At 32.1% G+C, this 144,179-nt stretch overlaps 10 protein-coding genes, 2 long non-coding RNA genes and 8 other non-coding genes across 41 annotated transcripts; 12 read left to right on the forward strand and 8 right to left on the reverse strand.

The window, feature by feature from the left end:
* Nucleotides 1–6,963: 6,963 nt before the first annotated feature.
* On the reverse strand, nt 6,964–11,331 carry LOC105435399. Its single transcript, XR_969399.2, has 4 exons — nt 11,162–11,331; nt 10,597–10,699; nt 9,179–9,221; nt 6,964–8,986 (listed from the first exon to the last, which is right to left on the reverse strand). It is a non-coding gene; the product is annotated as an uncharacterized LOC105435399 (long non-coding RNA).
* Nucleotides 11,332–20,756: 9,425 nt separating this feature from the next.
* LOC101215117 (MLP-like protein 328) lies at nt 20,757–21,594 on the reverse strand. Its single transcript, XM_004142262.3, has 2 exons — nt 21,338–21,594; nt 20,757–21,174 (listed from the first exon to the last, which is right to left on the reverse strand). Exons 1-2 carry the CDS (start codon nt 21,579–21,581, stop codon nt 20,912–20,914), a joined length of 507 nt encoding a protein of 168 aa, XP_004142310.2. The 5' UTR covers nt 21,582–21,594; the 3' UTR covers nt 20,757–20,911.
* Nucleotides 21,595–47,511: 25,917 nt separating this feature from the next.
* LOC101215400 (MLP-like protein 328) lies at nt 47,512–48,429 on the forward strand. Its single transcript, XM_004151367.3, has 2 exons — nt 47,512–47,788; nt 47,900–48,429. The coding sequence occupies exons 1-2, from the start codon at nt 47,542–47,544 to the stop codon at nt 48,160–48,162; spliced, it is 510 nt and encodes a 169-aa protein (XP_004151415.2). The 5' UTR covers nt 47,512–47,541; the 3' UTR covers nt 48,163–48,429.
* A 1,354-nt stretch (nt 48,430–49,783) lies between these two features.
* On the forward strand, nt 49,784–50,577 carry LOC116403789. Its single transcript, XR_004216622.1, has 2 exons — nt 49,784–50,120; nt 50,228–50,577. It is a non-coding gene; the product is annotated as an uncharacterized LOC116403789 (long non-coding RNA).
* A 14,119-nt stretch (nt 50,578–64,696) lies between these two features.
* Nucleotides 64,697–68,102, forward strand: LOC116403682. The gene is made up of 3 exons (XM_031885133.1): nt 64,697–64,805; nt 65,259–67,718; nt 67,808–68,102. The coding sequence occupies exon 2, from the start codon at nt 65,287–65,289 to the stop codon at nt 67,705–67,707; it is 2,421 nt and encodes an 806-aa protein (XP_031740993.1). The 5' UTR covers nt 64,697–64,805; nt 65,259–65,286; the 3' UTR covers nt 67,708–67,718; nt 67,808–68,102.
* A 370-nt stretch (nt 68,103–68,472) lies between these two features.
* Nucleotides 68,473–72,613, reverse strand: LOC116403686. The gene is made up of 9 exons (XM_031885160.1): nt 72,564–72,613; nt 71,365–71,438; nt 70,720–70,728; nt 70,486–70,632; nt 70,089–70,400; nt 69,872–70,015; nt 69,330–69,788; nt 69,124–69,219; nt 68,473–69,024 (listed from the first exon to the last, which is right to left on the reverse strand). Exons 2-9 carry the CDS (start codon nt 71,428–71,430, stop codon nt 68,479–68,481), a joined length of 1,779 nt encoding a protein of 592 aa, XP_031741020.1. The 5' UTR covers nt 71,431–71,438; nt 72,564–72,613; the 3' UTR covers nt 68,473–68,478.
* Nucleotides 72,614–78,306: 5,693 nt separating this feature from the next.
* TRNAI-AAU lies at nt 78,307–78,380 on the forward strand. The gene has a single exon. It is a non-coding gene; the product is annotated as a tRNA-Ile (tRNA).
* Nucleotides 78,381–78,555: 175 nt separating this feature from the next.
* TRNAI-AAU lies at nt 78,556–78,629 on the forward strand. The gene has a single exon. It is a non-coding gene; the product is annotated as a tRNA-Ile (tRNA).
* Nucleotides 78,630–78,871: 242 nt separating this feature from the next.
* Nucleotides 78,872–78,945, forward strand: TRNAI-AAU. The gene has a single exon. It is a non-coding gene; the product is annotated as a tRNA-Ile (tRNA).
* A 183-nt stretch (nt 78,946–79,128) lies between these two features.
* On the forward strand, nt 79,129–79,202 carry TRNAI-AAU. Its single transcript has one exon. It is a non-coding gene; the product is annotated as a tRNA-Ile (tRNA).
* Nucleotides 79,203–79,267: 65 nt separating this feature from the next.
* Nucleotides 79,268–79,341, forward strand: TRNAI-AAU. Its single transcript has one exon. It is a non-coding gene; the product is annotated as a tRNA-Ile (tRNA).
* Nucleotides 79,342–79,552: 211 nt separating this feature from the next.
* On the forward strand, nt 79,553–79,626 carry TRNAI-AAU. The gene has a single exon. It is a non-coding gene; the product is annotated as a tRNA-Ile (tRNA).
* Nucleotides 79,627–79,837: 211 nt separating this feature from the next.
* TRNAI-AAU lies at nt 79,838–79,911 on the forward strand. Its single transcript has one exon. It is a non-coding gene; the product is annotated as a tRNA-Ile (tRNA).
* A 290-nt stretch (nt 79,912–80,201) lies between these two features.
* Nucleotides 80,202–80,275, forward strand: TRNAI-AAU. The gene has a single exon. It is a non-coding gene; the product is annotated as a tRNA-Ile (tRNA).
* Nucleotides 80,276–88,348: 8,073 nt separating this feature from the next.
* LOC116403832 lies at nt 88,349–89,662 on the reverse strand. Its single transcript, XM_031885464.1, has 3 exons — nt 89,092–89,662; nt 88,885–89,003; nt 88,349–88,792 (listed from the first exon to the last, which is right to left on the reverse strand). The coding sequence occupies exons 1-3, from the start codon at nt 89,660–89,662 to the stop codon at nt 88,349–88,351; spliced, it is 1,134 nt and encodes a 377-aa protein (XP_031741324.1).
* A 217-nt stretch (nt 89,663–89,879) lies between these two features.
* LOC116403834 lies at nt 89,880–90,827 on the reverse strand. Its single transcript, XM_031885465.1, has one exon. It carries the CDS (start codon nt 90,825–90,827, stop codon nt 89,880–89,882), a length of 948 nt encoding a protein of 315 aa, XP_031741325.1.
* A 13,066-nt stretch (nt 90,828–103,893) lies between these two features.
* LOC116404065 lies at nt 103,894–107,653 on the reverse strand. 22 transcript variants are annotated; one of them, XR_004217001.1, is made up of 8 exons: nt 107,239–107,649; nt 106,792–107,067; nt 106,482–106,677; nt 105,931–106,404; nt 105,616–105,660; nt 105,327–105,400; nt 105,149–105,211; nt 103,894–104,141 (listed from the first exon to the last, which is right to left on the reverse strand). XR_004217001.1 is itself a non-coding variant. In XM_031886258.1 (5 exons), the coding sequence occupies exons 2-5, from the start codon at nt 106,866–106,868 to the stop codon at nt 104,017–104,019; spliced, it is 459 nt and encodes a 152-aa protein (XP_031742118.1). In that variant the 5' UTR covers nt 106,869–107,067; nt 107,239–107,649; the 3' UTR covers nt 103,894–104,016. The 22 variants fall into 22 exon arrangements, 4 of the variants coding, with proteins under 4 accessions (XP_031742118.1, XP_031742117.1, XP_031742119.1 ...); XR_004216997.1 differs by having other exon boundaries at nt 105,908–106,404; XR_004216998.1 differs by having other exon boundaries at nt 105,327–105,660; nt 105,908–106,404; nt 106,599–106,677; nt 106,866–107,067.
* A 6,215-nt stretch (nt 107,654–113,868) lies between these two features.
* LOC101204367 (cell number regulator 2) lies at nt 113,869–116,442 on the reverse strand. The gene is made up of 4 exons (XM_004142222.3): nt 116,145–116,442; nt 115,275–115,346; nt 114,240–114,452; nt 113,869–114,160 (listed from the first exon to the last, which is right to left on the reverse strand). The coding sequence occupies exons 1-4, from the start codon at nt 116,233–116,235 to the stop codon at nt 114,084–114,086; spliced, it is 453 nt and encodes a 150-aa protein (XP_004142270.1). The 5' UTR covers nt 116,236–116,442; the 3' UTR covers nt 113,869–114,083.
* Nucleotides 116,443–118,380: 1,938 nt separating this feature from the next.
* Nucleotides 118,381–119,112, forward strand: LOC105435401 (inhibitor of trypsin and hageman factor). The gene is made up of 2 exons (XM_011656171.2): nt 118,381–118,541; nt 118,649–119,112. Exons 1-2 carry the CDS (start codon nt 118,508–118,510, stop codon nt 118,840–118,842), a joined length of 228 nt encoding a protein of 75 aa, XP_011654473.1. The 5' UTR covers nt 118,381–118,507; the 3' UTR covers nt 118,843–119,112.
* Nucleotides 119,113–135,127: 16,015 nt separating this feature from the next.
* LOC101204611 lies at nt 135,128–136,009 on the reverse strand. The gene has a single exon (XM_004142223.3). The coding sequence runs from the start codon at nt 135,886–135,888 to the stop codon at nt 135,343–135,345; it is 546 nt and encodes a 181-aa protein (XP_004142271.1). The 5' UTR covers nt 135,889–136,009; the 3' UTR covers nt 135,128–135,342.
* Between the last annotated feature and the right edge of the window lie 8,170 nt (nt 136,010–144,179).

The following is a 144,179-nucleotide window of genomic DNA, read 5'->3' on the forward strand; positions in this document are numbered from 1 at the left end:
TTTTTCAACTGGGTTACTTATAGTCCTTAAATACAGTGCTTCTCTAATGAACAACATGTTTATGGTCCAACCACTAAACAGAAACCCCTATCGTTACGCTGCTTGACTCGCCGAATGACGACTGCACCTACGCTGAATACTTTGTAAGTCACGCAGATCTGAAGTGTTGGGCTCGATTGGTGTCATTTTGTCTGAGTTCCTCCAAGGATTTTTCATCAATATATAGAGTTGTCCAACATCTAACCATATTTCACCGTCATTCTACAAGTGAATCACCACTTAATTTCATTCCTTTGCAACTCCCTCTCATCGAATCTAAGTTTTGGGATAAATTTTCTTTATTTTAGTTGGATTTCTTGTTGAGTTTCGACTACCCATTAAGTTTCGACTTGATTTTCAGAATACCCATTACATGTTGATGCCCTATTTGAATTTTAGAAGATTTTGAGTTGTTGTCCATTCATTCAGGAACTCGAAATTATGCGTTTTGGCACAACTTGGATAAGATTCTAAGCTTTATGGAGTCAATCTTGAGCACCCATCTAATTTTAGTGATAACATTGAGTAACCCATGACGGTGGATGCATGATTTTGAATTTAGAAGGTGGTTAGAATGTTGCCCAATAAAGTTAAGAGTACCTTGCTAAGTTCTTGGTAAGTTTCGAAGTAATTTCATTGAATTTTCTTAGATTCTTGAATGCCCATTAAGTTTAAGCATTTAGATAAGATTACTCATGCTACTCTCAGGTCTTTGAGTTGAATGTTAAAGTTCGAAAATGGACTTTTCATTAACTTTGGAGTTCGCTTGGGTGTTACTTCTATAAGCTTCGAAACATAAAATGATTTTAGGTACTAGATTCAAATTTAGAAAGCCACTACTGTGCTGTCAAGGCTATTTCGACAAGCTTTCGATAAGGCTTTAGGTAAATTTAGTGAGTTATCTTATAGTTCTTGAATACCCATTTAGTTTTAGCATGAACTTGTTATTACCCATATTGTTTTGTACGAAAGATTGAAGATTTGGAGAACTTGGAAACATTGATCAACACATTTAAGGTCATTCTAAACAAGTTTAGATAAGCTCTTAAGTTATTGACTTGTTAAATTGATATTAAGATTGTTAATGGATCTAAATCTCTAAGGTATGAATATTAGGTAGTATAATAGCGTATTAAAGTGAAAGACCAAATAAGTTTGACTTAAGTTTGGACATTCATTTTATTAAGAATTTGAATTTGAGGTTTAAGGGATTAGAAGTGGATTTTTAGTGTAGTCTAAGGAAATTTTTGAGAATTTAAGGAATTTAGAAACGTAAAATAGCTTGAATGCTCATAATGAAGTTTTTAGAGATTGTTGTGTCGTTTTATTATGTGAAGATAACTGAGAGACCTTAATCTTTGTTTCAGGCCAAATCGAAGTGGAAAATGCGTATGATCTTGGGCGACCGAGTTATTAATAATGAGTTGTTTATTTTCAAGTATTTTCATTATAAATTTATATTTGTTATTATAGTATGTCGTGATTGTGAAAACTTCGAGCATGATTGTTCTACAAACTATGCATTAGAAATGTTTTCAAATATGAATTTCGGTTTACATGAACTCTTATATTTAAAAAATGTGGTTGAACCCAAACTTACTAGGCAAGTTTTAAATGACAACTAATTTCTAAAATACTCATTGATTTATTATTAAACTTGAAGGGGTACTAAAAGTATGTGTTAATGACTAAGGATTGAAAATAATTTGAAAATGTGTTTCTGACTATGTTTGGTTTTTAAACTTTAAACATGTGATGTTTATGAAATGATGTTAGTGGTTTTCCTAAAGGCTACGCGAATATGTTTTTATAGCACCACTATGGTTGTTAGAGGATTTCGGGACTGAAAGAGGTCGTGACTAGAGATTCGGGAACCTGTGCCTAGGTGAGGACTTGGATGGAGGATTGTGATTTGGCTTCAGACCTAGCTTAACCTAAGGGTGTAATCGGGTTAATGTGAATTGGGTTGCCCTGAAAAGTGATATTGATGAAATGTGTTGGTTGATGAAATGTTGAACTAAATCAGGTTTGTTGTCCTTTTATGAATTCATAAGGTGTTGCTAGTGCTCAAATTTTGAACTGAATGATGTTGTTGATTACTTAAATTTCCTATTGTAATTATATGCTCTTGAAGACTATTGTTGTTATAAAAGATCCTCATTATGTTTAGGGATCTTTTTAAATATTTTTTATTTTTGAAAAGATATGTATATATTGTTCGTCTTCAAGAAGGAAAAATATGACGATCATAACATTTCATCATTTAGTCCTTCTGGAAATGCGACTGAAAGTTGGAGTTTCCTATTTTATTTGCAAAGGGGGAGAAAGCTCTTGTGTTGCTACTGATAGTTGGCAATTATTCTACTGGGGATGATTTTTGAAGACATGTTTATTTTGAAGACTTTACATGATTATCTGAACACTTCTATTGTATTTTTTTAAGGTTGCTATTATGTGTTATTCAAGACTATTGTTTTTTGAAGATTCAAGAAGAAGGCATATTCAAGATCATCAAGGGTTGCACATAAAAAGAAAACTAATCATACTTTGTCAAAAAGGGGAGTTTGTTAGATTTTTTGAAAAATATGAAATTAGTTTTATTTTATTTAAAGAAAGGTGAAATATCTTCCTTATGTTTAGGATCTTTTATAATATCTTTTAATAATGAGTTAAAAGATCTTCCTTAAATATCACCTTTAAAGAAGAAGATATTCCTCACGTTTAGGAATATTTTGTTGTAAGTTTTTTTTTTTGCTCTTAAAAAAAAGTTCTGTGAACGTAAAATTATTCTTCACAACGGTGTTTAATAGTTTATATTTTTTGGCGAAGAATCTGTATGAAGGTAAACCGATTACCTTCTGCATTATGGCAAATTATTGGAGATCGTCAAGGGATTTGACAGAGCATCAATTGATAAGAAATATGAATGAAGACTGAGATAATTGTACTGCGATCAATGAATTTAAAGGGAGCCTGAATTCGTGTTTGAGGAGATTCAAGTTTACCGTCAGGGGGAGCCTAAGTTTATACGGTTAAGTTATGGTGGTAATTTGTTAATGTAACGTTAGGGTTAAGTTACAAACTTTTTAACCTCAATGATATTTCTTATTTGAGCAAAGAAGCTCCCTAGATGTAGGCCGGATTTGCCGAACTGGGTTACCAAAATGCACTATGTTATTTGTCTTATGTGTACTCTAGTTATTCCTACAATTAAATACTTGTGATATAGCAAAAGGGCATTTAACCACATCTCACTTGTTTTTCAATTGACAAAAATATCCTAACAAATCCAACTCATACTTTTCAGGTTATTTGGGTTGACAACAAGAATTAAGTTTCCAACCCAACTCGTGAAATCTGGGTTGGGTTGGGTTTTTCACGAGTTGGGTTGGGTTGTCAGGTTAATTTTTTTTTCGTTTTTAATTTTTAAGAGAATTAAGATCTGAGATTTGGCGAAGATCATAGATGGAGGAGAGTCAAATACAAACAATTTTTATGCTTGACTAGGATGGAGGAGATTTGAGATCTGGCGAAGATCAAAGATAGCGAAGATCAGAGATGTCGGAGGAGACATAGGGTATCTGAGATCAGAGGAGATGGAGGGACTTAGATCTGAGATCGGCTTGACGGAGGAGATGGAGTTAGTTTGGAGGAGACGAAGGAGGAGAGACAGAGGAAACGTTGGAGATATTGCGGTGCGCGAGGAAGAGCCGAAGGTGAAGTGCCGTGTGAGAACTAAGAAGAGATGATTTCTATCACGTGAGAACTGAGAAAATCTAATTTCTTTTTTTTTTTTATTAAATTTATAATATATATATATATATATATATATATATATTATATTAAATTAGGTTGGGTTGGGTCGTGAGCTCAGTTTGGTCGCGTGTTTACTTTTGTATATGGATCACGTGTGAGCTATTTTAGACCGTGTATTTAGTATTCTACCATGGTTGGATTAGATGGATGTTGCTACTGTGACAAATATTAAATATGAGTGAGCTCAGTTTCGCCGTGTGTTTCTTTATGAATATGGATCATGTGTGAGCTAACTTGACCATGTATTTAGTATTCTACCATGGTTGGATTGGATGAAGATTGCTATTATAGTAGAGACTAAATATACGTGAGCTCAATTTGGCCGTATGATTCTTGATCATGTGCGAGCTATTCTTGGCCGTATATTTAGGCGCTTTGTTGTGGTAAACCTTATATGCTACATATGTTTCTTAACAATATTGTGATTTATGTAATATGTAATAATGACATTCTAATTATTATTTCATTATCGATGCATTTTTAAACAATCTTGAGAGCATGTTTGATGAGTTTTTACTTCTAAAAACTTGTCACTCATTGAGTTTTAGCTCATGTCTTCTCTCCTTTAAGGTAGCGGTCAAGTTCCAGACTTTCGTTGAGCGTCTCGTCACTGATTGTGGATTTTTTTTCTTTTTACTATGTATGTCTATATATTTATGTTTTGTGTCCATCATAAGGTTAGAAATGGTGACAGTTGTGTTAAGAAACGTAATTGTGAGGAATTTTTTTTTTGGTGTAATCCTTGTAACTATGTTTAAGATTGTATTTAAAATTTGATTGGGACTCTGGATTGTTTTGGATGAGTGTGTGGCGAGACACACTCGATGTTATTTTGAGTTTGAAGAGCATAGAAGTGGGATTTGTTCCTATTTTCCAAGTGTGGTTAGTCCATTTTTCAGGGGAAACTCTGTCAAAATGTTTATAGAATTTCTTGGAAAGTGTTTTATCAATCTTACATTGGAAAATGAATGTTTTTAAATAGTAGATTCACGTGACGATCTAGGTTAGAGGAGAAAACCTAAAATAGGGTGTAACACCTTTTTTCTATATTTTTTTTAGAATGCATGTTTAGTCTTACAATATTTTTTTTCAATGTACTGGTATTTTTAAGTTTCCAATTAAATTGATTTAAGGTTTCTCTTTAAATTATTCCTCTACTAGGGCTTTTATCCCTTTAGGTATGCCCTTATTTTGAGCATTGAAATTATATTTGCCAATTCCACCTTCTTATCGCCTACAAATTTAACTTCAAATTTCTCATGGTCTTTCAACACTACCTACTTATTAGAACAATTTAATACTCCATGGTACTTGGTGAGGAAATCCATTCCCAAAATTACGTCTAACTCGTCAAGTTCAAATAAAATTCATAGTGACATTTTCAACCCTTAGCTTGCAATTCTTACACACTGATTCAACTAAAAACACTTCTCCTGAAGGTATATTGATCAACATTTTACCTTTTAGAGATTCTATCTCATGATTTAAAGACTCAGCATGCGATTCAAAAATAAAAGAATGTGTGTAGCTTCAAAACCAATCAACACAAGGGTAAGAGAATTATAAACCATTAATGAACATGTAATTACTTGATGGCTATGTTTTTGTCTTACTCTAAGTCATAGCGTAAACTTTCCTTTAAGACTTCAGTCACACCCAGGTCCCTTAACCCTACTTGGCTCTTCTCCATTCCCATTTGGGGAATAAGGTTGGTTTACAGATTGGTACATGGTTCTTTAGGTATTTTAAGCTCTCAAGTTAGGAAAATACTTAATAAAATGTCCTTGCTGATCGAAATTGAAGCATACCTTTGGAAAACTAGGCCTTCCTCCATGGTTTAAATTTGATCCAACTATTGTCTTCTTTGTGAAAGCTTCCTCTATCCAATTAACTGGGACATTTCCTCACCCTTGATTCTTAATTTGTCTTTGGAAATTCTCACCGTAACTCATTCTTGATCCAGAAGGAACATGATAATGAGATTTAAAATTTCCTTTCTTAAGGTTTGGCACAAAATGCCTATTCTCATTGCCTCTTTCACTAACTCGTAATTACCAGTGCTTTGGCTGCTTCACATCCTTGCTTTTCTCCTCTTCAGCTAAACATCTCTCAACTCGCTTGACTACCTCAACCAGTTTAGAGAAATCTGACTAGTTCATGTTAGTCGTCACCAATGCTCGTATTTCTGTTCTCAAACCATCTTCAAAATGCTTGCATTTGTCTGCCTCATCCATCACAAAGGCTAATGCATACTTAGCCAATTTGGTAAAATTTTTCTCATACTCTACGATAGTCGTATCACCTTGCACTAAATTCACAAATCCATTCCTCTTTGCATCACAAAATGAAAGAGGATAAAACTTATTTTGTAACGCTTTTCTAAACTCATCTCATAAGACAAAACCCATTCTTCTAGCTCTTGCCGCATGAAGAGTCCACCAATCTTCAGTGTTGTCTTGCAACAAAAATGTCTATTAAACTTATTTTGAAACGCTTTACTTTTCTTTCTTCGGGGCACTCCATCACTCCAAAAAAAGTTTATATTAAACTCAATCACTTCTCCGCATCAGCTGAGTTTGTTGTTCCCTCGAAGGTTGTTGCTTTTAACGCCTTCAATCTCTCAATATCAAATCTTTTATCTACATTAGATGGTATAGAAATAAAGTGATCACCAAACCTTTGAGCAAAGAGGTCAAATACACTTTCCTCTGTGTTCTGTCCTATAGGGTGATGTGGATTACTGGACATCTCATCAGATTCTCGTGCTCTATTAGCTCTCCCAGTAGTGGAAACACCAGTTGTCACTTGCCTGACTTACCTCGACCGTCATCGCATTGCCATAATTCCTTATAATACATCAATATATTAGGCATCAAAAATCTATTCATGGGACTCTCTACATGCATGATTCTAACTTCTAAGACTTTTTTCAAGAACTTATGCTCTGATACCAACTTGTCATCCCCTGCCTTGAGATCAGTTTATGCAACCATGTGAAGGCATGACCATCTAGACACTCAACATGTACCTCCTCATGAGATAACACACATTGAAAACCTAGTGAGTGGATTAAACACAACAAACAAATTTAACGCGAGATAAGGACTCTTTTTGGAATAACAAATACTTCATTTATATTATTAAGAGTACATTTTAAACAAGTACAAGAAGTTTTCACAACATGATACAAGTCTAAAAAAACATTTGGTTCTGCTTGCCTAACTTTACATGCTATATACGAGTTAACAGTGATTACTAACAAGATGATGCAACACGTTTATGGCACAATAGGCAACCAAGACGACAAGTCAAACGCTGGACGTCCTTTGCTACCTGGGGGGATAAAACAAAACATAGAAAGATTAGACAAGTGTTTAGTGACTAAGGTTTTTCACCAACACATGTAATAAATAAATTTTTGTCATAATGCGTTGCAATTTTTTCTTTTTTTGCAATTATTATAGTCTATGGATGATAATAAACTGTATGTTATTATATTCTGTGTGTCAAGATGCAAAGTATTATAATCTGGGTTATTATAGTCTGCGTTTGTGGTGCAAATTATTATAGTCCAAATTATAGCAGTCTATAAAATAAATATTGGTTACCTTAGATCATGTTTTTTTTTTTTTTTTGCCCTACTATTTTGTTTTGTCATATATGTAGGTACATGAAATATCGTTTTTTAAAAACATAGCTCAAACTATACATTCCACACCAATTTATACAAACTAGTTTATTACTAAGTGGGATGCACGTACGTGTTATAAAATTTTATCATATAAGCTTTTTTATACAAATTGACCTGTGATTTTATTAATTATGGTTAATTATGTTGTTCTTGATAAGATCATGATTTTTGTTTTTACCATAATATGCTAACTTCAAAGGGAAATAAACTAGTATTTTAATCTTGAATTCAATCATTCGAAAGTTATATATTTTTTTTATCAAATTATATTTGAAGAATAAAAAAGTTCTACATTTTTATTTTTATTTGGCTGCTAAGTTTTTTCAGCATTGTAATTTTTAATTTTAAAAGATGATTCTAGATCTTCAAGCCAATTAAATTGACCAACAAAAAAGTGAAAAATGTTCCTAAATTAAGGATTTTATACATATAGCTAACTAAATATTCTTAATTATACATAGCCAAACTAAATATTCTTAATTATACATAGCCAAACTAAATATTCTTAATTATACACACGCATACACACATACATATATACAACACACAAATGTAGTTTATTTGATTTATATACAATGTCACTATATTTATACTAGCATTATCCCAAAAACATTAATTTTAAACAAAGGAGGGAAGAGAGATAATTTTAAAAAGATAACCTAACAATAATAATAATTTAAAAAAACGTAATATCAATTATTGGAAAGTTTTAATTTTTTTTTAAAAAGGTACTTGTATGTATAAGTATCTTTGGTTTGTTATGTATCCTAAAATTTTTTTTTAATAAGGTTGGTTGATGGCAACCAAAGCTTGGTTGACTGTGGTAACCAGAGTTGGTTGTCGAAGGTCGTCGATGGAGTCACCATAGGTGGTGGTCGAAGATTGACCAATGACAATTACCGAAGGTGATGTTCGAAAATTTTACTACTTAAACTTCTCAATCCTTGAAATAAATACCCTTGAGATTGAAGAATAGTAAGAACATATGAGTTATTTTAAATCCTAATTCTAATCTCCAACATTGTCCTAAACAAAGAGTGGAGTATTATAGCCCACTCGACTTTTAGCTCCAAATACACCTTTATTTTTATTATATTGGTTAATTTAATGTTGTCGTGGTCAAAAGATAAATGATTTTTTTTATAAAAAATTTCACTTGAGAAGGAGAAAAGAGAAAATTATATTTAATAAGTAGATGAAGGCTATAATTTGAATTATATAACTAATTTTGTTTTTTAATTATAACTTAATCAAATAAAATATTAGATAACCAAAATTTGAACCATTTTTATGTGAATGATAGAATATCAAAGTACTAGAAGTAAGGTAAAAGAGCAAAAGGAAAAACAGAAATGGATCCATTTCAAGACCCCAAGCTTCTGCGATTAACGTTCCCCTCAAATGGTCTTGATCTTCAATCCTGAACTTCAGCTCTGGGAGCTGCAAAATGGTTACGTTGTAGACTTCAACATCATAATCATACATAATTGGACACTGGATGAGGATAAAATCCACAACCCTAACCACCTTTAGTTTAAATCCTTTCATTCTGGATCATACCCGAATCCAATGCCATTTTAAATCGAATAACCAAAACCAAATCTCATTTCAAAAACAAGGGAAAGCTCAAACCTTTCATTACTCGTTACTTACTGATCAGGTGCCCACCCTCCAACTGCAAAAACGAAAATTACAAATATATTTTAGTTATGGTCACTCTACAGATCATTTCTTTTTCCATGGACCCAAAACTCAAACTCCAAATTTTAATTAAATTTATGCTAATTTATTCAACAATGGGGACCAAGTGTTCGCAAAGTTCAAAACACATGCTTTTAAGAAACCCTAGCCTGAATTTATAATTCATGGCTTGTGGCCAAAGTATGGAGTAAAGTCAGTGATTAATTGCATGGGTCAGCGTATCACCTCACCTCATTTGACCTACAAAAAGTAAATATGAAACTCCCATGTATGTATATATATATATATATAATTCACTAACAATGCTTTACATTTAACTCTAACTTGGTCCTAATTTTTTTTTGTTTTCAGATTTCGTTAATCAATTGAAAAATATCTTATTAGAACTGATAAAGGAAAAGCACAACCATTTTTGAGAACACAAAAATATGATAAGGAAACAATGCTTTCAAATTTCATTCGGGATCATACCCAAATCCTTTTCAAATAGTTAGGAGGAAAAATCTTTGTTGCCAAGTTCGTGGTACACAATACATATTATAGGTGGAAATTGAAGCATGCTCTGATGTTGATGGGTAACACCTACAATTGTGTGCATTTAGAACAGTTAATAGAACTGTTTTCGAATTTACAATTGACAAGTGTTCCCCTCATCAACATAAAAGCATGCTCGAATTTACACCAAATAAATACTTTGTACCGCTAACTTAACAACAAAGTTTCTGCTCCGGTCCAAATTGTTTGACAATGATCGTTTTCACATTGTGCTCAATGATTTCAATTAATTTGTTTTCGACACAATCCCACTATAAGCTAAGGGTATTTAGAAGGTGAAAATGGATATTCATAATCATTGTGATTTGCAAGTACCATCAAATTTGCTCTTTGGGCATCTTCCATGTTTTTTCATTATTCGTGTTTCCAAAAATTGTTATGCTTTTCCATAATCTAGTGAGATACTCGTCAAGTGATTAACTCTGTAAATTAAATGAAATTTGAAAATACAAGATTTTGTTGTATTACAGTTAAACATGCATAAAGATCAGTAAATTGTGTGATATATGAGAGTGTTTCATATTTACTTTTCTATAGGTCAAATGAAGTGGTAAACTAATCGTGCAATTAATCAGGAGGTTCACTGTATATCAGGCCAGAGGGCCATGAATTGTAAATTCATTGGTTGGGGTTAATTATAAGCATACTTGAACTCTGTAAACACCTGGACTCCATTGTTGAACAAACTTAAATTTAATAAAATTTAGGGTTTGGGTTTGTACACACACTACACTACAGAAAAAGAAATGAAAAGAATGACTAAAACTAAAAACGTTTGTAATTTTCCTTCTTACCATTGATGAGTGACTAGTAATTAGAGGTTTGGTCTTCCCTTGTTCTTAACTTCTTTTGCTTAAACCATCTGATCTTCTCTTCTATAACACATTTTGCTTTGAACTGTTACAGTCGAATAAAGCTAGAGTCGGTCAAAAGAAAATCAGAACACAAATTAATAATTTTCTAATCAAGGAAATAGAAGGTTGACATAATTACTTTAGTTAAAACATGCTGCAAAATGATAAGGCATTGTCAAAGCTTGAAAGCATAGAGAATGATTAGACGCTCTATAATTCTTTCTGTGCTTATGGATGTTGATTCTCCGAGTACAAAGAGTGATACATGATACTAAAACGTAAACAAAATATATATTCGCCAAAATCAACCATAATAATTATAGTAATAACACAAACTTCATAAAGAAAAGAATAATTCAGAAAAACTAAAATTGTAATCTTTTAACAAGGAAAGAAACTAATTAAGACTAAGGTAGTGCATGATCATAAAGGATATAATATAATTTTAGAGGCTTAAAAATACCTGAATTAATTCAATCATACCAAAGTAATAACTAAAATTAACCTGAGTGAGTGAGTATTTTTCAAGAATCTGCCTGCAGGCGAAGAAGAAGAAGAAGAATCCTCCATAATCTTTCAAAGCTTCACATCTATTATATATTTATAGTATTATTTGAAAGTACTTGTTTTTGTGTGTTCTTGTGAGAGAGCCTTTTGTTTTCATGGAAATGGCAATGATAATGAGTGTGGTGTTGGATAATCTGTCATTGTCAACATCTAATTAACAGGAAGCAGATGGGGGAGGGGATATTATTGTTGACATTGACGTGAAACCAATTTCTCTCTTATATGATCTCTTGAGGTAAGTTTGTTGCGGAATATTTGTCATTATAATATTTTTGCCTACTTTAAGGGGGGAAAAAGCATATGACATGGATCATCTGCAACAAAACAATTGGTTCGAAATGATTAGGGTTGGAATTAATCTTTTTCTCTTTACTTTTCTTGAAATTTATATATTCTTAGCTCATCAACGAGGATAGGGATAAGAATGAGAAGCCATCTCTAAGTCTGACCGATGGTGTGGAGTCTCTAATTAATGTTATGTTGAAGTAGGCCCAGGAAAAGTCCCAAAAGCTAACATGATCACTTCCTTATTTGCACTTATGGGGTAGTTGTAGTTGGAGATAGTGTAATAATGCATATATTCTTGGTTGGTTTTTCCATCTAAAAATATGTGCTTGAATGAGGAATAAAATCGAAACTACCACAATTAATACTTCATGTCTAAAAACATAAAAGTAATTAATTAAACTTGAAGAAAATATTCAAATGTAGTTTAATTAATTACATTTTACTCTTATAATTGCATATTTATTATGGGGATTGTGTAAATTTTGGTGGAATTAGTCCTTCTTCCACATCATAATGGGGTGGAAGTTGTTTTTGTGCTTTTTGATCACTTGGCTTATTTCATTTTAACATAATGAATATGAACTTCTTTTGCATTAATATTAACGTGTGAAACAATTCCTCATTTTCCCTCTTGAGGAGTATAATATTTAATTTGTTGTGCAATATTAATTAATTGTGTAAATTAGGAATGATAAGGGTACTTATTATTTCAACTATATATTTGGTTTGTTGCTTCTGCCTACTTTTGGCTACCTTTTCAAACAAAAAAAAAAAAAAATCATATGACTTAAAGAGCATCTGCAAGTTTGAATTTAAACCAAGCAAGAATTTAATTGATGGATAACATTCTTGCTCAACAGCACTATTTGAGTTCAAATAATTTAAATATGATGTTGTAAATTGGATTTAGACATCCAACAAATTTTGTTAGGCTTAGGGTTCGATGATCTGTCCTTGGCAAACAAAATTTAAACTTACATAAATAATTTCGCTTAAAGTTTGTCTAAGGAAGGAAATCTGTAATTTTAAATACTTAGTGAAAGTATACATGTAATATGATATGTCATCTCTCTCCTATGTCCTCTCGAATAATTCACACCCTAAGACTTATGTTTGGCCTTATAGTGTCATGTTGTCCCCTACATAATGGTGCTAGCATATAAGTCAAAATCAAAATGAATTAGAGAAAGTTCATCGATCATAGTTTTAAAAATCTGTCACAATAAGTGCTTTCATGACAAAAAATAAATATCATTATTTAATATTTTATGACAACAAATAACTGTTATTCTTTGCATATTGACCACAATTATAAAATGTCACAAATTCGTATAATATGACATTTTTTCATTGTCAAGGATATGACAATCGTGACCGTTTTTATAAAATCAAATATCATTGTTTCAATATTGACGACAGTTACAAAATGTCACAAATTCGTATATTATGACATTTTTCCCTGTCAAGGATATGCCAATCGTGACCGTTTTTTTAAAATCAAATGTTATTGTTGCAGTATTGACGACAGTTAAAAAATGTCACGAATTAGTATAATTTGACATTTTTTTTCTGTCATGTATTCCTCAATTACTACATTATTATTTTTACAATAAAATACATTTCATGTTCTTCTTGCAGCTCTGTCATTACACTACCTAGTTCATCACAAAGTTGTTTTACATCACACCCATATGAAAACAAATAGTCAACACTTTAATATATATACATTATGATACACTTTTTAATATTCATACACTAGGATTGACTTAATAACCATTTTTTGGTAAATGGTAGTTTACATACACAAAGAATAAACAATGACATCTTTTGATACAAACAAACCTAAAATAAGTGCACTGGAACCAAAATTTTGCTACCAACCATACAAAAAGTCTTATACCAATCAACCAATCAAATTGCTACCAATCATACACAAGTAACTATGTCCTGTTATATTTTCGACTTATCTACACACAAACACATGGATGAGTTTTAATCATTCTCTCAAGCCAATAGTGAATTATCACCTCTATATCAATTTGAGGCTAACAATCAACAAACTAACTCTTCAAATAGAATTCCACTTATCCAAAACTTAGTTCAACAAATAACTCAGAGTTTCAAAAGTGCAAACAAAAAAATGAGTGATGTTATTGAAGCAACGTTCAGCCTTAGTAATAGCTTGAACCGATATTTCAAAAGGATCTAAATGTTGGAATTCTTTGTTCTAAAACTAGTAGTTTGTAATCATATTCTGTTCAATAAAGTTGTTATTGAGAAATTGAATATTATAATATTAAATCCAATTAACCAAGTCCCGAGCCTGTTTTTGAGTAAACTTGAACTTTATGTGTAAACATAAACGTGGATCAAGTTCGAGTATATAGCCTAAATAGTCTATAGTATATGAATAATGGTTGGGCGCCTTATTTAGAGAAACTATGGATGCAGACCACTTTGTAGTAAGTATGAACGAGGTGATCCTGAATCGTTCATGTAGAGACATAAAAGTGGGGGACATCCTATGTAAAGTGTTTACATAAGAGTGAACCATGAATTAGTCATTTTTACGTTATAACACCGTTTACTGTTTAAAACTGACTATCTCGATTATTGATGACCTAGATAACTTAATCTTAATCCTGAGTTAACTATGAACTCCTGTTCACACAAGATTATCATCAGATCTGCATAGGTGAGGGCAGCTCATCAGCGTTGGCCCAATAAACCTCACATTTCAGGGGTAAGATCGGGTGGATAGCTGGGAACATAGGATACATGATGGAATTCACTCCAACCCGCTTTAGGGTTAGTGGATGGGTTGCTCTCTTAAGCACTGAATCCAAGGCTTGAACAAGGGGCCCCACCCTCTCATTGGCCCGAGAGGGATTAAGTTTATTGGTTGGACCTTAAACCAATTGTTCAATAATGGATTAGTGGGACTTAAGAAGCAAGATGTAATCTTGGGGGTAAAACGGTATTTTGACCCAGCCAAGGTTACGAGCAACCTGTGAAAGATTAACTTACTGATTATGGTTTTATCAAATGAACACAAATATATCTATAGTGAGAGGAGTGCAACTATGGGACTTTAGTGGAATGACCCGTTAGTTAACGAATGTTGATTAACTCGGTCCAAAAGAGTTTAGCTAGTTAATCTTGAATCATTGGAGCCCATGATCTATAGGTCCATTAGGTTCCCCTGCTAGCTCATATGGATTAAACTTAGAACAGTGTGATGAAATAAGTCGAATTGTTCGAATCGAGAGAAGAAAGAGAAACCGACAAAAATAGTGATATAGTCGTCAATCTTCTGATTAGAAATAGAGCTTTATGTTTTAAATATTATAAGTATGAATACGGATTCATACTAAGAAGCTCGGAATTGATGGAAATGGTCAAAATTGTAAAAAGTCAACATGTTGACTTTTGGCTTTTAAAAGTCAAACTTTGACCGGCCTTATGTTCAAATGCAACTTGAATTTTGGAAAAATAAATGCGGATTCATGCTCGGGAGGTTGGAGTTAGTCAAGACAGACAAAATGGTAAAAAGTCAAAATATTTGACTTTTGACTTGAAATGTCTAATGACCATTTTACCCTCGGACTAAGTTAGTGGAAAAATCCAACATTTTTTTGGATAAGATGGATGTCAAGACAACTTCTGCCACAAGAATCCTTCGTGTCCAATCATCTTCGAATCCACCACCGTCGCCACCATCGCGTGCCCAGCTGACCACCACCACGTACAAGCTTGAATTTGGTAAGTACTTTTTGTTTTGAAATCACTTATCTAAGCTCGAATCTAGTATATAAGGTTGGAACTGGTATACTTACCTTTGCAAACCGTGGCTCGATTTGCATTCGAAGTGCTGCCCATTGAATGCCTTGAACGATTCCGAAGTAAAAAATGTAAGTTTCACTTGCTCTTGTTTGGTTTGGAAATCACTTATCTAAATTTACTTTAATTTTTTGTTCTTTTCTAGATTATTATGATTGCATGGCTGTTGGACTTGTGATTGTGATTTTTGTAGAACTTGTGATTGTGATTGTGATTTTTGATATCATGTGCATGGTGATTTTTTATTATTGATATCATGTGAGGAAGTTGCTGTAAGTAAAAAAGGGAAAATTTTTCCAGAAAAGGAGGAAAGAAGAAGAAGATGGAGAGGTTAATAATGTTAAATAAGTAATGTTTTTGTTTTGTTATTTTGATTAATTTTGTTTATGTTTATGTTGATGCAATAGTAGTTTGTGAATCGAAGAAGGTGAGAAAATTTGGGGAATTTGATGAAGGTTGATGGAGTAATGAAGAACAATGACAATGGATTTATATGGAGGTAGTTTATTATTTTTTTAAAAATGACATTAAGAGATACTTGTTGTTTTATAGGAAAGCATGAACTAATTTTTGGCCATACATGTATCTTCTTACTTTGTGAACAAGTAAATGATGTGTAGGAAATTGATGGTTCAAGTTCAACCTTCAGTCAACTTCTTGGAATTGAATGTATTAACCTCATATCAAAATATCAATATCAACACTTTCATCATGTCATTGGTTCTTTTTTATTTTTGTATTAAAATAGTTGGGCTAAGGAAAATGTGGATCCTTCTTTATTCCCTCGAGAGTTCTTGGCTAACACTTCAAATTTGGTGGGGAATGATGATGAGGTTGTATCAACATAACCATCTTTAACTTAATTGCTTGTATGGTTTATAAATTCTTGATAATTTAGATAATGGAAATTAAAGAGTTTGATTCCTATATTATAGTTCACTGAGATGAAAAGTGCCAACTGGTTTAGATGATGGTATGACTTATTCTAATATTTTAAGTATAAAAATTAAACAATTGCTTCAAGTTTATTCTTAATGGTCTTTAGAGATTACATCATTTTAATATTATGGTTTAATATCATAATACTAGCGAACCTGAGTATACTTTAGCCAGAAAAGATACAGACAAGAGATTAGAGGATTGAATTCCTCACCTTCATTTTGATGTTCTGTTGAATTGAAAAAATGTTATAGCACTAAAAATATAAGTTTTGATGTGCTTTCATCCATGAGGTAGAGTAGATGCTAGAATCTAAAATTATATAGTGTTTAAATGGTCCTACGTTGCTTAGAATTTCAGTTTCTTTTTTCACTTTATTGCATTGTTGTTGAAAAATCATAATGAAATCCTACCAAAGTTTATTTTCATAGTTGTCCTCTTTAATCTTCTTGTGCTTGTAAATATCTCAAAAGCTTCATGTGGAGAGCAAGTGGGTATACTTATCAAGTCTTGTATTATGATCTGGTCATGTAAACCAAGGAGAATGAGTGATAGATGTTCTTGAAATTTGGTTAATTTCTATTCTTATACGTTGATAAATTTGCTTATAGTCATTTGAGACACCCCTTGACTTTCATGGTACTTTGTTTAAATTTTTTCATTGTCAATTCTACGAAAGAATTTATGGGGAAAACTGTATTTTTGTGTGTTTATAGGAGTTGTCAGGGAGACTATTGACTACTTTCTTCATTACTATTACTATTTTTCATTTTTAGATCAACTGAGATCCTTTAGGAGTTCGAATACAGAAAATGTGAAGTCAAATTGAGAAGTTGCAAGTCGAGCTTATGTTCTATAAGGTTTGATGCAATACAAAGGTCACCATTCCAGCTTTGGATATGATTAAAGTTTGATTGATTTGTATAGAAGTCAATTAAGTATTTTATGCTTGAAATATATATTCTGATGGTAGATATGTCATTGTCAAAGTATATCTACTATATTAATTCAATCTTTTTTTTTTCAAATGCGTCGTCTTGCGATAACAATAAACTTTAATGATGTGCAGCCTTATTTGTACTATCTTGTATTAGAAAAATGAAAGAAAAAGGCATAGAAATGAGCTTGGTAACTTACAACATTTCTAGGGTGAATTTGCCAAAATGGAACATGTAAGTAATTATGATTAGATGTGTGCATGGGTAGGTTCATAAAATTTTCATTATATATATACATATATATTTCTTTTGCATATACAACGTTACGAAATATGACTTCGGACATGTTGCACTCATAGAATTTCCAAGGTTTTTCCTCTTCTTTTACCATAGTTATTTTTCTTAGTCTAAAACATAAAATTGTTTCCAATATAGTCTCACGAAATTTGAATGGCTAACTGAACCCACGTTACTTATTTGGAAGATTTAACAACTGTTCAATTATCGTGAAGGTACTCAAAACTAATAATAATTGTGGGTTTAGTTTTTAAACTCTTGAATATAGATCACAAACTATTTCGAAAAAAAAAATCATGTTATATTGATAAGAATTAGATCTAGCTCTTGAAATCTATTAGTAATAGACCATATCGATTATAAGAGTTTTGTAGTGTTTCTTGATTGAGTTATGTAGTGTTCTTTGAAAGCTATTGAGTTCTGTCCCAAGTGCAAGTCCGGAAAAAACGTGAGAAGATAGCTTAATTATTATCACTTTTTTAATAATAAAAGGTAAAATCCTAATCAAATTTAGAGTATTTTTTTTTTAAAAAAAGTAAGATCCTAACCTTTGATTTAACAAGAATCTCTTGTTTGGAAGGGGAAATGTGAGATTTGATTTTGATGGCAATGCCATATATGCTTAGGCAGTGTGGACCAAAGAAAAGCAATAGAGAAAAAAAAACGTTTTGTTTTTTTTGTTCTGATTTTGAAAATGATGGAGAAGAGAACTGTGGAAAGGAAAACTTTTTTTTTTTTTTTTTTTAATTTTTAACAAAGGATTGACCTCCTTGTCGACGATGTCTTTTTGTCTTTTTTTTAAGGTAAAATGATAAAAAGAACTTCCATGAGTTTTCAAAAACAACTTCAATGGGTTTTTTTTCCTCAAAACAACTTCAATGAGTTTTTTTCTTTTATGTGATTTTGAAACGAAGTGTGGAGGAAGGGGAAGAGTCCCATCTTTTTTTAACGCTTATCTAAATAAACGTGTAACGATGGGTGGCCCACCTCCACACATTTCTCCTTTTTTTTCGTTTTTTTTTCTTTTAAATTTCTTTACTTTCTCATTTTCTTTTACTTCTTACTAGTTAAATTTTTATTTTATTTTTCTTTTCTTATCTTTTTTAGTTTCTTTTCTACTTTTTTGTTTTCTTTTCTCTCTCTTTTGTTTTCTTTTTTTCTTTTTGCGTTTTTCTCTTCTTTTTTTCTTTTCCTATTTTGCTTTTGTTTTTCTTTTCAAAATATTTTGTTCCTAGACATTTTTCTTTCTTTTTTTGCAATTTTTTTATAAAAATTCTCTTACTCATAACTTACTTCACTTTGTCTTTTTTACATGTGTAGCAGCTTATGCATATAAAATGACATATACATCTTCACCATCTTGGTTTGGTTTGATCCACGTCCTCCTTCTTTGTTAGCTTCATGGATTTGTACATGATAGACGATACAACTCTCTCATGGCACCCACTGTTTCGGCTTCATGGGTTTGTACATGATAAATGATGCAACTCTATCATGGCGACGCCCACTATTTCGGCTTCATGGGTTTGTACAGGCTAGATGATGCAACTCTATCATGACATTCTTCACTACTACTTCGACTTTATGGGTTTGTACATGGTATATGATGCAACACTATCATGACACTCACTACTTTTTCGACTTCTTGGATTTGTACATGATAGATGATGCAATTCTATCACGACGTCCACTATTTTAGCTTCGACTTCTTGGATTTGTACATGATAAACGATGCAACTCTATCATGTCATTCATTGCTTCTTCAACTTTTGACTTATTGGGTTTGTACATGATAGACGATACAACTCTATCATAACACCCCCTATTTTGGCTTCGACTTATTCAAATGCATAATTGTTGTCGACTTCTACTATACTAACAACATGACATGCAGTGACTTCTAATACTTTCTTTTGATGATCATCAAGGAAGCTTCTTGGGAGAAACTCTAACGAAGTTACCAGTCGTTGAGGTTGGAGAAGATTATCATCCTCCTCTTCCACAGACTTAGGCTTCCACGTCTTTTTATTTCTTTTCCTCTTCTTTTTATGGGAGATAATTTCTTTTGCATGCTTTGATGGAATGACGACTCCTTTTGAATGAAATTTGGTTGTGTCCCTTTTCGACGAGTCACGAGTATCCATCCTTCGTCATCATCTTCAACAGACTCTTCTTTGTTTTGGGAGTGTGTCATCACGATCCTTTGTTGGAACTAAACAATTATAGGTTTAAAAGTGTCACACTGAATTAAGCTTTTTCTTTTATCATAAAATTGTGCTGATGGTGAAACACTTGAAGTCATCTCGATAATAACATGATTTGTCTAAGCTACTTCATCAATATCTAGCCCGATTTTCTTTTCACGAGCCTCGAGCCAACTTTAGAATTATCTCCTTCAACACGAAACATTTTTCAACAAGGTGACTAATGACCCGATGGTACTTACAATATTTAGGATCATCCACTTTTTCTGCTCGTTCTGGTCCTTTGCATTGTGACAATTGAATAAGTTGCTTATCTAGCAATTGCGGTAACATGTTTGCAACATCAGAGTTAGGAAATTGATAAACTTTTTCCTGTCTTTCTCTAAGAGTTGGACATCGCTTTTCATCACTATCATGTTTTTCATCACTATCATGACATAAAATGATTTAATTGACCAAAATTTCTTGTTCAACAATGAAATTAACTCATCTATATATGCTATATTTTTAATGAAAAATTATTTTAAATAACAAAATTGCTATAAATATTTACAAATATCTTATAGAGGTAAATATTTTTTTATAACCCTTAGATCACCAATTTAACTCAAAAGTTTAAGGTGATGGATGAAGACAAATATGAACTTAAAATATGATAAAAGAACGAAACAAGTGGAATAAATATTAAATATTAAAGAAAAAATAACAATATACAAAGGCTTGAACACAATGTCTCCTTAGATAACCTCCCTCATATTTGATAAACATAAATCAAATGAAAATCAATTTTATTTGGGAGGAAATAATATTGTTGGGTACTGGCAGCTCAAGCCTTAAGTAGCGCTGATATCATCTTAAATTAACAATTATACTTAAGCTAATGGGCGAAGGATAATATCTAACAATAGCAAACAATCCATTTTCAATTTTACAAAAACACATTAACGAAAATGAACAAAAATAGAAGAAAAAAAATTGATATGTAACCAAATAAAAAATGATATATATTTAAGCAAAGAAAAGTAGAAGAATAAAATCATAAAAACCGAGCTTCATTCATAACATGAGGATAACGTTATTTAACTTTTACAAAATCCATAAGCTTAAAGAACCATAATAAGCCTAAAGCATTTATTCATAGAAAAATGAAGCTTCGCGAGAATACAGTAATCAAAGCCTCGTTTATTTAAGGAAGGATTCAATGTCCTTACTGACGTTAGTCATGAGAACAAGGTACTTATTTGGATCAGGACAGCTATGATCAAGTTTTTCATATTCCACGGTCAAAACAGCGAAGCAATGCTTAGAATCCTTGGGTACAACTTGATATGTACCCTGAAAAGATTTGTAATGGTTGAAGACATCTCCTTCTATCCCAACCACTGTTACTGCAAAGTTTTTATCATCATATACCACTCGTTCCTTGAAAACCTCAGCTTTGCCGTCTTAACAAATCATGTGCAAAAACAAAAGAATAAATCAATATGAACTGTTAGAAGAAATAGTTTTCATACAATAACGCATTGAGGACAAAATATAAAATGAATTGTGTACGTAGTTGCAGTACGTCAAGGTCATAGACTCATAGTCATGGTCATATAAACGTACCAACGGTGTAATTCCAAACTTTGATGGAGCCATGGCCGTGACTGTCCCAATCACCATCATGAACTGTTACCTGTTGAAAGATAGGAGTGATATCGGGAAGATGATGAATATGATGTTTGAAGAGTTTGTAGTACTTTTCTGCTGATGTCTTTATTTCTATTTGATTCACAAGCTTTCCAACAAGAGCCATTTTTTTAGAAACTCTCTTATTAAATTGATTGGTAGGTAACTCACTCACACACATATCAATCCCCCGAAGTCTTTCCCCTTTTATACAAACAATCCAGTGATGAATATAGCTTAATATATCTATTAAAATAAATGTATCACCTTTCCCCTCATTTGAATTAGTTAAAAAATAATAGTACTTTCCATAAAATAACTCCACCTGGATACAAAATTTGAAACAAAAATGTTAATATATATACATATATATGTAATACATTTATTTTGGATGGTGAATATCTAAATTTAAGATTTTATTGAGAGTATACAATGTAATTCAATTCAACATGTAGTTTTGATTGGAGTTTAAATTTAAAGGACGGTCTCTGATATGTTAACATTATTAAGTTAGAATATCAATGGTGTAACTTATCTATAGAATTGAACACTATCTAATATAGCAATATGAAAAATAGAAACTTATTAATGATATTAGTCTACAACCAATTTGTTGTCTATTCACTAAATCAACCATAGTCGTCTATATGAAATGTACTCAATGTATCATTTTCAGCCAACCAAATGATACTTCTATCTATTACAAAAATCATTTCATTTCTTGCTTAGATGCAACTATGGGATGACAGAAAATAAATGGTTTATATAATAGATAATTAATGTTAATGTAAAAAAATATGCATGAATGAAGCTTGTGACCAAAAGTATAGCTAATATGAGTGACTTGAGTATATCAATGCATTACACTCCGATATAATATTGAGGAGTCTATAACTGATAGCATATTATAGTCATATCTGATTTGGTTAAATTGTGCGCGATTAAAGTGAGAAAAAAATTAGTACTGATAATATGATATTTGCAATTTTATTTTGTTATATCTAACTATAAGGAGTTATTTGTTTAACATGTTTTGTTATGAAATTTTAGACAAATATTAATTTTTATCATGTTTGTATTTTTGTTTTGTCGTGGTATTTTTAAAAATAGCAAAATAAATTAAAATATTTACAAGTTATAACAAAATTTTGGATTTTATTATCAGTGATAGAATTTGCTACAGGTTGTAAATATTTTGTAAAATCTACTACTTTAAAAAAAAATTCATTTATGTTTCTAGTACTTAAAAAAATAAAAAAAAATAATAAAACAAATACAATGTTGTCAAATGTGCCTTTAGGTTTATTAAAACATATTCATGTTTCTAGTTCTTACGAAAAAAAATAAACATCAAAGAGGAAACATCAAACAATTAATAAATGTCAAGAAACATATCAATGTTTGAAATGTTTTGCTATTTTCACAAATATTCCAAACATGAATGTTATCAAGAGCATCACAAAAAATAATTTTCTTTTCTCCAATCTCAATTAAAAGAACACTCTTTCAAAGCTTTGGGTCATGACTCACTTTTTATCCCCTCTTCAACTACGTAATACAAAGTAAGTGGACTCATATTATAAGCTTGGAGGCACCCACTTTTGTACAAAGTAACGGATGAGAACAACTGCACATAAAAAAAATAACCTAACATCATCAATGTTATCAATATGTGAAGCAGTTGCCATGAATTGCATGCTGGCTTTGCCTTCTCCGTTACTAATCTTATTTGAAAAGGATTGTCACTTCAAAATTAAGTATTAAATGAATGAAACATAAAAAGTTAGAGTAAAATCTAACTGTTAAATGAATGAAACATAAAAAATTAGAGTCAAACATGTCCCATTTAAGAATCTATTCCCTAAAAACAACAAATCTAAATTTATTATCAATATTCTCAAGTTGATCAGGAAGAATAATTTCAGTCCAAAAAATCAAAGTAAAATATATATTCAATGAAACAAAAATATGCCAATATTATTTAATTTTAAAAAGGGCAATATCAAATATAAGGCACTCCATAAATCTTTGAATTTTGAAGATTTGTAATAAATAATATATGTAACAAACCAATATATAGGATATTTGATTTAATAAATATATGTTATTTAGAATATTATTAAACAATAATAAAATTTTATATCAATAATTTCGATAATATAAGATTGGTAAAACAAAAGAATTTTAAATGATACAACTTTTAAAAATATTTATAAATACATTTAAAACTTTTAAAAAAATCTACAAATATAGTAGAATATCACTATCTAATTATCATAAACTAAGAGATAAAAAATTAAATGGTCATAAGCTAAAATAGATAAAAACTAGTTAATCTTGATCTATTACAATCGGTCGTGTTCTTTTCCTATCAGAATTATTAGTGAAATTATCCTACTCTAAGACCATTGTTTCAAAAATGCCAAAGGATTTAAACATTTTCATATTTAGATTTTCACATTTTTTACTAATTTAACCTTCTTACTTTCGACCTCTCCACAATGGATAAATAATTAATCTCATTTAATTATTTCCTTAATAATATTATATTTTCATTCAATTTAACAATTAAATATGGTTTTTCATATGAGAAATTGTAACAGATGAAAATACAGTTCAGAAACAAGCAGTCCAAGACATAGTGGCAGAATTATAAAGAAGCACAACCACTATACCAAAGATAGAATATAGTAAAAATGTGTATTTTTTAAGATATATTGTACTTCAAAACTAATATTAAAATACAAAAATCGAGAATGTGAGGGGGGACGTGCACCCTCGGCCCCTTAATAGATCTGCCCATGCCATGACACATCTTTTTTTGTATATTGCAAATATGACAAATATCACAAGTAATTAAATATATCATATGGCTATCTACTTTTAAATTTGTTACTCTTGAAATTTAGAAAGTGTAATGACATGAGTTTTATTATTATAATTTATTTTTGTTGTTTTTGCCATTTTTAAAAATGCCCCTTTTCATTTATTAGGATTGAATACCGAGTTTTCTTTATTTATTTTTGTTTATTAGGAATTGAATATTTAATCAATTCCAAATAATTTGTTTAAAGGTTGGTAGTTACACTAAAAAAAAATCACCATGTTGGATTTTTTCTAAAATAGGTATATACTAAATGTCTTTCCTGGTTCATTATTAATAAAATGTTATTATTATAATTTTAAAAAAAGTGTTATTGCTTATTTTATTATTTTTATCTTGATAACCTAAATCCAATAAACTAACATTATAAGTTGCTTGATGAGTCTTGAACTGTGTATATAGCTAGATATATATAGAGATCAATGTTCGAGATACAATTTAAAGAGTCTATAGTTGTAATGATCTAACTCTTTATACTAAGTTGTGATCATTACTTAAAAATAAATAGCAATCTTCAGCTAGAGGAAAAGAACTAAATCTTTAATAAATAAATTCAAAACACGTTCATAAATCATTATTTGGAAAAAACAAGAAAAAAAACTTTGTAAATGATCCTAGTTCGGACTCTATCTAAATTGTAAAGAAAATAACATGAAATAATTAACAAGTTCAAATAAAATATTTAAATTCAAATATCGAAAATATAAAGGTGGAAGCAAAACTAAGTCCATACTCCAAGTCACAGTCCCTTCCTGTCATTTGTCAATTTTCCTCTACCTCTATCGTTGCCTGAAATATTATTAAACATAGAAAAGAGTGAGTGTAAACATGTACTCAATAAAGGATCTACTACTAGTCTCATCGCTAGATGTCTGTTAACTTTCTATTAGGATGTACCCAAACCTATCGTGTGCCCGATGGAACACACGTAATCTAGTGTCCCAAAGAAAACACTCTCATAAGTTAATGAACCCGAAGGAACACACATGTTATTGAGCTGCATCATAAATCTTTGAAAAGTGGTGATCTTAAGTGGGGCACCCATTACATGAAAAACGGCCTATACGATGATAGTTAAAATCTGTCATATTTAAAATTCTTGACAGTTAACAGAGACATCATAGTCCAATAACAAGTAGCAACATCATAAACATGGCATGAAATATCAACATTAAAGTCCTTAATCATCTGATTAATATATCTTGCATCATAAATATATCAATCAACAACTACAATATCACATTATACATCTTAGCTACTTCAACGACGATGGGTAATGGAAGGAGCGACGGTTGGACGAACGAGTAGCGCGAAGAGAGTTGTCATGGTTAGGTTGGGTTAGACGAAACGGGCTTGACAGGGATGCTCGACTTGGACTCTCGCAGAACTTACACCTTTAGGCGACTTGGATTGAGGAGAGCGATGGCAAGCTTGAGACAGACGGTAGCGAGAGATAGACGGAGATGAGATCCTTGGTGGGTAGCTAGGGCATGAAGTGGAAGAAGAAGATGAATAGTCCCTTTTTATGCACGTGCAATATAATAATTTAATAATTTATTATAAATATTATTTTTTTTCCTTTTCTTTTTATAAAACCAAATTTTCTCTCTCCAAACTCCAACAATTTAACACTCAAACATTTAAAATCTTAATAAAATAAAACAAATAAATTGAGAAAATATTTCATATTCTTTTTTATGTTACATGGAGATTGGTGCGATGCTTGTGGCGTGTTTTGTGCAGCTCGGGTCGGCTTTGCGCAAAGCTTCATGTGGCTGAAGGGAGGTGATGGAATGGTTTGTGTGGCTCGAAATGACGGTGGCTTCACGAAGGGGAAAACGACGTGCAAAGGAACGCTATCGTTTTAGAGTTGAAGCCATTTTTCACCGTTTAGAAAGATCTACATGATCCTGTGGATATGATCTAAACAATCATCTATCAAATCAACACAATCATTTAGGATGGTTAACCCAATCGTTTAGATTTGAACCTCTTTTCCCATCGTTTAAAAAAGAACTACACGATCAGGTGGATATGATCTAAACGATTGTTTACCATAGGAAAACGATTGTTTAGCATGGTCAACATGATCATTTCGATTTGAAGCTCTTTTCCCATCGTTAAAAAGAACTAAAGAATCGTCTTGATGCTACCTACACGACCGTGTATCATTATTTACACGATATACATGGTCGCTTAACATGATCGTTTAAAAGATGATTACATGTGCACGTGGGAACGATTAATCGCGTATTGACTAAGGTATTTTTTATACTTCCTATTGTGAGCCTGTGGCCTTTTTCTGTTTTTAGAATTGATCTATATAGTGTAAATATTTTATCGGTTTGTTATATTTTTTAAAAGACCCCAAATAAAAAATCTAATTCTACTAATTAATTAATTATCTATCCAACAAATATTTAATTAATTTTAATTCCATGAAAACAAACAATTCTCAATCAAATAACTAAAAATAACACCCCGATAATTTCACCATAATTAAATAAAAAATTAAGATAATTAAGTCCTAAATTACCTAAATTTTTGGGGTGTTACAGTAGTATATGGATAAAGCAGGATATCTTATGCTATAGATATGACCCACTTTGTATTTGATATACAAGCGCAATGATTCAACGTATTCGTGTAGGTGACATTCGGGTAGGGGTATCATATGCAATGAGTTTGCGTAAAACTAGACCAAGATATAATAACCACACTACAAGAATTTTTGGCAATTCCAACACTTTTTATCCCAACGCATCATTTTACGTGGGCAAAAATGTGTTAATCCTAACGAAATACTAATTCGTCGGCAAAGTTTTAGAAATCTATACATTTTTATACATATTTAAGACGACACAAGATTTAAACATATGACAACACAAACAACGTTGGTCTAATTTTTAAGAACAAAAAAATCGATACGTTTTTATACATATTTATGTCGATACAAGATTTGTACATATGGTGACACAAAAAAACGTCAGCATAAGGTTTAAAAACAAAAACCTCATACTTCTTTTTTTCATATTTATACTGACACAAGATTTATACATATAGCGACACAAAAAAATGTTTGCATATATATAAGTTTTAAAAACGAATAACCCATATACTTTTTTACATATTTATGCCGAAGCAAGATTTATACATATGTAATGAAAAAAAAACGTTAGTATAAGTTTTAAAAACAAAAAATCCATAGATTTTTTTTACATATTTATGCTAACGCAAGATTTATACACATCAAAACGATAAAAAATGTTAGCATAAGTTTTAAAAATGAAAAACTCCAACATTTTTTTTACATATTTATGCCGATGCAAGATTTATACATATGGTGAAAAAAAAAAAAAAAAAAACTAACATCAGAGTAAGTTTTAAAAACAAAAAACTCATACATTTTTTACAAATTTATGTCGACACAAGATTTTACATATTGCGATGAAAATATGTCGACATAGGTTTTAAAAACGAAAACCCATACATTCTTTATATATATATTTATGCCAACACAAAATTTATACATATGGCTGATGATCTTTACTCAATATCATTTGGTCCTTCCATTCAAGTTTGTTCTTACAATGGTTGCATTGTCAATGGAGTTCATTTTCACAATATTAACCGTGACAATAAAGGATGTAATCAAAACAGTGGAATCATGGTGCCTGGAGAAACAGATGGAGTAGAGTCTAATTATTTTTGTATATTAGTTAATGTTTTAGAGTTAGAATATAATCATGGAAGACGTGTGGTCCTTTTCAAATGTAAATGGTTTTACAAAGACCCTAAGAAAAATAAAGTATGACAAGATTTAGGTTTCATGTCCATAAATACATCTCATTATTGGTATACTGATGATCCCTTCATCTTTGCAACTCAAGCCAAACAAGTTTTTTACATCAACGACAATAAGCTCGACAATAATTGAAAAGCTAAGTGGTGCAAATTATCCATAATAAACACCTTTAGGATGTTCTAGAAGCAGTCGAACTGGTAGATGATGAATTAGAGTTGTTGGAAATAGATGGAAGAATTGAGGTAGATGTATCTATCCAAGATACAATATTATGTCAAGACAACATTCGTCCTACTATTGTAAAACATTCAGTTCATCCACAACAATCCAATCAAATTAGTATACCATTTTTAGAGGATGTCAATTTTATAAATGATGAGCCAGAGTATGTAAAAGCATCTACAGAGAAGAGTTTTAGTTAAAATCAATATTTAGAGTTTGATGATCAAGATAGTGAATAACTCTATGAGAACTAGTTTAATTCCTCTTTTATAATTTTGTTTGTTATATATGTTCATATAATATGTGTGATTGTAGGATTATGGTGGGACAACGTCAGGATCGTTTAGCGGATAAACTAGTTCGGGAAGCTAACACATTGGCTATCGGTCCCTCTATAGAAGTTGACAGTAGTTCAGGAACAAAAAAGAAGTGTGGGCGTGGGCATAATAGAAACTTTAGTCTAGACATGAACGTACAACGACATGGAAAGACTCCAATTACAATTGATTAAGAAGGTTGGAAAACTTGTTAGCATTTTTGCTACAAAGTTTAGCAACGCCTTTGGGAGTGCGACTCGAGACACCATTTAAGTGTGTTGTTCTAAGTGGAAGGATGTGCCTAGTGATGTTATTGCCACTATAAAGGCTCGTCTACAAGTAAGTACATGCCATTGCTAATCTCATACTTACATATAAATGTTTATTGTGCTAATTTCATACTCATATTTGCCTAAACTTTTATTGAATGTAGACCCATTTTGTTTATGGATATCTCATCGATGGTCATCAGTAAGTACATACATCGATAAATACAAACCTCATTTAGAGAATATAGATAAGATCTACATAAGCACTATTATACGTTTGAGAATCTTATTACTACTCGTGAAAGCCTACCAAACAGGTTATTGAACAAAAAAGATTGGAAGGTTCTTTGTGATCGTTAGGAGGTAACTGAATGGGAGGTAATTTTTATGTGTTTGTTTTATGTATATTATGCTTACAAATTGATTTGACTAATAACTATAATTTTTGTGTAGCAAAAAGGCAGAATAACAAGAAAAAGTAGAGAATGTCTACATTTCAACCATTATTGTGGATCAAAATTTGTTCTTCAAGTGCAGAATGAATTGGTATGACAGAAATCAAATTCATTATTGTTCTATTAATTTTCATTGCATATAATTTATTATTATTATTATTATTTGAACTATAGACGATCGATCAGGGTGAAGAAGTAGGTCAAGTGGAGTTGTTTTACAAAACTAACTTTTCAAAGGATAGGTAGGTAAACGAGTTAGCCAAAGAATCATATGTAAGTTATATTTTATGATACATTCATAATTTTATACTAACCATTTGTATATATATTTAACATATAAACCCTTATAAATATAGGTCGTTGTGGGAAACTCTTTACTAATATAGTTATCTTTTATTGTAAAAGAAATATAGCTAATTTTGTTAGTTTTAACTTCTGCTTTAACCAGAGTTTTAACTAAGAGACATAGAAAAGTCTATAAATACCTTGTATCACTTTGATATTTGATGATGACAAAAACTGAATTGAAATAATATCTTGCTCCCAAGGATAGTGGACTTAGGCATTTGTCGCTAAAACACTGTGTGTTCATCTTCTACCTCTTATTCTCTTCATCTTCTCTTCATCTCACCATCTTCTAAAGGAAACTCAAAGAACAAGAACCCAGAAAAATACAGTAAAGAAAGAAAGAAGAAGAAAGTCTTGGAAAGAATTTCTTTAATCTTCTATTATCAACATCTACATGCAAAGTGAAAACGAAAATGGAAAGTAAAAGACAGTGGAGAGAGAACCTACCATTACATGCAAATAGGTGGTTCCCTTGTGTCTATGCACGTGGCTTCCACTACAAATTGGTATCAGACCTGCATAAACCAAATGAGATTGAGGTGGAGCACCCACCAAGCCATGAATCAAATAAACTTCCTAGTACCATTGAGGAAGAAACATAATCTAGTATCAATCTACCACCTACTCTAGAAGAAGTTACCTAAGAAGAAGAAGATTTATCAAATTATTCTTTGGCTAGCGATAGACAAAGAAGAACTATTGTTCCTCCTAATTAAATACAGTGAAGCAGATCTTGTAAATTTTATCCTAAATGATATGAATCATCTAAGTGATGATGAACCAAAAATATTTGATGAGGCAGTGAGCTGCCCTAATGCTAGACATTGGATAAATGCCATGAATGATGAAATGTAATCTCTCATTATCAATAATACATGGACCTTGGTAACACTACATAGAAATTGTAAGACCATATCTTGCAAATGGATTTATAAACTTATAGAAGGCGTTCCTGGTCTTCAACCTCCTAGATATAAATAAAGTTAGGCTTGTAGCCAAAGGCTTTACACACAGGAAAGAAATTGACTACAATGAAATATTATCACCGATTGTTAAAAAAACCTCCATAAGAATGCTGTTTTAAATGGCGACTTGACAGAAGTCATATACGTGAATCAACCACAAGGATACATTGAAAAAGGTAAAGAAGATCAGGTATGTTATCTTAAAAAATCCATTTCTGGTCTAAAACAATCACCAAGGTGTTGATACAAAAGGTTTGATGATTTCATCTCTAAACTTGGTTTTATAAAAGTTCCTATGACAGTTGTACATTTATAAATTCAAATTCCTATTCTTCTAAGGTTTACTTACTCTTGTATGTATATGATATGCTGCTTGTAGAAAAATCAAAATTTGATATTAAAAGAGTAAAGACAACCTTAAAGGAAGAATTTAATGTGAAGGAACTTGGAGAATCTAAGAGAATTCTAGGGATTGACATCATAAGAGAAAGAACAAAGAGGATTCTGACAATAGACCAAAGTAACTACCGCTATAAGGTACTTAAAAGATTTAATATGTTAGATGCAAAGTAAGTGGTAATTCCTCTTGCACAACACTTCAAACTATCAGCTGCTAACTGTCCAAACCCAGAAGATCCCAACCATGTCAAATGCATGGTGAACATCTCCTACTCACAAGTCATATGGAGCATAATGTACCTAATGATTTCTATTAGGTCTGATTTATCTTACTCTTCTAGTTTAATTAGTAGGTACATGGCTAACCCAGGCAAAAGGCATTGGGAAGCAGCCAAATGGGTCCTTAGGTACCTAAAGGGATCTACTAATGCTCAATTAATCTATAAAATATGTTCTAAAGAACTATTTGAGCTTTATGGTTTTGTAGATTCTGACCATGTAGGGGGTTTGGACAAGAGAAGATCACTAATAGGATATTGTGTCCTAATTGGAGGGAACCTACTGAGTTGGAAAGCTTCACTACAATCTGTGGTCGCCCTATCATCTACTGAAGTTAAATATATAGCTCTTTCAGAAGCTATTAAGGAAGCTATTTAACTAAAGGGACTATTAAAGGACTTTGGCTTATCACAAAAATCTGTAAAGATCTACTGTGATAACTAAAGCAATATTCATTTGTCTAGAAACAACAGGATCACAGTAGAACTAAGCATCTAGACATTAAATTCAACTTCATTAGAGAACAAATCAAAAAACAGGAAGTGGAAGTGCTCAAAGTTCATACGAATGAAAACATAGCTGATATGTTGACGAAGGTAGTCACTCAAACGAAGTTCCTCAAGTGTCTTAGAACAAATGAGTTTCTAGAACCCAAGTAGGAGTGACTGCATAAAAGCTTTGGGAGTCAAGACATGCACAAAATTTTCACACTATATCTTTTAAGGTGGAGATTTGTGGAAAACTCTTTACTAAAATAGTTATCTTTTATTGTAAAAGAAATATAGCTAAATTTGTTAGTTTTAGCTTCTGATTTAACTATAATTTTAACTAAGAGACATAGGGAAGTTTATAAATACGGTGTATTACTTTGATATTTGATGATGACAAAAACTGAACTGAAATAATATCTTAATCCCAAGTATAGTGGACGTAGTCATTTACCGAACTACTTTAAAACACTATGTGTTCATCTTCTACCTCTTACTCTCTTCATCTCACCATCTTCTAAAGGAAATTCAAAGAATAGGAACCCAAAAAAATACAGTAAAGAAGGAAAGAAGAAGAAAGTCTTGGAGAGGAAAAGAAGAAGAAAGTCTTGGAGAGGATTTCTTTAATCTTCTATTATCAACCTCTACACGCAAAGTGAAAAGAAAGGGGAAAGTAAAAGACAGTAGAGAGAGAACTACCATTACATGCAAATAGGTGGTTCTCTTGTGTCCATACACGTGACTTCCACTACAGTCGCAATGCAAGAGGAGATAAGAAAATCATTAGAAGATGGATCTGAACAAACACCAAAGGCAATATTTGTGACGAGTTTTGAAAAAATGTTTAGACCATACTAAAGGTCTTGGATGGAAGGGCGCAACCCCCAGTGTAGCAGTATGCACATCCATGTGTGTGCTTGAGAAATATATTGGAAATAAATATGAAAAGCTTTAAACGAAGGTGATCAACTTAAAGGAGGAAAATGTCATGTTGAAGTCAACAATTTCGAAGTTCCAAGATCAATTGAGTAACATCAGGAGTCACCTTGATGCGCAACAAAGGCAAGAAGGTGGACTTTCAGACAACTAGGTACGCTATAACAACTTTGGGTTATGGTTAATAGAGTTAGGAATTTAATTTCCTTGTTGTATAGCTATCCACTTGTTTATGGTAGCCAAGTATGAACACTTTAGTGTAGTTAGCCAGTTTGTCTTGCTTGTTTGTAGTTTGAAAGAGTGGTGGTGGTGTGGTGGGGTGGGGTGGGGGGATATATGAGTACTGTTATAAGAATTTTAGTTTGATCGGAAGTTTACTTTGTCATTTTATATGCATTTGTCTTGCTTATTTGTAGTTTAGAATGTTGGTTCATTAGGTAGGAGACGGGAGTTTGAATGCATCCATCTCTATGCTCAAATTATGTTCTATTTTCTTACTTGGCCACTTGTGTCTACTTTGTTATTTTTTCACTTTATGTTCCTACTTTGTCATTTTTGTTATTACTTTGTCACATTTTTGTTGCTACTTTGTCATATTGTCACTTGTATTTTCAGGTTATATGTGTGATCTTGAATATCGATTTTGGAGATAGGGAAAAGATTTTGAGATGATCATGACTACTAACACATCTCACTTATTTTAGGTTAGGATATATTTTGGTTAGGTGTAGATTTTTTTTTTTTTTTTTTTTTTTTTTTTTTTTTTTTTTTGGCTTAGGGGCATGTATGTGAGATTTATGAAAACTTAATTAGTGAATCTCAAATATTATACTACTAATGTTACATTGTTGAACCGAATATTAGTTTTATTTTTAATATAGAAGTTTATTTTTGTTATATTTGTTCTTCTATTAATTTAATTATCGATTAATTATTGTTCGTTCATAATTAGGTATTATTGAGAAAAAAATTAAATAAAAATTGCTTGTTTAACAACTAAAATTCATAGATAAAACTGTAAACCACTTATGCCAACGAAAATGACGTTGACAAACATATGTTTAATTTAGACCGCATTTTGAAGAACGATTATGTCGACAAAACATGTATTTTCATCGGGATAAACTATATGCCACCGCAACACTTTTCGTCCTTAAAAGTGTAGTATGCCGACAAAGTACAATTTCGTTGGCAAAACTTGTATGCCGACGAAATACAATTACATCGGGAGAACTTGTATGCCAAAACAATTGTATTTTGTTAGGAAAACTTGTATGCCTAACGAAATTGAGTTTCGTTGGTAAAACTTGTACACCGATGAAATTGTGTTTCCTCAGCAAAACTTGTACGCCGACGCAACAATATATGTTGGAAAAAAAGTACTTATGTCGATGAAACTAAATTTTGTTGGCAATAGCTTCTCCTAACAAGGATATGGAAACGTTCTTACCGATGCAAAAAAATACGTCGGCATAACTTATAGCAACGTTTTTTGGATTTTGGTCGACATTTTTTTTCGTTGGTAAAACTGAAAATTCTTGTAGTGCCACTAGATGTAACTTCAATAATCAGTTAGGTTTCTATTTCCATAGATGACCTAGGAAACTTAGTCTTATTCCTTAGTGTATTGTGAACACTTCTATTCACGAAAGATTGTTCTTTGATTTGCACAGGTGAGAGTGACATGATTTTCAATTTAAAAACTTACCATTTTGGGGACAAGACCGAATGACGAACTGAGAACATAATCACACAAGATTGAATTCACTTCATCCTAACTTTAGGATAAGTGAATGAATCTTCCCTTAAACGATGTCTTTGGAACTTGAACAAATGACCCTATTCTCCCAATGGCACGAGAGAGATTTATGTTTATTGGTTGGACCAAAAATAGATTGTTCACTCGAGGAGCACTAATATTTAAAGACTAAGAAGTAACCCAATGGTTAAACGGTAATTTTGAGCCATCTGGTGTTATATACACTTGTGAAGGACTAACTTCTGCTTGTTGATTTATATCTGTGGATAGATAATTATATCTATAGTGAGAAGTGTTCACTTGTAAGTTTTCAAACAGTAACAAATATTGATTAATGTGCTTAATGAGTTTAACCAATTAATCTCATATTGTTATAACTTCTGATCTATAGGTCCATTAAGTCTCCTTCATAGCTTGTAAAGAGTGTTGAGGTTATTATATATTAATTATATTTTGAAATGTACAAATTTATTTAGGAAATTAATATAATGTATGATGATACAATATAATATAAAATTTGTATTTTGATTAAATTTTATTAGATAAATTTAAATTTGAATAGGATTTAAAATAAATTTATGATAGGATAAAATATTTGAACTCAAATATTAATTAATTTAATAAGAATTAGATTTGTATTAAAACTATATGTTAAAATTTAATGCGTATATGATACACATTAAAACTATAGGATATAAGAGAAAGTCATATATCAATATGATTTAAATAAGTATTGCATTAAATATATATTTTGTAATTAATTAATTAACTAGAGAATTAGTTAAAATTTTAGTTTAATTCTAGGTTTTTTTTTTTTATATAAAATATAACAAACTGTCAAAATATTTACACCGTATATAATGATTTTGAAAATGGAAAAATCTCTAAGTCCACAAAGGAAAATACAAAAGATGCCCCAGTCAACACAAGATTAATCAACCACAAGCGTTGGTGTAATTCTTCTTCTAAACGATCATGTAAGAAATGATACACGATCAGTAGGAAATGATACACGATCATGTAGGAAATGATACACAATCGTGTAGGTAGTATCAACAACGGTCATAAGCGTGTTGGAATTTATGTTCTAAAACTCGTAGTTTATAATCATATTCTATTCAATAAAGTTGCTATTAAGAAGTTGAATAATATAATCTTAAATTCAATAAACTAAGGTCCCAAAAATATTTTGAATAAACTTGAACTTTATGTAGAAACATAAACGTGTATCAAGTTCGAGTATATAGTCTAAATTGTCTATAATATACGAATAAGGTCAGACACCTTACTTTGGGAACACTATTGATGCGACCTACTTTATAGTTAGTACAAACGATGTGATCCTGAATTGTTCATGTAGAGACAGTGGAACATCCTATGTAAAGAGTTTACATAAGATTGGACCATGAAATAGTCACTTTTACGTTATAACATCGTTTATTGTTTAAATCGACTATTTGATTATTGATGACCTAGGTAACTTAATCTTAATTCTGAGCTAACTATGAACTTCTGCCTACATGAGATTGTCCTTAGGTCTGCATAGGTGAGGGCAGCTCATCAACGTTGGTGCAATATGTTTCCCATTTCAAGAGTAAGATCGGGTGGATAGCTGGGAACATATGGTGCAAGAGGAAATTCACTCCTAACCTCTTTAAGGTTAGTAGATATGTTGTTTCCTTAAGGATTGAATCCATGTCTTAAGCAAGGGGCCTCACCCTCTCATTAGCCCAAGAGAGATTTAATTTGTAGGTTAGATCTTAAACCAATTGTTTGATAGTGGATTAGTGGGGCTTAAGGAGCAACATGTAGTCTCAGGGGTAAAAACAATAATTTAACCTAGTCGAGGTTACAAACAACCTATGAAGGATTAACTTACTGATGATGGTTATATCAAATGGACAGAAATATATCTATAGTGAGGGGAGTGCAACGATAAGACTTTAGTGGAATGACCTGTTAGTTAACAAATGTTGATTAGCTATGTCTAAAAGAATTTAGTCAGTTAATTTCGAATCATTGAAGCCCATGACCTATAGTCCATTAGGTTCCCTTGTTAGCTCATATGGAATAAACTTAGAAAGTATGATGGAATGAGTTGAATAGTTCGATTTATGTGAGGAGAGAGAAACTAATAAATATATGTGATATAATTGTCGATTATCAGATTAAAGATAGAGCTTTATGTTTAAACGAGATTTAAATATTAAAGATATGAATGAGAATTCATACTCGAAAGCTGAAAAATAATAGAAATAGTCAAAGTTGTAAAATGTCAAAATGTTGACTTTGTACTTTGAAAAGTCAAACTTTAACAGGAAATATATTCAAATGTGATTTGAATCTTGAGAAAATGAATGTGGATTCATGCACAGGAGATTGAAATTAGTCTAGACGAATAAAATTGAAAGAAAAAAAGTTAAGATGTTGAGTTTTGGTATGAAAAGTCAAAGTTTGACTTTGACCAAATGATATTTTTACCCTTTGACCAAAGTTAGTGGAAAAATTCAACATTTTTTTGGATAATCATACTTACTCTAGTGGCGAGGTGTTGTCATTTGATGAAGACAAAAAGTCTACTAAAGAAAGTGGACTTTGTGTTGTTGGCCCATGAGCTTGCATGTACATGCAACTTTGCATGTAAATTCACTATAAATAATGGGGCTCTTTGGTCTTTTGGAAAGGGTTGGATTTTTTAAGACCAATTTTGGTTTACTTATTTTTCCTTTGTATTTTGTTTAAAAAAAAACTAAAGCCCAACCCTATTCCTTAATACCATTTCCATCTCTCTCTCTTTCGGTTTCCTTCATCCAACGGGTCTCACAACTTGGTTCTTAGTCTGGAGGATAGTAGGTCAACCCTAGTGGGGTTCAAGCAACAATCAAAGCTTTGAATGTTAGTTTCCTTAAAAACCCCTAATTTCAAACTAATTTATAGTTTAGGGTTTCATGTCAATTAAGTGTAATTAGGGTAGAATCTCTATCCAATTTCCACCGTGCATGCTCTTTTTTTCTATGAACGCGCATGTAATGGTTCTTCTAAACGATTACGATACGCAATCGTGTAGGAAATGATACACGATTGCGTAGTTCATGATACATAATTGTTAGTTCATGAGAAACGATGATTTTGAAAAAGCCCTACTAAACGATCATGTGTAGATGATTATACACAATCATGTGTAGTTTATGATACACGATTGTGAAATTCATGATACACGATCAAGTAGTTCATGATAAACGATGATTTTGAAAAGTCCTAGTAAACGACCGTGTAGATCATGATACACGACTGTGTAGATCATGATATACGATTATGTAGTTCATGATAAATTATGGCTTTGAAAAGCTCTATGGTAAACGATCATGTAGTTCCTCTCTATCCATGACACATTTAAAAACATGAATACAAAATAATAATAGCAGAAGTATAATGAAAAAAAAATGTAAAACAATGATCATTATTTAAAAAATATATATAAAAGAAAAATTGTAGATAAAGAAGAGAAGGAAGAAATCGAAGCTGCGGAAAATTTAAAAGCGGCAAGAGTAAACCTAAAATATTTTAAAAATTAACCTTAATTCTATTTAATTAAATTTGTTTGAAATAAATTAATTAAATTAAAACTATATATTATGTGAGAGATATCCATTTAAAATACGATTTAAATGAATATTAAATAAATATGATTTAGGGTTTTTTCAAACGAATAATTATAATGGGTGTCAATTTTAGAATAATTATTAGGGGCCCTTGCAAAAACAGCAAAAAAATATTATGATAATAGGACTCATGTTACTACATTTTCTAAATTGCAAAATGTGCAAATTTAAAAGTCAATAACTCTATAATAATCGTCTGGTAGGATAGCCCTATGATTATCGTATGATAGCTATCTGATATCACTAATTTTGCCATATTTGCCATATGCAAAGAATAGGTGTCATGTGCTGTTTTTTCTAAATGTTTTTGTTATTTGATGCAATTTCTCTAATTATTAAGTATGTAGCAATATTTTTAAAAAATTGCAAATATAGCAAAGTCTATCAATGATATATTTTTATCACTAATCAGTGATCGATCAACATTTTCTACACGACCTATCAGTGATGCACTTCTATGAATGATAGATTTTGATATATTTGCAATTTTTAAAAAATGTTGCTATACACTTAATTATTTTGAATATAATTGTTATATTTGCAACTATCTCTTTACAAAAATAGAACAAAGTGGCAAAATATTTATCCTGTTTAGAATAATTTTGAAAACGAAAAACATGTGATTAATGACTCAACGCGTAATATATTTGGTATACGATCTCATACCAATGCCGTTTATATTTTGCTACATGATCATTTACTTTTTTCTACCAAAATCTAAACGATTTTTTTCAAGATTCATTTGGTACACGATCGTTTAGTTTGACTATTCTTTGTTACACGATTGTTTAGATTTGATAGTTTACATGGTAAAAAAGTTAATTATAAGATATTTACCTTTGTGAATGCTCGAAGACTAATTGTTGAGATGATCATAATTGACGAGTTGTCCTTTAGATTTGTGGAGAATGAGAGATTTCAGAGGTTTGTGGAAGGAACTTTGATGTTAGTAGAACCAAGATTTGTTACTCCTTCTTGAACGACAATTGCTAGAGATTTTAGGAATATATGCTAACTTGGGAGAACAATTGAGAGATATTTTTGTGAATGAAGGATATAGAGTTTCACTTACGACTGATACTTGGACATCGATTCAAAACGTTAATTATATGGTTTTGATTGCACACTTTGTTGATTGAAATTGGAAGCTTCGTAAGATAATAATTAATTTCTCTTAGATTGAAAATCATAAAGGGGAAACAATAGGAAAAGAGGTGGAAAAATGTTTGAAACATTGGGGTATTGATAGGATTTTAACCTTAACCGTTGATAATGTTATTCATCAAATGATACAACTATTGCTTATCTAAAGAAACGTTTCAAACATGCATTTGTGTTGGATGGAGATTTCGTTCATGTCAAGTGTTGTGCACATATATTGAATTTAATTGTGTGTGATGGTCTGAAAGATATGAATGATATATTTATTCGAATTCAAAATGCCGTTAGGTTTGTTAGTGTTGGAATTTTTTGTCCTAAAACTCGTAGTTTGTAAATCATATTCTATTCAATAAAGTTGTTATTGAGAAATTAAATATTATAATCTTAAATCCAATAAATCAAAGTTCCAATGCTATTTTTTGAATAAACTTGAACTTTATGTGTAAACATAAACGTGGATCAAGTTCGAGTATATAGCCTAAATAGTCTATAGTATATGAAATAAAGGTTGGGCGCCTTATTTTGAGAGACTATGGATGCGGCCCACTTTGTAGTACAAACGATGTGATCCTAATCGTTCATGTAGAGACATGAAAGTGGGGGCATCCTATGTAAAATGTTTACATAAGACTGAACCATGAATTAGTCATTTTTACGTTATAACACCGTTTACTGTTTAAAACTGACTATCTCAATTATTGATGACCTAGGTAACTTAGTCTTAATCCTGAGTTAACTATGAACTCCTGTTCATACGAGATTATCCTTAGATCTGCATAGGTGAGGGCAGCTCATCAGCGTTGGCCCAATAAGCCTCCCATTTCAGGGGTAAGATCGGGTGGATAGCTGGGAACATAGGGTACAAGATGGAATTCACTCCTACCCGCTTTAGGGTTAGTAGATAGGTTGCTCTCTTAAGCACTGAATCCAAGTCTTGAACAAGGGGCCCCACCCTCTCATTGGCCCGAGAGGGATTAAGTTTATAGGTTGAACCTTAAACCAATTGTTCAATAGTGGATTAGTGGGACTTAAGGAGCAAGATGTAATCTTGGGGGTAAAACGGTATTTTGACCCAGCCAAGGTTACGAGCAACCTGTGAAGGATTAACTTAACCTGTGAAGGATTAACTTAACCTGTGAAGGATTAACTTACTGATTATGGTTTTATCAAATGGACACAAATATATCTATAGTGAGGGGAGTGCAACTACGGGACTTTAGTGGAATGACCCGTTAGTTAACGAATGTTGATTAACTCGGTTTAAAAGAGTTTAGCTAGTTAATCTTGAATCGTTGGAGCCCATGATCTATAGGTCCATTAGGTTCCTCTGCTAGCTCATATGGATTAAACTTAGAACAGTGTGATGAAATAAGTCGAATTGTTCGAATAGGGAGAAGAAAGGAAAACCGACATATACAGTGATATAATCGTCGGTCTTCTAATTAGAAATAGAGCTTTATGTTTTACATACTATAAGTATGAATGCGGATTCATACTAAGAAGCTCGGAATTGGTCAAAAATAGTAAAAAGTCAAAATGTTGACTTTTGACTTTGAAAAGTCAAACTTTGACCGGCCTTATATTCAAATGTGATTTGAATTTTGGAAAAATGAATGCGGATTCATGCTCGGGAGGTTGGAATTAGTCAAGACGGACAAAATGGTAAAAAGTCAAAATATTGACTTTTGACTTAGAAAAGTCAAAGTTTGACTTTTGACTAGAAAAATCTAATGACCATTTTACCCTTGGACTAAGTTAGTGGGAAAATCCAACATTTTGTTGGATAATCCCACTAACTCTTAGTGGGATATGTGGCTATATGAGATATAGACACCTAGCCCACTAAGTTCCACTAATTGTTAGTGGAATATTAGGTGTTGAGATTTGGCAATTGAATTGCATGCATTTTTGCATGTAATTAGGCTATAAATAGAGATGTTTTCAAATGTTGAAGGACTTTTGCCTCTTTTATCATTTTCATCATCTCAACAAAAGAAAAAAGAAAGCTTCCAATCTCATTTTATCTCCATTACTTTCTACACCAAAATTGGGTCCCACAACCCGGTTCTTTGTCTAGAGGATAGCAGTTGAGTACTAGTGGTGGTCTCGGGTAGAATTGGTAAGAAGACATCAAACCTTTTGAAAGCTTCAAAGGTAATACTTCTTAAAACCCTAATTTGATTAGTTTATGGTTAGATGTTAATTGTGGCAATTAGGGTAGAAATTCGATTCTTTTTCCGCTGTGCATGACTTAGTTCTATCAGTTAGATCTTCTCTTGCTAGACTTGCTAAATTTAAGAAGTGCATTGAGGAGGAGAATATATCTTGCAAGAGTATGTTGTGCCTTGATGTTCAATCTAGATGGAATTCTGCATACTTGATGTTTGATGCAACTAAACAGTTTGAAATATTGTAGATCCAACCGAGCATTCATGGTATCCTTGGATTTCTCTTCAATATTCAACAACGTATAAACTAAGTTGTCACAAACATTCTTTTCAATATGTATTACGTCAAGTTTGTGACGAATTAATAGTCTTGATCGGTAAGGAAGATCAAAGAAAATTCATTTTTTAGTCCAATTAGGAGCTCTCTTTCTTTTGTTATCTTTTACTGAAGGATGTTTACTCATAACTGGAAACTCCAACGAATCTAGTTGTTTCAAGATTTCATGCCTATTCATTACCATTGGATTGGATGAGCCTTACACTCACTTTTTCATCATGTAGCCTACTTCTACACTAAACGTGGTTATCTGGAAGATAGCACCAATGTCCCATGAAAGCTATTTTTTCTCTTATCCCGAAAAACGATCTATCTTCAATAAAAATGAGACAAGCCTGATACCCATTTGTACTCCACCTAGATAGGTCACAATATTTCGGGATGTCATTAATTGGCCACAACAAGGTTGCATGCAACTAAAAAAACCGATCCCCAAGACAATCATATATATGCACACCAAAAGTCTATAACTCTTTTAGTTCCTCAATTAATGGTTGTAGGTACACATAAATTTTTCTACCAGGAGATCTTGGATCAGGAATGAACAAATTGACATGAAGAAGTTTGACTCTTTCATGCATTTTCAAGGTTAAGGAATTAACACCACATGCCACATACTTTATGAGGTACTCATATGATCGAACAAATTAAATCCATCTAAAGCTAACTCCAAACGAACGTTCCATGGATCTAAATCAAAATCAGAAAATTTAGAATCAAACTGCTTTTATCCCTTTGCATAAGCTAGATGTCTAAACACATCCTCTGTTTCCACTAATTTATCCTTATGTCATCTCATGTTAGACGAGCTTTCTTGCGATACAAACAAGCGTGCATTCTCGACACCAACGGAAAGTAGCACAATACCTTATGTGGATTTTTTCCCTCTGTTATGGCTAACCTTGTACCGAGACTCACCACAAGTTGGACAATGTTAAAAATCTCAAATTCGTTTCAGTACAATATACACAATCGTACTTACAAGCATGAATAGTCTTGTAGCTATAACACATTGGTATCAATTTTTGTTTGACTTTGTAGAATGAACTAGGGACATTGGTATCACACATTGGAAACACACATTTTAATATCTCTAACATCATGTCGAAGGATTTGTTACTCCAACTGTTCAGAAACTTTACCTGCATCATTCTAACCAAAAAATTAAGGGAGAAACATTCAGAACAACCGAGGTATAGTTCACTACGTGCTTCATTCAATAAGTCCTTAAATATGTTTGTTGTCTCTTGTTCTATATCTACTCCACTATTAAACGACATTTCATTATCCAAACCTTCCTCTGTTTCTTTTATGTGTTCAATTGGAGCATGAAGCAAGCCCAACATTTCATTTTCTTCAATAAAATGGTTATTACTGCTATTTTCTTCATTAAAAGGGTTACTATTGCTAGTTACTTCATCAAATATTCTTTGTATACCTCTGTGCAAGTTCATAGGCTCTACATGATACACTTAGTTTGTATAAGAGGACTCTATTTCCATGGTTAATAGATGTTGCTTCACACCCTCTAATGAGTCCCAATTTGAGTTCATAAACCTCTTGCATGGACACTTTGTGCATCCGTAATCATTGATGTGATACTTTACAAACTCTAAAAATTGGGTCACACCCTCTATGTACTCAACCGAGAAGTTATTTTTAAGTCTCTTATTCATCTTTAAAAACCCTAAATATAAGTATGTTTGATTAGTCTTATATCTCTCATTTCAATTGCTCCAACTTACTCAGTTTATACGCTATATGCCCAATCCCCCAACTTTCACTAAAGTTATGTTTAAAACTACCTAACACTGCCAACATACCTAACACTTTCAATATACTTAATTAAAGGCTACCTAAGAACCCCTAACACTACTAACAAATTAGAAACTAATTTTGACATAAAAAGCTAGGCTACCATAATTGAAGAATAACCATAAAACAAAACAATAAAAAATTACTAATTCATTTATACAAGCTATCTGTAACGACCCAACTTTTTTAATTAAGCTGAGGTCATTTCTTTGACACTAGACTCATTCTTTAAACATAAGACTTTATAATTTAAATAAAAATTCAACAACATCAAAGAGTCTTTATACGGGCCCTATTTCAAACAAAATTTTAAAAGTATCGTTTATAAAGAAAGTTCAAGAAATAATAATCGATCTCAAATGCTAATGAAAAACCAAAAAAGTACTAATGAAAAACCAAAAAAAATATAAAGCGGAAGCAATTTGAAAGACATTTTCCCAATGTCAATCAACACATTTAAATTATTTATCAATCTCAAATTTAATAATATTCAATAATATTTAACTTCAATCTTAAACCCTAAAACCAACTCAAATTTAATACAAAAATCTAATATAAATATAAATTCTATAACTATTTTAAAATCTAAATTCTAAAACAAATCCTAAAAATAAATAACTAAACAAAAGCTAAAACATATTTATTCAACGACATACAATTTTATGGTTTAAAAAAACAAACCTTGATTGAGAGTAGTGGCAGCCAAATAGAACAAAGAGGGAGGACGGTGGGCAGCGGATAACTCCTGTGGCAAAGTTGACGGATGGTGGACAATGGACAACAAACTCTTTCTCTGTCTCTCGACCTATTCGTTTTTTCCTTCGTTTTAGCTTTTGTGTAGTTCTTTAAACACAAACAAAAATATATAGGAGATTTACTGACGCAACTCGAAAACATCAATACATTTCACGTATACCGATGCCATATATTAAAACGTCTAGGAAGGTTCCAACCAAACCCGACGTGTTACTAATGACACCAGTATTGGTTGGAGCATTCTCCGACATTTTTATATGGCATCAGAAAAAATTAAACAAATAAATTATTATTCAATTTTTTTGCGATGTGAGCCAACGTAGACATCGGTGAATGTTAACTAATAAAATAATAATTTTACTTTTTCCGGTGTTTCTTTTAATGGCGTCGGGAAAAGTTAAACAATTAAATAATTTTTTGCTTTTTCTCGACATTCCTTTCCATGGCATCGAACGAACGCGAAACAAATTTTAAAAAACTTCAAATTGGTGGAGCATTCCCAACATTTAAAGTTAGATGTCAGGAGGCTCCGCGATACCAACACGAAATTAAATGCGTCGAGAGTAGTATAATAGTTTCACGTACAATTTTTCGATGTCCATTTTGGCGTTGGGAATCCTTCGATTTCTTGTAATGAGGCTTATAAATAGATGAAATTCTACCATTTTGAAGCTGCTTTTACCTTGTGTTCACGTAAGAAAGAATTGAGAGAATTTCAAGTTTCATCACGAACTTGAATCGGACAAAGAGTTGCAAGGAAGTTCTTGGCTAAAGAGCTAGGCGAAGAAGCTAGCTGATTGTTGATTGTGAGTGGTTCTTCTTAAAAGGTTTTCAAACTAAAATGATTTCTCATACTTTGAACGCTCAAATATACGTTTATTGGATTCTTTATTTATGTGATTTCCCTTATGATCCAAAATCCTTAAAGTAAGCTTGATTTATGAATTACTTGGATTTGAAATAAATTAGATTAATGAAATAAGATGATCTTGTATACCCTCTTGGATGAGATTTCCTCATACTTGTTGTGTGTTTTGGTGTGGGATGCCTTATCATGGTTGTGTGTTATGGGATAAGATGTTCTATACTTGCTGTGTGATATGGAATAGAATGCCTCACACTTGCTGTGTGTGAATTGATATGTGAATTGGAAGACGTGTTATGTGTGTTGGAAATGATGAAAACTTGTTGAATGCGTTGGGACTACTCTGCATACCTGCAACGACTTGATAAAAGAGGGTGGCAAATCCTTGAGTTGAGGAAGAGTGCAAAGATGTGATTAACTATGTAGAATTATTTTGCGTTACAATGATATGGTGTGTTTGATAAAATTTGTTCTACACTATATATATAAACTTGTATACGTGATTTAAAAGGAAAAGATTTCCATGCAATTTATGAATGTTTGATGATGAGATTTGAATGGTGTTTTATCCCCTAATGCATTGAAATGATTGATTTTAGATTCAATATTTTACAATTGAAACGTATATTATTTGTATCGCATGTTATTTGTAACACGTTTAGGCAGAATTTAATCTATTAAAGGTGTTGATATAAAAGACCCCATTCATTAGACATTTTGGTATAATCTTTCAAATGTTTGTTTCATTCCCCCACCCAAGTAACGAAAGATATCCAGCGTTGAATTTGCAGCCTTGATTGTCTATTGTGACATGCGTGATACATATCATTTTGGTAGTGACTATTGTCAACTCGTATAGCATGTAGAAGCTAGGTGAAAAATTCAAATTGTGTTTTGAGTTTGTATCTAGTTTCTTTTTTTAAGGAAACTTATGTCTATAATTTCTATAAATGTTATAAAATGTCTATAACCTTATGTCCATTTCCTTTCCTGTTTTTGATGCTGCAAGATTTAACTTTATTAGGCTCAATTATATCTTCCTTTTGACATGGAATCACTATCCCAAGCACAACCTTGAAAATCACGGACAAACAACATCAAATCCACTAAGACCATATAAAAATCATCCCAAATGAATGAAATGACAATAATAATGCACATTTGAGGTGCATTTCACAAAGAAACCCCTCCCCCTATTAATTACCGCCATAACTAGTTATAATTGACTAGGTATGTAGCACACTTTCGGACGGACTGACTAGACTTGTCACTAATGCTTTGCTTTATTAGTAGCAGCACAATTCGTATTTGGTTGTGAGGGTTGAATGCAATAGCAAAATCTTTGCACTTTCATTCATGAACTTCAATTTTCTTCTAAGTTGTCCGTGTTATCTTGCTATTCTAATTTTTATTGGGTTTGGAATTCCATTATTGATGACATTCTACCATCGATCACTACTTCTATTTAGGCGCGATTTTGTCAGATCTCTTACCAAAAATACGAACCAAACTGTTGTATTCTGTTCTAGTACTAAATTTGTATATTGTTTCCTTTCTAATCCTTCTTTTGAGTTTCTCTTGCTTTCTTGGCTCCTAACTGATACAGGTGTTCATCAACAATCTGTTAACTTATTATACTGTGACAATCACACTGCTACTCTGATTGCTCACACTCATGTCTATGGTCACAGAGACTTTTACTGCATTATAAAAATTATAAATTTTAACAACAATAAATATGAAAAGTTCTCAATTCTAGGTAAACGTAATAATTTTTTTTATTAAAAGAATCTAATTACATTTATGGTTGAGGGTCCATGAATGGAATCCCACCATGACAACAATTTTCCTTGTGAATTGGTACTGTGGCCTAGTTGTGCTGTCAAACATTATAGCCCTTCGTAATAATTTTTTTGTTGAAAAGTTGAGCACTTGAAAAATCAATTCAAATACACAAGTTGTCACATAAAATTAAAACTTCCACCTAATTAGATTGTCCGCATTGATATATATTGAATTATTTCTTATAAATCATTGATTACCACATGCAAAATGTGTGAACGTGAGTGATAGTTTCTTTAAGAAAGTGAATGATCATTGAACATGATAACTCCACTTCTTCCTTATGTCCATATCAAAAATAATCAACAACAGAAAGTAATATTGAATTTGTTTATCAAATAATTAGTCAATTTCATCGGTAGTATAACTATTAATCCATTTGAGCTGTATATATAAACAGGTGATATCAATGTGGATTATTGTGTGTGATATTCCACAAAGGAATTATAGAAAGTTATCAATCATGTCTCTTATTGGAAAGCTTGTGAGCGAATTAGAAATAAATGTAGCTGCTGAAAAATACTATAGAGTTTTCAAAGAAAAAGCTTTTCATGTACCAACTATTTCCCCAGGCATCTTCCAACAAGTTGAAGTTCATGATGGTGATTGGGACGACCATGGCCATGGCTCCGTTAAGACATGGAAATACACCTTAGGTAAGTATTCAAATGATCACAACAACTACTTGTTGCTCTAAACTAGTTTTCACAAATGGTCTTTCTTATTGTAAAAAATCAATTAATTTGTTTTTTACACGATTTTATTAGATGGGAAAGACGAGGTTTTTAAAGAACAAGTGGAGTTTGATGATGAAAAGTATGCAATGACCATGATTGGACTAGAAGGAGATGTGTTTACTCATTACAAAACATTTAAAGGAACATATCACGTTGTACCAAAGGGTCCTGAGCATAGCTTGGCAGTTATGAGTTTAGAATATGAAAAACTTGATGATGGGTCTCCTTATCCTTATAGTTATCTCGACATCATGAATCGTGTGACAAAGGACATTGAATCCCACCTAAAGTGATAACCTTCTGTGTCTCAATAGCTTCATCACTCTTTCATTCTAAATTATGGTTGATTATTGTTATGTTGGAGTTGCTTTTTCTTGTCAAGTTTGTTTCTAAACATGTGTGTACTACCTCTTGTCTTTCTTAATGCTTATTATTAAATATGTGAAGAAACAAAAACAGGGTATCCTCATGTATAATTCATGAACCTCCATCGTTATATTTATTCATGAGTTATGTAATAAGTTTTTACGTGGATATGGTATCATTTACGTTGGTGCCGACGCTGTCTTTCAAAAAGTACAAAGCAACAATTGAAAGAAAAATAAAAGAGAAATGAAATTCATAAACTCAAAAGTTTTAATTTCTCTTTTGTTTTACCTTTTATTTATTCATGTTAGTGCAAAAGGTGGGGTGGGGTTAATTGTTGTTCATTAATTACCAAAAAGAAAGAAGAAAGAAAAAAATAACTTCTTTTAAAAAAAATTCAATCCATATTTTATTAGTAGTATTATTGAATAACTTTTTTTAAAAATAAAAATAGGTATAAAAAAAATATATTATTTAAAATTAAAATTTTTCCACGAGAAAACATATATGAACTCAACTTTGTATCTTGAATACATACATATGAATTCTCTATATATGAACTTCATGAACATACACATTTCAAACATTATTTATGTATTTAGAATATAAAATTTTGTTATATTTTATAAGTATTTTGATTTTTTTATTATAATTAAAATTGTGTTTTTAAATGATTAATTTTGAATAAACTTTTAAAATTTAATCAATAAATTTTTAACTATCCAGATTTTTTTAACATTATACCTTATTGTAATTATTAATGCTTTATTGAAAAAAACACACACATATAGATACATTTTATCAAATTATATGATAAACTAAAAAAAGTAATATTTGCAATTTAAGAAAAACAATCTTTTATCAAACTTTTGAAAATGAATGGGCCTATTAGCTGAATTGACTAGGGCATGAATACCATTGATTAAATATAGCAAATTATAGGGGTTATAGCCTATCAACTCAGTTGGTTTGTAGTATAATTTCAGTTTTTTTATTTCCTAAATAATTGTGCTAAGGGGAGCAACATCCAACCTTTCCCTAGCTATCCATAAACTACAGCGCCTCCCCCTATTCAGTTTCACATGAATGTCTATAGGTAACATCCCACCAAAATTAAGTTAACTTCTAACTTAATTATCTTAATTTTATTTTATTTTTTATTGAGTTATTATTATTTTTAATTGACTTGGAAGTTTAAATTTATTTAGTGAAATTGGAATTAATTAAATATTTACTGTTAGTATATTTAATTAGAAATTTGAAATTTTGTTGGAAATATTAATAATTATATATGTGTGTATATATATATATATATATATGTATATGTATAAAGTTAATTTACGTAAATGCAACAAAACCAAAAAAAATATTTACGTTTTGCGTAACAAAAAATTAAAGTTTATGAAGTCACTATTGTTTTTTCATAAATTCAAGACTTGCCCCTTGTTGTTTTTTAATATTGTGAGACCATTCTTTACTTCACTTCTTTTTCTTTTTCTTTCTAATTTATTTTTCTCATCTTCATATTATTACTTCTCATTCTTTATATTCCCACTTCTTTACAATTTCTTCATTTCCTCTTCCAGAATTTCTTCATTCTTCTTCATCTCTCATCTTCTGTTTTCTTCTTGGTACAAGATCTAAACGATCATGTACCAATATCTAAACGATCAGTTGTCTATCCCAAATAGACGAGGATAGACCACTATCACTAATAGATAGTTTAGACTGGGTATAAGATCATTTCAATTGGGAACAAGGGTACAAGATCATTTAAACTAGCTACAATAAGGCCCTATTTACGTTCTGCTTTACGCAGGAGATAAGACTTCATACGACAAGAGTAGCCTATGCGTTGAGATGTTGAGTGGTGAAGACTACACGAGTAAGTGTTATGTTTTTTTAGCTTACTTCATCTCAGAAACTTGTGACGTCATTCTTGTGTAAGGAGGTCGACGATTGATTTGACTTTGTCGCCTAATCAAAATTTAGGATAAGGTTCTGGCATTGACACGTGGTGTTTTGACATTAGACCATTCTTATCATCGGACAGAAGTAACCATTATGGCATAGATAGTGTCACTGGAAAGATTTATAAATAGGTGAAGTCCAACCATGTTGAAGTTGCTTTTAATTTGCTTAAGAAAGAAGTGAAAGAACATCCAAGATTTTCAGAAAGCTTGAATCTGGCAAGAAGTTGCAAGGAAGAGTAAGAAAGTTTTGACTAAGGAAATTAGGCAAGTAAGCACATTAATTGTAAGTGGTTCTTCTTTAAAATGTTTCAAATAAAAAGGATTTCTAATATGCTTAATTCCTTAATGATATTTGCGGTAAAGCCTTAAGATATGTGACTTCTACTATGCTTTCCAAATATATGTGATTTATAAATGCATGAAAATTTTGATATGAGTTGAAATAATAAGATGGTGATCTTTTATACCCTATGTGACAAGAATGCCTCATGCTTGTTGTGTGATCTAGTATGATATGCCTTATCCTTGCTATGTGATATGGACAAGATGCTCTATTCTTGTTATGTGTGATCTAGAATAGAATGCCTCATACTTGCTGTGTGATCTGGTATGAGATGCCCTTTGCTTACTGCGTGATCTAGCATTGGAAGACGTATAATGTGTAATAAAATTGATAAAAATTGCTAAATACGTTGAGATTACTCTACACAGCTGCAACTTGTCAAACGAGTGTGGTAAATGCTTGAGGTGAGCAATGGGTGCAAAAATGTAATTTAAATAGGAAGAATAATTTTGTGTTGCGATTATATTGAGATCTTTAAAGCTCTGCTTAATCGCCTAGCGACTTTCGTTTGTCTTAACTTATAATTTGCAAATAAACTTTAGGTGATAAGAACAAATTAACACATAATGTAATAAAAAGAAGTTTATTAAACTTTAGCTAAGCGTTATACAATAAGCTTTACAATATAATACTATAGCACAACTCTTAAAACTTAAGAAGTAAAACGCCTTGGTTGCCTTCCTGCCTAACAAGCCTTTCAATTTTGCTTACTTGGCCTTAACGTCTGATTCTTGGAAGATAAAACTTTAAAATGTAAGCTAACAGACTTAGTGATGTTTTAAGAAAACCTTTTCGCGAAATACCTTTTGTAAACATTGATAACTTGTATTATGTAGAAATACAAGTTATTGTATCCTCTATTATAGAATAACAAGGCCAAAATGTAGAGAAAATATATCAAAATGAGTATTTTCTCTTGAAAAGACATAAGTATTTAGAAATACACCTAGTATAAGCTCCCACGCATGTTTTACTGTGTTTTCAGTGTTCAAATGCAGATTTGCAAACAAAAAGAAGAAGTTAGCGATTTGCAATGAATCTCGCCCAAAGAGACTCAGTGAGAAGGCCATATCAAAAGCTGAGAAGTAGTTAGCCAGAAGACAAAAGTAGTAGTTGGAGTGACGTGATCTATTTGTAGAGATTACTTTAGGTACACGAAACTAGAAGGGCAATTTTCCACCCAAAAGTAACTATAAAAAGCCTCCTTCTACACCATAAAAAAGGATGCCAGTGTGAATGAATTGGCCAAACCGTAGAGAGGTAGAAAGGAATAACATTTCCACCATCTGCAAAGAACCCTTCTTCTTTTTCATTCTGATTGTAAAGTATTAGAATCTAAATAGGGAAGAATCTATCTTCCATTTTTCATCTAACTTTTATTATTTTCCATTCTATTTTCTTATCATTTTTATAGTCTATGTGTAATATATATACAATTCATATTGTACAATGGCCAAAGGCCTATGTTCTTTGATATATTACATGTTTATACCTCTTTCAATCTATCATTTCTTTACTTTCCATTTGTGTGTGTGTTGTCTATATTTTAAGTTTGTAGTAAGTTCATGATAAGGAGTTTAGCCTATAACTCTTATCATGTTATTCGAGCTACATTCAATACTTGGCTAGTATATGTGCCAACTGCTCGAGAGGGTAAGTAACAAGGACGTGGCTACCACACGCAAGGAAGACTTTTCTCAACCTTGTGAGATAACTTCACTTATTTATATCCCGAGAGGTGAATAAATGTAGGCATTACGTGCCAAGAGGTTGTTGTCCTTAAACGTGAAATTCTGTAAGTCTTATAAGTGAATATTCTAGATATATTTTGCTTAATCAATATTAGGCAAATGGATCTCGGTAGGCGACATGTGTGGCGTTAAATGGCTTCGAAAGGAGCACATCTTAATCGTAGTCTAGTTAAGAGTAATATGTCACATCAAGACTCTCGTAGTACTTAATCACCTCACAATGCATAATTTTTCTTCACTCATTTATGCATACAAGTTAGTTTGCACCTCCATCTTAGCATAATTTATCCCTCTTTGCATGAGTCTTTAGGTGTAAATAAGTATTTATAGATTTTTTTAACATTCTTCTCATTTGTTTACGCCTAGCAGATAAGTAGACCCTAGAACTAAGCTTTGATATCAATTTCCTGTGTTCGACGTTGGTTCATCTGGAAAAACCTATTGTTTCACTTACACTTGAACAAGAAATAGGAAAACTTGCATAATGTAAACTTGGAAATAGGTAGTGGGAACATTAAGATCATTTTGCATGCAATAATCATGTCCACTTGCATGATGAAGAGAATATTGAAAAGCATCTCGCATGCAATGATCCGTATTTAATGACACATCATCACACCACAAGTATGCAAGTTAACAAATAAGTTTGTGTGCCTTGATTATAGACAATTTTTTAGACTATTGTTCTCAGAGATAACACAACTTATTCCACAACAAGTTCCATGAAACACAATCCCAATTTCAAAACAATCACGTTCCTCTAACAATATAGCTAGGGAAAAAGTTTCATGAAACACAAGCAACACAAGTAAACATCATTTCGCCAAACATATCAAATCACATAAATTCATCTTTTCATATAAACATATCATTTCGCATATCACATCAATATACATTTCACATATCATACATTAGTCAAGTTATTCCTTTTGCTATGAATTTAGAACTATTCTCTAGGTAAGGACTTATCATCTCGTGTTTGGACTACTGAGATGGCCTTTTCATCATCAACATCCGAGAATATCCTGATTCGTTCTTGTTGCTCAGGCCGTTAAACACAATGTAGTCCTTTTCTACATTGGCCAGCTGCACTCCACCATGCAATCCTTTTCTACATGGTTGCTTTTACTCCTTATGTGCACATAAGAGTTAGCTCATTGATAGAAAGCAAACTAATGATTTAAACACCCATTTCATAATCATTGAAACATAATAGACATACTTAAAACATAAAATAGACTTTACCTAGAAATATCTTTAGAAACATTTGTATCCATATCATCACTTCAAATAGTAAACCCTTTAATAAAGAAAGCTTGAAATCATTTAAATACTTTGAAGAAAACATTCACAACATTTTGTTAACCAAACCTGAAATGCTTCTCTTCTTCCTCTTCTCGCATAGTCTGATAGCAAAACTTCACCATTTAGCCTTTTCCTCTTCAAACTTTCAAAATGACAACAATTAACATTCTAATCTCCTCCTCTATTTATACTAGTCTTAAAACAGCTTAGTCACCTTTAAATCCATAATAAGTTGCCAACTCCTACTTCTTAGTGGTACACGTTTAAACTTATGGTTTAACTTAATCATGATTAACATTTTTTAGAAAGAAATGTAATCCGTAGTTTTAGGTGAAGGTCCTAGAAAACTGATTATGATATATTAATATAAATATTTGTTACAAGGCAAGAAGGCTAGGCATAGGCAATTCAGCCTAATCTAACAACACCCTATAATTTAGTGAAATTAATGAAGTATCATATTATTCACAAGAAGAGTGTTTGCTAGACCATACTCCTATCAACTTAATCATGCTTAACTTGAACTCTACGTGTGGCCCATTAAGCTAATTTTAGAAAATTTTCTGGGAAGTTTCCTTACTTCTTCTCGTGAAACACCTTAATCGCGTAATAACACTTAACCACTAAAAGTCTTATCGCATAACCTTGTTTTCTCGCATACTACTTCAATCGCCAACCTCTTACCATGTAGGCTGCTCAAAACGCCTTTTCCAGAACACTTAGCTAGAATTTAATCTCTTTACTTCCGTGTGGGTTTTACATTATTGTCCTAATTTGAGAGTTCAAAATTTCCAAGGAGTTGTGTCTCAATCTATGAACCAACCCTATCATCCAAATGAAGCTGAAGGACCCAGTGGAATCAAAGGACTTAGGAGACCAAAGTCCCAAGGGAAGGTATGCATGATGACGCTGATTAAGGCCAAGAACAGACTGCATGTGATTACAGGTTCATTACTACTTTGTAACTCCCCTAATCTAGTGTTGTTTGATTTAGGAGCTATGCACTCTTTCATTTCTATATCACATGCAAAGTCTCTAGACCATGAGATAGAACCTTTAGAAGGTGGAATATTGGTTAGCACGGCTTCAGATGAGGCGTTTATGGTAGAGTCTGTATGTAGGAATTGCGAGATAAGGATTAAAAATGTCACGTTGAAGGTGGACTTTATATTATTTGAGCTTCATGAGCTAGATGTGATCCTGGCAATGGATTTCCTTAACAAGTATCATTTTGTGGTGGATGGCTTCAATAAGAAGGTATTATTAAGAGAACTAGAAAAAAATGAAGTTAAATTTGTAGGCTACAAGAAAGTAGAGTTAGCAAGTAGAATATCGGTGCTTAAGGTGACAAATATGATAAGAAAGGGACATACCACCTATCTTGCTCAATATTAGATACCCATGCAATAAGGAATGATCTAAGGAGTGTGCCTGTAGTTTGTGAGCACTTGGATGTGTTTTCGGAAGAAATGAGTGGTTTACCCCTAAAAAGAGAGATTGAATTTACGATTGAAGTTGTGCTTGGAACAACACCAATTTCTCAAACTCTTTATCACATGGCACTAGGCGAGATGAAGGAGTTAAATGATTAATTGCAAGAGCTGTTAGAGAAGGGTTATATTCAGCCTGGTAACTCATCTTAAGGAGCCCCTATCTTATTTGTAAAGAAGAAAGATGAATCAATGAGGCTATGTATTGATTACTAGCAATTGAATAAAGTGACTATGAAGAACAAGTATCCTTTGCCATGGATATATGGTCTATTTCATCAATTAAAAGGAGTTTAGTAATTTGTAAAATAGACTTGCATTCTGGCAACCATCAACTGAGGATCAAGGAATCAGACATACCAAAGACAACCTTTAGAGCATGTTATAGGCACTATGAATTCTTAGTAATGCCTTTTGGTTTGACCAATGCCCCAACTTCTTTCATGGACTTAATGAATAGAGTGTTTCGAACCAATTTGTCATTATTTTCATTGTTGACATTTTAATTTACTTAATGTGACAAGACATGTAGAACACTTAAGAATCATATTACAAAGTCTGCAAGAAAAAGAGTTGTTTGCAAAGCTTAGTAAGTGTAAATTTGGTTTAATTGAGTAGTGTTCCTTGGACACATCATATCTTTAGAAGGATTGAAAGTAGACTCATGAAAAGTTGAAGCAATTGAGAGTTGGGAATGTCCTAAAACAAATTATGAAGTTTATAGCTTACTTGGTTTTGCAGGCTACTACATGCATTTTTTTTAAGGATATTTTAAGATAGCTCTTCCTTTGACAACACTCACAAAGAAAGCGATGAAATTTGATTGGATGCATGAATGCGAGAAGGGTTTCTGATGACACGCATAAACATCCATTATTATAGCCCTTTTTATTAGAATAATGAGGTCAAAACACATAAGAAGATGATCAGAACGCGTAACTTATATTGTAAACACATAAGTATTTAGAAATACAACTTACATAAGCATCATTCCTATTTTACGCGATTATCATGTTTAAACTTAGGATAAGTGGACAAGAAGAAAGGAGCAAACCACAGAGGCCACCTCGCGCACAGATCACACGATGGAAACTCACTTGACAATTAACACCTTCAGGCAAGAAACCATGTCATCACGCGAGAAAAGCTCACCATAAGACAAGGATGGTAATTGGAGTGATGTGACTTCATAGAACAAAAGACGGTGTTGATAAGATCAAAAGAATAGAAGTTTCTCTCCTGAAATGCCTATAAAAGCACCTCATCTTCACCAAGAAGAGGAGAGGCTTGCATGGACAAAAAATGGGACCTGTATGGGCCAAGAATGGAGCCTGTAATGGCAAAACCTAAAAGGTCGCTGGCAAGGATTAGCCTAGCCACCAAATGTACAACACTTCTTCATCTTTTCGGATTAGAGTGTAATGCGAAAGCTTAGATTTTGAAATGAGAAGAATCATGGCCCACTCCCTAACTTGTATTTCACTTTCTCTCTCTCTTACCATTTTATTATTTCTTTACATTGTATTTAGTTATATTGTATAATAGTCGAAGGTCTTCATTCTTGAATACAATAATGTATATTTATGCACTTCTCAATCCTTCCATGTCTTTACTATTCATCTGTCTTCTTGTTATTTGTAGTTAGGTTTGTGATGAACCTACATTAAGTAGTACATATTTCTACAGCTTAGTGTGTTAGCTGAGCTACATTCTACACTAGGCCAATGTATGTCGCTAACTACCCAAGAGGGTGAGTAGCAAGGACACAACTAACACACGTAAGGAAGAGTTCGTTCAACCTTGCAAGAGAACTTCCATCATTTGTATTCCGAGAAGCAAAAAAAATTGTTGACCAAGACACAAAGAGGTTGTTGTCCTTAAAAGAGAAGCACTCTATGTAGAATAAATAGGTGTTTCTAGATATAAATCATCTAACTAGCTTATCTCAGTCATTTAGATTTTAAGTGGAAACCAAGTGTGGCATTCAATGACTCCGAGGGGAGCACACCTTAAACATAAGATAACTCGACGAGTTATATCGTAGTGAGGTGGTCACACAACTTACTTGCATGATAATGTGATATCTTCCTTCACCGCTTTCTTAATGCAAGTTAGTTCGCTCAATCCTCCATTTTACCATAATTTATCCCTTCGTGCATGAGTCTCTACGTGATGTAAATTACTAATTAGTTCTTTTTATCCATTTTTTTACCGCAATCACCATAACGCCTAACAGATGAGTAACACCCTAGAACAAATATCTTAAAACAATTCATCGTGTTTGACCTTGGATCACCCAGGTAAACATACTATTTCGTTTGCACTTGGACAAGCAATAGGAAAACCTAGATTCAACAATGACATAGACTTAATTCGATAAAGAGGTACACAGTGAGCATTTCACATGTTATGATCATGACCCATGACGTATCACTTACAACTAACCACGCAATATAGAAAGACATGGCAAGCAAATTATGTGTAGTAAACCTACTTAGTGATGTATTGCAATTGTGTTACATAGATGTTAGTATATTAAGCCTAAGTCCCAAGTAACACACATATGTTGTTCCAACAACATCTCACCAACCAGCTTCCAAGAGTTAAAATGCAGACTTACAACTGCACTCATTCTTGCATTGCCTACTTTAGAGAAGGAATTTCAAGTCTTTTGTAATGCGTCCCCCCAAGTTTTAGGATGTGTTCTAATGCAAGGAGGAAAAGTGATAGCCTACGCATCCAGACAATTGAAATTGCACAAATGCAACTATTTAACGCATGATTTGGAATTGGCAGTCATTGTCCAAGCGTGAAGATTTGGAGACACTATCATATTGGAGAGAAGCGTAACATTTTTTTTATCACAAGAGCTTGAAGAATATAATTGATTAGAAAGAGCTTAATTTAAGGTAAAGTTGTTGGATGGAACTCATCAAAGACTATGATTGCACTATCGCCTATCATCCTAGGAAAGCCAATGTAGTAACTGGCAAGTTGAGAAGAAAAAGTCCAAGTAAGGGGAACCTAGCCTTGCTAAGGGAATTGAGAGAATATAAGGCTACCCTAAATGCAAGATCAGTTGGGAATTTGATAGCCCAATTTCCAATTAAACCTATGTTAGAGGAAGAGATTGTTAAATTGCAACCTAAGGGATCTCGTGTTGAGAAAGTTGGAAGAAGAAGTAAGGTATGAAATGTGCTAGGACTATGCATTCTGAAGTGATGGCACATTACGAAAGGGAAGGGGACTATGTGTTCCACATAATAAGGCGTTGAAGGAAAGTATCTTGGAAGAGCCCATAGGTTAACTTATGCTATGCATCTAGAAAAACTTAAGATGTATAGAACTTCGATAACCTATTGCTGATGGCCAGGTATACAACGATTGATAGCTGAAATTGTAGCTAAGTGCTTGATTTGCCAACAAGTCAAACCGCAACGCCAAAGAATTGATGGATTGTTATTATGCCTTTTGCCAAGTCTAGAATAGAAATGGGAACATATCATTATGGACTTTCTATTTGGGCTGCTTAGAATACTTAATGCTTTTGATGGAATTTGAATAACCATAAAAAGATTCACCAAATTGCACACTTTATTCCCATTAAACAAACATTTCCATTTGACAAATTAGATAAATTGTATGTTGATAAGCTTGTAAGCCAATATGGAAATCTAGTGTCCATAATCTTAGACAAAGAGCCATGTTTCACTTTCACGTTTTGGCTGAAATTGCAAGAAGCATTAAGAACTAAGTTGTGTTTTAGCACTGTGTTTCACCCTCAAACAGATGGTCAATTTGAAAAAACTATATAGACTTTAGAAGATATGTTGAGAGCTTGTGTTCTTCAATTCAAAGGAAGCTAGGATGAACACTTAGAATTGATTGAGTTTTCCTATAACAATTAAAGGCCAAGATCTAAAAAGGGAGTCATGTTGAAGAAGAACTTGATAAAAAGATTACTTTGACCAAGTATAGAAATGAGGTGTTTTGAAGAAGGTTTTGTTTTAAGCCAAAACGAGTGAAAGTTGCTTTAAGTGTCATGAAGGTGAAGTAGGCGTTATGTTGCGAAAGAAGTCAGGCGTTTACCATGAAAGTCCGTAGTGAAGTCAGGAAAAATGAGTTGGAGTTTGTAGTCTTTCACAAGAAGAGGAAGGCGAGGAAGAGTTTAGCTTCCCGAGAAGATAAGGTTAACATCTCAAGGGAGGCTCAAATCTCGAATGGCAACTGGTCACATGTTAAGTTTGGATTGGTTGCATGACTCGACAAGTGGTAAGACGACATGTGTAAAGTTAAAAGTAGGAACTGGCAGGTAAAGAGTGTTTTGATGGGGATTAATTGGACCAAAGGACTAGTATAAATAGGACCAAAAAGATTAAATGAAGTGTAGTTATTTAGAGAAGTTTTCGAGAAGGTGTTAAGAGAGTTCAGCTGTTGCTGAAGAATCTAAACGAGAAGAGAAAATAAGCCTAGGTGCCTGAAAGGAAGGAAACTAAGTATTTTGTGAATTATATTTTTTATGTAAAAGAAATATTTTGTGTGTGACTTTCATAAACAAATAACAATTTTTCTTCAAAAGTATTCTTTTTGAGTCTGTGGTTATGCATAACACGTCATGTGTATCTACCAATGTATTGTTTTGTTGATATTGATGTTATTTGAAATTAGAAAAATATTGATTTCTATGTGTTGATTGTGATGCTTGTGTACGATCAAACCATTAGCCTTATTCCTATTAGGTGAATTGCTCTTATGTGGCGTACACATAATGTGTAAAGGCGTCGTGTGGACGACTTGCATGACAAGAAATGAATTGCAAAATTTCTTGGATGCAGTAGATGGAGTGAACATCACGGTGATTTAAACACAGGATGCTAGCAAGAGTGAATCTCAGTAGTCTTGGCGCATGGAATGATTCATGTTCTTGGTTGAATGGAATAAGAAGCTAATGCATGATTTAGATGATTTAGGAAATCAGGTGTTGATAACTTGTAGAAATACAAGTTATTGTAGTAGCCTCTTTTATTGAATAACAAGGCCAAAATGTAGAAGAAACATATCAAAACGTGTACATTATGTTAAAGACGTATAAGTACGTAGAAATATACTTTACATAAACGTTATACCTGTTTTACACTATTTTTAGTGTCTAAATGCAAGTTTATGAATAAAAGAAGATGTTAGCTAATTGCAGAGTCTTTCGCGAGAAGATCAAATCACAACACGAAAAGCGGTTTGCTAGACGACAAGAACGGTAGTTTGAGATGATGTGACATGCCACAGACAGCTTTCAGCATACAACGCTGAAATGCTTGGACAAATAAAATTTTCCCTCCCAAAAGTTTCCTACAAAAAGTCTCCTTCTATTGGGATTTATGTTCTAAAACTCGTAGATTGTAAACATAATCTATTGACTGTTGTTAATAAAGTGTTATTATTGTAATAATTGTTATTGAATACATCCTTTAGTTTTGTCTTAATAACCCAAATCCAATAAACTAACACCTTAATTTTTTTTAATGAGTCTTGAATAGTATGTAAAAACATACAAGAATCAATGTTCGAGATCAGTTTAAAGGGTCTATAGTATAGGGACAAGGTTGGGTACCTTATCCTAGTAACACTATGGATACGACTCACTTTGTATTTGATACAAACACAATGATCCAATGTATTTGTGTAGTTGACATACGAGTGAGGGTATCTGATGCAATGAGTTTACATAAGATCAAACCATGAAATAGTAACCACTAGATGTAACTCCATTAACTAGTTTGGTTTCTATTTCATTAGGATGACCTAGGTAACTTAGTCTTAATCCTGAGTGTATTATGAACTCCTGTTCGCGAGAGATTGTCCTTTGATTTGTACGTGTGAAAGTGGTCAGATCACCGACTCAATAAACTTATCATATAGAAACAAGACCGAGTGGAGAGCTGGGAACATAATTACAAAAGATGAAATTCACTCTTTTCCTACTTTAGGGTAAGTAGATGAGTGTTTCCTGAAATGGTGTCTCTAGGACTAGAATAGAGGCCCTTACCCTCTTTATGGCACGAGTGAGATTTCTATTTTATTGGTAGGACCATAAATAAGTTGTTCACTAGAGGAGCACTAGTATTTAAGAATTAGAGGTAACCCAAGGGTCAGCGGTAAATTGATCCAACTGGTGTTATGAACACTCGTGAAAGACTAACTTACTAGTATTGGTCTATATTCGTGGACATAAAAACATATCTACAGTGAGAAGAGTTCAGTTGTGAATCTTTAGTGAAGTGTACACAGTTAACAAAAATATTGATTAATGTGGTTAAGGAGATTAGCCAATAATCTCATATCATTGTAGCTTCTGATCTGTAGGTCTATTAGGTCCTCTTCTTAGCTCGTAAAGGGTAATGAGATTTATTTATATTGGTTATAATTTGAAATGTTCAAATTTACTTTGAGAATTAGTTTAATGTATAGTGAATAGTGATACATTATAACATAAAGTTTATCAAACTTTATTATATAAATTTAATTTTGGATATGATTCAAGATTAATTTATGAGAGATAAAATATTTGAATGAGTTCAAATATCAATTTAACGTGAATTAGATTCATATTAAAATTATTGTATCAGAAAAACTTATATTTGAATATGATTTAAATTTAATTTAAGTGAAATATAAGTTATTTAATTTAGTTATTAATTAATTGGAGAATTAATTAATTGTTTGATTTTATTTAATTAAATTAATATAAATCGATAAGATATTGAAGAGATATTCATTCAAATAAGATTTGAATGAAATATGAATTAAATATAATTTGATTAATTATTAACTAATTGATTAATGATTAATTAATAAGTAGATTTGATATTTCTATTAATTTAATATTTTAAAATTAATAGAACCTCATGATTCTCTCCTACTCATTTTCTTATTTCAAGAAGGAATGAGAGTTATAAATATCTAGAAGAAAACAATTTTCTTTGACAAATTTATCAAAAGAAAAAAAAAATGTCGACGCTTTTGCTCTCTTAAAAAAGAAAAGAGTTCCTCTCAAATATCTTTAAACTTTTTCCCATCCCAATTGGTTCACACAAAGCAATCTCATCCTAGAGGATAGGAAGGTCTCCAACGGGTGGTGTCTCAATTTGGAGAATTACTTTGTAGATTGAGAGACATAAACAAGTAAGTTTTTCTTTTTCTAATCTATAATTAGAAAGCATGCTTAACCTTTAAGTCTTATTAAGGAAACTAGTTTCTTAATTATTTTTGTCAATGTACTAGTATTTTAGGATTCCCAAATTAAATTGAGGAATGGTTCTGTAAAATCCTTCGCTACCATAGGGTTTTGATCCCTTCACCTCTTCACCAAAGGAAAGAAGAGGTCTGAATGAACCAAAGAGCCTGCATGGGCCAAAAACTGAGGGAGAGATAGAAAGGAGTAGCCCTTCCATCGCCTGTAAATCCCATTTCGTATTCTACAATCATATTGTAGAGTGAGAGCTCAACTTTTGAGTGGAGAAGATTCCATAGTCCCATCTTTGGTAACTTGTAATAGTTTCCATTCTTCTGTCTTGCCATTTTTAATCGCTTTTTTTTGTAATATATGTTGTTCATATTGTACAATGACTGAAGACTTACATTTGTTAATATATATACATATTTATACTTTTTCAATCCATCACTTATTTACTGTTCACCTGTCATTGTGTTATTTGTAGTTTAAGTTGGTGATAAGTTCTTGATAAGAAGTCTCGCTTATAATATTTATCACATTAGTTGAGCTATGTTCATCGCTTGGCAGTGTCAATCGCCAACTACCCGAGAGAGCAAGTAGCAAGGATAAGGCTAATGCACGCAAGGAGAACTTTGGCGACAAACTCCACCTTAACAAGATAACTTCCAACATTTGTGTTTCAAAAGGCGAACAAGTATGGACATTAGGCATTGAGAGGTTGTTGTTGTTAAACGAGAAGTTCAATAAGTATTATAAGTGAACTCATCTAGTTATATCTTGCCTCATCATGCTTAGTCACTTAGATCTCGAAAGGTGAGCAAGTGTGGTGTTTAAAGACTTCGAGAGGAGTTCGCCTTAATCATAAACTCGTTAAGCAGGTTATATCGCGTCAAAGCTCTTCCATTGTTTAATTTCTTGATAATGCATAGACCTTCCTTCACCTCCTTGTTGCATACAAGTTAGTTCACATCTTCATCGCATGACCATTTTAATTCCCCTTTACAAAATTCTCTAGGTGTACAAGTATGTAGAGTTCATCCTCACATTCTCTTTACTATTTAACTAATTTTTTTATATTGCCTTATTGACAAGTAAACTCTACAACTAAAACTTTGATATCAATTCTCTGAGTTCGACTTTAGATCTTCTAGATAAACTTATTGGACATGCAGTAGAAAAACTTGTACTCAACGAGGATTTAGTAGTTACACGATAAAGAGGTACATAGCAAGTACTTTGCATACAGTGAACATGACTAATGACTTATCTCATAGAATTAAATGTGCATTCAAACAACCTTGAGTCTAAGTCCAAATTGAATAGGTAAGGTAAAACACACCAACCAAGTTTTTGACACTGTTGCTGGGGATTTGATTATTGAAGTATTAGAGTAGAGTTTTGCTTTGATTTTAGGCAAAGCATTTGACCTTGGTGAATCACGCGTTCAGCCGAAGATCATGGAAGGTGTGCAAGGTACTAGAGTAATCTTTGATTGCTTGAACCTACCCAGGATTAGTGTATTTTTTGGTGAGTAGCCAAGAGGAATATCAATGGATGCGTTCAATTGCAAATGAAGATGAGAACCTCTATGAAGGCGTCAAAGAAAGTGTCCCCATGTAAAGCTAATGAGATTCATATTTCACCAGGCTACGCAAAGGGGACTAAGAAAGATCATTTGAACATTGCGATGAATGATTGGGAGCATAGACTTATTTCAATGAACAATTAGGACGCATAAAGTCATGATGCAAGAGGTCTATGGAGTTCAGAAATGGTGCGGTTTGAAAAGCTCTGTTGAGAAGAAGCGATGATGCCACAATTTCCTCGCCAAAAGAACCTGAACACAAGGATGCATTTGTAACGTATAGTTCTTCCATCTTTACTAAGAATTGCATCCCTATATTTTTTTTATATACTAACACTTGTATATTGTTCCTTCGTACAAATAGTTTTATTACTTGTAAATTGCTTTTAATAGTTTAAGTTTTTTATTCTTTCCAAGTTAGGGAATATGAGGGGGAATTGACAAAAATAGGCCAAAAATGGGGTAGAAATAGAGTTTTAGGATTGATTGTAAAAAAGTTGAGATTTAGGATAAATTGGAGGTGAAATGACGAAAATACCCTCTTTTAATTTCAATTCACATTTGCTCTTCTCTTCTTTTCCAACCCCTCTCTCTCTCTCTTCAATGTCATTCACCTGAAGAAAAAAAAACAGAATTTCGAAGGCAGCCTTCTTCTCCTCTCCTCATAGATTACGTAAAGGGAAAAAAAAAAAGAAGAATCCTTCTCTTGCAGTCTCATAGATTACGTAAAGAAAAAAAGAAGCAATTCTCCTCCTTCTCATAGATTATGTAAAGGAAAAAGAAAAAAGAAAAACCCATTTGCGATTCTTCTCCTCTCTCAAAAGTTTGTCAACTTTCCGCTTTACTCCGGTGTCGTTCATCATCTACTCCGGCGAACATCTCACGCATTGTGGTTTGTTTTAATTTTTAAATCCGAATCTGAATTGTGTTGTGTTATATGTATATATATTTTTGCATCTTAAATGTATAAATCAAATATTATTTTTTATTGTTTCAAGTTGATTTAGGGTTGATTTAAGGTTGCTTTATAGATGTTTCAAATGATGTTAGCAATTTATCATTATTATTATTTTATCTCGCAAACATCTGGTAGACATCTCGCAAACATCTCGCAGACATCTTGCAGGTTCTTAAATTGAAATGTTTAATCTGAAATGAATTGATTTAGGGTGACTTTTAGCTATTGTTTTTTGTATCTCGCAATATCCTAAACATTTTGTAGCTGTCAATATCGTAAACATGTAGGGTGTGACTATGCACGTTTTATTTAGTATTTACCTACTGTTTTTTAATAAACTTTGTTTATGTGATATGTCAAATGCTAACTTCAAATCATTTTTTGCAGCAATTGAAAAGTATAAGGTGGTTTAAGGATGTCACATATTCCCATGTTAGTGCGTTACGGTGGTATGTGGGATGAGAGGCGAAGAAAATACGAAGGAGGCATGTTAAAAGGCATCGTTGTCAGTAAAGAAATAACACATAAAGATTTACAGGCAGAATTATATGACCTTGCAGAAGTTGACCCTTCAAAGTTCGACGTAATGATAAGATGCATATATGAGATAAAAGTGGAACACGAAGCTCCTACATTTGAGTTAAGCAATGACCGTGATTTGAAGTTTTATCTTCTTAGTGAAAATCCATTAAAGGTCCCTTTATACGTCTCATTTGAGCCTAAAAGTAATCAAAGCAAAAAAGTGTTAAGCAAAGATTACAATTCAGTATCTGGCAGCAACCAAGCTCATAACTTAAACCCTCATCCTCCAATTGTAATGGATACATTAAATGAGAATGAAGTTCATGTTCGTGAAGTTGAAGTTGGCTTGTGTGATAACGTGATAGGGACCACTTCGGCTATATGGGAATCATATGAGTCATATGATTCGAAAGATGAGACTTTTACATGGGAGCCAGTAGAGATGAATAGTGAATCATTTGACATCCCACAACATAGAGATGGTCCTACAAAAGATTGCAAAGGAAAATCTAAAGTTCGTTACAGCTCTTCTAGCCAAAAGTTGAAGACAGACATGAATGATTGGTCCGAAGAAAGCTCTACAAGTGAGGAGTTTGATGTAGGACAAATATTTTTTTCCAAAAAAGATTTGTCAATGAGATTAAGTGTCTTGGCAATGAAAAAAAAATTTCAGTTTGTAGTAAAAAAGTCTACAAAAGAGGTTCTCTTTGTTAGATGCATTGACAACAAGTGTGGTTGGAGACTGCGAGCGATGAGATTGAAGGATTCAAATATATTTAAGATTAAAAAGTATGTCAAAGTTCATTCGTGTTCTCTTGACGTTTTGAATCGTGACCATAGGCAAGCAAAATCTTGGGTTGTTGGAGAATTAATAAAGTCAAAGTTCAAGGGAGTCGGTCGTCTATACAAACCACGTGATATCATAGAAGACATGAGGCAAGACTATGGCATAAATATGAGTTATGAAAAAGCATGGCGCGCTAGAGAAAATGCGTATGAACGAGTGCGCGGGTGTCCTGAAGAGTCATATAATCTATTGCTTAGATATGGTGAAGCTCTCAAACTTGCAAATGTAGGTACAATATTTCACATGGAACTTGAAGATAATCGTTTCTTCAAATATCTTTTTATGGCTGTTGGTCCATGTGTTCGAGGATTCTTAAACTGCATTAGACCGGTTATAGTCATGGATGGAACATTCCTTAAGAACAAATATCGGGGTCAGTTGATAGTTGCTGTTTGCTTGGATGGTAACAATCAAATTTATCCTCTTGCCTTTGGAGTGGTGGACAGAGAAACAGATGCTTCAATACAGTGGTTCTTAGAGAAATTGAAAGGTGCAATAGGAGAGGTGCCTAATCTAGGCTTCGTGACAGATCGAAAAACATGTTTTTCTAAGTGTATTGCATCGGTTTTTCCCTCCGCATTCCATGGACTTTGTGTCCAACACTTGACTCAAAATTTGAATGATAAATACAAGAATGACACTATAGCTACTTTGTTTTACAATGCATCTAGAACATATCGTGAATCAACGTTCTCAGAAGCGTGGAGAAGTATTCTTGCATTTCCTAATGATTCAGGAAAATATTTAAACGATGTTGGAATAACACGTTGGTCTCGTTTTCACTGTCCAGGAAGACGATATAATATGATGACAACAAATATAGCAGAGTCCATGAATTCTATACTGAAAGAACCTAGAGATTTGCCTATTGCTTCATTCCTTGAACATGTTCGAGCTTTGCTACAACGTTGGTTTTGGGAGCGTCGAGAAGAAGGCATTAAAGTGACGTCTACATTGACTAAATGGGCAGAGTTAGTTCTACAAAAGAAACAAGAACGAGCTTTGACAATGAAAGTCAACCCAATTGATTGTTACCAATTCCATGTTAAAGATTTAGATAAAGAGGAGGTCATAAATCTTCATACTCAAGAGTGCACTTGTAAGGAGTTTCAAGCTGAGCAACTACCATGCGCACATGCCATTGCTGTTGCACGGGATCGCAATATAAATGTTTATAGCTTATGTGCTAACTATTACACTAATGAATGTTTGTTGGCAGCATATTCGGAGGCCGTCTACCCAGTTGGGAATCAGTCGGAATGGAAGACAACCGAAGAATATGTACATATGACTGTCTTACCTCCGAAAGTAGTCAAAAGAGTTGGTCGACCGAAGAAAAAGAGGATTCCAAGTGTCGGTGAAGCACCAAAATTGCATAAATGTGGTCGATGTAAAGAAACAGGCCACAATAGATTAACGTGTACCAATCCAATTTCATACATCCAGAAGTCGAGCATACAAGATTAGTACCCGTCTTGGTACGTAGTAATAGTTTTATACTTGCTTGGTTTGTGCTTGCGTTGTTTGCATGATCACGATGTAAAAAAGGTTCATTTTTTTAATGCAGGTGGAAGATGCTTATAAAATTGTGTCCTGTGTTGTTTGCAAGATCACTAAAGTCATCTCACTGACAATTCTAAGTTGAAGACTTTTCTTCTGCAACTTCAAGACTTTCCTTCTCTTTTTTTTTATCCTACAGTGAACTGTTTATAGAATATTTACTCCTTTGGCATTTCAAGCTTTTTGAGAAAGACTTGAAATCCTATTATGACAATATTGTGTGCTTTAGAACTCAATAAATGCTCTCCTTTTGCTACTGCAGTATTAATGATGCAAATCTTGCTGATTACTTTTAGTTTTTACATTCATCTTCAAGGTTCAGCCTCTGTTAGTTTTTACAAGGTTCAGCCCTTGCTGATTACTTAAAGGTTCAGCCCTTGCTGCATTTGAAGCCTCTTGCTGATTACTTAAAGTGTGCAGTAGTAATAAATGCAAAGAGGTGAAATTTTCATACATTGTGGGATAAATTGGCCTTCCTAATTCTAAGAGCATGAGAATGTTGCTCTCACCTGCATTGTTGTACATTATATAAAAGTTCTGCACACTTTACAATTTTCCAAGATAATGAAATAAAAATTGCATACCAAAAAACAAAAATGGTCTTCATTCCATTATATAAAACTATTTATGTACATAGTTTGGAACATATACAATTCCTTCAAAAGTTGGAACTAAAAGTCAATACATGGGATTGTTGGTCCATAATTGAAATGCCAATTGTTTTCTAAAATATGACATGTTTTCTTGACATAATGTAGCTACATCTAAACCAGAAGCTTCATATTCGAAATACTTAATTGTAAATACACCACAATCACTATTGTTGCGTTGAAGTGGAATGGAGTCGACAATGACAAGTGGCCAAGGTTCCTTGTGTGTTGATGATCCGCCTCTCCTAACAAAGAATCCAGTAGCATCGAGCAAATTTGGCACCATCTCTTGAATTGGCTCTAATATGCTTCTCATATCTTCGGCACTCGTCATCGACGGAAGCGAATCCCATACCTTAACTTGACAACGTACCAAGTCCAAGCATAATAGAATCCAATGATTGCCATAGATATTGAATGGAGAGTAAATGTAATCAACATTCACCCAAGGATCTTGACAGTCTTGTTTTGATCCGACAACATAGTCAACCAACCGATACTCCTCCTTCCAGTGAAATGGTCGATTCTCTTTAATACATTCTTGGTATTCAGGCCACTTCGCAACTAATAGTCGCTGGAAGGAAAAAAAAACACACATGCATGTATACAATGAGACAATAAGACAAATATCAAAAGCAAACTCAGTACATAAAGTATGGTTGCGAGTACAAACCATGAATAGTGTGTCTACAGTTGTGAAGTTTTGAGCAGTAGGTATCATGGCTGTCTTAATGTTGAAGCGAATGAGAAGAAACAGTGCATCCAAATGCTAATAGAAACAAAATAAAGCATTTAATTCGGTTATGCGATCAAACCAACTTCTTGAAGGTACTAAGTGCTCTAAAACTGTAAATAAGAAATAATGAGAAAAGTTCTAACCTCATCCGCCAACCACCGACGACACATGAACAAGTCTCTGAAAAACTCCTTCGATTTTTTCCCGTGAAAAGTTTCACGCACCTCATCTTTCGTACGCTTGTCTGTGATCCAAGCTCTGAGTCGATCTAAATGGGCGTCAGGTATTTTGTGCATAGGATCATAGACGGATGGTTGAGACTGAGAGGTGGTGGTGATTGATTTTGTAGTCCGTTTATCTAAAGCTGTGAAGGGGGTTGACAAGTATACACTTGCACGCTTGCTACGTGCGGGCCGAACATGTGGTCGTTCAGTGGATAATGGTTCTATTTCCATGACGTCTGAATCAAAATAAGTAAGACTTTTTACTCCAATTTCCTCGTTCAAATCGTCAACGACGTCTACTGGCTCCTCCGAATGAATATGAACCTTCTTATCCAACTCATCCATTGTGTCATCCTCCGTGCGGTTTGCTTCGACACCCTATGGAAGGTCAAAATGCATTACTAAGGATAAAGCATTAGTAAGGATGATTTTCACCCCACTACAGAACTTTGATTCCTAACCTGCTTTTGACGTTCAACATGTTTCACCCCATCACTTGTGTCATCCTCCTTGGGCATCCTCAACCAAGAAGGTGTACCGGGTGTGTCAACATCTTCGGTCTGGGCATCATGACCTTCAACTCCCGTGCAGTCTCCTTCTTCACCCTTTGGAAATGTCAAAATGTATTGGTAACGTTAAACAAACTTTGAAAATGTTAAACAAACTTTGATTCCTAACCTTTTTTTGAACTTCAAGGTGTTTCAATATAGTCGACAGCATTGATTTTAGGCTTTCACGTTCATTCTCGAGAACCGCTACTCGATATTTGAGTTTTCGAACAACTTCTTTCATCTTAGACTTCCACTTCTTCTTTTTCTTACTCTTTTTGCAGTCATTGTCATCATTACTAGCTTCTCCTGGTCGTTTTGAATCACCATTCTTCTCAGAAACGGTGTTATATGGATGAGTTTTCTCAACAAGTTCCCCTGAAGACATTCTTAGATGCTCCTCCTCTTCAGGCATCATCTCAATTACCACGTTAATTAAGAACTACAAAGTGGAAATGTAGTTAGTTAGTCAAAACATAAAGGAACAAAGTCATGCATTCGGTAAGTTACTGTTTGTTGATACTTACCATTGGTGAGTCAAACACCTGCCTCTGTAGGACATGAGACTTCGGCGATAGTTCGCACACCCACCTCAGCATTCGTGGTATTGCATCGTTGCTTACTTTATGTACACCACATTCAGTGATGGTTGGTATAGACTCATATGCCCAAACCTATTCCATGTTCAACAAAACAAGTTTAGCAAGTGTCCCAAGATATATGTATATATAAATATGTGCATAGGAAGTAAAGTAACATACCTGTAACGCCTGCGGAAATCCCATGACAGTATATTTTGTCTTAGTTGATTTATTCTTTCCCTTGGCATGTTGCATGTCCAAGGCTCGTTTTAAGGCAGAAAGTGTACGTCCAAAAACCAACCCTCCCCAATCGTAATTGTTAAATGTGGTCCAATCATCTGCAATCCTAAATAAAGTTCGGTCCACTTTCGTCCGCCTATCTTTTCCTAACAATGACATCTCTATAAAGTAAACTAGAGCTAATTTAACTATGTCATCGTCATCGTCATCCCCCTCGTATTCCACAAATGTGTCCTCTAAGTCACTTATATAAATACACTTTTTTTGTTCGAAGAACTTCTCCAACAACCTACTATTCCCAACCAAATCAATAGGCTCTGGTTGAGAACTCCATAGACCCGTCATCATATTAAATTCTCTCCTTCCAAAACTGCACACGACTTCCCCTATCTTGAAACTGATGTGATCAACCCTTTCATCTTCCACCTCCCTTAACAATAAGTAGTGGATGAGCGGCCCATTAAAGATTATATTCAGATCCAAAAAGTGGCCGAACTTTGTATTTCTAAATAAGGTTAATTGATCCGGTTTCAATTTAGCCTTTATTGTACGCGTACTGTTTTCTCAATGTGCTAAACTACTTACTATAGACTGAAAATGATGAGCAGGGTCAATCTTGTACATGGGACCGTTAGTTGATGTCGAAGCCATACTGAGACCTGCATAAAAAAAAAAAACTAATTAAATATAATTGCATAAGAGACTTACTTAACATGGATGCACTAGCATCTTGGGACTTCTACTCAAAATTTTGGAAGGTGAGAGATAGGTGCTGATAGGTGAGAGATGATGGAAAACTTCAAGGCAAAGTTGCTAAGTCTAATACAATTGCTAACCCTATAGCCTTAACACCTAGTAGACTAGCTAAACATGCATTCTAAACGGTTTAGGAAGTTTAACACTCTTATATTGGGACTTCTACTCAAAATTTTGGAAGGTGAGAGATAGGTGCTGATAGGTGAGAGATGATGGAAAACTTCAAGGCAAAGTTGCTAAGTCTAATACAATTGCTAACCCTATAGCCTTAACACCTAGTAGACTAGCTAAACATGCATTCTAAACGGTTTAGGAAGTTTACACTCTTATATTGGGACTTCTACTCAAAATTTTGGAAGGTGAGAGATAGGTGCTGATAGGTGAGAGATGATGGAAAACTTCAAGGCAAAGTTGCTAAGTCTAATACAATTGCTAACCCTATAGCCTTAACACCTAGTAGACTAGCTAAACATGCATTCTAAACGGCTTAGGAAGTTAACACTCTTATATTGGGACTTCTACTCAAAATTTTGGAAGGTGAGAGATAGGTGCAAAGGAAATGGTCTTTCAACAATGCAGCTTATGATAATGTCTTTAGAATACAATATTTAGAATGCATGTTTAGCACATATCTATTGTACTGGTAACTTTGCAGAGTTTATATGGGATACCAAATATATGTTCGAATTCAAGTTCTAAACTCCAAGGTATGGTTTTTCTATTATTACAGTACATTGCAAAGGAAATGGTTTTTCTTCCTAAAAACAGAATGGCTCCCACGGTTCTCTATGTCTGTGTGCATATGACATGCATTTCTTCTCCAAAATGTGCCAAAAACAAAAAACTCACATCTTAACAGACAACTTAAACAAACAAGATGGAATACTGTAATAATAAATAAGCTACAACAGACTAACTCTAAAAAAAAAACTGAGATTTTATTACTCACTTGACTTCAAAGATGATGGATACGGCACTGCCAATGTAGAGGAGTGGATAAGAAATGGAGAGGTCCGGTGAAAACAAACCTGAAATCGAAATGGATGGAAGTGGAGAAGCGTCCGCCGGAGATGAAGTCGAAATGTAAAACAGAGACCCGTGCAGAAGAAATGGAGACGTTCGGTGAACAAGTTGAAATCGGAAAATATAGCGGAGAGTCGTGGAGAAGAAATGGATGGAAGTGGAGAAGAAATGGACGGAAGAGAAAAACGTTCACCGGAGGCGGGAGAGAGTTGAAGGGGGTAACTGCAGACGCGGGAGAGTTCAAATGCGAGTTTACGTTTTTCTTTTGAACGGCCTTCTGTCTTCGGGTTGAAGAAAAGGAAAAAGAAGAAAAGGAAAAAGAAGAAAAGAGTAAGGAAAATAAAAGAGGGTATTTTCGTCATTTCACCTCCAATTTATCCTAAATCTCAACTTTTTTACAATCAATCCTAAAACTCTATTTCTACCCCATTTTTGGCCTATTTTTGTCAATTCCCCGAATATGAGTTACCTTGTGTAGTTCTTATGCAAAGGGAATTAGGGATTTACGCAATGAGGTCATCTCATGAGAAGGGTTCGGGTCAAGACGTATTACATGTCTAAATCTTCTCACACAATAAAGAGCATAGGGTTTTTGGTAGTAATTAGAGTTTTGGGGAACTATATCCATCACTTTTTAAATTTTAGATTCGTTCAGTAATGATGACAAGCTGCCTTTGAAAACCGAACCATCATGTCAAGTTGTCAAGTCTCATTTAAAACGCATGATAGTAATTATGCGGTTAACCAAACGTAACTACAGTAAGTGGTGTCTATAAAAATCCTTCTAAAACTCTAAGAATCACTTTTTTGTCACACAGTTTCTTTCAGGCTGTTAGAGTATTCTAATCTTTTTTATCACCTTTTCTGATAAGACAAGTAAGCCTCAATTCCATAGCTTTTATTTTTTTTCTATTCTTTTCATACAAATGGCCAAAAATAATGAAAGTGAGCATTTTGAGAAGAAAAAGGTGAGAAAGAATACTAAAGTAGTATGCTTTGATGGTCCTGTGTCGGAACAAGCACAACATGATTCCACACCTCAGACTGAAACAATGCGCAATTCGAGTGAAGTTCTCGAGACAGAGGGATGGAATCCTTTCAAATTCCAATGGATGGAGATATCTATAACGGATGAAAATATTGGAAAAATGCTTCTTGACAAAAGAAATAGAAGAGGAAGAGCAAAGGAAGGAGTTGAGGAGAAACAAAAAGAGATGGAAGAAATTGGGGAGGAAATGGAAGAAATAATTGAAGAACAATGTGAAAAAGAACCTTCCTCGCCAATAGCTAAAACTGAATTCGGGAGGTTGGCGAAAGAGGCCCAATAAAAGAAAGATAAAGCATAAATTGGAACATAATATTTTGTAAATTTTAGTTTCTATCTTATGTAATTTATAGTCCTTTGTACTTATGTTCCTTTCAATAAAAGTACAACTTTTGTTACAATTCTTTGACGTTTAGTCTTTCTTGTCGCAAACTTGGCTCCCTGCATTTTAACATCTTTACTTTTCTTTGATTCTCAAAGATAACTTCAATGAAATAAAGTGTGCGAAACAAAGTTTCATTTGTTATTTAAGAGTTTAACTTGTTAAGAACCTTACTTAGGAAAGAACCTTACTTAGCATTTTAAGTTTTTAGTGTGAATTCAAATGATGAAATGAGATGATCCTTGTACCCTATGCGATGAGATGTCTCACACCTGCTGTGTATTCTAGTGTGGGACTGCAATAGATATTTGGACTCATGGTAGCTATTAGCTTTAACTACTAGGCTAGTGTACCTTGCGTGTATGGTGTCCCTTGAGATCACTACCTTTAGACTAATACGGATGATTGTCTCATTGCTCAGTGTATCTCTAGGTTTACTTTATGATTGATGTGTGTAAACTCCAAACCCTATTGAACTTGGATCTTCCCATGAGCTTTAAAGGATTAGTGCAAAATAACATGCAAGGACTTCTATAAATAGCCAACTTCAACAATGAATTTCTCACAACTCACTAGTGCAAAATCACTCAAATTGATCTTGAAAGTTCATAAATTGTGTCTAGTTTGTGAGAGAGAACTTCTATTCAAGAAGATTGGCGATTGGATCAAGATTAGGCGAGGAGGTCATTTTCTAAAAGAATTTGAACAAGGTGCACTTCCAGAGGACTATAGGACTCGTTTCTTAGAGTTTTTCTTTGTACGTTTGCGGTAACAAAGTTAAGACATTTTCATGCAACTTTGTAGAAGGAAGTTTTATCGAAAGAGTTATTGATTTTGAGTTATAAAGCTCTAAATTAGAACTAAGGTTTTGGCCGAATTTGAGTTGTTTAGGCAAAAGAGGTTTTTGGTAGAATGTTAGGGGTTTGTTAGGCAAATTGGGCATGAGTTTTGGATTAAGAGAGGCTTGGGTTGATGTTGGACGCGCGCAGCCAAGGAAATATGCAACACGTCATGTGCATGTGAAGGCCACATGAGATTCTTTGGGCATTCAGAGATTGCCTGCGTGATGCGTGAGTGTGCATGGGCAAGGCCCCTCACGAGGTTAGCACACGATTGGTTTTCCTAGGCCATGCGTGGGCATGCAGCCTTTGTCGCCAACTCCCTACGCGTCAGATATGCCAAATGGGTGTTTCAGAGTTATTTTCTTATATTTTGGAAAATTTTAAGCAAAGTTTTGAGGTTTTCATGATAAAAGAGAATTAACTGGAGTTATTTTCCATTATTTCAAGACAAAAAGAAATCGTTCAAGTCTACAGACCAAGGGTTTGAGCTTCGAGCTATGAGTGATAAAATGAGTTTAAATTAATTTCTAAATCTTATCATTCATAAGATGTTTTTATGCATACTTGATATATAAATGTTTGAGTTTACTGATTTATGAGCATGTTTTAAGAAGTATTAAAGTATGTTATTTAAAAAAATTTCCAAAACATGTATTTATGCTTAAGCCTATTATTATTTGTAAGTTTTGTTTCACAAGTATGCTTGAGTTCTAATTTAGTAAAGTTTACTGTTTTAGAAAGATATTTGAAAAGCATGAGTTTAATGAGAATGATTTAAAGAGAAAACCATGGTACTCTATATATCGAGTTCTCGCCGTTTCAATGTTCATAGAAATTCAAGGGTAAAGGGTTAAGCTAATCACTTAGCCGCTACCATCGAGTTCAGGCAAGATAGTATGATAAACGCTCTGCTATCTTGACTGATAATCTAGAACATGCATGTTAGGTTGAGCTAGTTACTACCTTGATCGAGTTTCTTGGATATAGAGTATATAGAGATAAAAGAGTATTTGAAAGTGAGAGTAGTTGAAAGACAAGAAATAGTTTAGTTTAAAGAAATTATAAATATTTTATACTTATGTAAGTTTTATGAAAAAGATTAAGGTGTGTTTGTTTTAAAATATGTTTTATAATATCATTACTCACTGGGCTATTTAGCTCACCCTTTCAAAATGTTTTTTCACTTTACAAGTAGAGGACGTGATTCACAAGTTTGACCGTTGTCTCCAAGTCTGTGCAAAAGTTGTAGATAGTTTTACTTTTGTTGGTTAGTACTTAAGCTTACCCATATTATGCATATAGGTTTTGTTAAGGGGTTAAGCACAGTTGTAGTTGTAGTTTTCGTCTGGTTCTAAAAAGGATAGTCTAGATATAATGACATTTAGCCTACACTTGTTTTGATCTAATATAAAGAAGTTTATGTTAGTAATGTTCTTCTACTTTATACTGCATAAGTCTTATTTTGCTTAAGTTATTTAGCAAGATTAATGATTTGTAGTCAGAGTCAGCTCGTGTTATTTAGAGAAGAAAAACAACGTTTGTTGGCTTCACTCGACATCTCGAGCCCAACAAGTGGGTGCTTGGGTGGGGTGTGATAATGTGTGTCTTTCTAGGAGATCATAAGACTGATATGACTCAGGGAACCACCTAGTAGAAAGTTAACAATTCACCAAGCGAGACTAATAGTGGGTCACTTACTAGGTATATTTATATACTCACCATTTTCTATGTTTAATTTCTTTTTTTCCAGGCAAAGGTAAGGGCAAGGGCAAGTTGGCAGGCAACAAGAATCACCCGTGATATGCCATATGGGGACTATGTTCACATGCTTTCGCTGGGTTATCATGTGTTGTTCATGTTTTTGGAGTTTTGATGACCATTCTTGTCATGACTGGTAGACATTTACACTTTATATTTTTCTTTAAAATTAAATAGGGCTCAAAGTCAATTTTCTTGTTTTATGTTATTTGGTTTGTCAAGATTGGTTTTCTTACATTGTTTTAAATTTCAATTTTATTCAATAAAATTGTAGGTCATTGCATTGTTTTTAACTTTTGAAATCTTTTTTTTGGTTAAGTACTAACCTCGTCTTAGTTCTAAAAACTTGGGTCGTTACACTATCTATTTCATTCCTCCCATTGAAGGTCCTTCCCAAGCTACCCAACTTATATCATCCAACCTTAACCTTTATCTATTTGTCTACTTTTATTCCTTTTAAATTAACAAGATTGAAATAAATGAGATGGTGTATAATGTCCTTTAGCTAAACCTAAAGCAATTAACTGAGCGAATAGCTAAAGAAATAGAAAGAACAAAGAACACAAAAGACTTTGTTAACCCAGTTCGAAAAATACCAACAACGTTTAGGGAACATCTTAGCTTTGATAAGAAATATTATTAAGATTCATATAATGAGAAACTTAATACAGAAGCATATCATTTAAGTTATCAAAACAACTTAAATAAAAATAGGCTCCCCCTAAATATGTGCATGAATCTTCTCGAAGACAAACTCAGACTCCCCTAAATTCATTGACTGCAGTGCAATTATCTCAGTCTTCATTCATACTTCTTATCAATCAATACTCCGTCAGATCACTTAACGATCTTCAATAATCTGTTATTTCATAGAAGGTAACCAAGATAACTTCGTAAAACTTCTTGAACAAACTAATGCTATTTTAATGGAAAGTCCAGTATCGTCTCCCTTCAACTTAACGAGCAACTTCAGTATATAAATCTTCTCGATCTTCTTCTTTAAAAAATATAATCTCCTGATCTTTTTCTTTAAAATATATAGATAAAGATTCCTAATAAAGAGGACAATCTTTTATCTATTAATATAAATAATAATTTATCTCCATCAAAATAATAAAAAGAATTCTAATTAAATATTTATGGACAAAAAAGCCAACAAGATTTATTATGTTAATCATTTTAGTTTTAGTTTTTGACTTTTGGAAAAATTAAGCTTATAAATACGACTTTCATCAATGTCTATGTAACAATGCTTTTAAAATCCATACAAAAACTTTTAAAGTAAAATAAAATTTAGATTTGAAATATTTATTTATATTCTCTAAATTTCACTAGGATTCAAATATTTTTAAAAAAATGATGATCGTGATATAGAATTATCATCCTTCAAGCTAAGTTACGAATCTTAGAGAAGGTAGTGAGTTAGCCTGTTTAGAAAAGAAAGCGAGTTTTTTCATTCTTTCTATCCCAATGCTTGAAGCATAACTTTTGAAGTGACTACTAAGCTATTTTGAAGAGGTGCTTCTAATCTCAAATTCTTTGAGCCTTCAGACTCGAAGATTTCTGCTTTCTTTTAAGGAGAGAAAGAGAACATAAAAGAACATAAGATGAATATGAAAATACAAAATTCAAATGGTTATCCAAGTTGATCTTTAAAGACAAATTAAACAAATTGTCTAAACATAGTATAAAAACATTCTTTTAAGATTTCACAATGTATAGGTCTATTAGCTCAGTTGGTTAGAGCGTCGTGCTAATAACGCGAAGGTCGCAGGTTTGAAACCTGCATGGGCCAAAGTTATTTGTTCTAATAAATTTATATTCCGAAAATGTTTTAAATAATTGATATCTCATCATAGTCAACCCCGACTCTGTCACCACCTTCATCCTTATGCAAAATGAAATCTCGCAAAAGGGAAGAATTGATTTGAACAAGTCAATGTCACGCCCTGCCTATTGATTGTTCCATTGGCCTATTAGCTCAGTTGGTTAGAGCGTCGTGCTAATAACGCGAAGGTCGCAGGTTCGAAACCTGCATGGGCCAAATTTTTTTGTTATAATAAATTTATATTCCAAAAATGTTTTAAATATTTGACTCTTAGTAAAAATGTCTACTAGAACAAGCATCAAAGAGCTAGTAAAAATGCATACTAGAACAAGCGTATCTCATCATAGTCAACCCCGACTCTGTCACCACCGTCATCCTTATGCAAAATGAAATCTCGCAAAAAAGAAGAATTGATTTGAACAAGTCAATGTCACGCCCTGCCTATATATTGTTCCATTGGCCTATTAGCTCAGTTGGTTAGAGCGTCGTGCTAATAACGCGAAGGTCGCAGGTTCGAAACCTGCATGGGCCAAATTTTTTTGTTATAATAAATTTATATAGAGCTAGTAAAAATGCATACTAGAACAAGCGTATCTCATCATAGTCAACCCCGACTCTGTCACCACCGTCATCCTTATGCAAAATGAAATCTCGCAAAAAAGAAGAATTGATTTGAACAAGTCAATGTCACGCCCTGCCTGTAGATCATTCCATTGGCCTATTAGCTCAGTTGGTTAGAGCATCGTGCTAATAACGCGAAGGTCGCAGGTTCGAAACCTGCATTGGCCAATAATTTATATCCCGACTCTGTCACCACCGTCATCTTATGCAAAATGAAATCTCGCTTTTCCATTGGCCTATTAGCTCAGTTGGTTAGAGCATCGTGCTAATAACGCGAAGGTCGCAAGTTCGAAACCTGCATGGGCCAATACTTTTTGTTATAATAAGCCTGCATGGGCCAATAATTTATATTATAGCATCAAAGTGCTAGTAAAAATGTCTACTAGAACAAGACTATCTCATCATAGTCAACCCCGACTCTGTCACCACCGTCATCCTTATGCAAAATGAAATCTCGCAAAAGAGAAGAATTGATTTGAACAAGTCAATGTCACGTCCTGCCTGTAGATTATTACAATGGCCTATTAGCTCAGTTGGTTAGAGCGTTGTGCTAATAACGCGAAGGTCGCAGGTTCGAAACCTGCATCGGCCAATACTTTTTGTTATAATAAGCCTGCATGGGCCAATAATTTATATAATAGCATCAAAGAGCTAGTAAAAATGTCTACTAGAACAAGACTATCTCATCATAGTCAACCCCGACTCTGTCACCACCGTCATCCTTATGCAAAATGAAATCTCGTAAAAGAGAAGAATTGATTTGAACAAGTCAATGTCACGCCCTGCCTGTAGATTATTCCATTGGCCTATTAGCTCAGTTGGTTAGATCGTTGTGCTAATAACGCGAATGTCGCAGGTTCGAAACCTGCATGGGCCAATACTTTTTGTTATAATAAATTTATATTCTAAAAATGTTAAAAATAATTGACTCTTAGTAAAAATGTTAAATATAATTGACTCTTAGTAAAAATGTCTACTAGTTGAAATGATAAACGAACAAGCATCAAAGAGGCCCCAGATAATAACAAATTGGAAGGGTCGTCACCCCCTACCTTACGATTACTCCTTGGGACAAGTAGAGGTCATAGTCAACCCGACTCTCACCACAAAAGAGAAGAATTGATTTGGACAAGTCAATGCCATGTCCTGCCTCTCAATTATTCCATTGGCCTATTAGCTCAGTTGGTTAGAGCGTCGTGCTAATAACGCGAAGGTCGTAGGTTCGAAACCTGCATGGGCCAACACTTTTTGTTATAATAAATTACAAGTCAATGTCACGCCCTGCCTCTAGATTATTCCATTGGCCTATTAGCTCGTCGCGCTGAGCTAATAACGCGAAGGTCCTGCATGGGCCAAAACCTTTTTATTATAATAAATTTACATTCTAAAAATGTTTAAAATAATTCTCTTAAAAATGTTTTAAATAATTGACTCTTAGTAAGAACGTCTACCATCAGAAATGATGAACGAAAAAGCATCAAAGAGCCCCCAGATAAAAACAAATTATATTATAGTATTGCAATATGCATAAAGATTATTCCATGGGACAAGTACACGTGTGACCGCCTAGACAATCGTACTCATCAAATGGGACGACAGTCGTATCTCATCAAATGGGACGACAGTCCTATCTCATCAAATGGGACAAGCCCCCTAATAATAACAAATTATATTATAGTATTGCAATATGCCCCCAGATAATAACAATAAGATTATTCCATAGCACAAGTAGACGTGTGACCGCCTAGACATTCGTATCTCATCAAATGGGACGACAGTCCTATCTCATCAAATGGGACAATGTGTTCGTATCTCATCATAGTCAACCCTGACTCTCACCACCAAACGTCATCCTTATGTAAAATGAAATCACGCAAAAGAGAAGAATTAATTTGGACAAGTCAATATCACGCCCTGCCTGATGATTTCTCCATTAGCCTATTAGCTCAGTTGGTTAGAGTATCGTGCTAATAACGCGAAGGTCACACCGCCTAGACAGTCAACGTTTGGTTTGGACAAGTCAATGTCACGCTCTGCCTTAAGATTACTCCATGGGACAAGTAGAGGTGTGACCGCCTACACAGTCAACGTATCTTATCATAGTCAACCCTGACTCTCACCACCAGCGTCATCCTTATGTAAAATGAAATCTTGCAAAAGAGAAGAATTGATTTGGACAAGTCAATGTCACGCCCTGCCTTAAGATTACTCCATTGGCCTATTAGCACAGTTCGTTATAACATCGTGCTAATAACACGAAGGTCGCAGGTTCGAAACCTGCATGGGCCAAAACTTATAAGTTTATATACTAAAAATGTTTAAAATAATTGACTCTAAGTAAAAACGTCTACTAGCTGAAATGATAAACGAACAAGTATATCAGATAACTCACAGTTCGTTATAGCATCGTGCTAATAACACGAAGGTCGCAGGTTCGAAACCTGCATGGGCCAAAACTTATAAGTTTATATACTAAAAATGTTTAAAATAATTGACTCTAAGTAAAAACGTCTACTAGCTGAAATGATAAACGAACAAGTATATCAGATAACTCTAGATAATAACAAATAATATAATAATATTGCAATATGCATAATAGGATATGACCTCTAACAAAGTGTTTTCCAGCTCAATATGAAACAAGAGATCTGATTCGTAATATGCATAACAACTTGGTGATTATCTCAAAAGAGAAGAATTGGTTTAGACAAGTCAGTGTCTTGGTTTGGACACGTCAATGTCACGCATAACAACTTTGTGATTATCTCAAAAGAGAAGAATTAGTTTGGACAAGTCAATGTCACGCTTTGCCTTAAGATTACTCCATGGGACAAGTAAAGGTGTGTGACCGCCTAGACAGTCAACGTATCTCATTATAGTCAACCCCGACTCTCACCACCAGACATCATCCTTATGTAAAATGAAATTTCGCAAAAGAGAAGAATTGATTTGGACAAGTCAATTTCACACCCTGCTTGATGATTTCCCCATTGGCCTATTAGCATCAAGCATATATGTAGTCATATATGCTAGTAACGTAAAGGTAAATGAAATTTCGCAAAAGAGAAGAATTGATTTGGACAAGTCAATTTCACGCCCTGCTTGATGATTTCCCCATTGGCCTATTAGCTCAATTGGTTAGAGAGTCATATATGCTAGTAACGTAAAGGTAAATGAAATTTCGCAAAAGAGAAGAATTGATTTGGACAAGTCAATTTCACGCCCTGCTTGATGATTTCCCCATTGGCCTATTAGCTCAATTGGTTAGAGAGTCATATATGCTAGTAACGTAAAGGTCACAGGTCGAAACCTGCATGGGCCAAAATTTTTTGTTATAATAAATTTATATTCTAAAAATGTTTAAAATAATTGACTCTTAGTAAAAACATCTACTAGCTAAAATGATGAACGAACAAAGTATCAGAGAGCCCCAAATAATAATATAATAATATTACAATATGCATAATAGAAATGACCTCGAACAAAGTGTTTTCTAGCTCAATATGAAACAAGAGATTTCATTTGTAATATGCATAACAACTTGATTATCTCAAAAGAGAAGAATTGGTTTGGACATTGGTTTGGACAAGTCAATATCACGCCCTGCTTTAAGATTACTCCATGGGACAAGTAGAGGTGTGACCGCCTAGACAGTCAACGTATCTCATCATAGTAAAACTTCAACTCTCACCACTAGACGTCATCATTATGTAAAATGATACCTCGCAAAAGAGAAGAATTGATTTGGACAAGTCAATGTCATGCCAAACCTGAAGACTACTCCATGGGCCTATTAGCTAAGTTGGTTAGAACGTCGTGCTAATAACGAAAAGGTCACAGGTTTATGGTCCAAAACTTTTGTTATAATAAATTTATGTTCTAAAAATGTTTAAAATAATTGACTCTTAGTAAAAATATCTACTAGCTGAAATGATGAATGAACAAGCATAAAAAAGCCCTAGATAATAACAAATAATATAATAATATTGCAATATGCATAATAGATGCATAATAGATATGACCTCGAACAAACTAGCTAAAATGATGAACGAACAAGCATCAGAAAGCCCCAGATAATAACAAATAATATAATAATATTGCAATATGCATAATAGATGCATAATAGATGCATAATAGATATGACCTCGAACAAACTAGCTAAAATGATGAACGAACAAGCATCAGAAAGCCCCAGATAATAACAAATAATATAATAATATTGCAATATGCATAATAGATATGACCTCCAACAAAGTGTTTTCTAGCTCAATATGAAACAAGAGATTTGATTTGTAATATGCATAACAACTTGATTATCTCAAAAGAGAAGAATTGGTTTGGACAAGTCAATGTCACGCCTTGCCTTAAGATTACTCCATGGGACAAGTAGAGGTGTGATCGCCTAGACAGTCAACGTATCTCATCATAGCCAATGTCGACTCTCACCACTAGACGTCATCCTTATGTAAAATGAAATCAGATGAATTGATTTGACCTTACTGCCTAATTGAATTCAGGATAGGGAGATGACATTAGCTGACTTTTGCCATCAGATGTAATTCTTTTATAAAATGAAGTCAGATAAATTGATTTGACCTTGTTGCCTAAACTGAATTCAGGATAAGGAGATGACAGTAATACGTGGCATTGTAGCATTAGCTGACTTCTACCACCAGATAGAAGTCATTATTTATGCATGGAAAATGTCACCGAAAAGGCTTATAAATAAGTAAAATTTGGTCACTGTGAAGCTACTTTTAGCTTATGTTCATTTAAGAAAGAATTGAGAGAATTTCCAAGATTTGGAGATATTTAAAAAAATAATAATCTGGCAAGCATTGCAAGGAAGTGCAAGTAGGTTCACAACTAAGAAGTAAGCAAAGAAGATAACCTATTTACTATTATGTTTTCCAACTGCATGTGATTTATAAATACATAAGTTCTTAATGTAAATTGAAATGATCATTAAATGAGATAATCCTTGTACTCTATGCGATGAGATGCTTCACTTCAACTATGTGTTCTTGTATGGAAAGTCTTATCCTTGTTGTATGACTTGAGATAAGATACTCTATTTTTGTTGTGTGATCTAGAATAGAATGTCTCATACTTGTTGTATGATCTGGTATGGGATACCCTATGCTTTTTGTGTGATATGACATTAGAAAGCGCATTATGCATGATGAAATTGATGGGAGCTTGTAAACACATTAAAACTACTATGGATAACTTCAACTTGTAAAAAGAGTGTGGTAAATGCTTGAGATGAGAAAAATGTATAAAGAGGTAACTAATATGTAGAATGATTTTACAATATGTTGATGAGATTATAAGATGATTGATAATGAATGTGTTTCTATGCGATATGACCCTTAAACTTGATATACAAAAAGAATGATCTTCATGTGATTTGTAAAAATGTTGATATTGAGATTTGAATTGTATTACTTTTCTGACATATTAAAAAGACATGCCCTAAACTTAATAATCTATCATTGAAACACAAAATATTTGTATCGATGACTTGATGAAATAAAGTGTCAATGTAAAATTTGATTTATAAAAGTGTTGATAAAGAACTCTACTCGCCAGACGTTTTTCGTCTAACCCTTTCAAGTGTTTTCTTTTATCCCACCAGGTAGCAAAAAACATCTAGCGTTGAACTTGCACCCTTGATTGCCTGTTATGCCCTTTTTGAATGCATCACTTAGTAGTGGCCACTGTCGACTCGCATGGTATGTAGAAACTAGGCAAGAAGAGTCAAACTGTTATCTTAGAATGTTGTACTTTTTGAAGTTGAAAGGGTACCCCCAATAGGAAGTTAACAGTTTTAATTTTTCCCTAACGAGACCAGTATCGATTCTGTTACTGGGTATGTTTATACTTACCCTTTTATGTTTAACTTTTCAGGCAAAGGTAACACGAGGAGTAAACCGACGAGGGACAAGAAGGAGACGTGATTGCCATAGGGGAAATGTCCTTCAAATTTCTTCCGCTAAATGTTTTGATTTTTTAGTATTTGAGACTAAACTAAGTTTTATGACTTTGATGACTGTTATTTCTTGATTATTTTTATAAACGATAGTTTTAAATCATTACATTTGTTTGAAATAGGACCTGAATAAAAACTCCTTGATGTTGTTTTGTTTTTTTCATATAAAATTTAATAACTCTTATGCTTTAAGGATGAGACTCATATAAAAGTAATGACTTCAATATAGATCGAAAAGTTGGGTTGTTACACAAGGGGTTTAGTATTGAGAGGTTGAAGACGTCCGGAGCAACGACCTTTGAAGGGACCATTGATTCAGCTAACAAGGAGAAGTGATTGAGTTCGGTTGGAAAATGTTTTGGGGTGATGGAGTGCTCCAAATAGAGAAAAGTAAAATTAGCAACATTCCTATTGCAAGGTAGTGACGAGGAATGGTGGATTGTCTATGCGGCGAGAGTGAGAGTAATGAACCATGTTATATAGGAGGAGTTCAGGAAGGTGTTTAAGGACAAGTTCTATCGTCATTCCTTTTGTGACATGAAGAGGAAAGAATTTATGAGTTTGGTCCACGGTAGCATGTCTGTCACAAAATATGAGAAAATATTTATCAAACTGGCTAAATACATTGTAGCCTTTGTAATTGATGAAGTTAATAACTGAAAGCTGTTTAAGGAAGGCTTGTAGACTAAGATCAGGGCACCAGCAACGACAAACATGTACTAGTCAAAATATTTTCCAAATTGGTAGAAGGTGCCATTAGAATCTAGAGATGCTTGGCGGATGAAAAAAACAAAGTTTTGGATGAAGACCCTTGAGGTCAAGGTTACGTTTTAGTGGCAAACGAGGTGGCGAACGATGCAGTGTGACTTAGTGTCACGCGCCAAGTGTTTAACAGCAAGGAAACTTCAAGACTCACTCTCATAAACCATGCGGACCTAGAATGAATTATGGAGGAGGTTTTCTGAGGCAAAGTATAGGTCAAGGAAGAGAAAATGCTTCACTATGGACAGAAAACGTTCCTCAGAAAAGACAAGCACTCAATGTTGTTAAAGAGTCATCTTTGCTATGACTTTCAATTACTTATTCAACATCCTGAATCTAAAATGTAATACTCACGTGGAAGGGTCATAATGAGTAACACAAATTTTTTCCCTACAACAGCAGCTTAGATTCTCATAAGAACTAAACTTTAGTTTTGCTCAAGAACATAGACTAAAAATGTAATATCATAGCAAAGGTATCTCAAGCATTCAAGAAAGGCTTAATTTTCTCCCAAAACCATTTCCAAACCATGCCTATAACCAACCTTTTCAAGGTACAACTTTTTAGCTAATGTCTAATAAATAATATGCCAATATGATATTCCAATTTATTTGACCACAGTCCAATTTAGAATTGAGCAAAAGACTATAGGAAAGTAGACAAGTAGTAAAAAAAGAGCACCACTCATCAAAATAATGGTCGGTTTGGAATGACTTTCCAAGTGAAAAAATCATTAGTAAGCACTTGGAAAGTCATTCCAAATAGGTTCGAAATGCTTACCTTTATAATCCAACTAAAAAACACAATAACAAATAAAGAGTTGAAAATCAACGATCAAACAAGAAAATTAGCCTAATTTAAACTCAATGAAAGATGTTGTGTATGGTTTCTGCCAAGTCAGCCATAGGCAGACAACAATGAAATTTAAGCTTTCATGGAGCTTTTAACAGCAAAATGACTAAAAAGTAGGCAATTCTATGTTGCGAAAACATTAAAAGAATGAATATTCTACACTCAGGATCCAATAAAGTGCTCACCCATCAATATTAGTGAGGTTGCTCCCAATTAAGATACTAAGTAATATATTTAATGAAATACAAATAAAATGAAGGAAACTAACTCTATACTTAAATCTCTTTTCTAAAAATCCGTACTCCAATCATAACTTTCAAACTAAGAAAAAATTTGAACCATTTATATATATAAATTTGAAGTGATTATAGATATACACACGTGCCCAACAATTTGGTACTGTGATGGATGTTTAGTCATAGTGTAATGACCCGAACTTTTAATGTAAGCTAAGGTTATTTCTCAAAAGATAATTGTCAAAAGACACTTTAATTTCTTGTGAAGGAAAAACTAAAATTTTTATAAAATTAATATTAATAAATGTTCCAGGACATAAAATCGACAAATCAATAAAAATAATTTGAAAACATGACCCACAGGTGCGGACAATTTTTTTTAAGAAATAAAGATAAACAAATGAGACAAAACTTTCACTCCAACAAACGTGTCTTTCAATAGCATCTAACCATAGCATGTTTTGTATTACGCTATAAAAAAATAAAAAGAGAAAAGAAAAAGGAGGGAAAATGAAAATACTAAAAGAGCAAAAAAAGCTTTTTTTTTTTTTTTTGTGGTTTACGCTTCTACGCACCCCTCCCCTTTCTCTCAATCTCCACGAAAAAAAAATCCCAAAACCCCCATTTCCTCTCCATCTACTTCGATCGGCCACACAAGAGACCTTTGTTTTCTTATCAGTCGACTGCGACCCAGGAACTTGACGACCGATCATAACTTTTTTGGTTAGGCACACAAAAGTTCTTTAGTGATCCACATGAACGCTAATTCATACCAACGTGAACACTGACTGTTGATGACCCACGGCGAATGACGATCAATGACCCATGGTAAATGACGGTAGGTGTTCCATGGCTGTCAGATGTACTACCAATTGTGGTGTCAGTTACTTCTGGGCTTCCTTCATTCAAATTTGTACTTCACGTCTCATTAATATATCATCTTCATTTACTTAGGGCTTTCTTCAATTCCTTAATGGCCATTGTGAAAGACAACCTTAACTGGAATGGGTTGCTCAAATTGAATCTCGGTCACTCCAACATAACTTGCCCTGATCGTAATCTCAGGTATTCTCTTTCTCTCCATCTTTTTTAATTTGTCAATTAATTAAGAACTAATGTCTATTACTTTGATGTGTCATGTTTATGTTATTATTAGCTTATTTAAGCTATTGTGGTACTTTTGCATTCTATAACTATTGTGGATGTAATTTCAATACAGTGTTTTTAAAGGCTCAAGGCGCACTAAGGCGCATTGGTCCTCTGGAGCCTAGGCGCAAGGCGCAAAAAAAAGCGCGAGCTTTTTTTCATAAGGCGCACTATATATAAAAAGAGAAGAAAATATATATATACACACATATAGCAGAGCAACAATGTATAAAATATAGGTACCCAATATAAGTAGCCTAAACAACAAAACACAACAAAAACTGCCAAGTATTCAACAAGTCAATAATCAAAATAAAAGTTCATCCCTAAAGATCAAACTCATCATCACTAAATTGATCCTCGTCTTCATTCAATCCTTCGTTAGACTTATAGCCATCAGTATCTTCTTCTTCCAAATCGAAGTCATCTAAATTTACTTGTTTCCGTTGCGTGGTAGACGAGGATGAACATGAAACAATAGTCTTTGGTTTAGATGTACTAGCTCTAGAATAGAATGATGGTTCTTTTGCTCCGACAGCTCTAGAAACATCACCCCACGTTAAAGAATCATCATCGTTAACTACCAACTCATCATCCTCCTCAAAATCGTCATCCAATCTTCCAATCAACCACTCATTACTATCATCAATATCTTTCAAGGAGATGGGGTCGACAATATCTCGTAGGTTGTATCGACGTTTTAGTGCTCTGTTGTATTTGATGAACACTAGATCATTCAAACGACTTTGAGCAAGCCTATTTCGTTCTTGCTATGAAGCTGAAAAATTAGAAAGTTTCATTGTCAGTGAATCAACAAATTTTGATTATCATTCTCAATGTACTTAAGGAGAGGAAAGGTAACCTGTTCAAACACACTCCAACTACGCTTGCATCCAGAAGCACTACAAGTAAGACCTAAAATTCTCACAGCAAACTTTTGCAAGTTTGGAGTTGATTGTCCAAAATTATCCCACCATTCCACTATAGGCACAAACAAAAAAATATATATATTAATAGAAGAGCTTGTTGCTAGTATCGTTGAGTAATCGTTCAGCTCTCTTATACTTGCTTAGTTCTGCAAGTATTTTGTCTTGTACTTCCAATGAAGCAACCATTTTCGTTATGCATGAGTAGAGTCCATTAACTATTTCATCATCCTCCTGGATGTTAGGATTCGAATAATAGAATGACGGGTTTAAATAATACCCCGCTGCATGCAGAGGACGATGCAGCTGAAGCTCCCATCTTTTATCAATTATGGTGAAAATGTCTTTGTATTTTTCTTCATTATTATTAAAGGATTTAGCAATAGCTTCCTTAGCTCTATCCATGGCCTCATAAATATATCCCATAGGTGGCTTCTTCTCGCCATCAACCAATCTAAGAACTCGGACTAGTGGGCCAGATACTTTAAGAGCGAAAACAATTGTAGTCCAAAAACTAGCCAACAAAATAGTCTGAACTACTCGTTTCCTTTGTTGCTCCTTACTCCATTTGTTGTCCTTCCATTCATCTGAAGTAAACATCTTCCTCAGATTATTCTTTTGACGGTGTATACTCGATAATGTAATGCAAGCAGTAGCAAAACGAGTCTTAGCTGGTCTAACTAACTCCTTTTGGTTAGTAAAATGTCGCACCATGTTTAACAATCCAGGACGAACGTATATGAAATTGCTTGATCTCTATGCCTCTTTTCAATGCTTTGCGAATATTCGAGATCTTGTATATATCCTCCAACATCAAATCTAAGCAATGAGCGGCACACGGAGACCATATTAACTGTGGTCGTTTTGCTTCTAACAATCTCCCTATTAACAAAGAAAATAAGTACACATTTAACGTAGAACTCAACTAAATCTAATAAATTAAAGTTATAACTTGTAAGTAGTCTACATTTGCTGAGGCACTATCGGTAACTACTTGTACAACATTCGCTTCTCCAATTTGGTCTACAAAATTATCAAGTAACTCGAACATCTTCTTTCCATCTTTCACATAAAATGAAGCATCGATGGACTCAATAAACATGGTGCCTTTAGGACTATTAACTAAAAAGTTAATTAATGTCCTATTTCTTCTATCGGTCCATCCATCAGCCATAACAGTGCATCCAACCTTGGCCCACTCTACCTTATGGTTACTCATCAACTCATTTGTTGCTTCTAATTCCTTCTTCAAACATGGAACTCTTAACTCATGATAAGATGGTGGTTTCAATCCAGGACCGAATTGCCCAATTGACTCAATCATAGGGGCAAAACTTTCATATGTGCAAGCATTCAGAGGCACTCCTGCATCATAAAACCATCGAGCAATTCTTTGGATGGTGTGCTCTCTCATTTCCTTCTTGTATGTCGCATTCAATGAAGTTTGTTTTCCTTTGTCCTTTCTATTTTGAACCACAGTTTCTGGGTTAGGAGTAAAAAATGCATCCATTGGACCCTTTTGCCTTGGCTTCTTCAAGCTCGGGCCCCTTGGTGTTGCTTTGTTGTTTACACTAACACTCACTTCATCTTTATCCTCAATATCGTAATCTTCTACATCAATGTCCACAATCAGATTTCTTTGTTCTTTAATCTCTTTTTTCTTGGACATGTACTCTTTAATTTCTTCCTTCACGTGATCCGGACATTTTGTACAGGCGGTGACATTTCTATAACCACCAACGAGGTGTTGTTTCATTCTATATACCCCTCCTTTTGTTACTTTCGAACAAAATCCACAGACAAACGTATTTATATCTTGGTCATTTTGCAATTGACCATATTTCCATGTCGGATCTTTTCTCGAACTTTCATCAACCATCTATGATCTAAGTTATATATAAAAAAAAAATAGAAACTATTTAAAACAGCAACTGTTATTATAAAAAAAAAAAAAACAGAAGCTATCTATGGATGGGATGAAGTTGTTATAAATGGAGATTAGAGGGAGTGTGTTGTGAGATGGATGGGATGAAGGTTGAGTTTGATGGGTTATCAAAGGAAGTTGAAGTCGAGAAGTATAAGAAGAAGAAGATGTAGACTTTAGAGAGTTTTTTCTAAACTCAATGGGTATACCATGCTATGAAAACAGAAAACAATGGAGTTTGATGTTCTTGTCAAAGAGTTACAGAAGAAGGAGAAAGCAATGCAGATGTTAACTGAACGATTGAGATACTCACCCGTGATAAAGCTGAGATGGAGGAGGAGCGAAAACTGAAGCACTAGCACTGTAGCACAGAATATTATTGTCTTCTTTTTTCCTCTGTTTTTGCACCAAAAAACAGAGTAATGGCAGCCGCAGCACCCGTTTTGTGTGAAGAAGAAGGGTGGCCGAAACGGAAGGGTGGAAAAGGAAGCAAAAAGTTTTTGAAGTAGAAGTAGAACGGAAGACGAAGCACTGAAGAAGTAGATGAAGAGTCATGTTGAAGAAACTTCACGCGCGAAAGGAGAAGGGTTTTTTCTTCACGTTTACGTAATAGGTTTAAAAAACCTAGATAATAATAGTTTTTTATAATTAAAGCTCAGCCCATAACTTATAAAAAAAAGCCCACGCCTAATTCGACTTGCGCCTAGGCACGCCTCAAGGGAGGCGCGCGCCTAATATAGGCCTTTTATAATTCGCTGCGCCTCCTCACAAATAAGCCCCAAGTGGGCGCCTTGAGCCTAGGCGGCGCGCGCCTTAGGGCGCTTTTTAAAACACTGTTTCAATATATTATTTTTGTTGCGATCAATAAGAATAATTAAGCTAGAAGGACGAAGGAGACGTTATTTGCTTAATACTCATTTCAGTAATCATAATTGATTTACTAGGTTTAACTAAATTTACATATGTATATATGTATATATGTAACTAAATTTACATAAATATATATGTTACATATGTATTTATGTTGTAGATGGAATTGAAGTTGTTGAATAAATAATATATATCTTGGAATCTGGCATTTTGTCTGAGTATTGTCCTTGTTTGTACTCTTTTATTTGATGTATTACATTTCCTTCAATAATTAAGGTCGTTAAGGATGACTATTAGGGATAGAACTTTGCTTCCCTGTTTGTTTCTCATTTTAGAATTTGATCCCTTTAATTTAGGATTCGGTCCTTTTAAGTTTTTTGGTTCCATCAAGTTGGGATATAATTTTGATATTAAGATTCAATTTCTTGGCTTTTGAAGGCTTCATACTCTCTATATTGTCTTGGCTTAGAGCCTTATGAGGTGAGAATTCTTTCATTTTTGAGCTAATACGAGTTACAGAGGTGAATTTTTTTCACCATTGTTTGAGGTTTTGATATTGAATTGTTGATTTGTGCAGTTCATTGCTCAAGCTGGCTTTTTTTAGGAACCCTTCTCATCATTTTCTTAGATGTATCAATTCAGACTTTGATAAAGTGAAGGTCACTTTTAAAGGTTCTATGAAATTATGGGTATAATTTTTTTTAAATGAAGATTCTATGGGTTGAATATGATAGTAAATTGTGTTTTTCATAATTAAAGTTGCTTAGATAAACAAGGACAGCCAAGTTGAGGCCAAATCATATATTTCTTTGTCTCTAAAACTGTGTGCTCATTTAGTATATAGGAAGATTTAATCATTTAATATCCCCTACTTTGTTCAAGCTTGATTGCTAAGTAAGGACAATCAAAATCCTTTTACTGAAAGTTAATTGCTAATTTCTAATCCATTTGCGTTATTTAGTTTGAATCTAGTGATAATCCTTTGGAGAGAATCACCACACCTGAAGTAATGCGAACTCTTATCTGACTTCTCTATAGCATTAGCTCAAAATTTTATATTACTTCTCCTAATAATTATGGTATTTGGTTATATATATGATTAGTAAATTATATATATATATATTATGAAATAAACAAGAACAAATTAAAGATGGATTTTGTTGTTTTAAACATTTGGTGGTGATGGAATATGCTTCTTATGGAGAACTTTTTTAAAGAATTTGCAAATGGGACCATTTTACAGAAGATGAGGTATGGTCTAGTAGTTTAAAGCTCATTGTTGCAAATGATGATGCAATCTGGAAACCATTTTTACCTTTTACATTCATTGCTTTTTCCTTATTTTCTTTCTTGCTCTTAAGTTTGTTTACCTAGAAAATTATAAGTGTGTATCTAATGTTTGTATGTTCTTGTTAGATTGATAATGTTGAAAAACTAGCAAATGAGTCTACTTTGCGAGGGTTATGACCATTGGCATATGGCCATTTTACATATCAAGCAAATTGGAACATCCTTGTTTTGGATCATCTGTTTCTTTCGGTACATTTTTAAGTTGGTGGGTAGTAGTAATTGGGCATTTCTAGTTAAGTAATGATTGGTTGAACTTGATTATTACCATAGAAAAGTAGCAAAAGAGTACTCTTTGTGAGGAATTTATTTGTAAGTTTCTTAACAAGTTTGCATTGTGCAATAAGGCAACTATTTGGGAAAAGGGATTATTCTAATGTTCAAGTTAAATGCATAGCATTGCTCGTGAAAATATATCATAACCATCAAATTGCATTGGTCTTTTTTAGCTTACCTAAGAATTATTATGTGGTATAAGTCCGTTGTCTGATCCCCAATTGATTGTTCCCTGATTATGTTTCAAAGGTTTTGGAGAACCATCTCCACAATTATTCCATAGAGGATGACTACTCATTTAATACGACTACTAACCAATATTAAGCAAGTATGATTTATGTTCATAGAAACTCTCTGTTTGTGTATTCAGCGAGTGATTATGGATCTATCATTGTTAAGTTAAAGCTTCCATTTAAATTATCTTTTTTTGGGTTGTTATTGTTGAGGTTAATTTCCTGAGATCATACTAAGATTTATAAGTTGGGATGAAGCTCCTCATGTTCTGGCTCAAAAGGTTTTTTAATTTTCTCTTGAATTGAGAGAAGGTTGTCATTTTCTTTTTCTCACCTCATTTGTTTGTCTTATTGATTGTTTCAATAGACTTTATGTTGCTTTATCTCCCTCATTTTGGCAAGTGTTTCATGCTTCCAAGACTTGTAGGAATTTTTGTTATGAACACTACTTTTGCCCAAATGTAACTTCTTGATGTAACTTAATATGAAACTATCAAAGTTTCTTGACATATATTTCTTGTAGTGTTTCATGCTCAAAGTATTTATGAAACTATTGTAGTGTTTCTTGATATATATTTCTTGTAACTTCATGATATAAGAGTTGATTTGTTCTGCTGCAATCTTCATGAAGAAATTATCATAAGATGGTTGATTTGAAACAATTCTTACAAATATTATCAATAACTTGGTAGGAAGTGGAAGAACTCATATGGCTAGCACTAGAGAAAGTCTTACTCAAATGGATGAATTTTCATCTATTAAAAGCTGACTATGAGAAACAAGTTACAAACTTTTCATCAACTGTGAAGGTTAACCCACTTATTGTATATATTACACATAATACTTTATAGTTGATTCACGCTTTAGTAGTTATGAATAGATTCTTGATTATAAATGTTATGTTCCTTTCAGTACCTTTACATTTCATTTCTGAATGGATTCTAGATGTTTGGTCATTTGGACATAGTTAGATATGTTCTCTTTTTCAATCATGAAATTAATTGTCTTAGTTAGATCCATTATTTTTGTCTTTTTTTCTCTAGCTTCCATGTGAAGTGAGACCTCTTTGAGCATGGTTTACCAATTTTCTAACTTCTGTCAATACTTGATTTTGATAATGGCTTTTATGGAGAAAAATGTATAGTGTGTAAATTATATTCTATGTGGTTGACTCATTTCAGGACTTAAAACTGGAATTCATAATTTTGTGTAACCACAATGAAATCTCTGTTAGAGCCCTCACATTAACAAGAGAAATTAAACTCATTAAAATATTTTGAAAAAATATTTAGTGAGGTTGTGTTTTATATATTTGATTACAATCAAAAATTTTATTTGTAGGATGGAGAGGCATATGCTTATCTACTCAAATGCTCCTGCATCAGAGTTCTCTGGTCCAGGGACTTTGAATGTTAAAGATCCTTCTGAAAGAGCTAATATGGTTCTGGAGCTTGTAGAAAAACTGGATTACAAAAGATATATTACTCCCAAGGACATTGTTGAGGGTTCACCAAATCTTAATTTTGCATTTGTTGTCCAAATTTTTCAACACAGGTGAGAAACGCCATTTTCTCCATCATATTTGTTTCATACAAAACCATTCCTAGTAATATTAAAATGCTTAATAAACAATGCTTGACCACTTGCTCTAAATGTATATACCTCTCAACGTGGATGTGCCTTTCTTCTCTCATTCTAAAACTGTTATTTCATTTCTTAATATTTTAGGTAAACATGTGGATAGTTTCTTGGGAACGTAGAACTTTGAGTATCTTTTAATGACTTTGGGCCCAAAGTCATTAAAAGGGTTTAGGGTCATTTTCTCTTGTACTTTGTTATTGAAAATTGAATATGTTTGTTTTGATGGATGATCTACTTCATAATTTTAGTCATTTAATGTCAGATTTGTGATTTTATTAGAGAGCATTGTTTTCTAATAGACCGCATTATTTGTGTGGGTCCTCTAAATAATGAAAATGATCTCCAAATTAGACTAATCAAATATTTGTAAGTAACTTAAGCTTATGAATTTTCTTTATATTTTTTTTTTCTTTTGAAGCCAAACTTAATCAAACTTAATATTTTGTGTTCTAGCAGTTGGATGAACTAAGATCTGAATTTAGGTGCAAAGTTAATGCATTTACTAAATTTATTTTTTAGAAGATAAGGCTGCATGTTGGAGCAATTGTTATTACATGTGGAGTTTTGGTCGATATTGCAGTCTTACTTTCATGCTCTAAACCATGGTGCAATTGCTACGATAACCTCTTCTTGGCAGGTTGGTATATCTTATTGAACATTTGTTGTCTCAGGAAACACATATTTTGTGAAATTATGTTTTAAGATACTTTTTGTAGAAGCGTATTAGGATTTATTCTCATTTATGAATTTGAATGTTTAGATATGTGGAAGCTTTGATTTTGTTTTTGTTTATCACTTATAAGCTTTGTCATTGAAGGGCATGATGGTGAACATTCATAAAATCCTTAAGTCGTGGATGTAGTTGAAATCTCTCCAAAGAAAAATTCAAAGCAAGAGAATGTAGCTTCGACTTGAATCCATGATGAAGGAAAAGAATTGTACGAAAGTATCGTTGGAACATACTTTTGATGATTATATCAAACATTTTCAATGAATATAGTGCTTTATTTCTTTTGTAGGTTAAAAATTTGAAGATTTTCATTATAATTATTATTGTAGATTTTGTTTAAATGTGAATTACATATTTCTTTCACCTAGGCAAACAACTTCTATGAATATGTATATGGTTATAATTTGATTTTACAATATTATTTGTAAAACAAATTGTAAAATAAAAGAAGTCCATTAACATTAAAATACATCCTTATTACAATGAATGATGCTAATAAAAACAAGAGACTTTCAATAATGTATCTAAAATAGTTACAAAAACATCTTTTATAACGTTTTTTTGATTCCTATAAAAAAACTTTTATAGTACTTTTTAAATTATAACGGAGTGTTTCTATAACATTGAATTAAAGCTATCATATATTAATTTTCTGTGGTGCTATTAATTGCTCTACAAAAATGCTATGAAAAAAGTTGAATATTTTCAATAACATTGACTTACGACAGCATGTACAAAATGCTACAAAAACAATTTTATAGCGTTTTCTTAATATAATTAAAAATGCTATTGAAAAGTTTTGATAGCGCTTTTTCATCCCAAAAAAATGCTACCAAACCCTTTTAATAGCGTTTTCTTTCACGCTATGAAAAGTCTTTATAGCAACAAATATGCTTTATCACAACAAACTTTTTATAACATTTTTATAGCATTGTAAAAACGCTGTGGAAAAATTATAGACTTTCAATAACATGGACTAGACAACATTTTGAAAACGCTATCAACAGTCTACGATAACATTTTTTATGCTAACGTAACTAAAATTTCCTTAGTGTTTAAATAAGGTTTCTAAAACGAAAATATTGAAAAACTGGTACATAGGTGCGGAAGCAAAACTGAGTCCCCATATTGCATCTAACAGACACTTCCACTAAGTCGCCAGCTTTTCAGATCCTCTACCTTTTGCTTGAAGTATTAAACATAGAAAAGAGTAAGTATATAAAATATACCTAGTAAGGGACCCACTATTAGTTCGCTAAGTGATCTGTTAACTTTTCGTTAGAAACATAATAATAGTGTAGTGTGTTCAATGGAGCATACTAAGGCGATTGACATTGTAAAAAACACCCCGAATCGTGTGAGCAATCCTGTGAACACCCCTAGTTGTGCGAGTGATCGTCGATATACACGAAGTGAGATAGTACAAACACCCCTAATCATGCAAGTGACCCATATGAATACCCCTAGTTGTGTGAGTGATCGTAGGTACACACTTCTAAACATGTCTATGATATGTAGCTACACCCCTAATCATGTGAGTGGTCCCTTCAGAACATTCCTAGTTGTGCAACTGACCCCGTATACACAATACAACTATCCCCTAACCATGTGCGAGTGATCGTAGATACACACTGAGTGTGACCATACAAACAACCCTAATCATGAGAGTGACCCATAGGAATACCCTTAGTCGTGCGAGTGATCTTAGATACACACTTCTAAACATGTCTATGATACGTAGCTATATCCCTAATCATGCGAGTGGTCCCTTTAGAACATCCCTAGTTGTGCGAGTGACCCCGTATCACAGTACAACTATCACCTAACCGTTCATTTGATTCGTAGGAACACCCCTAAATCGTGTGAGTGGTCTCGTAGAAACACCCTTAGTCGTGCGCATGACCCCATAGATAGTATCACAAACAGGTGTAGTCAAAGATCAACAGATAAAGTTAACAGACACACCACAATCCAAAGCATGTTGCATATCATAAATATCACATCCTTATCATGTGATTAATATATCATGCGTCATAACATATCAGTCATCAACATCAACACATTATGCATCTTAGCTACATCAATGCATAAGGAAAAATACATGCAAGCTCTTAATTTTATGTTTGAAGGTCCAGTAGTAGAATCTCTTACCTGAGAAATTAGCTAACAAATAATCCCTAGCTGACAGTAAAAATTCTCTAATGAATTCAATCCTTAGTTATGTTACGTTCTTTGCTGCAAATGAAACCACAATTCCACCTAAATTTGGAGGTTGAAAAATTCTCTTAACCTTGATGGAAAAATTCATCACTGAGGTTGATGAGAACAAAATTTTAGCATAGGCCACCGTGTCGTGGGTTGCCTTCAATGGTAACATCAACCAGATTTCTTTAGTCATGGCTAAGGATTCATGTTTCTTTGCCAAAACATCAGACATGTTGGCAAGAATGTAGACACGAGCCTTTTCATTAACTTTTACCAACCAATCATATGCTTTCCAAATAGTTCGATTAGCATTTGAGATTGGGGTTTGAGAAATCTTAAATCATCAATTAGAAGTATTGTATTCAATTGAGATTTCCATGCCGCATAATTATTGTTGTTAAGTTTCTCGGAAGCTAAAAGTTGAACTATAGAGCTATTCATGTTGAAAAGATGAACATATTCATTTAGAAACTAAGATTAAGTTTGCACTAGATATCTATAAACGAAATAGTCGATTTTATTCAACGGTGTTATAACCTAAAAGTGACTATTTCATGGTTACAGTCTTATGTAAACTCTTTACATAGGATGTCTCCACTTCCATGTCTACACATGAATAATTTAGAATCACATCGTTTGTACGAACTACAAACCAAACCGCATCCACAGTGTCCCTAGAATAAGGTGTCCAACCATATTCGTATACTATAGACTATTTAGGATATATATTTGAACTTGATCCACGTTTATGTCTCTACATAAAGTTTGAGTTTACTCAATAATAGCTTCGGGTCCTTAGTTTATTGACTTTAAGATTACAATATCAATAACGATTTTATTGAATAGAATATGATTACAAACCTACGAGTTTTATTACATAAATTTCAACACCAACCTCAACTTTGCTTTACCCAACTATCATAGAAACTCATATTTCTTGTTGTGTGATTTTGAAGATTTTTATTACCTTATGTCTTTGACCTTTGTTATAGCCTTATCTGTGTTTTCAACAAAGGATATGTTCTTCAAGCATTGTTGGTGTGTAGAGTGAATTTTTCTTTTGAGAAATACCTTAGTGTGATGTGTGGTGTGTTGAACATCTTGTTATTGACATCATTGATTCACTTGATTGAGACGATTTGTGAAAGTTAAGGGAGCTTAACATTGAAAAGTTATTTTAAGGAGTACCTCTGAGGGGAGCCTAAACAAAGAGACGCAAGGGTAAAGTATAAACCATATGATCTAGGGGGAGCTTAGGTTGAATTCTTTGTTCACACATCAAGTGGTTTATGGGGAGCCTAAACAATTATCTTATAGTTGTGTAATACAAGATAGTTAATTCTTGATAAGTTATGTATTTGTGAACTCTTTTGAATTTCAGTAAATGATCTTTTCAGTCGAGCTTAAGATTCTTTAGATGGAGGGGATTACACCAAACTGAGTTATCATCTTGATTGTGTTCTATCTTTTCTGGTTGCTTATGCTATTTACTTTGTGTTTGGAGCAAACATAATTCTTCATGTTATAACATTGTGTTTTTCAGGTATCATAGCTCTTAGAAGCTTCAAATAAGTATTCGATCAATTAGAAAAAAATCTAACCCCAATTGTGAAGATTGAATTAGAAACGTGACAAACACTTTATAAAAAATGTATATAAAGGGTCAATCGATTTTAGACAATAAATGGGAAACACAGCAGGAGGACAAATGTATATCAGCTATTATAATTTTGATTGAAGTGGAGGAATGTGAATTTGGGTTATGGATACCTTGTTGAAAATTCAAAGAACCTTGGGGTATGCCGCCGCCTCACGTCTGGACCATTGCAATGAACTTTATGAATATATATATATATATATATATATATATATATAATTAGGAAACAACTTGGAACAAGTTAATTCTTATTTCCAAAAAGTATACGTGGGAGATAAGAATGATGACAAAAATATGAGTTAAAAGTCATAAGGTGATAAGAATGATTTTATTTTATTTTTTAAGTTTCACATAATTTAGGAGGATTTAATTGGATGCTTGAAAATGTTAAAAATTGAGACATTGGTGTTTTGGATTCTTACTTTTTATTTTATGATTTCTAGAAACTAGTCTTATTCAACAATAAAATGATGGAAAGGGTTTTGGTGTAGATATTGATTTTGGATTGTAGTCTAACCAAATCAGCCTACGTATAAAATAATAAGCCATCCACCATTTTGTAAAGCAATTTTTTTTCTTATTTTTAGAATCTGACAACTTGCCCTAGTTCCCATCTTGTTTTTAAATACGGTAAAATAAATCAAAATATTTATAATTTTTTTAAAAAAATATTCATTTAAAATTAAGTTACTTTTTATAAATATAATAAATCGGTAAAATATTTATGACCTGTGTCACAAAATGAAAATCTATTAAGTTTACTATTTTTTAAAATATTTCAGGTTTGCTCTTCATTTTCATCGTCTTTTTTCTCCTCTTCCTTTCTGCGATTTTTTTTCTTCTTTCCATCATCTTTTTCTCTTATTCTTTTGCAATTTTTTTTTTAAAAAAATTGGACTGTTATTTAGTTCAAGATCATGTACCAAATATAAAAGATCTTTTTAAAAAAAAAATTCAAACTGTTATTTTGTTGTTTAGATCGTGTGACAAATATAAAATATCGTGAAAAAAGATAATTAGAAATATTGAATAGTCAAATCTAAACGATAATAATGTACAAAAAAAAAATAGGCAAATATAAACGATCGCGTACCAAATAATCTTAAAAAATCGTTTAGATTTGGCTACCCAAATTTAAACGATCAAATCTAAATGATTATGTACAAAATCTAAACTATCATGTATAAAAACTAACCAAATTTAAATGATAATGTACCAAATAATGTTTAAAAAAATCGTTTAGATTTGGCTATCCAAATTTAAAGATTTGATTGTACTGTATCAAATATAAATTATCGTTTTTAAATTCAAACAATCAAATCTAAACATTGTGTGTACCAAATATAAACGATCATTTTTCAAAAAATCGTTGAGATTTGACAACTCAAATTTAACTATCAATGTAAATAATCGTGTACCAAAAAATTATTAAAAAATCATTTAGATTGGGGAAGCCAAATCTAAACGATCATTTTTCAAATACTAAAACGATCATTTCTCAAATACTAAACGATCGTTTTCCAAATATATTACGTGCATTGAATGCCAATGAGTTGGAATAGTTTTAGAATTTTTCGTTGTGGACCTGTGGTTGCTTTCCGTTTTCAAAATGGTTCTATATGGTGTAAATATTTTGTCGTTTCTTATATTTCTGAAAAGATCCCTTAAAATTATTTTCTTAATTCTATCATTAAAAAAAGACTAATTTTCATAAATATAACAAATAGTCAAAATATTTACGGCACGTATAACAAAATGAAGAAGCCCATTAAGCTAGCTATTTCTTTAAATATTTTAAATTTGTCATTCGTTTTCATTGTTTTTCTTCTCTTCCTTCTTCTTGGATTTTCTTTTCTCCATCGTCGTCTTTCTTCTCTGGCATTTTTTTTTTCTTCTAGCATTTTTCTTTTACTTTTTTTTCTAACTATTATTTGGTTGAAGATTATGTATCAAATAAAAAGTCTATTTTTAAAATTTTTTTCAAACGGTTGTTTGTTCAAGATCGTCCACCAAAAATAAAGGATCTTGAAAAAAAAAACGTTTTTTAAATTTGGCTCTCCAAATCTAAACAATCGTGTACCAAATAATCTTTACAAAATCGTTTAGATTTGGGTAGCCAAATTTAAACGATTAAATCTAAATGATCGTGTACCAAATATAAACAATCATGTACCAAATCTAAACGATCATGTATAAAACATTCTTGAAAAAAAATAATTGAGATTTGACTGCCCAAATTTAAACGATCAAATTTAAACAATTGTGTTTTGATCATGTATCAAATATAAATGATCGTGTATCAAAAAATACGAAAAAAAAATCATTTAGATTTGGCTACCCAAATTTAAACGATCCTGTATAAAAAATTACAAAATCTAAGTAATCATGTAGCAAAGAATCTTGAAAAAGAATCGTTTAGATTTGGGTAACGGTCAAATCTAAAAAATCAAATTTAAACAATCATGTAGAAAAAATATCTAAATTAAATGATCGTTTCTCAAATATATTAGGCTCTGGATGCCAATTTATCAGTGGACATTTTTTGTCTTTCCCCACCTATAAATTTTTTTCGTTTTTGAAATTGTTATATAGAGTATAAATATTTTAACACTTTTTCTTCTTTACCATTTTTTTTATGTAAATAACATATCTATAATATAACTAAAGTAGTAATTGAACTGAATTATCAACACTACATCTAAGATAGTGATTAATATATTGTGAGAATAGTATGAAAAAATGGAAGATAATTGACTTGAGTGGAATCAAAATTATTTGTATATATACACATATGAACGTATATTTAATTAAGAATGTCCATTTTTTAAGAAATGTTATTGGTTATATTATGTATATAGATAATTAAGGGACGTTATTAAATATAGTAAAATAGACTAGAATATTTACATGCTAACTATAAAATATTTACTATTCAGTGGCAAAGTTTTAGTATTGCAAGTAATTTTTTACACTAAAATTTTCGATAGAAATTGATAATTTTTTATCAATGTTCATCATTGTTCATCATTGTTCCAAACATTCCAACAAATAATCAACTTTTAGATCACTCAACCCAAATTTATTTATGTTTTCCTGAAGAACATATTGCTCTGATACCAAATTGTCACAACCCAAACTGTACTGCAACGATAACGTCGAAGTAATAGGAATAGGATGCGAGTTTGTTACAACCGTGAAATTTTCTTATCGCAAAATCTTATTCTCAACTCCTTTTAAACTATTAACACTCAAAACGTAATGGTAGTCAATGTAAAGCCAAGCAAAATAAATACAAACCAAAACGTAAGCTTTATTAATAACAAACGTTTCATACATTATTACAATACCTTGACCCACTAGTACAAAAGTGGGCTACGACGACAGTTATTTACTGTCGCGAACAGATTTCGCGACAGTTATTTTCAGTCATAGAAGCGGGAGTCATGGAAAGGCCTTCGACGACAGTTTTTGAAAACTGTCGCAATAGGTTGTTTTATGACATGAAATAAATGTCGTTAATCAACATTCAACGACATTCAATAACTGTCATAATTTATTTTATGACATTCAATAACTATCATCATTTCTTTATTAACGACAGTTAAATAATTGTCACGAATTCTATTATCGTGACATGTATTAATTGTCATGAATATGTTTTTCGCGACAGTTTTTTTTTGTAAAAATGTCATTGTTTAGTTATTGACGACATTTTTTTCCAGTCAACGATTGTGCAATCGTGACAGTTTTTCGATAACATTAAATGTCATTGTTTTGCCATTGACGACATTTTTTTCCAGTCAAATATAATGCAATCGTGACAGTTTTTTTTAAAAAAAAATTGTCATTGTTTATCTTATGACGACATGTTATTCCTGTCACATATAGAGCAATCGTGACAATTTATTTTGTTAAATAACTGTCATCGTTCTCCAATTTACAACAACTATTAATTATCACATTTCTCAATTTCCTATAGTTTTATTCTGTTCTACATGCAGCTCCACCATTACACGAACCATTAGAATGACAATAATATAGCTGAGAATGACAAATTTGAAATTATACAAGTTTCACACCAATGTACAAGAAAATAGCCAACACTTTAATATATATACACTATAATACGATTTATAATATTTGTACATCTTAATACAAGTTTCAGTAATCCACATGTACGAAATACTAGCCCTTAATCAAAAAATATCTTAAATAGCATTCGAATATATTTGACTGGACCAACCGAGAATGTTCGTTTCTGGAAATGATATTTGAAACAAAACTCATGAACTTGTCGACTCCAGTTGAACCTACAAAGAATCCATAACACATACGTACAGTCAATGAATAACTAAATCAACGTCTCAACAAAATATAGAACACAAACAAGAACTTCAACACTTGATTCCATGAAATGAAAAGAGAAGACCATGAGGACTATATTAGGCAAACACAGCAAACAAAAACATACTGCTACTCTTTCTCTGTAGAATACACATACCAAAAACATACCCAGCTCACTCTCCAATTCTCTATTCATTTTACTACCCCACTCATGGTGGTCCCTCTTCAAATCTGATAATGAAAATGAAGTTCCTAAGAAGAGGAGAAAGAGATCAAGGAGAAGAAGAACGTCCAACCAAATGGCCACTGCAAATTGAACAACTTCTTGGGTTGTTCCTAGTCCTTAGAACAAAACAGCCTACGACAATACATGTACGACAATTTGTAATCCTTAGAGTTAAACAGATTATTAAAATGGTGGGAATGGAGAAACTAAGGTGAGTGAGAACTACAATGGGGAAGTCCAAAAAATGAAAGGGTACTCAGAATCTTTCATTCACAAAATCTCATTAAAAACTAGATTATTATACCCAAACATTGACAAAATCTCATATGCTACTTAAAACTAGAAAAAACAAGAAGCATGTAATAATATTGAATTCAAACATGTACTAGTTTTAAAATAATTAACTCTATTGACTTTAATAAACTACATTTGTCTCTCTAGATCTTTTTTTTATTTCCAAACAGAATAAACAACTTGAAACTTCAACCGATACACATCATAAAAACTAGCAGCCTGAGTTCAAATTTGCTAAAACCAGAAAGAAAAGAGGGGAAGGAGAAAACAACAGAAAACAGTAGGATCAACCAACAATTCCAAATAACCAAACCAAGCAGAAGATCAAAGCAATGAAAAATCCAAGGAAAACCCAGAAACCATAAGGCCAAAAGAGAGGAAAAACATAAATGATAAGAGAAGAAAAGAAAAGGGTCAAAGATTCATATATAGAAATGGAGATAAGAGTGTTACCGTGAGTTATTCCTTGGGAGGTGTGGACATTTTGAACTTTAGCAGAAGAATCTAAGCAGTTACCTATTAAACTTCCAATAAACTCACATTCCAATAGTATTTCACAATGGCAAGATGGCCTAGGAGGCAATTTGGAAAGCAAAGGAAGAGAATTAAGAAACAAGGGAGAGAGAGTTACCTCAGTTAAAAAAGAACTCTCACATAACTCAAAGCTCAATGTCTCATCGATTGTTATCTTCAACTCTTTAAAATCTACAAACAAAATGAGAATAACATTAAAACTTAGAACTTTAACTTTTAAGTCTAGGAATCATATCCTTGAAATAGAAACAAAATAGAAACTTGAAGTCTCTTTTTCTTCTTCCATTCCTAGGCTCCATCGTAATGAAAGCATGAAATGTGTTAAAAATGAAGGAAATTCAAGCATTGCATAAAACTATTTCACACATTTACCAATGTTAATTTACCTTTTTTATTTCAACCAACCATGTGGTGAACTCTGATCGTTTGTTCTTAAAAAAATAAAGTTACTCAGATCAAATTGAAGAAATCAACAAGCATTATAGAAACTTTTTCACAGTATAACAGAAATCAAGATCAAAATATGTATTCTCAACTTGCCTAGAATTAATATTGCTAAGCAAAAAAGAAAACATATTTCGCTTTAGACCGAAAACAAAATTGCTTTTAGTGATAGAGAAGAAAACAAATTTTGGGTTTGAGCAGTGAAGAATGTCTTAATCATAAAAAAAAACATACAAGTACGGAACAAGCCTTTCTACCTGCTGCTGGTAGTACTCTGCTACATAATCTTCAAGACTTGAATACATTCACCAAGAAAAGAGTGAGAGAAAAAGATGCATGAAGTTCCAAGCTTTTAATTCTTTATTTTCTTCCTCCCTTAACAAACCAAAATCTAACTATACTCTATATCAATCCCAAATTACAAAATAAAGTAGTATCTATACAAATATAAACATGTTTTTATAAAGGCAAAAGAAAGATAAAATTTTTACTAGGATCTAGGACCATAAACTAGCCAACTCAAAGTAGAAACCCAAAATATTGGGGAACTACTACTTAACTCTCTATACCACAACCAATAAATTTCATAACATAAATATGGAGAAAAAAAAATACTAAACTGTAAGAATCAATCCGTTCTAAGTATGAAGTTACATCCAGAAATTACATTCCTACAAAATCAAACAACTATAACTGTGCAACCCTTGGTTGGATCATATTTGTCTCCCAACCTAATTAGGCAAAAGAGATTGAATTAGGGGGAATAACAAAAGGAAAGAAAATCTGGAAGTAAAAAGACAAGAAGTACCATTCTTCATCCTTGTGAGAAAAAGGCTTGTTTATGTGTTGTAATATACTTTGACTTGTATTCTTGATATCTAAAATAAAAAAATGAAGTTCCACATAACTAAAAAGATCAACATACATGCTCTCAACTTCAACAACCAATATCTCATCTTCTTCAAGTTCTTGCAATAAATGGTGTGTATGTCATCAAGCCTTCTCTGAAATCACAAATTATCAACATTGCATTGAAAATTATAAAGTTAAAAGAACGAAGTTAGAAAACACAATTCAATAAAATTATGAGACAAAGCAATGCCATACTCTCTATTTACCATAAGACAAAGCAATGGCCAATTATCTTAAAATTTACAAATCACTCTCACAGGCGATCCAAAATAATATTCACCATTAGTTCAACAAAGGGCTTGGTCCAGAAAAAAGCTTCCACTGCTATATCTTCAAAGTTTCTTGGCCATTTTCTTCTTCGTTCTAGGACTCTTACCAGTTAGTTTATAAGGTCCCTTTAATGCACAAACTATGATACAGACAAGTGGATGATGTCTGTCCATCATCAGTCATCACCATCTTCTCACCAACGATGTCAACAACTGCACCAGAGACAATTTCTCTGTTAGGATTAAGTAAATCAAAAGCAACCACAAAGTACTAAAACTAAACAAGTCAAATTAGAATGCACACAGCAGAAGATAATAAAAATGAAGAACCCGTGCAGCCATGTTCTTGTCAAGATGCAGAGAATTTTTGGAAATTCAACTTACCCCCAAAAGAAGAGAAAAGAGTGTGGGTCGGTCAGCGGTCGGCTAAAGAAGACGTGGCCGGAGAATCGCGCGGCAGTGCAGCGGTTGGAACGAAGGTTGCGCGGCTGGCTTCACGAACCGGCCGACGGTTATAAGCGGCGGATCTGGGTTACTGCGAACTACCAGGGTGAAGCACGAGCGGCGGCGGTTGTGATGCAGATCTGGACGACGGTGGATGGGCGCGGCGGTTTTCGATCCGAAGGAGAAAAGAGAGGGTGGCGGTTGGGCTGCGGCTGGGCACGAATGAAAGGAGAAGAGGAATGGAGACGGCCGGTGGTTGCTGCGATCAGAAAGAGAAGAGGAGAAGATCTGGGTTGCGCGGCGCACGGGAGGAGAAGAGAAATAGGAAGAAGAAAAGAAAAGGAAAAAAGAAAAACAAAATATAAAATAATAAAATTTTTAAATATAAAAAAATAAAATTTTTAATCCTAACATTCTATGACAGTTAATAACTGTCACGAAAAGTATTTTCCGAAAATTTCCGTCTCTTCCCGCCAAAAACGCGAAATTTTATATTTCGTGACAGTTTTTTTTCCTTCCATTCATTTTTTGAGATATATAACTGTCATTGTAGGGTAGTTTTCTTCTAGTGACCAAATAACCAAGGCTTAAACATTTCCAAAATGCCTTGAATCACCTCGTCGCAAATCCTTCAACATTTTTCTCTACTTGGCCTAAACGCTCGATCATGTAAAATATATTTTTAAAATGTAAGTCTAAAAGACTTAGTAAGGTTTTATGAAAACCTTTCGCAATACCTTTTCATAATCATTTCGTAAAAATAATATCAAATTATTTAAACATCACAAACCATTTCATTTTGCATAAACCTTTCTTTATGTTTAACAAATTGTAGATACCGTATTTTGTCCTGCCTTTTTATTTTTTTCATTAATTAATTTATTATTTTTTTTAAAGAATTTAAATTTGAATTTAAATTTAAATTCTAAAATTTAAATCTTAATTTTTAAATTTATGTTTTAAAACAAAAACAAAAATAAAAACATATTTAAAATTAAATTTAAAAGTAAAGATTTTTTTTTCTTCTCCCTATTTTTCTCAACCATCCCCTGTTTTCCTGAGTCACAACCCTCCCACTTTCTCCTAATCTCTCACGTTCTCCCACTCTTCCACCTTCTTCCCCAATCTCTCACGTTCTCCCACTCTTCCACCTTCTTCCCCAATCTCTCACGACGTTCTCCCACTCTTCCACATTTCTCTGTACTCCATTTCACTATCTAAACCTACTTCACTTCTATCTAAAAAAAGGAAACATTTCCCTATAAAAAGAGAATGAGAAGATTCAATTGGGAGGATTTTTTTTGCAGGAGAATTATTTGGTAGAGAAGAGGGACACGTAAAAGATTTTTTTTTTTTTTTTTGAAGAGGTGAGGAGGATCAACCCAGAACATTTTGCATTTAAGGCAGATCTTGTAAGTTCTTTTTTTTTTTATTCATGTTTGATGATACTGGCTTAATTATTTGGCACCCAGTAATTATTTGGCACCCATCTGGGTGCTGTCTTAATTATTCATTTAAATCACTCATTAATTAGCTGGTGTGTTAATCATTTGGCACTCATTAATTAGCTGATGTGTTAATCATTGGACACTCATTTCACATCTTTTAATTATTTGCATCATTTGAATTATTTGGCACCTATTTGACTCTTTGATTGCTGCCCTAATTAATTAGTGTTTTGCATCTGATAACACTTATTTCTGCACATCTTTTTGGCCATTTGACTATTTTGATGAATGAGTTCTGCATCCGTTTAATTATTTGGCACCCATTTGAATGTTGTGAGTTAATTATCTGATTTGGCATTAATTATTTGGTTAATTAATTAGCATACTGTCAATGCTATGTTAATTATTTGGTCTGTGTTAATTTTCTGCATTCTCGTTAATTATTTGACATCCATTTGGCCATTGGAGTATTTTGATTGCTGAGTTCTGCATGCTAATTAATTTGACACTCATTTTGACTATTTGATTGCTGAGCTGATTAATTAGTTGTTTTGCATCTATTTGGCTACTGCCTTAATTAATAAGTGTGTTCTTGATTAATTATTTGGCATCCATTTGGGTGCTATGTTAATTATTTCATTTGGTTAATTAATTAAATGATGTGTTAATTATTTGATTGATGTCTTAATTATTTAACACTTATTTGACACTCATTTGGCATACTGATTTAATTATTTGGTATCTTTTTAATTATCTAAGCACCCATTTTACATTCTGTGTTAATTGTGTGTATCTATTTGGTATCTTGCTTTAATAATTATCCATTTGGCATATATGTTAATTATGTATTTGAAAATAACTATTCATTTGACATACTCTTTTAATTATGCATGGTTAATTAATTAGCACAATGTATTTGACAGTTTTAATTTTTGACATCCTCCATTGTGAGCTAATTATTTGCATATCGTTAATTATTTTGGCACTCATTTGGTCTCTTATGTCAATTACTCATTCAAATTATTTGTATTTTGTATTTAATCATTAAAATTAGTTGACATCCATTGGCTACTGTGATTATTTATTGGCATCTTGCATTAAACCTACTTTGACACTCTGCAGTTAACTATTATTTCACCCATTTGACATCCTCGAGTAATTATTTATTACTCTGGTCTGGCATAGTTAATTATTTTGCATATTTTAGAATTAATTAATTATTTTGCATATTTCTGAATTAATTAATTAATTTGTCTATTTCTGCATTAATTAATTATTTTGCATCCTTTTGAATTAATTAATTATTTTGCATCCTTTTGAATTAATTAATTATTTTACATGTTTTGAATTAATTAATTATTTTGCATCATTCTGCATTAATTAATTATCTTGCTTGTATTAATTAATCATTTTGTACATTCTGCATATTGCTTACATTATCCTGTATTTGTTTTATGCATTTATTTTATCTCAACATATTACCCTTTAAGTATTTTTCAAATTTCATAATGTTTTGCTTATTGTTATTATTCATTTTCCAATTGAAATATAAAAATGTAAATTGGAGATAAGTATTGTTTTTTATGGATTTTATAATTTAAATTCCATGAATACATGAAATTTTTTTTTTTTGAAATTTAATTAATAGATTGTTTTTAAATAAACACATTTCATATTTTAAATGAGACTGAGTAGTGTTTTCATTCTAGATACATGAAATTTCTCATTAAACACCTATGATAGAGATTAAAATATCAAGTTTTGGTATCTTAATATTCTTAAGGTGAATAAAAATCTTTTAAAACAAAAATAAACTTAATTTTTCTAATGGCTCCTATGCCACCCATAATCATCAATTCATGCTTAGGTTTTACTTTCTTCGATATGAATTGATAAACATGGGGCATTTAAACAAAACCTAAATAAAAACTTTGTTTTGTGAACCCCTATAATTTAATTTAAAACATAAAATTGGGTAACCATTTTTTGGGTGTTGTAGGGTGCTAACACCTTCCCTACACGCAACTGACTCCCGAACTTAAATCTCTTAATGTACGCATACCATTTTTTTTCTTTTTTTTTTTGGTGACCAATCACACCTTAATATGATTGGTGGCGACTCCAAAATTATTTATTAAAATTAAATAAACGGGGAGGTCGGCCGCTCCGCGTAGCGATCACGTCGCAACACAAATCATTTCATGTTTCCAAGGATCCCGAATCGTTCTCTATGCTTGGTCTCATTACCTCATGTTTGACTAATGTATCAACAGCATCCAAGAACATACAGATTCGTCCTTATTACTCAGGCCGCTAAGCTTTATATGCTACTTTCAATGTATAAGTCAAGTTCTTATCAACATGCAGTCCGTACATCCCATGGTGGCCTTTGACTCTTTATGTGTACATAAAATTAATGTTAGTATCATCTCAAAGAAATATAGTATTTAAATCATAATCATCAAATCAAGCTTTAACATTATACATCATACTTGAAAACATAACTTTTCATAGAAATCTCTTTAAAACATTCTCATTTGAATTCTTCTTTCAAATTAGTAAAGAAAAATCATATTAAATTTTTTTAAACATAAATTCATTTGAGAGAAAAACGCTCCCAAACTTTACTAAAGAAGTCGTTTGTCTTCTTCTCGGAAGCATCATCTTGCGTGGCTAAACTGACAACACTTTAACATTTCAACAAAACTCTCATCATCCCCTCCTTAGTTACCCAAATCTTCTTATTTATGGAGTCCTTAAACTAACTTAGTAATGCGAAAACTATTCTCAGTTGGCCAACTTCTACTTAAAACTACACACGTGTAAATTTAATATTCAACCTAGTCATTCTTAAATCCTTAATCTTACACGTTAGCCCCTGTCAAATCAGATTTGACACTGTCATCGCCAAACCTTACTTCCCGCCTAACCCAAATTGTGAATAACTTCGACCATATAACATTCCTAGCAAATAATCTTATCGCATGGTTATATTTTTACTATAAGAAACCTTCCACGTGACTAACCAACTTTTACTTGCATAGAACTCTTATCGCGAATTTAAAGTCTAAGGCTTCCTCGTAGACTTCTTCTCCGCGAAACACTTGGTTCTTCTCGCGAAGACCACCCAAAACTCCTATTCTAACACTCAAAACTTTCACTTATTAACTTACGCGAAGACTTTTTCTTTTCTTATCGCACTTTTTTCACGAACTACCCACTTAATCGCAAAAACGTATACTTTAACCATAAAAGATTTTATCGCTTAATCTTTTCCATGAATTTATTCAAATGTCAACTTCTTAATACTTAGCCGAATTATACTTCCTTACCCAAATTAGAAATGGGTCTCACATTAAGTTGCTTGAAATTGTTTCTACCAATGGGTAAAGGGAGTGTTCCACACAGGGTTGTGACAATTTTTGTTTATGCTCAACATTCCCATATGTCAGACCAAATGTCAATGAGTAAAGAGCCAATATCTTATCGTGTGATCAGAAATCAAAGAAAGAAGTGGGTGTGTCATTTTTGTCGAAAGGAAGGCCATATCTGTCCATATTTTTTTTCGCTCTATGGCAGACCTATGAACAAAACTAAAATATGTATTATGGTTTAGGAAGGAGATCTATACATACATCATTTACTTATACACCTAAGAAAATATTTGAATGGAAGATAAAAGAAAATGCTTTTTGTGGAGCTGTTAAGTGTAAAGTAACCTTTACATCTTTTCATACTTCAATTAGGGAGGACTGGTACTTTAACAGTGGTTGCTCCATGCTTATAACATGAGAGAATAACTTTTTAACGATTTAAATCCATGTTCTTATAAACATGTTATTTATGGTGATGGTGGTAAAGGAAGAATTACTAACAAAAAGAAAAGTTCAAAGTCTTGAACTTCCTTCTATTAGTGATGATGTTATTCTTGTTATTCTACGTTTGAGCCTAGGGTTTGTCTAAGCCTCAACCTTCATTTATTGATATTAGTCTTTGTACTTGAAATTTTTGGTTCGGGAGTCATTGTAGAATTTTGGGAGGAAGTTCGATATTGATGTTGTGTATTTTGGGGGAGCCTAAATATAGTGAATGGGAGGGGATCTCATTCTTAGGGGAAGCCTAAGCATATTGTGTCGAGGGTCGGGGATCTCATACAACGCTTGAAGCAACTTATGAAAATGAGAAGAGTTCAAACTTAGGATGAGCCTAAGTTGACACGTTGATGAGCAAGCTATACATGAATCGTTGAAGAGAGAGTTTGTCAAATAAGTACTTTTTTTGTAATTGCTAAACTCTTTGTATAGTGAAGTATCATTCCATCGGGCACATTGTACCTTGGATGTACGTTATTATTTTGTATCCAATTAGATTATCAAATAAGAAAATTGCATCAGATGATAATAATTTTTTTTTTAAAAAAATAGCCCATAGCACCTCTTTTTTGCATATTGTGAATATGGCAAGTATGACAAGTAATTATCATATGGTAATAAGACGGATATCAAACGATTATTGGAAGACTATTAGAGGGTTATCACTTCTAAATTTTTTACTTTTGCAAATTTAGAAATTGTTGTGACTTGACCTTTATTATCATAATTTTTTTTTTTGCTATTTTTGCAGAAGTCCCTATCAAATATTTATGTCATTATTTTTATGTCATTATTTTTCTACTTACTCACGTAATAGCGTTATTGTTGGATATATTGTTGTGTCATTATGCTTGACATTTTGTGTGCTATCAGATCCACCTACTGTTTTTTTCAACCTACTTTAAAAAAATTTGGTTGTGTTATTTTAATTTAATCTCTTTTAATCCTTTGATGATTTAAGTACTTAAATGAAAAAATGTATCGATGGCTCAATTTTTGTTCTCTAGAATAAGAAGTTGAAAACACCTTATTAGCTGAAGGCGGATGATTCATTTCAACAAGATCTAATTAAGTTTTGAACGGTCGTTACGTTGTATAAGTATCATTGCCATCCTATAATAGTCTTCAACAATCATTTATCCAAATGAAAAGAAGAATAGAGAAAAATGTTAAAGCGAACCCTAAATCCCAACGTGGGTAAGAAGAGATTCAAGAATGTTGTTCTAATGCATGCCATATTACACAATATGTAAACAAATGAAATCTTATTCAATATTTATTTAGGGAGAAGTATTCTCACTAGTTTAAATATACAAGATGAACAAAATATATAATAACAAACTATAGTATACAGATTAACAAATATGGTTAATCAAACAAAGATTAAGACATAATTCCACACATTATTGAACTCGAGGGGGAAAAATACATAGAGATCAGAACCATCACTTGCATTATTTGAACTTCAACGTTTCATTTGTCCTGGGACAGTAGGTGGGATCTCTATTCCCTTGTTTCCTCTCTGCATATTTTCTTGCCAACCTAAGCGTAGAACACTCGATCAATCTATGATCATATTTTAAAAAAGAAAAACACATGTAAAAGAGAGTAGAGAACATACCGATATGCATGTTGAAACCTCGGTTTTGAAGCTCACGATACTCTTGACACATAGCACAACTCCAACACCAACAATGAACGCAACAATCGTTGCATGGTGTTTCTTTAAGATTGTATTTTTTCCTCAATCGAGATCGATACGAACAAGTGTAAAGGCAAATGCAGGGTGTAAAGGTAGCAATTAGACAAAAGATTAATCCGTTACCAAAACAAGCTGCATCCACAACACATAAACAATTACATATGTCGTCATTTTCAATTCCAAATCCTAACATATACCTCATTCTATGTTTAATAATAATTTATTTCACTTCCCCGATTTTTCGTTTTTAAAATTAAGCTAGAACTACGAAAATTTGGAATTTTTAAATATTTTAAGATATTTTTCTATATTTGAAAACAACCTATCACATTCACCTCTCTCAATTTTACTATGAAATAGAAAATAAAATAAGAGATAATGGATTTAGAATTGAAAGGTAAAAAAGATATTTTGAATGTTGGTTAATTTACCCTTTAATTTTATTTAACAAATGAAAAAAATAGGAAAATGTGATAAAGGAGGGAGAAAAATAAATTTTAAAATTATTGTTTTTTAGTACAAATTTCGAAATCAATTTTACCGTTTTTAAAATTTATTTTTTCAAAACGTTTTAAAATTAAAAAACAGGAAAAAAAAATTACAAATCCAATAGAAACCTATTCTTAGAAAAAAAAACCAAAAACCAATAATCAATTATCAAAATGACTCTTAAGGAATATAGTGGACATAAAATTGAAATTGTAGGAATGTTATATTAGATATATTATAAATAAAATTAAAAATTTAAGCCATTTTTGATCAAATAAACACGAACTTAAAAGTTCAAAAACACTAAATTTGTAATTTAAAAAAAATGAGAAAAGAAATAAATATTTGGTTTAGAATTTCTTTATCATTATAAATTGTTTAGAATATTATGTATGTTTATAATTTTGTTAAAGAGTAGGTTTAGTATACAAGTTGGTTAAAAAATGGTTTAAAATATGAGCATACAAGTTGATCCTTCATCTATGATCTCTGAGGCTTGCCCAAATGGCACACATGGACACCATGCTGTACAGCAACCTAATATTATGAAAGATAAAAGATAGTTAAAGTTAGGGTAATTATAAAGAAAGCATCAAAATGAAATATTAAATATACTTCTAAATTTAGCCACCATATGGTCAATCATTTTATTTTATTTTATCTTTTCCTTTCCCCTTCTCCATTTTCAATCCTTTTATTTTTCCCGTTCATTAATTTCTCTCCTTTTTCTTTCGTTCTGCTTTTTCGATCTTTCTTTCTTTCATTTTCATTTTTCTTTACTTTCCTGCCAATTTCTTTTTCTTTTATTTCTTCTCCTAATTATTCCTTCTTTCTTTCTCTTCTATTTTCTTCTTCTCATTGCCCCTAACTACTTCTTTTTAATCTTTTTTTCTAGTTCCTCTATATATACCAACTCCAGCTCTCATCTTTTTCTTTGTTCTCTTGTTTTTTCCTCATCAACTTATCCCACATACAATACCAACAATAATCGACTAGTTGGTTAATTGGCTAGTTGTTATTGCTACCTTCATCAAAACTGACAAGTATTGATAGACAATACATCAATCAATAATCATCTTTGTTGCTAACGTAGCTCAAAGCAAGTATTCGATCATACACAAATATATTCCTTCTTATTGTTCATTGGTTTTGAGATATAACATCACATATATATGCAATACATCTCAAGGAAATGATTCCAAAACACCCAACAAAAAATGTAAAAACCACTGTTTTAAAATGAAGCTGACATAACTCGTCAAAAATCCTTCCTAAACATGTTCATTATAGATAGAAATAACAAGAAGAGAGAGAGATCAGAGAGAGAGAATTTACATGATCCCATGTCGGAGAAGCAATCACAGAGGCCGCTGGACCATGGCGACTCGTTTCCGGAGTTGTTCAGAAAACCATCGTCGCTGCCCATCTTTTAATATTTCAAACAACTAAACCAATACTTAACTAACTTTAAGACACAATTGTGGCCTGTGAAGTTCTTCTATACTCCAATTTATAGTGATTTTTCAAAGAGAATGAAGATGTAGAGAACACAGTTTTTTAAAAGTTCAAATACAAGACTTGGTCTACATGCATGTGCCAAATATTAATTTCAAGTGAAATAGAAAATGTAAATGTCGACTAACCGTTAAGTAAGCTCACATCAAATGATGCTATTAAATATGTTTTACGTATGGGAGCTGATTTTTCTTTTTCCCTAGAGTTGACTCCTTTTGTGTAGACTTCTATAGTAGATATTAATCTTGAGGGTATTCTTTAATTTTTATCTATCGACTTGTTTATCATTTATGTACATGCAGATATGAGATTTGATCTTTTAGTTTAAGTTAGGTGATCATCAACTAATTTCAACTTTACTTAGAGATAACAACCATTTTCATCAAATTAATTTCAAAGTTTAAAAACCTAATAACAAATTAATTAAGTAAAATAAAATAAAAATTTGTTGCTTTCTTTATTTTGTGCAATCAAGGGTTTTAAAGAAAAGCCAAATTTTCAAATAATAATGCTGATAACTATATTTCATTTTTTTTTTTAAATATTAAATTTATTTTATCTAATTTCTAACTACAGAAGTTGAATTTTTAGCTATATTTCAGAAACGAAAACTTTTTTTTCTTCAATAAATGACTTGATTTTTTAAAATATTGAAATGATCATTTACTTGGTCTATTATTTTCAAAAGCTTGCTATTACTTTTAGAAAATTGGCTAATTTGAAATGAACCTATAACAAAATGATGAGAGTACACAGAAACAAAATTTTGTAACATTAAAAAATAAATGGTTATGGAATTGTTTTCTACCATCCAAAAAGCTTTTAAAGGGACAAATCAACATATCACTCTACTTTGTTGTTTAAAATCGAAGGAAAAATAATGCAGATTTTATTCGTTCAAAGTTTTTTTCTATTCAAATTTTTTATTTGGTTGTTATTTTAATTTTAGAAAATATTTTATTTGTTTAATGAATTTTAAAAAGAATAAATAGGTGGGTTTAGTTACACATGTCATGGCTAATTAATTTAGTGGATAGATGTTGATGGCAAAATGGGTTGAGAAAAAAACTAAGTATTGGTTTAATTTTCTGTCTCCTCTCTCCACAATGATTTTTGGTCCATCCCAATTCCCAACGCATCCTCAACAACATGGATCAAACGATTTGGGGACTAATTGTAGAAACTTAAGAGTAGATATTTGTAAATTGGAGGTTAAAAATATATTTGTACAAAGTATTATTATAGCAAGTTGGATCCCCCCATGACTGCAGCCCCAATAGTTTAATATACATAGAATTAGGCAAACTTTGAACAAGTTATTGTTATTTCCAAAATAATAATAATAATAATAAAACAGGTGGGAGATAAGAAAGACGTACGAACAAATTATGAAATCCAATATATATGGTGAATAAGAATAATTTTTTATATTTTATTATTATTATTTGAATGTTGGATATGAAAATTGAGTTTTATAAGCCTTATTGGGTATTTGGATTTTTATATTTATTTATTTATTCATTGTAACAACTAGTCTTATTAAAAAAAATGAATGAAGAGGTTAATTATGGGGTATATTGAATTTGGATAGTTGTTTTGGGAAATAGTAAATCTTCCTTTATGTATAAAACATTAGCCACCCACGATTTTGTTGAGCACTTCAATGTTTCTTTCTTTTCTTTTCTTTTTAAAATTTTTTTCCCGTCAAAAGGTTGGAAAAGTAATAATCTAGAGGCTGCTTCTAATTGTTCCATCTCAAGTTAGTATGAAACTATGAAAGGATTGGAGTTGGAGAGACGTCCGTGGCAAGCAAGAAATGCAAACTAAGGGCTGCTTGTTAATTACTAGAACTATTTAGAAAATAGGTGATGTGGATTGAACAAAATACGATATGGTCAACCACCATTTATATTTTATTTGTAAAACACAGGTGGCTTTAATTTTATCTCAATTTTGCTTTTTCTAGGCAGCCTTCTACGTATTCCAACTTGTTCTATTTAACTAAAATATAATGTGTTCTCATTGGGGATTGTATAATAATTCCCATAACTTTATTCACTTCTTAAAAAAAGATTCAACAACCAAATTGGATATAAATATCAGCAGAGGCTATACATTATTTATCAAACCATCTCATTCATAACCTTCAAGGGAAAAAAAGAAAAGAAAAAAGAATTGAAGATATGGCTGAAGAAAAGATTGTTTTTCCTTCGTCAGGTTAGAAAGGCTCCTTCCCAGTTTGGGATTTTTCTTCTCCCTTCAGTTTCTCTTCTTAAAACTTTGAATCATTATTAGTCTTTTATAATTGAATTGAATTTACGTAGGTAAATCGTCGTGGCCGGAACTGGTATTCGTGAAATCTTCGGTTGCAGTGCATTGGATAGAAAGAGATCGACCTGATGTGAAGCCAGTTGTGCTGTTAGCTGGATCTCCCGTTACCGAAGATTTAAGGCCAAATCGAGTTCGTATTTTTGTTAATATGAACGATAGGGTTGTTGAAGTTCCTAGAACTGGTTGAATAAATATAATTAAAAATATATATATTTGGAATTACAATTAAGATAATGTAATAATAAAGGTAGAATCTAGATTTCTACCCTCTTTTAAATAAACTATTATTTTTAAATAACTTAAAATAGGATGCATACGACCAAATCTTCCTTTGCAATACGTCTTATCCAAAGAGATAATCCTAATGTGAAGAAAATCGTTGGGCTACATCTGTCTAGATAGAACTCCAATTATGACTTAAAGAAATAAGACTTCAACCACTTCGTATTTTTGTTAATATCAACAATAAGGGTGTAACGACTCAACCTTTTGGACTGAGCTGAACTCATTACTTTAACACAAAGACACTTCGTCTTTTAAATGCAAAATATCGTAAAATCTGTTTAAAGCAAATAGACAATAAAGAAGCTTTATTCGGACCCTATTTCAAACGAAAACGAAGGTACAAAAGTATCGTTTTTAAAGTCATCAAAAAACAAACTGTTGTTCTAAACATGAAACTCATTCCCATCATTAAGACTTAAGAAAAATGGTAAAACATTAAAAAAAATTGTAACAGGAAGCATTTTTGAAGGAGTGTTCCCATATGGCGATCATGAGTCCTTCTTGCTCCTCACCGGTCTACCTCTCGTGTTACCTTTTCCTGAAAAAGTTAAACATGAAATTGTGTATAAAATATACCCAACAAGAGATATACTACTAGTCTCGTTAGTGGTAAAAACAGTTAACTTCCTATTAGGAGGTACTCTGCACCATAACAGTCTTGTGATCCCGTAGGATACACGTCAATCAATCTAGTGATCCTGAAGGATGTACATATCAGTGTAGTGATCTCGAATAATGTACACATCAGTCTTAGTGATCTCGAAGGATGCACACATCAGTCTAGTGATCCCGAAGGATACACTCATCAGTCTAATGATCCCGAATGATGCATAAGTGGTGATTTCGTTGGACACCGTCCAAGGTACACTACCCCATAGATAAAGTTAACAGTTTTTCCCCAATTCAATTCAAATAGTTCATAACTGTCACATCAAAGTACAATTAAAACTATCAACATTACTCATTCTCTACACATAGCCAGTAAAAAATATACACACTAGTGCATATCACAGCTGAGTCATCAAACAACACATTCAAATGTACATAACAGTCAAGTCGATCATCTCATCTCAGGTTAGTGTAATCCATTAACACATTCAAATCTACATATAAGTCGTCCATCCATTTCAACTTCAATATAGGGTCCGGTAGGAGAAATCCATTACCTTAACTTTACCTAAGCTCCTTGATCGAACTAAAGTCCAACAAACCAAACCTAAACATAAAGATAAGAATTAAACTCAACGTGAATTCCACAACTTACCCAAGTAAATGGAGAATTGAACTCCAAACCAACTTGTCATAATTTATCCAAGAACTCGAGCACTACTTCTAACACCTTCAAGGACCAAACGATAACCCAACCAATTATTCCAACATCAACTCTTAAAAATATCTATGAAAACAACCACAAAACCCATAATTTATCTCCTTACCACAAAATGACTCGAGTGGTTGCAAGAAAATGGAGAAAGCTAGTTGGCAGCTCTGCTTGGAAAGCAACTCGGTGCGCACGGCTAAGGGAAACAAACAGTTGGCTCGAACGAATGTTTCAGTTTAGATTGACGGAGAAGACCGGCTCGGGTTGTATGGTGACTGGCCCACAAACAGAACACGTGACTAAAAGGGGCATGTAATGCACACGGCTTGGGATACTTAACCGGTGCACTTTTATCTTTATTTTACTTCTTTCTTTTTTTTGTGCAAAGTGAATTGACTATATCTTTTTCTTTTTGTCTTTCTCTTTGTCAAAATTGTGCAAAAAAAAAAAGAAAAATAGTGGTGAAATACCAAGTCGTCCAATATGTCAATGCATTCATCTTTTGAATCTAAGTTTGATGAGCTAAGCAATGTTCTTAAATGGGCTGAAGCAATGGAACAAAAATTTGGGGATAGTATAAACAGTTTTTCTCAAGTATTAGTATTATCCAGGTGCTAGCTCTCTTTTACACAAAATGATTTAGCGAAACTAAAGATGATCTTAGAGGCATTTACACATCAATGGAGATTCATGTTTTCGAAGATGTATGGATATATAGCAGAGTTGATGTACATACCGGTGAATTATTTTGCCTTAAGAGCCATAATTAAATTTTGGGATCCAGCATATAGTTGTTTCACGTTTGATTTACTCCCAACCATAGAAGAATATCAAGCTATGCTTAGCATGTCTGGAAAAGAAAGGAAAATTATTTATTTCTTCAATCATAAGCAAACAACAAAAAGGACTTTGTCAAAGTTTTTAGAAACGGTCCATGCCACAAAAATTCAAAAGCATATAAAAGTTAACGGTGGGGAAGAGATTGTGTCATTTGACTATCTAATAAAGACAACACACCCTTACTTTGATGAAGACAAAGGTCTTACTCTCTTGGCGTTGTGCATTTATGGAGCGGTGATTTTTCCTAAGGCAGAAGGTTATGTTGATGGAAAAGTTAACGGTGGGGAAGAGATTGTGTCATTCAATTGTTGTGTTCCTTTATTATATATTTGGATACACAACTATATCAAATTTCCAGTAGAGTTTAGGTGTCCAAGGTTAGATTTCAGTAGCCCATAGAACTTAATTTGAAGCACAATTAGGAGAGTTTGGTATGGTGGTTCGGGATCCAACATATCCAAGGAAGGAGACTTCAGTGTCTTTCTTTTCAACAATGAGTTCTGAAAATGTCATATGGAAGACTCAATGGATGCCTTTGAAGGTAGTGATTTTTAGATGTAGAGATTTTTATAGTATGCCTTTGTTGGGACTATGGGATGGTGTTAACTATACACCATTATTAGTTTTGCATTAGATGTGGCTCAAATAGTTTATACCACCAACTCATAATCTACAAGACTCTTGACTTTTCACAAATCTTGAAGATTGTCAAGGAAAAAATGTCGAGTAGTATGTGCATAAAAGTCTGTGAGTAAGATAAAAGACAAACAACACTATGAAGGAGTTACAGGTGGATACGAGGCATGGTAGGCAAACAAAAGGAATAATGTAATAGATGCCTTAAGGGAGGTAGTTCAAAGGGTAGAAAAGAAAAGCCTTGAATAACCAAACCAATGGGTTGAGAAGAGCATAAAATTAGAAGTGAAAAATCGACTCTTAGAGCAATAGAATGAGAAACTTTGTAAAATTAAAGACAAGTCAATGGATGGATCATGCGACTTTTTTGTAGAAATAACTCGAAAAGACCAAGAGTTTCTTAATATCAAGATAAGTTAAAAAAGAAACTTGAAGTATTAGATAAAGAGATGAGGCGAGTGAATAAAACAAATAGAAGGTTGAAAAATGAAAAGACAATATTTCAGGCAACAGCAAAATCACAAGATGAATATATTAAAGATTTAGAAAGTGGGAAGGAATATTTTCTCGAGCTTGTCAATGATTTGAATACATCAATTGAAAAATGGGAAGCACACATAATAGATTCGGAAGCATACAATCATTCTCTACATCAAATTATTGATAGCCTACATGTGAAGATGGTCGAGCACTCTTAAGAGTATAAGATACTGAAAAATTATACTGATTCCTTACATTATCAACTTACTGCATTTCAAAATTCAAGTGAGATGATAGTGCAAGAATACAAGTTATTGAAGACAGATTACTTGCAAATGAAGATTGATTATGATTTACAAAGGAGAGATTTCAAATGCCAGTTGAACATGTAGATCAGACAGTTGAATTTCTTATAATAATGTCTAGAATAGCAAATGGTTTTGCAGAATGGGCAGCTTATTTAAGGATTAATTTTTTCTCAATGCAATCTCTTGCAAATGATCTGAATAGATTCTTGAAGATGATATGCAGATAACTTGAGCATTTTTGTCGTTTTCATTAATTGTTTTATTTTGCTATTAATAACAATGAGAGTGTTGTACATTATATTTCGTTTGTTTCTAGTTTTAGTTTGATTTTTATTTTGTCAACTTTATATTTTATTTGGTTTTAATGTATTTGAATTCATTATATAATAAAATTTGTTCGTTTTTCTTCTCTTTTTCTCCCTTTCTTTTTCGCCTTCAAAGTTTTCAAAATCATCAAAGGAAAACATAGCTCGTCCTACTCCAAGTCGTCATCCTTACAATATGAGGTATAAAAGTCGAATCATGAAACAATAAGATAAAGACATGGATAAAATGAGACAAGAGATTAATAATCTTGGGAAACAAGTTTAAAAAATATTATTGCTTTCAACGAAAAAAGAGAAATTAGTCATAGATACAGCACAATCAAGCAATCCAATTCAAGACACCGGTGATCCCATTTATCCTCTAGGATTTGTGCCATGCCACGAAAACGTTATGCAGTCTCAAACCACTTAACACTATGTTGCTATGAATCCACTCTTTCTTATCCCACCTCCTGTCCCAGATATAGAACAATTGGAAGCTCAAACTAAAATTCAAGATATAGGACAAAGTGAGAACACTCCGACTAAGCAAAAACGAGATGTTTTCGAAGAAAGGTTGAGAGACTGGCATTTATGGAAATATAGATTCAACACAGTCGTGTTTGGTCCCAGACTTGATAATTCCAACAAAGATTAATTAAAGTTCCCGAATTTGACAAATGTGATGGATCATCATGTCCAAGGAGTCATCTTATAATGTACTGTAGAAAGATGGGAGCACATATTGGTAAAATAAATTATTGATCCATTGTTTCCAGGACAGTTTGACTGGTCTAGCTACTCGATGGTATATTCAATTAGATAATGCTCACATTCATGTTATGAAGGACTTAGTTGTTGCATTTTTAAAGCAATACAAACATAATAATAAGATGGCTCCAAATCATTTAGACTTGCAATAGATGGAGAACAAGAGTTTAGAAAGGTTCAAAGAATATGCTCAATGATGGAAAGATATGGTTGTCGAGGTTCAACCACCATTAACAGACAAAGAAATGACATCTATGATCATGAATACTTTGCGGACTCTGTTCTATGATCGAATGATTAGTAATGCAACAACCAATTTTTCTGACATTATTGTTAATGGTGACAAAATTGAATATGGGATAAAGCACAGGAGGTTAGTAGAGGCTTCAACTGAGTATAGGGGATTAAATAAAGGAACAACATCTAAGAAGAAATAAGGAGAGGTTCATGCAATTGGTTTTCCTAATTCAAGGAACCATAAATCGATTTTTGGCTAGAGAAAATAGGACCAAATTTTTTTTTCATATATAAGAAATGTTTCTCATATCCCTTAGAACAACTATGTACCAATTCACTCCTTCTCTAGAACCTCAAAACCTGTTAACTCAAACTCTCCTCGACAATTTGTACAAGGTGAGGGTAGCAAGACCAACTCAGATACATGGTGATTTGATCCAATTTTCATGACTTATATAGAGTTTTTATCCTAGCTAATTCGAAATTGAGTTAGCTCCTATTTCAATGAATCCTATACAACCTCCTTATCCAAAATGGTAATGATTCAAATGTTCAATGTGATTATCATGCTGGAGGAGCAAACACTCAACTAAAACTTGTTTGGCTTTTAAAAGGAAGGTGTAATATTTAATTAGTGTTGGATGGTTAAGCTTCAAAACAACTGGTGAGAAGCCAGATGTCAACAACAATCCACTGTCTAATCATAAAAAGTCAAAAGTGAACGTTGTAGATTGCCTTGTTGAAAAATGTAAAAAATGAAGTTCATGAGATAGTGATGCCTATGGAATCACTTTTTGAATGTCTTTTTGAAGCAGGATATGTTAGTCAAGAATATTTAGACCCCAACATAAGATATGGAGGGTACGATGAAAGCAGACATTGTATATTCCATCAAGGAGCTGAAGGTCACATTGTCCAACAGTGTTAGATCTAAAGTACAAAAACTTATTGACTCAAAGATACTTACGGTATACAGAGGACAAGGAAATGATGAGATGAAATATGATAAAATATGTGCGTTAATGGATGAAGTTGCAAGAAAGGAAGATTCCTTTTTACTAAGGACTTTAACAGTCTTTTATTAATAAAGTCGTAATGAGTCAACTTTCTACAATCCTAAACAACTCATGATCCAAGTATTAAGTCCTTTCAAATTTAAGGATCTGAAAGCAGTACCATGGCAGTATGATTGTCAAGCCATTATGGATCCTTCAGTTAATTATATTAAAGGAATCGACGAGATAACTTGAAATGAAAGATGTTATAAACCAGATAATTTAATAGCTCCTTCAAGTAGTTTGATATTGGAGCAAGGAAGGAAAAATGATAAAAGAAATGTGAATAAACATGACAAAGAGTAGGATGTAGAGACATTTATCATAGAAAATAATGTAGAATACAAGAAGCCTGTTACGGATGAGGAAGCAAATGAATTCAGCTTGAAAATAGTAAAATATAGTGAGTATAAGATCATAGAGCAAATGCATCATACTCCATCTTGAATTTCTTTATTATCTTTGTTTTTTAATTCAAAGACTCATCGCAACGTGTTATTAGATATTTTGAACAAGGCACATCTTCAAATTCCATAGTCTTCACGGATAATGAAATTCCTTCTGAAGGTTTGGGCCATACAAAAACATTACATATTCATCAAGTAAAGTGCAAAGACTACGTCATAGCAAGAGTTTTAGTGGATAATGGTTTAGCTCTTAATATAATACATAAATCTACACTATTGAATCTTCTAGTGGACATGTCACACAAAAAATCAAACACTATGGTTGTGAGAGCTTTCGATGGGTCACATAGAGAAGTAATGGGTGATATCGAGTTACTAATCAAAATTGGCTCATGTACTTTCAATATAGTCTTTCAAGTCATGGAAATAACACCTACTTACAGTTTTATTAGGACGTCCTTGGATTCACTATTTTGTCCTGCCTTTTTATTTTTTTCATTTATTTATTTTATTTATTATTATTTTAAAAGAATTTGAATTTAAATTTAAATTCTAAAATTTAAATCTTAATTTTTAAATTTATGTTTAAAAAAAAACATATTTAAAATTAAAATTAAAAGAAAAGATTTTTTTTTCCTTCTCCCTATTTTTCTCAACCATCCCCTGTTTTCGTGAGTCACAACCCTCCCACTTTCTCTCAATCTCTCACGTTCTCCCACTCTTCCACCTTCTTCCCCAATCTCTCACATTCTCCCACTCTTCCACATTTTCTCCATTTCTCTGTACTTCATTTCACTATCTAAACCTACTTCACTTTTATCTAAAAAAAATGAGACATTTCCTATAAAAAGAGAATGAGAAGATTCAATTGGGGGAGAATTTCTTTTGCTGAGAGGATTATTTGATAGAGAAGAGAGACACGTAAAAGAAATTTTTTTGGAAGAGGTGAAGAGGATCAACCCAGAACATTTTACATTTAAGGCAGACCTTGTAAGTTTTTTTTTTTTTATTCAAGTTGATGATATTGGCTTAATTATTTGGCACACATTTGGGTGTTGTCTTAATTATTCATTTAAATCACTCATTAATTAGCGGTTGAGTTAATCATTTGACACTCATTTCACATCTTTTAATTATTTTGCATCATTTGAATCATTTGACTCCCATTTGACTCTTTGATTGCTGCCCTAATTAATTAGTGTTTGTTTTGCATCTGATTACACTTATTTATGCACATCTATTTGGCCATTTGACTATTCTGATGGTTGAGTTATGCATCCGTTTAATTATTTGGCACCCATTTGAATGTTGTGAGTTAATTATCTGATTTGGCTGCTATTAATTATTTCATTTGGTTAATTAATTAGCATACTGTCAATGCTATGTTAATTATTTGAGTATGTTAATTATTTGATCTGTGTTAATTTTCTGCATCATCATTAATTATTTCGCATCCATTTGGCTACTACCTTAATTAATCGGTGGGTTCTTGATTAATTATTTGAATTATTTGACATCCATTTGCGCTATGTTAGTTATTTTATTTAGTTAATTAATTAAATGATTTGTTAATTATTTGATTGATGTCTTAATTATTTAAGACTCATTTGACACCCATTTGGCATAATGATTTAATTATTTGCTATCTTTTTAATTATCTAGGCATCCATTTTACATTCTGTGTTAATTGTGTGTATCCATTTGGTATCTTGCTTTAATAATTATCAATTTGGTATATATGTTAATTGTGCATTTGAAAATAACTATTCATTTAACATACTCTCTTAATTATGCATTGTTAATTAATTAGCACAATGTATTTGACAGTTTTAATTTTTGGCATCCTCCATTGTGAGCTAATTATTTGCCTATTGTTAACTTATTTTGGCACTCATTTGGCATCTTATGTCAATTACGCATTCAAATTATTTGTATTCTGTATTAATTAATTAATCAGTAAAATTATTTGACATTCATTGGGTACTGTGATTATTTATTGGCATATTGCATTAAACCTACTTTAACATCTGCAGTTAATTACTATTTCACCCATTTGACATCTTCGAGTAATTATTTATTACTCCGGTCTGGCATAATTAATTATTTTGCATATTTCTGAATTAATTAATTAATTTGCCTATTTCTGCATTAATTAATTATTTTTTACCTTTCTGCATTAATTAATTATTTTTCACCTTTCTGTATTAATTAATTATTTTGCATCTTTTGAATTAATTAATTATTTTGCATCCTTTTGAATTAATTAATTATTTTACATGTTTTGAATTAATTAATTATTTTGCATCATTCTGCATTAATTAATTATCTTGCATGTGCTGTATTAATTAATCATCTTGTACATTTTGCGTATTGCTTACATTATTATGTATTTGCTTTATGCATTTATTTTATCTTAACATATTACCCTTTAATTCTTTCTAATTTCTTCTTCTATTTGTTGGCTTTCTTGTATTTGTAAATTAAACTCAAAAGTCCAAACCTTTTCATAGACAATATTTGTAGGAATGAAGATGCTAGTAATTTTGGTTCTACCCTTGATACCTTAATATACCTTAATATCCATGCGAATATCCTCATAACTGTTGAGAATGATAGAAGAAGAAAATAAGGTCCTAGGTCCTCACCAAGGACTAGTTCAAGTAATCAATTTGGGTTCTCAAAGAATCAAAAGAGGTAAAAATTGCACATCATTGCCCAGTGAAATACGAAAAAAAATTATCAATTTGTTATGTGAGTACTCAAATATTTTTGCTTAGAGTTAGCAGGATATGCATAATGCAACCCAGTAAGACAAAAGCTAGTAAAATGAAGTTCGATGTACTGTTTAAAATAAATGAGGAAGTTTATAAGCAAATTGAAGCAGGGTTCCTCACAGTCTCCAAATATTCTGAATGGGTGGCAAACATAGTTTTAGTGCCCAAAAAATATGGAAAAGTGAGAATGTGGGTGGATTGTAGAGATTTAAACCGAGCCAGTCCAAAAGACAACTTTCCTTTACCTCATATTGACACGTTGGTGGATAACACTGCAGGATACTCAACTTTCTCTTTCATGGATGGTTTTTCAGGATATAATGAAATCAAAATAGCTGAAGAAGATAAAGAAAAATGACATTCATTACCCTTTGGGAAAATTTCTGCTACAAAGTAATGTCTTTTGGTTTGAAAAATGTTGGGACAACATATAAATGAGCAATGGTTACCCTTACATTTGAATTCTAGAGAATTTATGGTTTGAGTACTTTATTGATGAGATAAGTAATGTGTATGTAAATTATATTGTATCTAACGTACTGAACCTACTGATGTGAATTTCAGTTACGATATTGCATCATTTTGTTTGTTGAACTTGAAGTTTGACTACACATTCCTTGTAATGACATGAATAGTTTTGTATGAATACTTATAACAAATGTTCTTATAATATTGGTAACTAATCCTTGAGAGATACTAAAGTATGCACAGGGACAAGATGGAGATCGCTCAACGAATAAGGTAGAGAAAAAAAACAGAATATGGTACAACCTGTTCAAAATGTTTAGAATATATCTTGGAAACTAACATGTGTACATAATTGTAATAGAGTAGAGAGGACACTGAGAAGGAAATAAACAGGCTGATAAGTTCAATCGATGAAAAATTTATATATGATAAAATGAAGAAAAAAGAAGATCAGACGAAAATGGTATAGTATGAATGATTGAAATATGTTTGTTATAATGAATTACTATTAGATTTTAAGAATTTTTGGATTACAATTACAGGGTATTTGTAAATCTGACTGTTATCATCAATGAGAATATGTATATATTTTTGTTGTTAAAAACATTGAATCTATTTATTAGCATTAGTGACTACTACTTTCTAATAATTGTGTATTTGAATTCTATATAATTTATGGGTTGAGTAATTTATTGATGAGATAAGTAATGTGCATATAAATTATATTTTATTTGACAAACTAAGCCTACTGATGTGAATTTCAATTACGATATTGACAAATTGAACGTATACATCAACCACACGATAATCAATATATCGAAAAGATTATATCCATCTACCATCTCACACAGTCTTTACTCGTTGTAAAGCCATCACAAATAATGCTAAATGATGTGTCGTAAAGTAAGCCTTGGATGAAAACCATCACACAAAAGAGAAAACGTATAATGAAAATAAACGTGAATATTAACGTCTTAATATAATTATTCTATACAATTGGAAAAAAGTAAAAAAATAATTTTTTAAAATAAAAATCAACCAAAATAAGTGGATAATCATGATTAGCACAATTTTAGCTGATGATAAAACTTTATTTTAAAATTATTATTAACCATACGTAATATGTATTATCTGATATTTTTTTAAAATAACTTGAAATATAAAAAATACGAAAATAATTAATTTATGTATGCTTGCCATTATTTGAGGGGTATGATGTACTATTTGAAATCAAAATATTATGAAATAGAATGACTCGAGAACAATTGAAATTTTCATAGCCATTTTTTTTTATTAATCATATGTACTATGTATTATTTGATATTTTTTTAAAAAGATAATTTAAAATATAAATAATACGAAAATACTGAATTAGTGTTTGCATATATGGATATGATATAATATTTGAATTCAAAATATTATGAAATCTAATAAATCAGAAACGATTGAAAATCTCTTAGCCATTTTTCCGAGGAATCGTTATAAAACATAAGTTTTATGAATTAAATAAATGAATGTTAATTAATTAGACTTAAATAATAAAAACTAAAAATCTATCATGAATTATAGGCATATATTCAAAGGATATTGAGAAAATCTTATCAATTCCGAAAATATCATAAATTAGTTAAGATTTTTCAAAATTGATTAAAGTTTGCAAATACATTGTCTTTGTGACTGTGTGATATTTTGCCTCATTATTCACATAATGCAAGTACATTGTATCTATAAAAAAAAAAAAGTATTATCCTATATAAACGGGTAAAAAAAAGTACAAAAAAATTGAAACCACGGGTTTTGGCAAAAAAATCTTATTAATTTTCAGATTTGCTATTTTTTCTTTTATTATACTCAATTTTGTCATTCTCACGTAGTGGAGACATCCGTCGCGGAAAGTCCATAACGAAACAAAACATTTCGATATTTCGCGACGTGTTCGAGAATTACATCGCGAAAAAGTAAAATAATAAATTAATTAGTAAACTTTTCGCGATGTTGTGTTTCTAGACGTCGCGGAAAGGTGCATATGGTGACGTCTTGAGGCGAACGTCGTGAAAAGTCTACTAACGCCGACGTTGCTTTTAGCGACGTCGTTTCTGGTGTCGCGGTAACTTCGTATTCTTGTAGGATCACTTCTCTCTGCTTTCTCCCCTCTCTAAAAAAAATTACCACATTATCCCCTATAAAAGAACAGAGGGGAAGATTTTGTTGGGGGACTTTTCTTCTGAAAGAGGTATGTTGAGATTCTAGATTTTCTTTTTACCGTAAAAATAATCCTTTTGATTCGTTGACATTTGGGAGGGTTGAGAAACAAGAAGAATTTTTTCTCCAAAATCAAGGTCTTCAAAGGTATTTTTCCTTTCATTTCCCAATTGAATGATTTGGTGATTACTACGTCAAATTAATTTTGTTCGGGCACTGTGGTTTCAACTTATTTAGGCCAGACCGATTTATCGTGCTTCAAATTTTCTTAGATTTATGCCAATTAAGTATTGTGGGTTCAAATTTATTGTATCTTTAAATTCATTAGATTCATGGTAGATTGTTGTATTTTAGGTTTACTGTGTCTTTAAATTGATTAGATTAATTGTGTTGATTTGAGTTTAATTTGGTTTCAAATTGAGTAGAATGCAATATCCAATTTACTTTGGTTAAATGATTTGTTGATTTTAGTCTAATTTGGTATTAATTTATTTGTCATCATCACTTGTGTCAATCTGTATTTATTTGCACCATGTGTTTATTTGATTCGACATCCTATGTTTATTTGATTCGACATCCTGCGTTAGTTGTCTTGCATTCTGCGTTATTTGTTTGGCATCATGTGTTATTTTGTTTGGCACCCGCATTATTTATTTGACACCTACATTATTTTTTTGGCACTCTGGGTTATTTATTTGTCATATGCGTTATTTATCTACTTGCATGTTATTTTATTTCAAAGCATGCTTGAATATTATTTTATTTCACAGTCTGCCTACGTATCATTTTATTTCACATTTTGTTTGCATATTATTTTATTTCACAGTCTGTCTGCCTATTATTTTATTCCATAGTCTGCTTACATACTATTTTATTTCACAACCTGCATATTATTTTATTTCATAGATTGCTTGCATATTGTTTAATTTCACAGCCTCCCTGCAACTATTTCACAACCTATATTATTTTACAATTATTTCACAACCCGTATTTCTCAAATTTCACACTAATTTAGGTGAAAATCACAAGAAATCTCAAGTAAATCTTAGGTTCCAACTAAAGAAACTCCTTCAACTTCTTACTTTTTTTTCCTTATCTACTCAAGAAAACTCTTTTCTTACTAACATTGGTTTCTTTGTACTCTTTGGGTGGTTTTAGCTTGCTCAAGACCGGTTCTTTAAGCTTGCCCTAGCTCAACATGAGCTCCTATACAGATTTAGAGTTCAAAGGAACATCCAAATCTAGCAAACTTACACTAGAGCTTCTTAAACAAAGAAGAGGAAACTTTTAACTTACTCGGATCTAAACCTCAAGCTTTATGCTTCCTCTTTTAGCTTAGCTCGCCAATACTCTTGCCTTTATCGGATGTGCCTTGAACAAACACCCAACTGAAGCTTGGCGTCAAACTACCCTCTTGTCTTGACTTCACTCTTGGAAGGAAACTTAACTTCTCGCTACTTGCTTTCAAAGTGAAAATGGTGAGGAATGAGAGAAATGAGAATCTTTTGCACTTAAAATGTCTCATTGCATTCAAAAAATGCTAATGTCGTGAAATAGGAATTTTTTGTGATTTGTTTTCATGTGTCTTCAAATGACTCAGCTGAGATTGACCTAAGATCCACTAAGATCTTCACTTTTCCCGATCGAACATGCTCAACACCATACTCGAGAACCCTAAAATTCCTTTTTATGCTTCCAGTCTCAGCCAAACATGATCCCGAGATGACCCGAGATCCATCTTCCAAAAACCTTTTGTTTATCTCGAGTTTCCACAACTCTGAGATAGCTCGAGATCCACAACTTCGAGATAGCTCGAGATCCACTTCTCTAAACCTTACTATTTTTCGTCTCGGGCTGCCACAGCCTCAAGATGGCTTGAGAGCACTTCTTTACACCTTTCTATTTTTCATCTCAGACTACCACAACCCCGAGATGATCCTATCATAGCACCGAGATTTGCTCTATGTTTTCCATCTTGCCTGAGATTGCTAAAGGTTGGCCCGAGATTCTTACTTTAATGCTCCTTGTCTTTTCTCTTAGTCAAACAGGATCGAGTCTTAACGTCTCTATCCATAGATTCCACCTTTCACTTGCTTTACTTCAATTTTGCCCCGCGATGATATCCTGAGATCCTTGACATAGACCAAGACTCTTAGGCAAACTCTTAGTTTATCTTATCTTCTCAACTTTCTAGCAAGCAAATGGAATGGAAGATATGAGTATTACACTTGTAGTGACTTATGCTTAATTTTATAGCAGGCTCGTCAAGAACTTTGCTTAATTTTTAAGTTTAGGTAAATCTCTTATAATATGTGTTTATACATTTTTATGTAGGATAATATATGTTCTACAGATACGGTGTATTTGCATGATACAAATAATGAGAACAAATATCATACAGTCACAGATACAATGTACTTGCAAACTGCAATCAATTTTGAAAAATGTGAATTAATTTATGATATTTTCGGAATTTGCAAGATTTCCCCAAATATCTCCTAAATATATGCCTATAATTCATATCCAATTTTTGGGTTTTTAATATTTAAATCAAATTAATTAACGTTTATTTATTTAATTCATAAAACTTATGTTTAATAAATATTTCTCCTAAAAAATTGGAAAATTTTCAACCATTTCTCAATCTAATCTCTAAAATAATGATCACTCGTAGAGATTTTAAATTTTGAGCTTCCCATTAATGACAATTTTTCTAATCTTTATGTTTTTGGAGGAAATTTTTATGTACCATGTATGTTATTTCAATTACAATGTATTTGAGGTTTATGTGAACAATTGTATTTTACATATTGATTAGAGACATTTGAGGGATTGTTTCATTTATTTATTTTTCTAATTTTTATGTTTTGCTATTTTAACAATTTAAATTTATTTTTGCTATTTTATCAAAATAAAAATCATAATTTGTTATTATTGTTGACAGTCCAATAAAGAAAGTGATATTTAAATAAGATTTGAATGTACAAATTTTGAATAGATTCAAAATCCATCAATTGGATTTGAGATTAGTGAAATTTAATATTGGATATTAAAATAAAATTAATTAACTTGTTTAATTGTTTACTTAATATTGAAACTTCATTATGCCATTCAATTGATATTAGTGAAGTAGAATAACTTAGGATCTTCTAAGCACACAAGGATCCCTCTCTTTGTTGAAGTTATTTTTCATTTTTCCTTCTTCTTGTGAACTTTCCTTTAATAAACTTATGTTGAAAGAACTTGATGTATTCAATTTAAGCTTATATGTGGAAAAGGCATACCTTACATTTCTTTCTTTTGTTGTTATCTTCTTTCTTTCTCTCTCCCTACCACGCGGATCGAGCCCGTGACAAGTGGCACAACAACTAAATGCATACCTTAATATTACATTCCATGAAAATGATAAACCATACCTATCAGTATGGATGTGATTGAAGTTTTAAAAATGTTTCCATTTACAAAAATTTGTTTATTTTTTTATTTTTTGGTTGAAATTTTTGAACTTCGGCAATGTTATTTTCATGGTTAATTTGTGCCATAGTCATTTAAGTTAAATTGAACAAATGACTATGGCACAAATTAAAATATTTAAATTTAAATTACATTTTAAAATATTTAAATTAATTTGTATATAAAAGTAAGAGTTTGACTGTGGCACAAATTAACCATGAAAATAATTTGCCAAACTTATATTACATTTTAAAATATTTAAATTAATTAAATTAGTAGAAAAATTGAGTAAATTGAACAAATGTTAAAAGATTAATGTAAAATTTGATGAAAGTTAAATGAAAAATGATTGTTTTAAAATATAGCAAAATAATGAAAGTAAAAACATGCGGTAAGATTTTATAATTTATCAATAATAGAAATTAATAATCTGTCCATGTCAATAATAAATTATATCAAATATCTATCATTAACATATTCTAATCTTTCTATAAATATTTTCAATAACTTTACTATTTCTAAAACTGTTTTTTTTCTTTTGAAATCTGATTTTTGTGACCATCATTTCTCATATCTTTGTCCACCTGTATTTATTGTTTTTCTTTGGGTGTGTTTTTGTTTTAGAAATAAGAAACGAAAGGATTATCAATAGATGAATGTTTCTTAAAAAGTTGAAAAGCGTAAAAGAAAAAGACGTGAATGGTATGAATTGAATCCTCCAATACTTAATTAATGCTTTCGAGATGTTCACTCCATCTTCATCTTTTCCAATATTGTTTCTTAATTAATTCATTCTCTCAACTATCATATATATTAAATTTTATTCTTACATAGTTCAACTGATCAATGTGTAATACATCCTCAACTGATAGATTTTAAGTTGCTAAGAACAGAAAACTATTTTAATTAAAAAGAGAAGAACACAAGATCTGCAAAAGTAGATCATATTTTAATGAAAATAACTTCAACCCTTAAATTAGCTTCATCACATAATAAAGGTAAAATATTACTTATAAATATGATCTTGATCTTGATCATTATCACCAATTCCAATAAAATGGTTTAACAAGCATTTAAGGTAAATAGCACAAAGTTAATTTCAACCCTAACCACATTAAGAAACCCTAAAATTAAGATAAGCATTCTCAAACCTCTTTCACATTCACCACCACACTCCCTCCATTACTCACCTCTCTCACCTCCTTCTCCTTCACTCCCTCCTCCTCTTTCACTTCCTTCTTCTCCGTTGCCGTGGCCGTCTCCTCCTCCTCGACCTCAAATGCATTGACCGGGTAAGCCCTGGAGAGCCCAGTAGGGATCTTAAAGGTAATATTCCCGGTTGGTGGGTCGTCCACATAGATCTCGGACAAAGTGAGCCAAATCAAAACCTCCTTAGCCTTAACACCAGTCAAATTCTTGACTTTATTCTTCTCTACATTGGCAGTGACTTCTTTTGCATAACTCACTTGCTTACCAATCTTGTTGAATTTGTGGGTTATGGCTTTCTTTTGTTTCATCCAAACGAAGCCAGTCTCCTTCACATAGCCACATTCTATTACGTCTTTCAATGGCAAAAGCCCATTTGGAAGTCCCACTTCTTTTAGAAGAAGCCTTGTTTTCTCTTGTGAGATCTTGTCACCATAATACACTTCATCAGCTTTGGCTTTCAGCTCTTCTGTGATGAGAGACATTTTTCCTCTTTGTGTTTTTTCCTTTTTTCTCTTTTCCTTTTTTGTTTTTTTTTGCCTTTTGTTGTATATGAAATATACTATTGTGAATGCTTTTTGTTGGGTTGGGTTTGATTTGGAATGGAGGTGGGTTGGGGGTTATTAATAAAGAGTTTTTTACCCTTAAGAATTTGGGTTTGAATTTTGATGAAATTACCAATAATGCCATTAAGATTTTGGATATTATAAAAATAATTTTGAAATTTTATATAAACTAAGCAAAAAAAAAGAAAAAAATTGTTAATCCAAGCATATATAGCTTTGTAAAAGAAGTCATCTCTTAAAGTTTTCAAAAATTAAAGCCTTCCTGGCTCACCTACTTTGTTCGACAGATTTAAAGCGTTCGACAGATTTAAAGCTTAGTATCATTGTGTTTAATGTCCATTGTCATGTGTCACTTTTCTCTAAATTCAATATTTTTGGCATATGTCTTAAAGATACCAACCTCAATGGTTATGTAATTCACCTCATAATTTGTCAAATTGTCTATAAATATTGGCATTTGATAGATTTTGTAAGATACACATACAGGAATTTCCATACAAATGAGAGATAATGAAAAAAAATTAAATTCTTATTTTCTTAATTGATTGTTTTTTATTTTATTTTATTTATTTTAATATTATTATTTTTTCTCAATTGCCATGTTCTGGTTGCACCTCATAGTTTTTTACAACATGTTATCAACATGAGCTCCTATCATTTTTCCTGCTAAATTAAAGGTATGTCGGTTTTTACTTCTTACTCGTTATAATTAATAAATATTATTTTGCAAGTTAGATATATATTAAATTTCTAATATAATTACACTATTATTCAAGAAAACTTGGACATGCATCTTATGGACAACATATTTACATGGATCTCTTGATATTGATATTTATATGAAAGTCCTAGAAGCATTTAAGATACCCAAGGGAACTATATATTCAATAAAGTTATCGAGATTGCTACATGGATTGAAACAATCAAGACGAATGTGGTATAATCGCTTGAGTTGATATTTATTGAAAGAATGATATTAAAACAATCCAATATGTTCACATGTTTTTATAAGGAAATCGCAGTCAATTTACTATTATAATTGTATACGTTGTTAATTTAAATATACTTGAAACTGTTAAAAAGCTAAATATACTTGAAACTGTTAAAAAGCTTTCAAAGACCAATAGAATATTTTAAGAAAGAATTTGAGATGAAAGATTTTGAAAAAACAAAAAAAAATCCCTTGGCTAGCAAATTAAACATTTAACATATGAGATATTTGTTTATTAGTCACGTTAATATAGGAAAAACTTTGAAACGATTTTATATGGATTAAACACATCCATTAAACATTCCAATAGAAGTTAATTCACTAGCTAGATCTGAAGGAAGATATATTTTGACCTTGAGATGATAATGAAAAACTTTTAAGTGCAAAAGTACCATGTCTTAGTGCAATTGGTGCACTAATGTATCTTGCTAATAAATACAAGATCAGATATTGCATTTCCAGTCAATTTATTAAGTAGATACAAATCCTCTCCAACAAAATAACATTAGAATGTAGTTAAGCATATACTTTGTTATCTTCGAGAAACAATTGATGTGGGTTTGTTTTATTCAAATAAATCTAAATCAAAATTTGACTTAATTGGTTTTACAAATTTTAGATATATATTTATTCGATCTACACAAAACTAGTTCTCAAACAAGTTATATATTCACATGTGGAGGCATTGCTATATCACGGTGATTTGTGAAACAAATAATAACAGTCACTTCCTTAAATCATGCTGAAAGTGTTGCAATGCACAAGGCAATTCGAGAATGTGTATGGCTAAAATCAATGAGTCAGCACATTCGTGAAACATGTCCTTTGTCTTCTAGTATAAATATTCAATTGATACTATACGAGAACAACACGACATGTATAACTCAAATCAAAGGATGTCATATTAAAGAATGTTGTATTAAATGAGATAGAACAAAGCATATTTCACCAAAACTTTTCTACACTCATAATCTTGAAGAAAATGGTCACATCACAGTACATCAAATTTGTTCAAAGAATAACCTGACAGACTTATTTACAAAATCATTACCTATTGCAACATTTAGAAAATTGGTTCATAACATTGAAATGCGATGACTCAGAGATCTCAAGTAATGTTTTCACGAGGGAGAGTAAAATTTATTTTTTTTAAGTGTGTAAATTATATGAAATATGTACTTTTTTTCCTTCACTAGAATTGTTTGCCAATTAATTTTTTTCAGTAAAATTTGAACAAGGCATATTTCATATACATAATGAGTATCGAAGGGAGAGTATTATATTATTATTAAAATAGATGTTTCATTATGTTTACTGTCCATTGAAATGTCTTACTCCCTCACCACATCCAACTCTTTTGTCATGTGTCTTGAAGATATCAATTCTTAATGGTCATGCAATCCATCTCATGCCTGCTAAATCACCTATAAATAGTGACATTTGATCAGTTTTACAAAACAGATATTGGTGAAATTTTCATACAAATTGGAGATAGTGGAATATTGGGAGATTTCTTATTTTCTTAATTTTTTAAATTTATTATTTAAATTATATACTTTTATGTATATATTTTATTTTATTTACTTAAGTATTATATTTTCTCAATTTTGTGTCTCATTTTTACAACAATTAATTCTTTTATAAAAGAAATTAATGATAGTCAATATGTGAAGTAAGTTGCAAAACAATGGTAGATAAGCAAGACTTATGAAACAAATAAAATTAATTTTAAAATAAGGATGTAAAGGCAATAAAATAATTACCAAACAAGAATTTAACGTTTTTGGAAAAAACATCAACGTAAAATACATTTTTAAAAGTTTTTTTAAAATATAAAAAACCAGCATAATATTTATACTAAAACAATTTCGAAAACGAAAAAAGCTCACAGGTCCACAATGTAAAATACCGAAAATGACTCAATCAATGCACAATTAATTGGCCACTCGAGCACATAATATATTTGGTACACGATCTTATGCTAAGATTCGTTTAGATTAGCTAGCCAAATCTAAACGATCATATACAATATTTCCAACAATTTTTTTTTTTCAAGATCGTGTGTCAAATAAATCTTTTATATTTGGTACACAATCGTTTAGATTTGGCTACACACAGTTCTTTAGATTTAGTTAATTAGATTGGTCAACAGGATCGTGTACTCAAAACTCAACTACCAATATCACAACGATTTTTTTAAAAAAAAAAAATTTAGGGTTTAGGGACCAATATTGCTTAAATTTGGCTATCAATTCTAAACAATCCTATACCAATATCCCAACGATTTTTGTTCAAGATCGTGTACCAAAATTTTTTATATTTGGTACACGATCTTGAGAAAAAAAAATAATACAATATTTATGATTGATCGAAAACAAATATCGTGATTTTGAAAAAATATAAAAGAAAGAATGGTGCAGAAAGAAGAAAAGAAGAAAAAGGATGGAAAGGAATGACAAACATTAAATATGTTTTAAGAAAATGGTTCGCTTCATAGATTTTTTTTTATTTTGTTATACACATATTTAGGTGTTTTGTTATATATATTTATGAACATTAATCTTATAAAAATAGAAAAAATAAAATAATTATGAAAGTGTATTAAACACACGAAAATGATTGTAAAAGACAAAATTTCTAAAATTTCTTTACAAAATATAACAAAATAATTCAATATTCTATCTATAATTATAAATATGGATGGTCGGAGTAGATTTCTATCGATTTCTATCATCAATTTTATAAACCTATCGGTGTCTATTGATGCGGTATCTAGTATCGATAAAATAGGAAAGCTATATATTTTATAATATTTGGTTAAATTTGAAGATGTTAAAAGTGATTAACATTGGTGGTTGTTGGGGGGCAAGTTGGGAAAGATGAATGAAGAATGGGTGAGGATTTAATGCAATTATGTTGAAGGTTAAAGAAATCAATATATGTAATGGAAATGCTTTTATTACACCTCATATGAGGTCTCCATAATCTTTTATATCCATAAATTAAATCTTATGAATGAAAAGGGGGCAGGGGCAGTGACAGTAGCAGTATGGTTCAACTACCAAAAGTAATGTAAACCAACATTGAAAATGGTGAAACAATCAAACAATCTTTAGCTTTAATTACTTTTTTTTTTTTTTTTAATTTTATCGATTTTTGTAATAACTATATGGTTTGTTTTGTTATATACATGCAACTTTATTTCATAATTTTCTAGCCATGCTCTATGAGAGTCTATGGGCTATTAATGGTAGAAGCCAACCTCTCATTAAATTTAAACCATTCTCATTAATGAAAGAAAGTTTGAAAGGAATCAACAACACCCATATCTCATCTTTTTTTACATATACTTTTATATGGTAAATAAACATAATTACATCTCTCTTTTTTGGGAAAAGATTACAAAATGAAAATCTCTTGCTTTAAGGTCAATACAAAACCAAAAGAAACTAAACTCAAATATAAGAACTCATACACAAATCAAACAACCAAGAAGTGGGCAAATTCAAAATGTGTCTCACATCCACTTGCACAATACATATATGTAATTGGATGCCAAAACCTCAGACAATACGACTGTTGGAGAAGTTATGGCACACCTCCAAATTTGTCTCCCTATTTAATATATTTCTTCTGCCTTTGCTTTTAGCCTTCATTTGATATCATAACCCTTTAAATTTTACCAAATAATTTTAAAATTTTTATTTGTCTTTCTAATTTTAATTTTAATAAGTTAGTTACAAATATTTCTAAATTTAAAAAAAAAATTATTCATAAGTAGATCTACTAGCTACAATCTATCACTTATATGATAAATGTTGTATCTAGGTTTATCACATAATATGTAAAAGTTTTTGTTATTTTTATAAATAAGTTAAATTTATGCTATATTTAAAAGACGCTTGCAAAAATAGCAAAAACATTTATGATAGTAGGGTCCATGTTATTATATTTTTTAAATTGTAAAAATAGCAAATTTAAAAGTCGGTAACTCTTTGAAATCATTAATTACTTGTCATATTTTTCATATTCGCTATATGAAGAAAAAAAAAGATGCGTTATAAACTGTTTTCCTAAAATGTTTGTATCATCCGATTGAATTTCTCTATTTGAAAATATTGTTTTGTTTTTAATTTAATCTAAAGACATCTTTTATCAAAATTAGTTACTTATTAGTAATAATAATTTAATCAAAGAAAATACTATATGTGAGTATGTTTTCAAAACTTTGAGTCAAAATATTAGTTTGGTCTCCCTGCTTCTTTTAATTTTTTTTACTTTTAAATGCCAAATTTTACTTCTTGTACCTCCGATAATAAATATTGCTTTTATTTTTCTAAAATTCATTAAATAATGATAAAAATAGTTTCATGTGAGATAAAACAAGTAAAAATAGTAATATATGAAAAAATTTTAAAAACTCTTGAAAGAACAATAATTGTAGCCAACAATTAACAATTAAATTTAAGATTTTATTCAACATATAAAAATAAAAATGAACATTTGAGTGTATAAAAACTAACATGAGCCACTCTCAAAATATGAAAATAAAGGCAATTTTTTATGTTCAAAATTATAACAAATTATTTGAGTACAACTTAAATTTAAGGTTTATTCTTCTAAAAAAATATAATGAAACGTTAAAATATTTGTTTTCTATAGAATAATTTTAAAAACAAGAGAAACCCACCAGCCTACCATGAAAAGTACAAAAATGTTATGTGATTAGTTGACATTCAACGCATAATATATTTGAGAAACGATATTTCTTACACAATCGTTTGGACGATCATTTAAATTTGGCTACCTAAATCTAAACAATTTTTTTCAAGAGTCTTTGCTAGACGACCATTTAGATTTGGCTATTTTTGGTATACAATCGTTGAAATATATAATCGTTTAAATTTAAGTAACCAAATCTAAACGACTTTTTTTGTATTTTTTGGTATAGGATCATTTATATCTGGTACACGATCGTTTAAATTTGGGCCATCGATTTTTCTTCAAGATTTTTTGGATCGTTTATATTTGGTACACAATCTGTTTAAATTGAGCATTTAAATTTGGCATCAAAATCTAAACAAATTTTTAAATATTATTTAGTACATGATCGTTTAGATTTGACTATTTTATTTTATACGATGGTTTAAATTTGGCTCCCAAATCTGAATAACAAATATTTTGAAAAACAAAAAAATTGGTACACGATCTTTAACCAAATAGCAGTTTTAAAAAAAAAATAAAAATGGCATAATAAGGAAAGAAAGACAGTGGAGAGAAAAAAATCGCAAAAAAGGTAAGAGAAGAAAAATGATAAAAAAAGAAGGACAAATTATCTAGAATATTTTAAGAAAATGGTCAGCTTAAAGGGTTTTTTCTTTTGTTTCACGGGTCGTAAATATTTTAACTATTTGTTATATTTATGAAAATTAACCTTTATTAAAAGTATGTAAACTAAAGGAAATTTTTCAAAAATAGAAAATTTAACAAAATATTTACAAAACATGTAACAAAAATTTCATATTCTATCAATAATATATTGATAAGACACTGATAAGCTTCTATCAATAGTATTGATAGACGATGATAGAATTCTATCAATTTCTATCATTGATACAATCTAAAATTTTGCTATAACTTGTAATTATTTTAATTTATTTTGCTATAACTTGTAATTATTTTAATTTATTTTGCTATAACTTGTAATTATTTTAATTTATTTTGCTATTTTTTAAAGGGAAGTTTGTAAAAATTCCCCTTACATTTTTAAAATCGTAAAAATTAGCAAATTTAAAAGCAAATTACTATTACGTTACCATCTGATTACCTTCTTAATTACCCTCTTATTATCATCATTTGTTAAATTTAGAATATACAAAGCAAATGTTATAAGTTGTTTTTTTCTAAATTTCTTTTTTCACGCCATTTCCCATTTTAAAGTTACACCTTAAATTCAACTTAAATATTTGAAAAGAGTTGTAAAATTAAACAACTTAATATAGACTAATTAAAACGATTGTTTAATGCTCACTAATTTACTCCTAACATATAAATAATGTATGTGGTTGTACTATAAAATAATAAATAAAATAAATGCATCAGGTTGTTGGCAACTCTCTAATTTAATTTTCTTCTACCCTCTTTTATTAATGTTATTATTTGCATTGTTATTTATTACATTATGGAATGAATATGTGGACATTAAATTCATTCATCTTACATTCTAAGGTTAGCCAAGCTTTATAGCACTAGAATATCTAAACCTACGTTGTTCATGTCAAGATCTTTCTTTCAAAATCATCTATATTTTCCTTCTTTCAAAATTATATGTACATATATATAATATTGAGTTCGAAGAACGTTAAGTAATTTTAAAGAAACATAATAAGATGGTTAAATAAAATATTAGTTTATTAAACTAATATATTTTTAATAGAGTAATCATAGGGATAGAGGATAAACGTTCAATCTCAATTGAGGGAGTAAATGAGTGATCAGATGAAACTAACTCAGTTTTACTAAATGAGTAACCACGTTATGTATATATATATATATATAATTTTTTTAATTTTCAACTTTGAATTTTTTGTTGTTTTCATTGAGATCACTCAATAAAGTGCAAATGCAACCTATGACTATTGTCTAGATGGAACATAAATGGGGAATTTTTAAAAATAGTAAATTTTACAAAACATTTACAACATATAGCAAATTCTATAATTGATAGTCATTGATATGCTATAGTGATAGAAGACTATCAGTGATAGAATCCAAAATTTTGCTATAACTTATAAATATTTTAATTTATTTTGCTATTTTTAAAAATGCCCCAACATAAATTTCAATATGTAGTATTATTTGTTCTTGAGCCTTTGTTAATAGTCATTGTAAAATTGAGCAACACTGAAAAAAAACCAATAAATCACACAAACACAAATTTAAGTCTAACTTACAATATTGTGAAATCAATAGTGAGCATCAAAATGGACGAAACTGTATAAATTTTTTTAAACTAAAGTTTGGATTTTGTATATATGTATTGATTATTAATAGAGTTAAAAAGTGAAGAAAAAATATTGTATTGAGATAACATTTTAAGTAACTTAAGTTATTAAATTATAAGCAATAAATAAATATGAAATGTGTTGTTCTCGTTCTAATAATTGTAAAGGCTTTCAACACCTCTAAAATTTCTTAATTTTTTGTTTTGTATCTCTCA

The sequence above is a fragment of the Cucumis sativus genome, chromosome 5 (genome assembly GCF_000004075.3).
Source record: "Cucumis sativus cultivar 9930 chromosome 5, Cucumber_9930_V3, whole genome shotgun sequence".
NCBI lineage: Eukaryota > Viridiplantae > Streptophyta > Magnoliopsida > Cucurbitales > Cucurbitaceae > Cucumis > Cucumis sativus.

Bases quoted from the DNA above. Each gene is read 5' to 3' on its own strand.
- LOC101215117 (XM_004142262.3), bottom strand. From the start codon at position 21,581: ATGTGTGTGAGTGAGTTACCTACCAATCAATTTAATAAGAGAGTTTCT. The intron at 21,175-21,337 runs GTACGTTTATAT...TGATTTGTTAAG, and splicing joins AGTTTGGAATTACACCGTTG to ACGGCAAAGCTGAGGTTTTC.
- LOC101215400 (XM_004151367.3), top strand. From the start codon at position 47,542: ATGTGGATTATTGTGTGTGATATTCCACAAAGGAATTATAGAAAGTTA. The intron at 47,789-47,899 runs GTAAGTATTCAA...CGATTTTATTAG, and splicing joins GACATGGAAATACACCTTAG to ATGGGAAAGACGAGGTTTTT.
- LOC116403682 (XM_031885133.1), top strand. From the start codon at position 65,287: ATGTCACATATTCCCATGTTAGTGCGTTACGGTGGTATGTGGGATGAG.
- LOC116403686 (XM_031885160.1), bottom strand. From the start codon at position 71,430: ATGGCTTCGACATCAACTAACGGTCCCATGTACAAGATTGACCCTGCT. The intron at 69,789-69,871 runs GTTAGGAATCAA...GACCTTCCATAG, and splicing joins ATGTTGAACGTCAAAAGCAG to GGTGTCGAAGCAAACCGCAC. The intron at 69,025-69,123 runs GTTTGTACTCGC...TTTTCCTTCCAG, and splicing joins CTGTAGACACACTATTCATG to CGACTATTAGTTGCGAAGTG.
- LOC116403832 (XM_031885464.1), bottom strand. From the start codon at position 89,662: ATGGTGCGACATTTTACTAACCAAAAGGAGTTAGTTAGACCAGCTAAG. The intron at 89,004-89,091 runs GCAAGTATAAGA...TTGTGCCTATAG, and splicing joins CAAAATACTTGCAGAACTAA to TGGAATGGTGGGATAATTTT. The intron at 88,793-88,884 runs GTTACCTTTCCT...TCAGCTTCATAG, and splicing joins GTTGGAGTGTGTTTGAACAG to CAAGAACGAAATAGGCTTGC.
- LOC116403834 (XM_031885465.1), bottom strand. From the start codon at position 90,827: ATGGTTGATGAAAGTTCGAGAAAAGATCCGACATGGAAATATGGTCAA.
- LOC116404065 (XM_031886258.1), bottom strand. The intron at 105,401-106,598 runs GTATGTTGATCT...TTTTGTTTGTAG, and splicing joins GTTGTTGAAGTTGAGAGCAT to ATTTTAAAGAGTTGAAGATA. The intron at 104,142-105,148 runs GTAACACTCTTA...GATTCTTTGTAG, and splicing joins CTCCCAAGGAATAACTCACG to GTTCAACTGGAGTCGACAAG.
- LOC101204367 (XM_004142222.3), bottom strand. From the start codon at position 116,235: ATGGGCAGCGACGATGGTTTTCTGAACAACTCCGGAAACGAGTCGCCA. The intron at 114,453-115,274 runs GTATGCTCATAT...TTGTGGATGCAG, and splicing joins CATAGATGAAGGATCAACTT to CTTGTTTTGGTAACGGATTA. The intron at 114,161-114,239 runs GTATGTTCTCTA...TTCTACGCTTAG, and splicing joins AGGTTTCAACATGCATATCG to GTTGGCAAGAAAATATGCAG.
- LOC105435401 (XM_011656171.2), top strand. From the start codon at position 118,508: ATGGCTGAAGAAAAGATTGTTTTTCCTTCGTCAG. The intron at 118,542-118,648 runs GTTAGAAAGGCT...GAATTTACGTAG, and splicing joins GATTGTTTTTCCTTCGTCAG to GTAAATCGTCGTGGCCGGAA.
- LOC101204611 (XM_004142223.3), bottom strand. From the start codon at position 135,888: ATGTCTCTCATCACAGAAGAGCTGAAAGCCAAAGCTGATGAAGTGTAT.